Below are 144,179 nucleotides of genomic sequence, written 5' to 3' on the forward strand. Positions count from 1 at the left end.
CAAAAGAGAGAAGTCAGTTTAACTTATGAAAAATATGCGAGAGCGTAAGGAAGCAGGTAGGGAAATAAGGATGGGAGAGTCACGGTATAGTAGTCTTAGACAAGATGAAGGAAACGGGGAAAAGGCGTACATGTCATAGCAAATAAAGGGAAATAAGGGAGGGGATGTGCATGTCATAGCAATTTAAATAAATAAAGGAAAATAAGGGAATGAATATGCATGTCATAGCAATTTAAACAAATAAAAGAAAATAAGGGAAGGGATGTACATATCATCGAATAATCCACATAAGTCAATCTCGTTATGGTAAGAGCCTAAGTGTAAATCCCCAGCAGAGTCGCCATGCTATCGCGCCCCATTTTCTCGCGAAAGCGGGTTTTGACATGTGATAACCCTTTTAAATAGGTATTAAAAGAGAAGAGTCGCCATCTAACGATTTTTATGGTGTGTTAGGGCACCTAATTGCAAATAACTCTGTTTTGACTAGTCAACGTCACCAAAGATCTGGTAAGGGCTCAAATTACCTCGAAGAGAAGATGTTAGGCACTCTTCGAGGTCCACAACGGTGGGTCCCATCTGAAGTTTACACTATGTGGATTATTGAGTTATAATTAAGCTAAGTAGTCATAAAAACGATATGGAAGTTTGAAGGTCTATAACAAGTGTAAAGAAAACAGCATAAGAATTAAACTATATCAATAATCAGTACTAATCTTAGAGGATACAACTGTGTTGGTCTATATTTGAAGAACAATAAACATATAAAAGAAAGGAGGGGGGGAGTCCTAAGTTTTTTAGCCTAAAGGATCACCCCGTGCAACATAAATAATACTTCGCAACACCCTTAGGATAGGGGTTGCTCATATTATTCAGCGGGCACAAACTATCATCTCCTGCTAGCCGATTACTATGTTAAAGTTGTTTACCTAAAGGCATTCTAATTTAATTCTAGGGCATGTACTATGCGTGCACTACTCGTCCCATGCCTATGGTCCAAGAGTCTTTGGACCTACTATTTAGGTGGTTCTATACTTTACTTAGGTTGCTCAAAAATTATAAAACTAAGCACAGATTCAAAACATGTAGGACTGCACATAAAGGCAATAAGTGGCTCAAGTTAGCCTCCACACATAAGCAACAAATGCACGCGGGCATATTCTTATATTAGGCAGTAGACAATTTCAGAATTAAGACTTAGAGTCATTAAGTTCTATAGGCCTAGCTTCTACGTGATTCTGATTTTCGGTATTATACAGGCAGTACTGCAGCTTCTAGACTAACGCATAGGCAGATTAAAAGCATTGCAAGTCCTATAGGCATGATCTCTAATTGTTTGCACAATGAGGTAGTGAAATGATCCTAAAATTTTGAATTACTAGTGCTGATTTTGTAGACACGTCTCTTAGGCAGGTGACAGTGTCCTATAGGCAGGATTTCTAGTAGTTAACACTTGAAATTGATTTTATAATACCTCATCCCTATAGGCATGTCATCTAAGTGTAGCAATGTGATGAAGAGACAAAGTAATTGATTAGTCTATTAAAATCCTATAGCCATGATATTTAAAGGAACATCGTACTAAGAGCAATAGAAGCAATTGATTGATTGATTAATTGAAACCCTATAGACATGGTATCTAGATAGGCATTAGCAAAACATGTGTTATCGTATCCTATAGGCATGATGTCTAAATGTGCACAATAGTAAACCTGGAAACAAATATAGAAAATACTTAAACATGCTTTAGACAGGTTGAGTGAAGTGTGTGTGATTTCCTATAAGCATGATTTCTATGAGTGTGCACAATCGGAACACGTCAATGAATATCAGACAAAACAGTTAAATCCTAGAGGCAAGCTTTCTACCCGTTCATGCTAGAATCAGAATACCCCAGCCCCTTTTTCAGTGATTTCCCCATTATTCGCTATTACAAATTATTATAGCCCAAATGGAATAATACAAACTCAAATATGAATAGTTACATAAGGAAACAACTATAAGCCCAATATTACAGTGACAGGCCCAATACAAAATAACCTAGTGCTTTATTGGGCCTTTGACTGCTCCCTTTCACACGACCAGTAGGGACCCCAATCCCCAGCTCATAAGACTAGTATAGTAAGTCTGAATCCAACATCCAAGTCAAACAACATATATAGCCATACACCAGGACCAAACGAATGACTTACATCCCCATTAGATGTCAAACTTGACCACACAAGCAACAAACTATATGTTGAATTAATTAAACAGAGTAGGAAGTCCACACACTTAGTTCTTAGGACTGTAACCCTAATTCTCACTAAGACATATAGACAAAATCATATGACATATTGCCAGGGCACACATAAGGCAAGTTCATGCTTGCATTTTAGAAGTTAGGGGACATGATTAATCATCATGGGATAGCAAACAATAACATGGTCAAAAACAGCCTAAGGCAACTCTCAAACATGGGATCTGATCATGAAAGCTAAGGGGTCAATAGAGAACAACCTCAATATAGTAAGTTTAACATGAAAACTAACAATATAGGTTCATGGTTGAGCAATTACTTAACGTGAGAAAATTATCATGCTGAACATTAATCACAATACAAGAGTCATATCAAAAAGAGAAACAAGCATCAAATCTAATACTATTTGGCCATATGTGGTGAAAGAAGGCTAGCTATAAGGTTTATTCCTAAGGTTTTAACTCGTACTAAGGAATACAGGATTGAGCAAGTCAGCAAACACACAAATGCATGATAACATGTCCTCATGAACAGCAAGACCAGAAGAGTAACAAGTTAAGCATGGATTAAATTACTTCCTAAGCATGAGTTTGGTTGACATAACAATCCAGAACAGGGCAGAAAGGCAAACTCAGGATTGACAACAAACATCAGCCTAACATAGCAGACTAACAGGTTCAGTAGAGCCAGAATTCATAATAGGCAAAGACACATTAAGAACTAGATTGTCACATAAAGGCTAGATATTTCATCTCATCTTATAGACTATAAGTAGTATTAAACAACACGGATTGAACTAGGCATGGAACACACATTACAGCTCACAATTGGCTGACACCATAGTTAGGAATTGGTCATAGTAGAGTATCAGATACATTAGAACACATAAGTTGGTATATCAAAAAGATGCAGAACAAAGTAAGGGGATAAACTCAGGAAGAGTAGTAGGTAGTAATAAGCATTCGAACACACACATTAGGGTAAACATGCTTAAGAGCCAGAATCAAGGTTAAAAATTAGGTAAGTTCAGATACTAGAGAAGTATAGAGCTTCAACAATAATTTCAGAGCAGATAAGGATACGAATGATAACATGTTGATTCACAAAAGTTTCAGGGACATAGATATACAAAGTAGGAACTCAAACGAAAAGAGAATGAAATTGTAAGGGCCAAAGGTACTTACCAGTTACTAATTGACAAACAAGTAGATAAGAAGAACAATTTCAGCAATATCTCAAACGTCACTAGCAAGACGAGTAGTAGAATCCAGGAATCTCAGTGCGTTAGAGTTCCCAAGGGCTTCGAATGAACCCCGAGCAGTGCTCACCCTGAGAAAGGTCCGATAATCAAATTTTGGTGGTCTTGGATTTCAGCCGACCAAAAGACAGTAGTATAAGACAAGTGAGAATGAGAGAATGGTGGTAATTTCAGTGATTATGATCTTTTTTAGGGGTTTGGGGAAAGGGTTTATATAGTGTTCAAATTAAGCAGACAAACATGGAAAATTATCAATCAATCACAAAGAAGGAAAGAATATATCGCATGCAATCAAAATTGGCAAAGGAGAAGGAGATTCTCAAACCCTAGTTGGGTCCAGACGTATGAGAATCGAACCAAGAATCAAGGATCCTTCCTTGTGTGATGTATATAGACGAGACATCGTCCAAATCCCAACAAAATCAGAGTCGGCCGAGCCAGATCTCGGAAGATAGTTCTTGCCAAAAATAAGGCAAGAACTTAAGTAACACCACAAGCACGTATACACCATCGTAGTACCTCAAAATAGGTAAGTAAATCATGGATCAACTCCATGTTTAGGTTGGAATCGGAGTGAATCAGAGGTGGCTGCTAGGGTTTCTTTCAGAGACGAGAGAACATTCGAGAGGGCTTGGGGGCAGTTGTTAGTGGGGAATGAGGATTAGGGTTTGGGGCGGATTAATTAAAGATAGGAGGCAGGTTGTGAGTCGTTGATCTCTGAGATCAACAGCTAGGATGAAAGGAAGAGTTAGGCGGGTCGTATAAAACGGGTACCGACCAGGTTTAGTAAAAGGTTGTTTGGTTTGGGATGCTGAGGGATCAAAGATGTGGGATGAGTATTTGGGCCAACTTTTGGTCCGAAAATTAGTTTGGGATTGGGCTAGATTTTAAATACAAGAAATTAAGGGGAAAATAATTTAATACAATAGTTAAATAAATATAAAAAATACTATTTTTATAAATTAATATATTAAAATAATAGATGAAGATTATAAAATATAAAAAATTATTTTGACACTGAATAAAATGACAAAATACAATTAATTGTAAAGTATAGGCTATTATTGCAAATATGCGTAAATAGCTCAAAAATGCAAGTAAAATATTACAAAACATGCACGTGGGTACAAATAATAATTTTGGATGATTATATCACCCAAAAATAACTTGAAGGGATGATTAATACATATTTGAATAATTTAAATGCAAGAAAATTAATTTTAAAGCCTTAAAATCATAAACAATTATAGAAAATACTTATATGACTCTTGTAAATTGGTGATGATGCAAAAATGATATTGTGAGAGTATATATAATATCTATAAAAATATGAGGGTAAAATTGAGTATCAACAGTAATTATCAAAACTTAAAAGTTAATATAATAAATATATGCCTATAAAATTTTATAAGTATAAATGATATTATATTCGGTGGCGAAGACTCAAATTGACTATCTCCTCCTCAGGAGATGCGACAGAAGGTTGTGCGAGGATTGCAAAGTTATTCCAGGTGAGACCCTTGCAACGCAACATAGGCTCTTGGTGATGGACGTTAGTATTATGATAAGAAGGAAACAGAGGTCAGTACGAGGCTGCCCGAGGATTAGGTGGGGCGCCTTGACTAAGGTTAAAGCCCAGGAGTTGGAAGGAAGGTTGTCGGCAATGGGAGCTTGGAGAAGTAGTGGGGACGCAAACACTATGTGGTCGACGACGGCGGACTATATAAGGAAGGCGGCAAGAGAGGTGTTAGGGGTATCTTCAGGCCGCACTTGTGGTCACAAAGGAGACTGGTGGTGGAATGCAGTTGTACAAGGTAAAGTGGAAGCGAAGAAGGTGGCTTACCTGCGGTTAGTGGGGAGCACTGGAGAGGAGGAGAAGAGAGCGAACATTGCAAGATATAAGGTAGCTAGGAAGGAGGCAAAGATGGCAGTGACGGAGGCAAAGACGGCAGCTTTTGCTCGTTTGTATGAGGAACTAGGGAACAAAGGCGGGGAGAAGAAGTTACTCCGACTCGCTAAGGTGAGAGAGAGGACGGCTCGGGATTTGGACCAAGTGAGGTGCATAAAAGATGAGGACGGCAAAGTTTTGTTGGGGGATGACCAGATAAAGAGGAGATGGCAGACCTACTTTCATAAGCTTCTAAATGAGGAAGGGGATCAGGATATTGTACTAGGTGAATTGAGGAACGCCGACAGCCCCCATGAACTAAGTGATTATCGGGACATTGAGGTCGATGAGGTCATGGAGGCAATGCGTAAGATGAGAAGGGGCAGAGCTACCGGACCAGATGAAATTCCGGTTGAGCTTTGGAGGTGTGTGGGTAGAGCAGGCGTGGAATGGCTTATTAAGTTGCTTAATGTGATATCCAAGACTAATAGGATGCCCGAAGAGTGGAGGTGGAGTACTATGGTCCCGTTGTATAAGAACAAAGGCGATATCCAGATCTGTAACAACTATAGGGGTATTAAATTACTAAGTCATACCATGAAAGTCTGGGAGAGAGTGGTAGAAATGAGAGTGCGAAGGACGGTGTCTATTTCAGACAACCAGTTCGGGTTCATGCCGGGGCGATCTACCACAGAAGCTATCCACCTTATTAGGAGGACGATGGAACAATACAGGGATAAGAAGAAGGATCTCCACATGGTGTTTATCGATCTAGAGAAAGCGTACGACAAGGTTCCTAGGGAGGTCTTATGGAGATGCTTAGAGGCTAAAGGGGTCCCGATTGCCTACATTAGGGCGATTAAGGACATGTATGATGGAGCTAAGACTCGGGTTAGGACAGCAGGAGGCGATTCAGATTATTTTCCGATTATTACAGGATTGCATCAAGGGTCTGCGTTCAGCCCTTTCCTATTTGCCCTGGTGATGGATGCTATAACACATCATATTCAGGGGGAGGTGCCATGGTGCATGCTATTTGCTGATGACATAGTTCTAATCGACGAGACACGACGCGGCGTCAGCGAGAGGTTAGAGGTTTGGAGACACACCCTTGAGTCCAAAGGTTTCAGGTTGAGCAGGACGAAGACGGAATACCTTGAGTGCAAATTTGGGGCAGAGCCGACGGAAGCGGGAGTGGAAGTGAGGCTTGATTCTCAAGTCATCCCTAAGAGGGGTAGTTTCAAGTACCTGGGGTCGTTTATTCAGGGGTCCGGGGAGATCGACGAGGATGTCACACACCGTATAGGGGTGGGGTGGATGAAATGGAGGTTAGCGACGGGAGTCCTGTGTGACAAGAAAGTGCCACTGTTACTGAAAGGTAAATTTTATAGGGCAGTGGTTAGGCCTGCTATGTTGTATGGGACCGAGTGTTGGCCGGTGAAGATCTCACACATCCAGAGGATGAAAGTTGCAGAATGAGGATGTTGAGGTGGATGTGCGGGCATACAAGGAAGGATAAGATTAGAAATGAAGATATTCGAGAGAAGGTGGGTGTGGCCCCCATGGAGGACAAGATGCGGGAAGCAAGACTCAGATGGTTCGGGCACATTCAGAGGAGGAACACTGATGCACCGGTGAGAAGGTGTGAACGACTAGCAGTGGTGGGTACGAGGAGAGGTAGGGGGAGACCTAAGAAGTATTGGGGAGAGGTGATCAGGCAGGATATGACGCGACTTAGGGTTACTGAGGACACGGCCCTAAACAGGGAATTGTGGAGATCGAGCATTAAGGTGGTAGGTTAGGGAAATTGTGATGTCTTTGTTACAGCGCACTAGAGTGAGACTAGCCAGTTAGGAAGTAGTCTTAGGATGCTATTGATCAACTACTGATGATGGGCTTTATCTCCTGTGTATTAATACCTTACATCTTTCTCGTATTTCCTATATCTCTTATATTGTTGTTACTTTGTTTTTATGGTATTTATGTTATGTTATGGATTTTATGGTACTTTATGTTGTTTTATTATGAGTCTATTGATAGTACTAATATAGTGTCTCTTGTTGCCTCTTTGAGCCGAGGGTCTCCTGGAAACAGCCTCTCTGCCCCTCGGGGTAGAGGTAAGGTCTGCGTACATATTACCCTCCCCAGACCCCACTTGTGGGATTACACTGGGTTGTTGTTGTTGTTGTTGTTGTAGTTTAGATACTTGCAAAAACTAAAAATATACGTTGAACATCATGGAATTCATGTTTGATAAAATAAATTAATATTTATAAATATAATATCATAACATTATTCAAATATTTGACAAAACTAATCTATCAATTCTAACTAAAAAATGATCAACATGCAATATGAGCCAATACTACTAAAACAAATAAAATGGAACCATGAATATAACATAATTTTAAAATTCAAAAAAAAAAGTTTAACATATGTCAAATTCCAACATAATAATAGTAAGTTCCACTACAACTTAAGATTAAGAAACATAGTAAGTTTATAACCATATTCAATAACGAAATTTCACTTTAATTGCATCACTCATTATATACCAAGTTTGTTAATGACTTATTATTTCTAATATTAGAAGGTGTACTTTCAAAAAATAGAATAATAAAATAAATAAAAAATAAAATATAAGCAATTACATGGAATCACAATAATTAAAGGTAGAGAAATAAAAGATAAATAATGTACAAAGAAAAATATATTTTAAAATTTTAAAAGAAATTGAAAAGTAAAAATAAAATTAAAATAATAGAAATAAAAAGTTATTAAGAAAATAAATTAAAATAAAAACAAAAAGGGAAGAAATTAAGGCAACCTTGTAATTACACAGTGTAATTGCCATCAATTCTCACCTCTTCTTGAGAATTGGAGAGTGTAATTATACCCAATTAATTCCATGCTGACCAAGTAATTACTTGACCAAACAAACATGTCAAACTATGTAATTACACTCAAATCCATTTCCACTTTCCAAAGAGGCTCTAAATATTACCACTAAACTCCAAACTCTTTCCTAGGCCTTCTTCTTCCCATGTTCGCAGTCATCATTACTGTTCATTATCCTCTCCTCATTCTTCTTCATTTTCTTTTTCCTCTTCTTCTTTAGGAATCTAATCTCCTCTAAAATAATTTATTACTAGTAGATTTCGTGATTGCATTTGTATTTTTATTGAGAATATTTGTGGAGAATAGGTTTTTTAGATTTGTTTATAAAAAATATTATTTATTTTTCCGGACTATATTTGGTTTGTTCTTAAGCTGAAAATTACTTCTAAGGACCATTCATTATTTTTTGGTAAGTGAAAAAGATTAATGAGAATCTTACAGAAATGTCCCAAATAAGTCCTAACTTACCAACTTCTAACTATTAATAATAGACTTACCAAAACTAGTCAACCATATATAAAAATTGAAAAACCAAATAAATAAGGTTCTTTTCACACGCAAAGATCTCCTTTCACATTTTTAAGCGTGATCATCAACATTAGATGCAAGATGGAAAGGAAATTTTTTGGATAAGGTAGCAAATAAGGTGATGAAATACACAAAATTATATACAAGATTCCAAAAATCTAAGCAAAAAAGGACTTTTTTCAATGTGTATAGTTGAAATTCATTGAAACATATAGATCAGTCAATATACAAAATTTGAGGAATATTGGAGGTGATTTGGACTGATTTGGTATCAGAATTTGTAGTTGAAATCGAGTTTAAAAAAACTTTCTTCTGTGACACACGTATCAAACAAGTATCACGCATGTATCTTACACACAGGTATACATGGATATACATTTGATATATATTTGATACAAATATGATACATATGTGATACACAATGTGATATACATATATATATTTCATGTTCATCTTCTACTTAGATTTTTCAATTCAAATCACCTCAAAACTCTACCAAATCATCCCAAAACTGAGATTCAAGTTTTTTAAGATGTACCCAATCTATTCTAATAATACTCACTCGAAAGAAAGCAAAAATTTGACCTTTTGTTTTGGCTACAAATAGCTAATTGGCCAATATTGATAATATTTGGCTAATATTAGTAATATTATATGAATTGACCATTTTTTATAATAAACTACTTATAAATGGACATAGCCGGTAGTTTTTCAAGATTAATTTGTATTCGTTCTTCAGCTGCATTTAGTGAACCTAACTTGGTTGTTTCAGTCAACAACTTTCATTGTTATTGGACTTCTGTCTGGCAAATAGAACAACCGTCCCAACAATTACTATAGCTATCCGACAACTATATGTAGTTGCTGAACAACTAACTAGTGCTGGGACAATCAATGCAATTGTGAAGAACTTCTTTAGTTATTGGAAAAAATAGTTGGATAATTACAGAAGTTATCCTGACAACTACTAAAGTTGTTCGACAACTGTTGGTAATTGTGGGACGACTGAAGAGTTGCATGGACAAATAACTAAGTTTTATAGCAATTTTAAAGTTGTTTCATGAATCTATCTTTTGTAAGGACCACTGAAATATGTATCTTTGTAATAACTTTAGGTATTGTGACCACCAATGAGGGACAAAATAATCATAGAAGTTATTTTACATGGTAGATGAATGGAGAATCCTATTCGTTATATTTGACGTTGGAAAGGTCGAGATACCGATAGAGGTTTGTGAATATGCTATGTAAGACAAATTAGTTGAGATTATTATTTGTATGCTTGGGTTAAATTGTGATAAAGAGGATCTTTTTATTACTTGCATGGTCAGCTTTGCTGAAAAGCACATGAAGAGGAAGCCTGCAGTCAAGGAAGGATTCTCAAGCAAGAAAAATAAATGCTCCTTATGCAAAAAGGTTGGCCCATGAAAAATTACATGCGAGAGAAAACAGAGCAGAGATGAAAGAACATGTCATGGTATAGTTTCATGAGTTTGTATTGTATTTGTAATGTATAATTGACATTGCTTTTATTAGTGATCGTGGTCTAACGAATACTAATAATTCTGTGAATTATGTTATGTCAATAGAGCCACTCTGTTACAGTAGTGACGAGCGCAAAACATAACACGAAATTGATAAAGATAGTATAATAAAATTATCGTCTCTACATGGATTGGATTTAAACAATGCTCAAGTATTTCTAACTTAACGTTATTTAGGATAACCAAAGCTTGATTTGTAATGATTATGAACTATGTTTAACTACTAAAATAAAGCAATTGACAACAATGAGATAGAGATTCGCAGAATTGGTTTCTTATCAATGTGAGGAATAAAGGTTTGACAAGATAGGTGCAAGATAGCTATTTGAGATTTAACTCTAGTTTAATTCACTCTAATGTTCTAATGATTCTCACGAATTCACTCGATGACTAGTTCAAACGTGTAGTCAAGACTCCTCTCTCGATTAAATCTTAACTCTACAAGGTGAACTAGTATAAGCACAGTGAAGTATGCAAGCATGCATTAATGGATTGATCCTTAGGAAAACGTCTCTTGAATATTCTCCTAACTTGATTTAATCAACAATTCAACAAGCTCTTTCGATTACCTAAGAGAATCAATGAATTAAATCAAACAAAATAATACAAAGATAATCACCAAAAAATAGGTGGTTGCCAAAGAAATAGGATTACATGCTCAAAGGGGTTAAATATGATACACATTCATTAGGTGGGTAAAAGCATATATGTGGATCAACAAAGAAATGTCTATATCACTTCCTAGACTGAACAAGACTATTATTTTTCTTTGCAATTACATGGGGCAAGTTCTAAACATCAACCGACATGTACAAAATATCACAATCCTCAACATATTGGCAAATTAACCGATTCTCTAGTCATCAATCTCACACACATATTGGCACAAAACCTCACACACATGGGGCAAGTTCTAGACATCAACCGACTCTCTAGTCAAAGCAGTTAAGAAAAGTTACAATCACACAAATTAAGGCACTTATTTAAGAGTCAAGAAATGAGCCTAGGCACTCACCGCTCTCAAGGCACAACAAAGTCAAGAAAAGTCATCTTCATTTTAATACATAGCACAAGACTTCACTACTCCTACTAAAAACCAACTAACTACACTCGGTTCAACAAAAACCCTTGAAAAAGAACTGCTGCACAAAGAAAAACCAAGAAAAAATTATTACACTACCTAAGAAAATAAAATATTTTTTCTTTGATTTTGATCCCTTAAGAAGACAGTCGAGAAAATCCATCGTCGGGAAAAGTCAAAAAAAAAAAAAAACTCAAAAGAATCAAAAAAACGACGGCAAACACATATATACATATATACATTCTTCACCCCATACTTTAAATTGTGGCATGTCCCCATGACACACAAATAAAAAGCAAGAGGTAAAGAAAATTTCCCTGATTCATCTAGTCGGGATCTCCTTTGCATGCCTGACCCAGTACACACATCCACACTGAGAGCTTCTTGTCTGCATTCTTTGGGTATACCCCACACTTATCAGCTTCACTCTTTCTGATTTGCTATTTTAGGGCCCCCCTTTCTCCTTCCATTTTGAAGATCAACCTTTCATCCCCTACTCTGAGCATGAGCTGCCTTTCCTGAATATCTAGAATTGCTCTGCCCGTAGCCAAGAAGGGTCTTCCTAAAATTAGTAGGACCTCCCTATTCTCCTCCATGTTGACCACAATGAAATTCACTGGGAACACAAATTTGTCTACCCGAACCAGCACAGCTTCCACTATTCCTTCAGATATGATTGTGGTCTGATTCGCCAGCTGCAAGGACACAAGGATCGACCTGATCTCTCCAATCTCTCCCTCCAATTTCCTGAAAATAGACAAAGGCATAAGATTAATGGAAGCACCTAAATCACACAAAGAGTTTTTAAATTTAGTACTTCCTAAAGAGCAATGTATAGTAAAACTCCCTCGATCTCCACATTTTTTAGGAAGCTTATTTTTCAAGATGGCACTACAATGCTCCTTCAGCTTGACTACCGATGTCTCTTCCACTTTTTGCTTCTTGGACAATATCTCCTTCATGAATTTAGCATAAGCTGGCATCTGTGAAAGCACCTCTGTGAAAAGTATATTCACATACACCTGCTTGAGCACTTCTAAAAAGCGCCTAAATTGTTTATCCAACTTTTCTCTTCTTTGCTTCTGAGGAAAAGGTAGAGCATGCATGTATTTGCTCTCTTCAGTCTCGTTATTTATTGAATTATCATTTTTCTTCTTTTTCTGAGCTCTAACCCTCTCCTTCTTCTTGAGATCATCCTCTACCATTCCTTCACCTTTTTGAATATCATCATTTTTCTGCTCTTCCACAATCTCCACCTATCTTTCAATCGGCTCATCCTTTTGCTTTGCTATGGGATCCTCCAACTCGTACCCACTCCTCAAAGGCACTACATTTATTGTCTCTTTTGGATTTCTTTCAGTATCAGCAGGGAGCGTTCCGGCTACCCTCTAAGATAATAGAGTAGCTAGTTGCCCAACATGTCTTTCCAGGTTTCGAAAAGTCGTGCCCATATCTTTGATAGCTGCGCCATGTTCTCATATAGCTGAGCTATGGGTTTCATGCCTCTCATTTGTCTTGATGATAAAAGCCTTCATTAGATCTTCCATGCTAGACTGATTAGATTGTGGAGGCTGATATTGCTGCCTCTGCTGATTTTGAAAGCCTGGAGCTCCTGGTCCCTGGGGTCAAGAGTTATTTTGCTGTCATGAGTTCAGGCTACCACTTGGTGAATTCCAAGAAAAGCCTGGGTGCCTCTGTCCCGTAGAATTGAAATTAATACCACTTGGGTAGTTGCCTCTATCAAAGCTTCCCACAACATTTACCACTTCATCTGCAGCTACGGCCTAACACTCATGCGTTGGATGGACCATTCCACATAAATTACAAACTAGTGATGGTTGGCTTTGGACCTTGGCTAAGGTCAACTTTCTTATCTCGTTGGCCATGGCGTCTAGTAGGGCTTGCACTGTGGTGTTAGAATCTACTTGATGAACCCCAATAGATCTTCTTCTATCATTACTCTCAGAAGACCATTGGTTAGCATCTACAGATAGCTCATCAAGAATTGCCACAATCTCCTCGAGTGTCTTCTTCAATAAAGGACCTCCAACTGCATTGTTCAGAGTTCGTCGTGAGAGAGGTGTCAGTCCATCCCAAAAGTCCTGGAGTTTCATCCACAATTCAATTCCTCACTATCTCCTTGAATCTTTCCCAAGCCTCGAAAACTATTTCGGTGTCCGTCTGGTAGAAGTTGTGAATTTTCCTTATGAACTCCACTGTTTTTGCAGCTGAGAAGTATTTATCAAGAAACTTTCCAGTCATATCTTCCCATGTCCTGATCGACCCTATTGATAAGCTACGAAGCTAGTGCTTCGCGTAATTCGTCAGTGAAAAAGGGAATGCCCTTAAGTATACTGCATCTTTTGACACTCTGTTGTACCAGAAGGTGTTCGTAATTTCCTCAAAATCCATCAAGTGAGTGTTAGGATCTTCATTCACCTTTCCTATGAAGATACAATTGTTTTGGATAGTGTCATGACCTAATTTTATCCATAAGTCGTGATGGCGCCCAACATCACCGCTAGGCAAGCCAACTAGTGAATTAAACATATATTTCCTCTTTTAATAAATTTTCGAGTAATTAAACTTTTCTTTCTTGCAAGATTTAAGAAGAATAAAAAGTCTAAATAAATAAAAACTAAAGTAATAATTTCAAACTACAATTCTACAAATGTATGTGCCAAGACCTGATGTCACAAGTGTATGATCATCTAGTAGATTATACAAAAATTCTAAATATTGTCTGAACATAAAATAGACAGAATGCAAGTACAAAGAGAGACACTAGGTATTGCGGAATGGCTCAGGAAAGGCAGCTCACGACTAGACCTCAGAATATCGAGGATGCGCACCGGTAGGATCGCCTGATGCACCTGTCTCAGATCCTGCACAAAAGTGCAACAAGTGTAGCATGAGTGTGTAAACAATGTGTACCCAGTAAGTATCAGGTCTAATCTTGAAGAATTAGTGACGAGAGGCCGACTTCGACACTCACTATGGGTCAATAATATAAAGATAAAAATATTTAAGTAAACGTGATTTATGTGAATAACAATAATTTCTTTAACAAGCAGAAATAAATAATTCTTTCATAATTTAATAATTTCTAATAAATCGTTTATCTTCACAAGCTGCAATAAAAGGTCAAAGCATCGTATAATTGTTATTATTAAGCACGATTTATGCCGAGGTCGTATGACCCAATCCAGAGTGACGTGTACACTGCCGAGGGACGTGCGACACGATCCATAGATGCATCTATCTACTGCCGAGGCGTTCGGCCTGCTCCACAAGAAGAGAAGAATATTTTTATAAGCATTTGACTTAAACATTATTAAAGATTTGTATCCAAGGTAATACAAATTTCATTAACTACTTTTTGAAATTTCTCTAACAAGTTCTAAGATAATTTAGGCATTTTAATTTAACAAGTATAGTGCAAAATTCCAAATAGTTCATGAATTGGGTCCTAATACTACCCAGACAATAGCATAATAGTAACTAGCATGGACTATCGTCACCTCGTGCGTACGTAGCCCCCACAATTAGAAACAAATATTTATTTAAAATACCTATGGGGTAAATTTCCTCTTACAAGGTTAGACAAAAGACTTATCTCGTCTCAAAGTTCACTTCCCGATCACAATCTCGCCTTAAAGCCTCAATTGGTGCCGAAAAATCCGAAACTAGCCAAATGTTATATAATTTAATCAATAAATACTCAAAATTTCATAATTTATCTATTAGAGTAATTACCCAACCCAAATTGGTAAAATTCCTAAAATTCATCCCGGGCCGACGTGCCCGAATTTCGAAAATTTTCGGAGAAAATTATCACCCATAACCTTAAGAACTCAAATATACAATTTTCATCCCATTCCATAATCATTTTCGTGGTTAAAATCTCATTTTTATCAAAACCTAAGTTTTTCATCTACACCCTTGATTTTCACAATTTACATGTTAAAGGCTACCCATAATCTATGTATTTAACTCACAATAGGTAGAATTAACTTACCTCCAAGTTGCTAGGTGAATACCCCTCTCAAGAAGCTCCAAAATTGCCCAAGAATGGAGAAAATGGGTCAAACATACTCAAACCCCGACTTAAATGAAGGTTCTGCCTTCTGTGATTTTCGCATCTGCGGGCAGAGGGTCGCATCTGCGGTTCCGCTTCTGCGGGTGGAGGGACGCATTGGCGATGATACACAGGGCCAGCGCTGGCCGCTTCTGCGGACGTTTTTCCGCTTTTGTGGTCTCGCTTTTGCGGCTCTTCATCGCATAAGCATGGTTGCTTATGCGCACACCACGCCGCTTCTACGGTCACTGGCAGACCCCCTCTTGATCGCTTCTGCGGCTTGTGGCTCGCTTCTGCGAGCTTGCACCTGCGGTTGTCCATGCGCAGGTGCGGTTACACTAGAAGCTGGGAGCTTCAGCTGTTGCTCCCAAGTTCCAACTTGGTCCGAGCCTCGTCCGGTTAACACCCGAAGCCCCGCCTGAACATACTAACAAGTTTGAAATCATAAAACGGACTTGCTCGAACCCTCGGAACGCGTAAAACAACATCAAAATTAAGAATCATACTCCAAACCATATTGATTCAACTTAGAAATTTCAAATTCTTCAAACTTACTCCGAATGCGCCTAAACATACTTAAACTACTCGGAATGATACCAAATTTTGCGTGCAAGTCTTAAATCACCATACGAAACTATTATCAGACTCGGAATTCCAAACGGATTTCGATTACTCTAAAACCTACTCCAAACTAAATTTGAAGAACTTTAAACCTTCAAATAGCCAACTTTTACTATTAAGCGCCGAAACGCTCCTGGGTCGTCCAAAACCCGATTCGAGCATACGCCCAAGTCCAAAATTATCATACGAACCTATTAGAACCGTCAACTCCTGATTCCTAGGTCATTTACTCAAAACGTTGACCGAAGTCAAACTTACCCCTTTTAAAAGCCAACTAGGGAACCAAGTATTCCGATTTCAACCAGAACCCTTCCAATTCCTGAACTAACCATCCCCGCAAGTCATAAAACATTAAAAGCACATACGGGGAGTCTTATTTAGGGGAATAGGGTTCTAGAAGGCAAAACGACAAGACACAATTGTTCTCGATAGTTTGAAGCAAGCCTTGCTTCAACTCGAAATTATTCGCTGCTACTGGTGGAGGTCTGACACTGGACAGTCCCTGATTATAGTCTAGTCTGGCGTAATCACCTAACGCTCTACCAGGCCTGGCACCCGCATTCTCGAACTGATCTTCAATCAAGGGTCGATTCAGATTGAATCTTCGGCCCCCATCATCGTTGACGGTCTCATCATCAACTCTACGGGCTGCCTCAGTTGCTATCCTTGCAGCTTCTTCTCTGTGATGTGCTGCTTCTCTTATAGCTAAATTTGCCTCATCTTCACTCTTATTAGCCATGTGTTCTTGGGTTGAAGATTGCCCCAAGAACTTTCCGGTGAGTTCTTTCTCTTTCCTCAACTGTCGCAGACTCTTTTCTACCTCTGGATTGTATGGAATCAATTCCTTTGAAGAAGATCGAGTCATACACCAGAGACGTCAATCTGTTGCCTGCACATGAAAGAGGAACCCGTGAAGAATAAAAAAGAAAAATAGAATAGAATAGAATAAATTCTTGAATTAGCACCAAAAACTAATTTGAACACTATTAATTGCCAATACCATGCAACGACGCCAAAAATTGACGAGCGCAAAACACAACACGAAATTGATGCTCGCTAATTAAAGATAGTATAGTAAAATTATCGTCTCCACAGGGATTGGATTTAAACAATGCTTAGTAATTTTTAGCTTAACGCTATTCAGGATGACCAAAGCTTGATTTGTAATGATTATGAACTACGTTTAACTACTAAAATAAAGCAATTGACAATTGACAACAAGGAGTTAGAGATTCGCTGAAATGGTTTCTTATCAATGTGAGGAATAAAGGTTTGACAGGATAGGTGCAAGATAACTATTTGGGATTTAACTCTAGTTTAATTCACTCTAATGTTCTAAAGATTCTCACGAATTCACTCAATGATTAGTTCAAACGTGTAGTCAAGACTCTTCTCTCGATTAAATCTTAACTCTACGAGGTGAACTAGTATAAGCACTTTGAAGTATACAAGCATGCGTTAATGGATTGATTCTTATGAAAACGTCTCTCGAATATTCTCCTAACTTGATTTGATCAACAATTCAACAAGCTCTTTCGATTACTTAAGAGAATCAATGAATTAAATCAAATAAAATAATGCAAAGATAATCACCAAGATATTCCTCTTCCGATTAAATAAACTGATGAATAAAGTTGCAATAATTCAAAACTCCATAAACGAATTCAAGCACGAACTAGAGTTAAAATCCACAAATATTTATCAACACACCATATCCGTCAAACCCTAAGGTAAACTACTCCATAATCATGGAGGAAATCATCACAATTATAATTGAAGAATAAAAAAGCATAAATCTAATTTTACAATCCAAACTCTCGTATTGAATTGATGGAAAGATGATGGAATTTCGTGTCGTGTAGCCTCCAATGCTCTCCCAAAGCTTCCAAGGATAAAAGTCCCTTCAAAAATGTCTTTTTGGTGTATTTATACCTTGTAGGAGTGGCCCTAGGCTAAATTACGTTTTTCAGGTCGAAACAGGACAAATACTCTGAGAAAATTGCACAGGCGCGCCGCGCCATGCGCCACCCTATACGGGGCGCTAGTGGAGAAGTTCAGAGAGCATGTTCTGACGGGCAGCAACAGAAATACACTGCCGCGCCGCCCCATGCACCGCGACTGTGAAGGGTTTCCAGAGTGTTTCGTTTGTTTCGCGTTTTGACATCCAAACTTTGCTCCCGACCCCCGAACGCGATCCCGGTTTAATTTTTTGGGCTTTTACTCAGACTTCAAAGCTCCAACTTGTTCAATTTAGCTCCCGAATATCTTTTAAACTCGAAATCACTTCATGCGAGGCATAAAACACATAATAAGTGCAATATACTAACATTTACGCTCAAACACAAGTAAAATACAATAATTAGAGTACAAACTAGGACTAAAACACGCGATTCTAGCCTACCATCAACAACAACAACAACAACGACCCAGTAAAATCCCACAAAGTGGGGTTTGGGGAGGGTAGTATGTATGTAGACCTTACCCCTACCCCGATGGGGCAAAGAGGCTGTTTCCGATAGACCCTCGTCTCAGGAAGACGGATATAAAACAAGGGACAATTCATCAGTATCATCAACATAAACTATAGAGATAGTAACAACATCATAAAAATCAAAATAGATGACATGCAATAACATTAACCAGTAATTAAGGCTCGGGGCTAAGAAAAACAGAAATGATAGTGTGGACTCAATATTAACCACAAATCGTCTAAGATCAACCCTATCCAATCCCAACTCACCCCGATATGAAGTAGGAAAAGCTTGACTACCCTAGCCTACCATCAAATAGTCATAAATTGTTAAAGTTGCTGAAATTTCCCAACAACTTCCGTAATTATCTTATAACTACTAGCGTAACGGGAGGACAACTTCTGAAGTTGACGAACAACAACTGAAATTGTTGGAAAAACTCTTGTAGATGTAAGCCAACAACGATTAAAGTTGTCAATCAATTGATGCAGTTGTCAGGACGGCTAAAGAAATCATTAGGACAACTAAAGCAGTTGTTTGACAACTCATAAAATTGTTAGAACAAATTCTCTAGTTGTTGGCAACTAAAGAAATTGTCGGTAACAACTTTTATAGCCGATGGCACAATTGAGATAGTTGTTGGGTATAAATATAGTGCTTCGGTAATAATTGAGTATCGATTGAGCCATTTTACGAATTGTTATATATAAATTAAGTGATTAATGACAATTGATGATTAATTGATTCATTCTATGAACTATTACACATAAACTAAATGATTTAATGGTAATTGATGAACTATGAGTCATTCTATGAATTATTATGATAAACATAGTGATTCAATAACAATTGAACATCGATCAAGCTATTTAATAAATTATCACACATAAACTAAGTGGTTTAATGACAATTGAACTATTCTATGAATTATTAAGGATAAACATAGTGATTCAATAATAATTAAAGATCGATCAAGCTAGTTTATGAATATTCCATGTAAACTAAGTGATTTCATGATAATATTAACTCAACTCTAACTTAAATCTACTACAAATCACTTTAAATTTAAGTTTTAAACTCCTCTTGATGTTTCCAATCAATTGGAACAACACCCAATTCAAACAACTAACAAACTTTAAAGACCCATATCTAAAATTAACTCAAAGATTAAAGAAGAGAAATTAAAAAACTAAATTGTGAAGAATCCCAAAAACCACGAGGTCGCAGAACAAAAACATTCTTAGTTTTTGCAGTAAGTTTTTCTTATCGTAACATCAAACGAAATGAGGAACTTGACCGACTAAATTTAACTCCATAACTTTTAGAAGTAATGGTTGTAAGAAAACGGATTTTGAAACAACGGTTGTGAGCTGATGATTTTGATAGTGCTTTCAAAATATGTACAATATAGGATATGTCACGACCCAACTGGAGGGTCATGACTAGCACCCAGGCCATACTTGCCGAGCACCAACGTACATTTTATCTAACCTTCCTTATTATCTTTAAGGGCCGACAAGACCAATATAAATGAAAGACATGGATCATGAACATCCAACAATGAAAGATAATGTCATGAACATACGTAACATGGGACGACAAGACTGTCAAGAAACTATATATAAGGTACGAGCTACCATGGTGCCATGAAAGACTATACAACAAAAATCAGCCGACAAGGCATTCCAAACCATACATGAGTCGACACCTGTCTATGAGCCTCTAAAAGAACATAAGTGCTACAACATTGCCGGAACAGGGCCCCGACATACCCATAAGGTCTATAACAAAAATGCATACCAAGACCACGGCAAGTCCGGAGAAAGGATCTTGCCAATAACGCTGAACCGGATAGCCTACTGTGATGGGGGAGCTGCGTCTACCCGTCTATCAGGACCTGCAGCACGACATGCAGCGTCCACAAATAAAAAGGACGTCAGTACGAATAAAGTACTGAGTATGTAAGGCAGAATAGCATAAGTAAGAACAATAATGTAAACAGTGATAGGGAATATACAACCTGTGACATCTGGGTACCTCTGAGGGCTACTGACATGAAATACATGATACATACATATATATATATACATAAACGTTTAAAACATATGCCTTTGTGGGCATCATCATCATCATATCGTACCCGGCCATAATAGGCTCGGTAAAACGTACCCGGCCATCATAGGGCTCGGTAGAATCGTACCCGGCCATGTGGAGCTCGGTAAAACCCAACTGATCAGTGGTTGCACAATAGGTGCCATACCCGGCCGACTATAGCGCGGCTCGGTAGAGTAAAATAGATACATATATATGATGCATGCTGGACTCGTTGGAATCATATTTTGAACCTTTCGGAGTGACGTAAGGTCGGTAATCCTTCGTACACGTTATTAGGATTAACTCTTCATCAAGAATCTTATAAGAATCAGGAACTACCAACAACATTGATAATATAAGAATAAGAGAAGTAACATCAATATCAATCGTTTCATAAGAAGGGCAGCAATGTAAGTACTGCTAGCTTCTAAGAGTAGAGTATCTTTGGGAGCTCGTTCATTACATTATGTACAATTGGAGTCGTGCAAGAGAATGAAGGGGATAGACTCACATACCTTGTATATACTGCCCAACCTCAAGCTATGCAAATGTCACGACTCCTTAGTCTTTAAACAGAAAGAACAACTCCAATTTGACCTTAATGTTCCACGAAATATCCCTTCAATTCTGCCACAAGAACAAGGAAGCGAAACTAGCAATTAATTCGGGTTTTTCGGCACTAGAATTACTTTAGAAGACTTGAAATCACCTAGGGTTGATATTAAAAACTTGAAGGTGTATTTACAGAACATAAAGCACTTAAAACAACCTCCCACACGAGCTGGAACAACACAAAAATCAGCAACAACAAGAAAAACAAGAAACTTACTAGCACCACGGGATTCCCGACATTTGATTTGTGTTGTTTGCCCTTTGTTTGGGTCTTGGATCATGAGAGAACCTTGAGAGAATGTTTTTAGGGTTATAAGGTCTGAATATACTGAAAAATAATGACTTAAAACGGGGTTGAGTTATCTTATATATGTCCAAATGTCTTAAACCGCCTTTGTGGGCCCCATAGAGAGCAGCTTGGCGCACTCTCGCGAAAACGCGAATATCTCTCTATTCCGAGATCGTATCGACGAACGGTTTAATGCGTTGGAAACTAGACTCATAGATATTCAATTTGATAGGTAGATCACCCCATAATTCCAAGCACATTGGGAGTAAAATGCAGTAACATTTGACCTAAAGTTTAAGTAAAATTATAAACCTAAGTTGCGACAACTTTTATCGACTTTTATTTCATAACTCGCTTGACTTCAAGACTTATGATGCGGATATTATATGATTCAAATACATTAAAACAAGACCTCTTGGGATAGTTAATCACCTCTAGTGTTATCCGAAAATACGGGTTACAACATCCTTGATTAGCTTAACTTCAAATACTTGTTAACCACTCTTATACACCCTTGTATCGTTTAAGACCAATAGGATTAACTTATTATCATCTCAAAGATAATCTCTTCTTGGATTTACGTCGACTACTTTACGGCGTGATCTATGATATGCGAATTTGGGTTGTAACATCCTCTCCCCCTTAGGAACATTCGTCCTCGAATGTAAGGGTTTATGGGGTGTCTAACTCATCGTGGATTCCGACGGAGATTTCCGGCTGTGTTTCCCTTATAAAATGGACACTAGCCAAACTTGCAAGCAGTTAAACCCAACCTATGGCCATACAAGACTATACAAAGCATTATGGATATGTACATTATCTGCATATCACCATTTTGTATTAAAAAAAGAGTATTCACAAGCTATTGCTTATCTCATAGAGCCGTTTCACCTTATAATGCGTCCTTCTTTCCCCCGACATCCTCGTTATCTTCACTCTGGAATAGGTAAGGGTATTTAGACTTCATCTCCTCTTCTGCTTCCCATGTCATTTCTTCTATATTCTTGTTCCTCCATCATACTTTCACGGAAGCTACATCCTTTGTTCTCAGCTTGCGGACTTGTCGATCTAATATAGCCACTGGCAGTTCATCATATGATAGATCCTTTGTAACTTGTACATCTTTGATAGGGACGACCCGAGAAGGGTCTCCAATACATTTCCTCAACATAGATACATGGAATACCGGGTGGACAAATTCCAATTCAGATGGCAATTCTAACTCGTAAGCAACCTGTCCAATTCGTCGAAGAATTTTGTACGGCCCAATATACCGTGGACTCAACTTACCCTTCTTCCCAAAACGCATAACACCCTTCATCGGCGAGATCTTCAGGAAAACCCAATCACCAACCTCAAATTCCAGATCACGACGTCGGACGTCGGAATAAGACTTTTTCCTGCTTTGTGCCGTCCTCAGTCGCTCTTGTATCACTTTCAACTTCTCAATGGCTTGGTGAATCAAATCTGGCCCATATAATTCTGTCTCACCGACTTCGAACCATCCAACTGGTGATCTACATTTCCTCCCGTACAGTGCCTCATACGGGGCCATTTTAATACTGTAATGATAGCTATTATTGTAGGCAAATTCTATAAGTGCCAGATAGTCATCCCAATTCCCCTTGAAATCTAGAACACATGCTCGTAGCATATCTTCAAGCGTCTGGATGGTACGTTCAGCCTGTCCGTCAGTCTGCGGATGGAATGCAGTGTTGAGATTTACTTGTGTGCCTAAACCCTTCTGAAAAGACCTCCAAAAGTTAGCCGTAAATTGAGCTCCTCGGTCTGATATAATAGATACTGGCACACCATGAAGCCTAACAATCTCCTTGATATACAACTTCGCATAATCTTCAGCCGTGTAAGTTGTCTTAACTGGTAGAAAATGGGCAGATTTTGTAAGTCGATCAACTATCACCCAAATGGAGTCAAACTTATGATAAGAGCGAGGTAATCCAATAATGAAGTCCATATTAATCACCTCCCATTTGTAGGTCGGAATCTCTATATTCTGAATCAATCCACTGGGTTTCTGATGCTCGATCTTTACTTGTTGATAATTAGGACACTGGGCTACAAATTCTGCAATAGACTTCTTCATGTTATCCCACCAATACTGCTCCTTAACGTCATGATACATCTTTGTCGAGCCAGGATGGATAGAATATCGGGACTGGTGAATCTCAATCATAATCTTCTCTCGCAACCCTGCTACACTAGGTACACATAATCGGCCCTGGTATCTCAGTGTCCCATCTCCTCCGATCTTGAAAGCTGTATTCTTACACTGCTGAATTCCCTCTCTCAATCTTACTAAGGTAGGATCTTCATATTGCCGTGCTTTTACCTCGGCTACCAAAGATGATTCTGCTGTATTCTGTACAGTAACACCTCTGTCATCAGAGTCCAACAATCTGATTCTCATATTGGCCAGCTGGTGAAGCTCTTTGGTCAACCCTTGTCTACCTGCCTCAATATGTATTAAGCTTCCCATTGACTTACGGCTGAGAGCGTCTGCCATAACATTGGCTTTACCAGGATGGTACAATATCTCGACGTCATAGTCTTTCAGTAATTCAAGCCACCTACGCTGCCTCAAATTCAACTCCTTCTGCTTGAAGATGTATTGTAAACTTTTGTGATCTGTGTAGATGTCAACATGGACGCCGTATAAGTAGTGCCGCCATATCTTCAAAGCATATATTACTGCAGCCAATTCCAAATCATGAGTCGGGTAATTCTTTTCATGCTTCTTCAATTGTCTTGATGCATAAGCAATCACCTTCCCACGTTGCATCAATACGCACCCCAAACCTATACCTGAGGCATCACAATATACCACATAACCTTCTGTTCCTTCTGGGAGAGTGAGCACTGGCGCGGATGTCAATCGATTCTTTAGCTCCTGAAAACTATGTTCACAAGCATCAGACCACTTGAACTTGGTAGCTTTCTGTGTTAACTTAGTCAATGGTGCTGATATAGAGGAAAACCCTTCTACAAATCGCCTATAATATCCTGCTAGCCCCAGGAAGCTACGGACTTCTGACGGTGTTGTAGGTCTCGGCCAATTCTTCACTGCATCGATCTTCTGAGTGTTGACACTAATACCCTCATCAGATATCACATGGCCAAGGAATGCTACTGAGTTCAGCAAGAATTCACATTTAGAGAGCTTAGCATATAACTTATGATCCTGAAGGGTCTGGGCATAAGCCTGCATACGGGAAATATCCATGCCCTCTACCAAGGAGGCTGTTGTGCACTCATTTATCAGATGTGGTCACCCTATCACTCATCTCGGCCACCATATGGGGAGTATACCTTGATAAAAAATCAAACTATATACTATACTCTCATGCACTCATATTACCCTGTCGAAGGTTCAAGAACTTATCAGCTCTAGCTCATTGTATCTCAGCTGGTAAGTAGTGATGAAGAAAGGCCTCAGAAAATTCCTTCCACACGGCTGGAGGAGCGTTCGGACCCCTAGATCTCTCCCAACTATCATACCATAAAATCACTAAATCCCATAACCGATAAGAAGCCAACTCTACTGCCTCTGTATCACTAGCATGCATAACACGCAATGTACAATGAACCTGATCAATAAATGTTTGCGGGTCCTCCTTGGGGCTTGATCCGGTAAACACTGGAGGGTCTAGATTAATAAAATCACGAACTCTCGCACTAACCGGTTTATCAGCAGCACCGGTATTCTGCCTCTGAGCCTGAGCAGCTACCAAGCTAGTCAACAATTGCACCGCACTACGCATATCATGGTCTGTAGTGCCAGACGGAGGAACTGGATGTACTGGGTGCCTCCTAATATCCTCGGGAGGAGACAGAGAGGTATGAGATGGCATCTCACTCTGAGCCTCACTTTGGCCTGCTATGGCTGGAGGCACCTGAATGTTACCCTCTCCTACAGCTGTATCAAGCCGTTTACTAATCGCTTGCTTCCTAGTCGAAGGCATCGCTAAAAGAAAACAAGGTGAATATTAGATATGAACACTTACGACTCAACTCTACGCACGATCTAGATTCAGGAAGAAGGTAACAACCCTAGATGTCACGTAGCCTCCTGATTATAAATGTGGCGCGCTACACATCCATAATCAAAACTCTACTAGACACGGCTCATAGACAACCCCTAGGACAGACTTGCTCTGATACCAAGTTTGTCACGACCCAACTGGAGGGTCATGACTAGCACCCAGGCCATACTTGCCGAGCACCAACATACATTTTATCTAACCTTCCTTATTATCTTTAAGGGCCGACAAGACCAATATAAATGAAAGACATGGATCATGAACATCCAACAATGAAAGATAATGTCATGAACATACGTAACATGGGACGACAAGACTGTCAAGAAACTATATATAAGGTACGAGCTACCATGGTGCCATGAAAGACTATACAACAAAAATCAGCCGACAAGGCATTCCAAACCATACATGAGTCGACACCTGTCTATGAGCCTCTAAAAGAACATAAGTGCTACAACATTGCCGGAACAGGGCCCCGACATACCCATAAGGTCTATAACAAAAATGCATACCAAGACCACGGCAAGTCCGGAGAAAGGATCTTGCCAATAACGCTGAACCGGATAGCCTACTGTGATGGGGGAGCTGCGTCTACCCGTCTATCAGGACCTGCAGCACGACATGCAGCGTCCACAAATAAAAAGGACGTCAGTACGAATAAAGTACTGAGTATGTAAGGCAGAATAGCATAAGTAAGAACAATAATGTAAACAGTGATAGGGAATATACAACCTGTGACATCTGGGTACCTCTGAGGGCTACTGACATGAAATACATGATACATACATATATATATATATACATAAACGTTTAAAACATATGCCTTTGTGGGCATCATCATCATCATATCGTACCCGGCCATAATAGGCTCGGTAAAACGTACCCGGCCATCATAGGGCTCGGTAGAATCGTACCCGGCCATGTGGAGCTCGGTAAAACCCAACTGATCAGTGGTTGCACAATAGGTGCCATACCCGGCCGACTATAGCGCGGCTCGGTAGAGTAAAATAGATACATATATATGATGCATGCTGGACTCGTTGGAATCATATTTTGAACCTTTCGGAGTGACGTAAGGTCGGTAATCCTTCGTACACGTTATTAGGATTAACTCTTCATCAAGAATCTTATAAGAATCAGGAACTACCAACAACATTGATAATATAAGAATAAGAGAAGTAACATCAATATCAATCGTTTCATAAGAAGGGCAGCAATGTAAGTACTGCTAGCTTCTAAGAGTAGAGTATCTTTGGGAGCTCGTTCATTACATTATGTACAATTGGAGTCGTGCAAGAGAATGAAGGGGATAGACTCACATACCTTGTATATACTGCCCAACCTCAAGCTATGCAAATGTCACGACTCCTTAGTCTTTAAACAGAAAGAACAACTCCAATTTGACCTTAATGTTCCACGAAATATCCCTTCAATTCTGCCACAAGAACAAGGAAGCGAAACTAGCAATTAATTCGGGTTTTTCGGCACTAGAATTACTTTAGAAGACTTGAAATCACCTAGGGTTGATATTAAAAACTTGAAGGTGTATTTACAGAACATAAAGCACTTAAAACAACCTCCCACACGAGCTGGAACAACACAAAAATCAGCAACAACAAGAAAAATAAGAAACTTACTAGCACCACGGGATTCCCGACATTTGATTTGTGTTGTTTGCCCTTTGTTTGGGTCTTGGATCATGAGAGAACCTTGAGAGAATGTTTTTAGGGTTATAAGGTCTGAATATACTGAAAAATAATGACTTAAAACGGGGTTGAGTTATCTTATATATGTCCAAATGTCTTAAACCGCCTTTGTGGGCCCCATAGAGAGCAGCTTGGCGCACTCTCGCGAAAACGCGAATATCTCTCTATTCCGAGATCGTATCGACGAACGGTTTAATGCGTTGGAAACTAGACTCATAGATCTTCAATTTGATAGGTAGATCACCCCATAATTCCAAGCACATTGGGAGTAAAATGCAGTAACATTTGACCTAAAGTTTAAGTAAAATTATAAACCTAAGTTGCGACAACTTTTATCGACTTTTATTTCATAACTCGCTTGACTTCAAGACTTATGATGCGGATATTATATGATTCAAATACATTAAAACAAGACCTCTTGGGACAGTTAATCACCTCTAGTGTTATCCGAAAATACGGGTTACAACATCCTTGATTAGCTTAACTTCAAATACTTGTTAACTACTCTTATACACCCTTGTATCGTTTAAGACCAATAGGATTAACTTATTATCATCTCAAAGATAATCTCTTCTTGGATTTACGTCGACTACTTTACGGCGTGATCTATGATATGCGAATTTGGGTTGTAACAGGATAGGTCGGGTAAAATTTAAAATTGTGGGCCCGTCATGTTATAATATGAAGTTAGTAATTCTTTCGAATTTATATCTATACCTATAATATAAGTGGGGATAACCAGACAGCTCATGGTCAACATGTCTACCTGGCCCAAAATTATCTTACAGCTTGCCATATCACTTAATGTCTCAGGGACACGTGTGAGTTTGCTACAACAGTAGGTCCCATTGAATTTGTAATTTACAGGTCAAACAAGGTTAAAGGCTATTATGATCGATGGGCCCCACGTAAATTTGTCATTCCACACATTCCTCTCTACATATTTCTATTAGAACGATTACGTGAGCCCCACTTAAATAGCTATTATTAATGATTATCATCTCACATCCAACTCTCCCTTAAATGGCTACCCTAATTAAACATTAAACAAACTATGTAATTTTAAAGTGTGTTACATATTCTTTTCTCTTGATTTAATGTTTAGAAGCAAGTAAATATTTTTTGCCTTAATATTTTGTTTTAAAAATAAGAACAAACTGAATAATTAACTATTATAACCAAGCAGAATACAAAATTATTTATTAAATCCCTTTTCCGTAATAGTCTATTTTAAAAATAAGAACAAACTAAATAATTAAGTATTCTAACTAAGTAGAATATAAAATTATTTATAAAAGGCTAATCTGTAAATATTACTATGTCATTTCAAACCAAAACTTAATTAAGTTATTCTCATTTAGTAAAAACTTGCTTCGGCTTAATTTTAAATATTAATGATAAATTTATTATGTTCTTTTTTTAATATATATAACAAGAAAAGAGTAATTTGATTAGGAAACGATACATAGTCGATTTAGAATTCACGGTATTATTATTCAAAATCTAATAACTTGACCATTTGAATCTTCATGATTATTTTGAATGTTAAGTAAACATTTCAAAGTGAAACTACTCAAACAACTACCTTTAATTCTAGCACTTAATGAAAAGAGTCTATAAAAAGAAAGGATATAATCAATATTTCTTTAGAAATATTTGTTTCTATATTTTCAGGTCCACTTCTAATGACACATATTCTTTCTTAAGTTAAAAAAAGATATCTCATCTTATTTAATATTATTAACTAATGAATTATCAACGAAAAAAATGCTTTGTGGTTTAGATTTTTCTAAAATTCTTGGAATACTTTTGATATACTTTGAGCATAAGATAGATAGGATTGGAGCCTTCACAATTTTCATAATTTCTATTACGTTCTTATGTGAAGTTCATAAATTGATCTTACCAAATAACTTCTGAGTTGCAGATATATGTTGAGTACAATGACATTAAACACTATGCTTTTACAGAACATTTTAAATCACGTGTCTTCTGAAATACTTAATTCAGAAGAAAGATAAAATACACATACTTCATTTTATTGTAGCTGAAATTTAAAAACTTTACAAACTTTTTACAATTTGAAATATGTGTTAAGCTCACAAATACCTTTTAATAGATTTTAGCGTTGCCATGTTTTAGTTTAGGCTCCGTTAAAAGTGGAACAATCTATAGTTTCTTTAGCAAGAACACTAACAGAAATGTTAGATGTAGTTGTTGCTTATGCTATTCATTTTGATAATTTCGATGGAAATAAAAATATTCATGGATCTGCTAACGTGAAGATTCATCTTGCCGTTGGGCCCGGGCTTATCCCGGGCATAACCTCACTAGTATAAATATAAGTATAGATAGATTATTTGTTGGCGAACTTCTACGACAAATCAAAAATGTATTTGTTATAAAATAAAGACTGTAAAGTAAAGAAACCAGAGACAAGTATAGAGGGGGATTGATATATTATTCAACTTCAAATTCATGTACATAATGAATTGAAAACTCCTCTATTTATAGAAGAAAGGAAGCAGCTGTGAGGCTTTTCTTTAGCTGCTTGTAAGCTGTCTGCATGAGCTGCTTGCAACATGCCTGTTTAATAAGAAGCTGCTGCAAATTATTTCATTTAGCTGCTTGCAACCTGCCTGCATCAGCTGCTTGTAGATAAACTTCAACAGAGTACTAAATGGATAATCTTCTTCAGGAAGATTATCTATAGCGGGGTAATAAATGGACATCCACAATAATTATTTTCATAACACTCACCCTTGGATGTTCATTAAAAGGTATTGTGCCTCGTTAAAACCTTACTAGAAAAAACCCAGTGGGAAAAATTCCAGTGAAGGAAAAAGAGTACACATATTTAGTAATACGCATTTCTAGCCGCCTCATTAAAAACTTTATAAGGAAAACCCTGTGGGAAAAAACCTTAGTAAGGAAAAAAGAGTACATCGCGTATTTTACTCCCCCCGATAAAAACTTTGTTTCAAATATTTGAGTCTCCGCATTCCAATCTTATATACCATCTTCTCAAAAGTTGAAGTTGGCAAAGATTTAGTGAATAAATCGGCCGGATTGTCACTTGAAAGGATTTGTTGCACATCAATATCACCATTTTTTTGAAGATCGTGTGTGTAAAATAATTTTGGTGAAATGTGCTTCGTTCTATCTCCTTTTATAAATCCTCCCTTCAATTGGGCTATGCATGCAACATTATCTTCGTATAAAATTATGGGTCTTTTATCACATTCCAACCCACATTTTTCTCGAATAAAATGAATCACTGATCTCATCCATATACATTCCCTACTTGCTTCATGAATAACTATTATCTCACCATGATTTAAAAAAGTAGCAGCAATAGATTGCTTTGTGAAGCGTCATGATATGACAATACCTCCACATGTAAATACATACCCGATTTGAGATCGAACTTTATGGGGATCGAATAAATAACATGCATCTGCATAACCAATATGATATGCGCCACCTTTGTTAGCATTAGCAAGATACATAAGTGCGCCAATTACACTGAGATAGAATATTTCAGGACCAAAGAGTTCCCCATCCTCTTTTGGAGGTCAGAACGGATCCTTATTCACTTCAAGTGATCGAACACCCATTTGGTGTAGTTAGTGAGTGTGCTTTGTCCATGTAAAAGCGTTTTAAGATATTTTCTATATAGACAGATTGATGGATAAAGATCCCATCTGCTAAATATTCAATTTGCAGACTAAGACAAAGTTTTTCCCTTTGGAGCTCTTCTGGAGTTCCTGTGAGATTTATGTCATTAACATAAACATCACGTATAACAAACTTTGATGTTGTTTTCTTTGTAAAAATGTACGGACAAATGCTATCATTTATATAACCTTCATTCATCAATTCAGTGAGGCGATTATACCATATGCGCCCTGATTGTTTTAATTCATACAAAGATTTTTGTAATTTGATTGAGTACATTTCTCGAGACTTTGAATTATATGCTTCAAGCATTTTAAATCCTTCAGGGATCTTCATTTTGACTTAATCAAATGAGTCATATAGGTTATGACTTGCATTTAGATGGCATGACATCTTCAGGTGTCTGGACTACGGGTCCGATCCTCACAATCATTTATAATATTGTGTACTATATTGTATCAAATATATCGCCGACGATCATTTTGTATCGGTTCGCAAGCGATATAACTTGTTGAGATCTCATCACTTTTTGTATTTTCAGGTACCTGAACTTCTTCTGGAGTTTTATAAAATGTTATGTCGTGGGCTCTTCTAGAACTCATTTTCTCCTTATTATGATCATTTTGATCATTTGCTCCTATTCTTTTCAAGGATTGTTATCTTTGGAATCAATTGGTCTACCACATTTCATGCGTACAGTAAACTTTATCCTTCAATAACTTTAATTTTAATAGGAGCATTGGCAGTTGAAATATGATATTTAATTTTAGATCAGCAAATGCTTCTGGCATTTGACTTGAATTATCTTCTAAGCGAGGATCATATTAATGATAATTCGATTCATATAGCATATTTTTCAGCTGTTTTATTCCATCCCCCAAATGTTAGAAAAACTAACTCATATGCCCAATCTTCTTTGGGAAACATATCTTTGTGCATTGTGGTAGAGAAATTAATCATATACCACACATCAAAAGTTATTAGATAGTAAAAATACTTGGTTTCTGATCCTAAACCACATGTGAGGGGTTGACTTATCATATTTTGTTGGTCTGATACATACAAGTGATGATGTATGTAATTTAGAAAATCTTAGACCAACACACGAGGCTTTGCTCTCATAAGCAATAGTTTAGCCATTAAATAGAGGTATTCAATGCTAAACTAGCTTGGATATAAACCAGCATCATCAAGATGAACTATCTTGATTTCATAATCTGAAAATTATACTCTTAATTGAGAAAGACAATTTCAAATGCCAAACTACAGGTTGACAATAAGCATACATGTAACCATCTTATATATGCATCTATAAGTGGTTCACATGATAGGTGAATGAGCCCATATTCACCTTTTATATATTTCAGAATTCGGGAATTTTAGTCCCAACTTTAGTTGGTACAATCAAGTTATTACGAGAACAAGCAACACAAGAGAATTCTTGAAGAATCTTCTAGTTCTTCAGTATATGCTTATCTGAATTCTCAAATAGCTCATTTAAAAATGGCAAATGAAAACTTCAAGTTTATCATGTCATGTGCTATCTCTAAGTAAACTTCTGGTTTACTATGGCATAAACTTTTGCATCAGTAAACTTCTGATTTACTATGGCTACTTTTGTATTAGTAAACTTCTGGTATACTGTGATACATGATGTAATACAAATTTGAAGAATAAGGCGGGTAACTTCTCACATACATATTTACCCCATATGATTGTGGAAATATGAAGATTTTTAATCTTTTGATCATTTGTAGTCTCAATATGATAGCCATTTGTATTAGTAAACTTCAGGTTTACTACAACATATGTTTTGACCATAATCATATAATATGAATGACATATTTGTATATAAGCTCTTCGAGAGCCTTCCTTTATTATCCACAATCTAATATTTATCAGACACCACTGGTGTCACGTGTCTTCTAGACAAACAATTAGCTCTTCAGGAGTTGTTGATACATTTTGTACTATCAAATATTGCTCAGACACTTCTGGTATCATGAGAAAAAATCATAATCAAATGAACAATATAAAACTAATTCTAAATTTATAAATGACGAAAATTAAGAATTTTAATATTTTTACCACTAACTTTGTGACAAATATCTCATTCAAGTAGAAATATCATTAACATCTGAATATTTTGTATCAATATGACAACCACATAGTCATTGCATCTTTTAAGGAAAGATACACGAGTTGTTATTTCCTTCGGGGAAGTCAATAACTAACCATAATATGTTAATGTGGTTGTAGTAGAAAGCATTCTACAAGAATGATTTTGCCTTAGAATGATACTTAATAAAATTATCCAAGATGTTTTACGTACAACAGGTACGTGCGACAATGATCTTTATGCCACAAAAATAATATTTATATCATCTGTTATTCTAGCTCTTCCGGAGGTGAGTTGTGGTATTTCTTCATTCACTACAAGGAATAAAAATGTGCTTCAAAAATAATTTTGAATAACTCATTATTTTATTTACGCACATAAAGACACAGTTTAATAATATTTTCCTACTTCGGGAGAAAATTTCAATTGCGTTACTTCTTCAGGAGCAAATTGAAATACGAAAAATTGAGTATATATTCTCTCAATCATATTACCTCTTCTCGAGGTGAATTATAATATATTTACATCAAGAGCACGTTCATATTTACGACTTTATTAATATCATCACATTCACTTCAGAGAATGGATTAATATTTATCAAAAATTCTCATTCTTCAGGAAATTGAATATAATTATCTGAATGCGCATTAATCACATCAATTGTGATGCTTCAACCTCTTTTAAAATATTTACTACTTCAGGAGCAAATCGAGGCGTGCATGTAATATAGAGAATATTTCTCTAGCTTATCTTTAATTGTAACCATAGAAAGCCTAAATTATCGCTTCTGGTGGTCATAGGCATACACCACTTCTGGTGGTTAACAAAATTTAGTTACAATGAGATATATGAAACATAACCACTTCTGGTGGTTGTATATTTCTTGCAAACTCTGCTGGAGTTTAAGTGGATCTAACAATGTTATTCACTTTGTAATCCTTTATTAAGATAATTAGGATGAAAACAAATACCAAAATAGGTACTATATACGTAACATATAACCAAGCAAGCGATGATAATGATATTAAAATATAAGCAAAAGACTCAAATTAAATTATGCAAATTTGGCCACACCAAATGTAAGTGATATCTATATCACTACTGTCAAGAAGAAAAACTCACCACCTCAAGGATATAATCTGCCTTATGATGCTCGTTATGAACAAGATCTAACCACGGACATAAGAGTGTCGCATTACATCGGAGAGGAACACTGAAATAGAAATTAAATTCGAGGTGCTCAAAATGGCAGAGTCTCGTGCTGATAACGTGTTATAAAATAAAGACTGTAAAGTAAAGAAACCGAAGACAAGTATAGAGGGAGATTGATATATTATTCAACTTCAAATTCATGTACATAATGAATTGAAAACTCCTCTATTTATAGAAGAAATGAAGCAACTGCGAGGCTTTTCAGGAAGCAGTTGCAAGGCTTTTCTTTAGCTGTTTGTAAGCTGTCTGCATGAGTTGCTTGCGACCTGCCTGTTTAATAAGAAGTTGCTGCAAATCATTTCAGCTACTTGCAACCTGCCTGCATCAGCTGCTTATAGATAAAATTCAACAGAATACTAAATGGATAATCTTAGCGGGGTAATAAATGGATATCCACAATAATTATTTTCATTTAATTGTGTTGTGTTTTAGAAAACAGAAATTATTGCGGTTACTAAATTTTGTTATAGAAAGTTATTACAAGTATTATTTGTGGACCACGTAATAGTTAATGGGAAATATTGCAAAATTTAATACCACTCAAAGACGCCGACCTAACGCCACCGCCTTTGAAATATTCTTTGGTCCAAATACATCCGCTCGTAGCCCGAACGCAACGCGGTATCTTCATCGCTTAATCTCAGCCGTCCATCCAACCTCATAACTCTATAAATAGACTCTCCAGTTATACAATTCCTCCATCCTAGTTTGTTTTCTTTGTTCGCTGAGCTTGTGATTTCCCTGCTAGGTTTGTGGTTTTCAATCCGTAGATTGTCGCTGTTGAGAGTTTGAGTTCCGCCCCAGAGATTATCCGTTTGAGGTTTTTTGATTTGAGATTCAGTTTTGTAATTAGAATTGGTGTTTCTCTCCTTTGAGGCTGCAGAGATCGTTTGTTGATGTCGGTTTTTGGTATTTATTTACACGGTTCTCGTTTGTAGTATTTTGTGAAGATGATGTGATGCCTTCTTTTCTGAAGTCGCAGTTTGTCCGGTAGCGATCGGTTATTGTTTTGATTTCTCTTCTATCTTCTTCTGTTATATAAGTCTCACTCGCTTCCACTACCTTCTGGCTTCGTATCGTTGCTTTCTCTCATTCAATTGGTAATTTATTTGGAATATGTGATATGGAATGATGGCTGGGGCTTCTTTGGAGTTTCTTTTTCTGGTGTGAGGTTCGGTTTGCAATTAGTTCTGTTTTTTCTTCTTTGTTGATGGTTTGTAGGTCAGACGTTTCCATTGTTTGATCAGGTCTGAGTAATGATTGTAGGAGAATGATTAGGGGCTTCCGGTGGCGTTGATGATGATTATAGTGACTTCCGGTGGGTGATTTTTTCACATGGAATTGCAGTTAGTACCTTCACCCTAATCATAGCCATGGTATCTCACCCACTAACTACTTTAATAAATAGCCTGCCTTTGAGGATTGTAACCTCATGGTTTCTCAATGTTCCTATTTTCTTCCCTTCCCTGTTTCAACTTTCGCGAGTCCTTTTAATTTAAAAAAAAAAAAATTGTTTTCGATTGAAATTTCTTTTGTTTCCAATATTCAACATTTATGTTGACAACATTGACAGCAGATAAGAAATTTCGTCTTCATTTAAACCTGCTATTCCTATCATGCTATTGCTTCTGGTTTTTCGGATTTTGCAATCCCTCAATTGTGTGTTGGTGAGATCCATTCTAGATGCAATTTTGGGGGAATCAAGCATGCTTTCAGGTTTTGGGCGATTCTGAGGTTGCTGTGAGACCTCTATGCAATTAAGTACTCTTTTTTTTCCATGGATGGTATTTGGAGTTGTTTGTGTTTCTGATTTACATGAGCTCCTCCTCCTGTTTTGAAAGGTGCGCTGATGTACACTGATTTGCCACGCTATCTGAGCTATCAATCCCCTGAATTCTCGAGCAATTTTGCTCCCTTGCTGACTTGCAATTTCAGATAAATGATTCCGTGATCTATTCTAGTGCTGTGTTACAAGTAGGGGACAACCACAGCGTGGAGACTACTGCTTGGGATATGATATCTCGACTTTCATCTTATATGCTATTTCGCTGCCAATATCCTTTTATTCCTCGCATCAACTTCTTTTACCTTGACTTTTTTGGTCGGGTCATCAGTGGATTCCGTACCTAGGTGTGGTGTCAGTTGTCAAGGATACATGGATGGGTTATCTAAAATTTGATCCGTTGTCTCTACAGGCATAAGTGTCTTACTTTGGTGTTTGTGTGGGGAAGATGCAGAGCAGGTTCCCCCCTTTGACTATAGGTATTGGATATTTTGTGTCTTGGAGCTTTGTCAAGATTTCTGTTAAATGGAAGTTCTGAGCTACAATAATTCTTTTTGCTAGTGTGTATACTATATTCTGCTGCCACTAGTTTTGAGTCCAGATGCTCGGAATTGCAAAGGTCGGTTGTATGCACCTTGACACATTTTTTCTTGGTCCTATTTGTGCTTGCACTGTAATCCGGTTATTGTCAGGCCTTGAAAAGAGGGAGGGGGGGGGGGTTCCAATCTCATCTCTGGAATATCTAGTGATTTCGTAGTTGGTATGGATTTCGCCAACTTTGCACTTAACTGTTGCCTTTTTCCTGTGCTTGCAGCTGTGGGTAGTCTCTGAGCAGTGAATACTTCTTTTCATGGAGCGATTGTTTGGTTTTAAATTGTCGGCTATCTGTTACTATACAACTCACTCACTACCAGCACCTTCTATCATCGTGTCGTTGCTTTCCTATGATTGGTAGTTTATATATTTCAGTTTATTTTGTCTTTGATTTTCTGTAGGTTTCTGATTTGCTTTTCTTTGTTCATCTCTGTTGAGAAGTTGAGCATGGACCATGTAATTCAAGCGGGTGATCGGGGTTTGGGAGTTCTTTTTGAGTTTTTTTTTTTTTTTGGTGTCAGATTCAGTTTGCAGGTACAATAGTTTTCTTTTTCTTCTTTGTTGATTAGAGACGGTTGTTTGTATGTCAATGTTGCCAATGTTTGATCTGGGTAATGATCATAGGAGAATGATAGGGACGTTTCTGTGGCTTGGATGAGTATTTTCTATTTCGGGAAGGTGGGTGATTTCTTCTCAAGGAATTGCAGCTAGTACCTTCATCCTTCTCATAGTCATGGTATCTCATGGATTCCCCTTTACAGATAGCCTTTGAGGCCTTCCTCTTTTTTTTTTGTGCCATTGGTTTCTGATTTGCGTCCTTCAACTGTCAATGCTAAGAATGAGTCTGGCTTGCTGGTGTGACCCATTCTAGATTGCACTTTTGGGGGAACCAAGCATATTTTCAGGTTTTGGGCCACTTCTGAGGGTTTTGTTGTGACATTCCACTATGCAATTAGTTCCATATGGATGCTGGGCATGTTAGCCATTGTGTTCCAGTTCTTTTCCCAGTAGTGATGATGGATAGAAGGATTATTCTGTGTTTTCTGATTTGCATGAGCTCCTCCTATTTTGAAAAGGGATGCTGGTGCGCACTGCTTTGCCCACACATTTGAGCTTCACTCTCCTGAAACCTCATTATCTTTGCTCCCCATGCGGACTGGATCTTCAGATGAACAAGTCAGTGATCTAAGCCTATGTGTCAGAAGCAGGGAACAAGTGTCCAGCATGGATCTATTGGTTTGGATATGATATCTTCCATCTTATATGCTAATAATTATTGTCTTGTTCTCGCACCAACTTCTTTTACCTTGACTGTCTCAATGCTTATTTGGTCCAATCGTCGGTGGATTTCATTCCTAGGTTGTGTCAGTTTTCAAGGATGCATGGATGGGTATCTAAGTTTTGATCCAAGGGCGCAAGTGGTTCTACAGGTGTAAGTGTCTTGCTTTGGTGTTTGTGTTCAGAAAGATGCAGAGCAAGCTCTTAGGTCTTCGACCATAGGTATCGGATATATTGGTCTCTTAGTTTTGTCGAAACTGCTCATATGCGGAAGCTCTCAATTGATGATAATTCTTTTCACAAGTGTGTATAGTGTATTGTGCTGTCATTTTAGTTTTCAGAGATGCTTATGGATGAAATCTCTTATGGTATGGACACCTGAAGAGTACGCAAACTCAATTCTGGATCTTTTGATAGCCCTGTGAAGTGCTCCTCTACTTTATGCGTCCTCTTTGCTTATCTTCTCCGTTTCCGTTTTCTTATGTTTTATCACGTCGGCATGATTTTGTTTGTTGGATGGATGTGTAGACCACAGGGTGACAGTAGATCACATGGTCACAGTAATAAGGATTAGATTTGGAAATTTCAAAGGTTGGTGTCCAGTATTTGGTGCTTGCTCTGTGATCTGGGTGTTGTCACGCTCCGAGAAAAGGAGGTTTTTCAATCTCGTCTCTGGCATCTCTAGTGATTTCCTTGGTGGTTTGGGTTTAGCCAACTATGCACTTAACTGTTACTCTTCTTTCTGTGCTTGCAGTTGCCGTGTCTTAGAGCAGTGATATCTTCTTTTCACGGCGTGCCCTTGTTTGTGGTTTAGGGAAATTTTCTGTTCAGTTTTCTTCCCTAATCTGAGTGCTTTCCTTCTCTCACCATATGCTCTTAGAGATGGTGCTCGTCTATTAGTTATGCTCTTAGAGCTCTTCTATTAGTTCTTTTGCAGAAAATCTAACATGTCCGCGGTGATTCCATTGCATGGCGGTGGGTATTGATTATTTTCATTCAACTTTTGGTTCTTTTATTTGGTGATTTATCTGCAGCCGTAATTGATTATTTCTATTTTAAGGTGTAATCAAGCTCTGCCAGCAGTGTCTAGATTCAACTTGCAGTATTTGTAGGGCTACCGTGCTGTTATCCTTATCTGAAGTTAATGATCAGCAGAAGAGAGATTTTAGATATCATAGGTTTTGATCAGTCAATATCTTTACTAGTATTAACAAGTCCGTCATCTATCCTACCCATATGTATCATAAGCAGGCCACGACATCAGTGTGGATGGAGCTATCAGTTTGGTTTGAGATCTTGACTTTCATCGCAATGTTAATATTGATGCAAGTAGTATCTTTTTCTCGCACAGACTTCTTTTACCTTCCCTTGTAGTGCTTATTCGTTTCGATCATTAGTGGATTTCATTTGGTGTTACTTGTCAAAGGATACATGGAATAGGTATCTAAGATTTGATCCAATGGTGCAAGTGGTTCTGAAGAAATAAGTGCCTCCTTGCTGTGGTGTTTTTTTTTTGGGAAGATGCAGAGCAAGTTTTCAGGTCTTGGACTATAGGTATTGGATATTTCGCGTCTCACAGCTTTCTCAAAACTGCTATAATATGGAAGCTCCCAGTTAAGTTAATTCTTTTCACAAGTGTGTGTATTCTGCTGTCATTTTTAATTTTTATTCCAGATGCTTGGCTCGGTTTCTTTTCACTCTACTCTATCATTATTTTCCATCTTGAGCAGCGATGCAACACTATGCTTTGCTTTCTGTAGATGTGGTGTGAGCTAGCAAGATGGCTGAGTTAGCTTTTGGTTTCATTACAAACTCCAGCTCTGGGCTAGCTATTCGTGTTCTCGCATACTATTCTAGTTTGGATTATTTTCTTCCTACAGGTGTAAAGGGATGGGTACTCAAATTTGCATCTCTTGATAGCCGCATAAAGTGCTCCTTTTGGTGTTCTTGCTACTTGCCTTCTCTGCTTCTGTTTTCTTTTGTTTATCACGCCAACTTTATTTTGTCTGTTGGACGGATGTGTAGACCAGATGGTGACAGTCATTGAGGATTTGATTTTGAAAATCCAAAGTGGTGTCCAATATGGTGTTTGCTCTGCACCCTGTATTTTGTCAGACTTCGAGGAAAGGGGGTTTTTCAATCTTATCTCTGAAATCTCGTTAATTTTCCTAGGTGGTATCAATTTGCACTCAACTGTTCCCTTCCTTCTGTGCTTGCAGCTTCTAGGTCTTAGAGCAGTGAATTCTTCTCATGGAGTGCTCTTGTTTGTTGATTTGCTTTTAAGGTTTCTTTAGTTCAGGCAGATCTAGGTATCAAGAGTTTCAATTCAATTTTCTTCCCTAATCAGAGTGCTTCCCTTCTCTCAGCTTAGGCTCTTGATAGTGGTGCATTCTAGTAGGTCCTTTTGCAGGAACTTTAACGCGTCCGTGGTGGTTTCCAGGCATGGTGGCGGGTAGATTGTTTTTTTGGTTCTTATATTGAGTGATTTATCTGCAGCCATAATCAATTACTGATATTCTATGGTGTGTACTTATGTCCGATCAAGCTCGTGCCAGCATTGTCTAGGCGTTCATGCAGTTGGCAACACTTGTAGGGCAACCTTGTTGTTTTCGTAGTCTGAAGTTCACAATCAGAATATATTAACTAGAAGAGAGACATTTTAGCATACGGATTGTAAACGGGGTTTCCCCTTTGTAATAATTTTTTTTACCTTACAAAAAAAGAGAGTAACATTTCAAATCTAACAGATTCCGATCAATTGATGTCTTCACCAGGTAGCAGAGGGCTTTTGCTGCTCATAGTTTTGATCAGTTCATTTGTGGATCTGCGTTCAAACTGTTTGCTATCGGGTAAATGAAGCCTCTTTGTTTGGAGATCTCTTTTGAAGCATGCATATTATGTTTTAAATATTCTCTCATTTGATTACTTGCTTCTTTTGCTATTATGTAAAAGTTTTTGTGTAAGAGATCTCCTTCACATTTTTTCTCCACAGAACATTTCCACTTGAACAAGAGCTCGATTCATTGATTCTAAAATTCTCTTATTTTAATTTTGTAAATGAATGCAAGGTAATTATTTTGTTCTTTGTAATAGATCTTCACAAGAGTATATATCTTTTGGAACCCTTGTGAATCTACCACATATGTGATCATCGTGCAAGGTGGCAAGTTTTTCAAAATCTTAGTTTAAAGTTGGTTAGCTTTCCTTTTAATACTTCCAAATTGCCTTGTAATAATTTGCTTAACATGGTTGAATCAGCATTGACTAATAGGCAATCGTTGTGCCACTATCTTTGTTTTCTTGCTACGCTGTGGTGGTATGTTTAGTCAAATGTCACTTCACAAATTGTTTGATCAGCCAAATTTCACTTCACAGATGTGTCAATTTAGATCACCGTCAAAAGGCTCGGGGTATCCCTCAAAAGCATGTGGCTGGTTTTTATGTAGACCCACCAGGCTCAGTTTTTTTTCACTTTACTATCGTTATTTTCCAACTCGAGCAACGTGCAACTATTTGCTCTACGTTCTATAGATGTGGTCACAAATCTGTCAATTTGGATCACCGTCAAAGGATGGGGTATCCCTCAAAAGAACGTGGCTGGTTTATATGTAGAGCCACCAGGCTCGGTTTCTTTTCACTCTACTCTATTGTTATTTTTCATGTCGAGCAACGATGCAACAATATGCTTTTACTTTCTGTAGATGTGGTGTGAGCTAGCAAGATGGCTGAGTTAGCTTTTGGTTTCATTACAAACTCCAGCTCTGGGTCAGCTATTCGTGTTCTCGCATACTATTCTAGTTTGGATTATTTTCTTCCTACAGGCGTAATCTAATATGTGTCGCTAGGGTGATGCTGCCTCCTCCATCGATCGAGTTATGAGGGTGCACAGTACAAGGTATCAAGGCGTTGTGATATTGGAGCTGTTGGTTACAACTTCATTGCTTGGTCACTTCGTTGTCAGTCATGTTTTAGAACCAGCTATAGTTCATTTCTTATTTCTGATATTGTTGTCCTTTGGTTTCTTGGACTTCTTGTATTGTTGATTGATTAGGCACCTTGAATAAAATAAAGGAGATCTTCTAGGAATCATCCAACGTCCCTGACCGAGCTCGACCATTTTGAAAATACTGCCGGCTTTGCCTTTATTCATAGAGTATATCACTTCATTCCCCCTGTTGCACTTCCATGTATGGCATGTGCACTTTTCATATGGCATGATTATAGTGGTGTTATTCCCATTTTATCATCTTCTCTTATATATATTTATGATCTCTATTCCGCTGGGCTTTGATTTTCTCTGTTGCTGCATCATCAAACCTGTTTTGGGTATTTTTTGGTGTGATGCAGTTCCAATTATCTCCCCCTCCCTTGATGGGTAGAGGTCGTTGGTGGTGAGTCAACTTGTGTAAGATCTTTGTAGTTTCATTTAGTTCTGCCTTCTTTCTCCCCCTCCCTTGATGAAGTGTTTAGCGGTGAGAAAACATGTGCAAGGTCTTAAGCAGGTCCTACATAATACGCGAATGAGAATGTTCTGGTGTTTCTGATTACATAACCTCTTGTATTTTGGGAAGGTGAAGCTGGGGTGACATAATTTTTTCAAAGCTGCAGCTAGTCTTCAGTGGTTTGGATTTGACATCTCTATTCTCTTTTATTCACATTCACCAGTTAATTTTTTGTCCGACATCTGGAGTATTACAGGGATATTGAGAATGAGCATTTGGTTTATGAAGTGATGCATATGATGGTATGACTCTTGTTGTGGATCTCTTTTTTATCAGGCTCATGGCCAAACATCACTAGTTGTGAACTTTCATATGAATTCGTATGTACAAGTAGCATAGCCATCCTGTATGTTTCAATATGCAATTAGGCGAGGTGGCTTTGGTAGTAACTTTCATATGGTCCCAAATGGATTGGTTATGAATAGTCGTATGTACCTGGTAGATGCTGTATGTCAAGAGCTTAGGTGGGAATTCCTTCGTAGCTTTCTACTTTTTTGGGTAACAGTATTTAAAAATATTGTGCGGGAGTTATTTTCCGGTGGAGATTGCTTCAGTGACGATCTATATGGGTTTCTGGTGGGAAGTTTTAGCTGGTCGCAAAACATTGATTTCAGGATATATTCTGTGCTTGCTTTTTACAGGTATTTCGATATTTCTGAATTAGAGAATCTGATTTCTGGATATTATATATATAGTTGTCGCAAGATGCTATGAAATTGTGAACAATGTGTTTTCTAGTGCAACTTTTTCATGGAATGAACATACTGGTCAATCCCTCCTCTCGATGCAGTTACCCCTTGGGCAATCTTTCAAAAAGACTAGGACAAAACATCTATAGGTTCTGTTCTGGGCTGGTGCCATGACATTTTTACTTTTAGCTGCTAGGCATCTTCAAATTAGCATCTGTCAGCTGAAGTCATGTTCTGCTCTAACTAGCCAGGTCCCAGAAGTTGTCTAGTTCTCTTGAAGTCCTATGGGGAAACAATATTTTTTTCCCTGTGAATGTTCCATTGCAGTCATGGGGGCTCTGCTTTACAGTATCTGCTGGAATTTCTTCGGAGGAACTTTCATATCATATCTGCTATTGTTGCATGATGATTCGGGTCCTAGACGGGCAGGGAGTTAGCACGGTGAACTCCATATCTTGTTTAGGGAATTTGAAGTGCTTTACGTGGTTAGGCTAGGGGCCAGTTAGTGCTACCACTGTTTGTTCATTTTGCGCACATAGTTCTGCTTGTACAACACTCATTTACTTTTAAGGTAAAATGATGGAAACCGAGAAGGACATAGTACCATGTGCTCTTTCTCCTAAGGTATGCAATGAGGTTGAAGTGTATATGCTGTCAATTGAGATTTTTTGGTCCGAGGGAGCGTATCATATTTTCTCTCTTTGGAAGGAAGGATATCAGCCTTGTACGAGATATAACTTATTTCACCAAATAGATAAAAAGAAAACGGACACCCAGCTTATAGGTTTTGCTAGCTAGATAAACCAATGATGTGGTTGAATGTAAATGTGATTTCATTTGATCTTCTTTTGAGAACCTTGGACGTGGTATTATGCAATGTTCTCGTTGGTAGGGATCTCACAGTGGGGGAATTTTTGTACCTGCAATTTGCCTTTTGCTTCCTGTTTGTTTTTTAAAGAAAAATATCGTAAATAATTTTTTTTTGTTTCCTGCATATGCTAAAGCAAGGAGCTGTGGATTGATTTTGTTGCTTTAAACACGGTTTTTTTTGTGGGATAATCTGTTTGTTTTTTAAAGAAAAAAATAGTAAATCATTCTTTTTTGTTTCCTGCGTATGCTAAAAGCAAGGTGCTGTGGATTGATTTTGTTGCTTTAAACAAGGTTTTTTTATGTTGGATAATCTGATTGATTTTTTTGCTCTAAATGAGGTTTTTTGATGTGGAAATAATCTTTTTTGGAAGTTTTCATTTGTGAGGGAGATCCACTAGAGGGAGTTTGCTTAGGTATATGGGATATCTTTAGGGTGATGGGTGTTTTATCTTTGTTTTCGTAGGCATTTTGTGAAGATTTGCTTCAGTATGCTGGAAGAGTTTGAGTTGTGAGAATTTCCAAGATAGTATTTATAACCTTTTCCACCACCAGACTTTGAATCTCGATTTGACTGGTGATTTTGTCCTTTATTTCTTTCAATTATGAATGTTACCTAGAAGGTCATTGCCAAGTCTGAATTTTATTGGTTCCGATTCTTTGTCTTGTGATTGAATCGTGAATTTATCCTAGATTCTAACCTAGACAGTCAATCCTATGTCAGTTTGTATCCCCAAGTACAGTCATTGACTTGTATCCACTCTTCAACAATTCCGCCAATTTGTCCCTTTTAACCTAGGAGGTCACTGCTCAGTCTGTTCCTCCCAGTATTTATTTCCTTTTATATAATCCAAACTTATTTCCAGGCTGTTCCTCGGCTTTGTGTGTTGTTCGCGTTTGAGTTGATGCATTTTATTGAGCTGTTCTGTTTGTTCGATGATCATGTCTTGTCTTGACACCAACAGTAGTTTGGCCTTGTGTTTTCTCTTGTAGCTTAGGTCTACTTACTGCTACATTTTGTTTAGGTGACCCTTGTAACTCCGCCTGTCTAAACAGCCGGTCCCAAGCCCGGATTAAGGAGGAGGGAAGGTGTCAATGGTTCAATTAGTCAATCTGTTCTTTTTTAATCAATAGAAATGATTTCTGGAGCTGCCTTTGACTGTTTCTCCTTATTTGTCTTGAGCAATTCGGATGAAACTTTTGCTCCCTAGATCTGTCATTGTTTCTTATTTATCTTTATGCCACATCTGATTACAGTTAATAATACATATCAGGTATACATGGCAGCTAGATGAAATGTCTAGAGATGGGTTAGGGGCTTGTATTGGCAAGTCGACTGAGAAGTTTCAGTTGGGGAATCTTGCTTATCACGCAATTGGTAAATAGAAATGCGATAACAAACTTATTATCCTGCTTTTTCAGAGAGAAAGGATTCACCAATGTTTTTGATGATTTAAGGCGCAGTCTCTTACATATGCTGCAATTTATTGACGATCCACCTTCACACTGAAAATATTGTTTCGTTATTTGATGGTTTCCAACTTGATATTAATAAAGGTTCGGTGTTAGCCTGGCAGCGTATGGATATGTTTTGTCAGGGTTTGTTTTCTACATAGTTGATGACCCAGTATATATCCTCAAAAGATAGCTGATACTCCTTCCCTAGCTGCAGTTTCAATTGTTTGTTATTTGTTGCTGGTTTTTCTTTTGTTTTCGCTGAAGCGCTGCTGTGTTTTATGTACATCTAGGTATCAGTTTGCAAGGTTAACTGTTTCAATGCGTGCAGACTTCCTCTGAAACCTGCTTTCCTTCCATGTCTTCTCCAATTTATTTATGATACACCTTTGCATTTGATAATTGTTTCACGATTGATGTCTATGAACCAACATAATACTCTTCATTATTTGCTATTTGCTTGTGAGGTTTTCATGAATGCTGAAGACTACGTGCAAATATCAGTTTGCTGTGGTGATCGAACTTCTTATCATTAGCAAGATTTGGAAATGATAGACGTGTGGTCTCTATGGTCGCTTGCGGAAACGTCCGAATTTTCAGAATGGAGGGATTGTAGTATTTGCAATGAAGAGGGATAGTATTTTTCTTTTTTCCAAGTCTACTCAAATGTAATGATGATCCAACTTTGCATTGGAAAAATCTTCCATTAGTATCAGATGTCCCACTAAATTTTCAACTAAATAAGGGGTTTGTGTTTGCATTTGCATTTGTCGCGACCCTTATATATTCTCATCATCTTTAAAATTTTCTTGCCTGCTTGCAACATAATATTCTTTGCTATTGCTTGTGTGGTTTAATATTGATGTTGCAGATAATATCCAATTTCAGTTTGCAATGGTGTAATTAAACTGATATAGAATGCTGTGCCAGATGGTAGTGTTTGACTGATAAGTCCTTTCATGTGAGTTCCTGTTCAAACAGTATTTTAACAGAGAGATAGAAGAATGGATTCAAAAGCCCCCTAATATCGTGCGACTTACCGTGGGGCAGCAGGTACTCTAAACTCCTGTTTCAAACAATAGTTTAAGGTGAGGTACTTGTTGTCACTTGAGCTTTTTTTTGGTCTCTTGAATGTCTATTCAAAAGCATTGAATGCCATGAGACATTTTCTCAGGTTCCTCAGGAAGGTCAACACATACCTAAGGAAATATTATGTTATAGGCTGTACCTTGATCGCGATATAGAATGACGTGCTCAAATTGTGACATTTGGCTTATTATTTCTTTCATGTACATGCTTTGTTTCAAACAATCTCTCAATTGTGAGATAAACGATGAAAACGAAGGTCAGCTGATGCCTTATGGCTTAATATATCTGGGGCGTTCTAAGCTTAGGAAGTGATCGATCCGTGCTGTTAGGTGAGCTTTTTTCTTTTGAACGTCCATAAATTGTTTGTTCTGGAAGTATACCTAATTAGTAGGTCTGTGATCGTAAAGCTACTATAGAAGTCGAAGGTGCTAAAAAATATGGCCTTCTACACATCGTTTGCTAAATTGGGTGTTTTCATAGCCGACAACATAAGGAGTGGAGAGGACAGATTATAGTTCGCTTGTGTTATCTTTGTGAAAGGGCCCTTGAATGATGATCATATCCTGGTCCACAGCAGTTTATGCTGTTGACTTATGCGTTCGCCTGATGTTCCAATTTAACATTCCATGGATACTTCTCAAGTAGTAATGGGAACATCCGCAAAAGCTGAGGATGAGCCCGGATTAGATACTAGGAACCTGGCTTTTTTTGCATTTATTTTTGGGTCGTGGTGGAAAAAAATAGTAGTCCCCCGTGTCAGATAACTTTTTTGCAGATGGAGGAGTATCAAGGGTCTTCAATATTAATTCGGATATTGATTTATTTTTAGAACAGTTCATCTTTACATATCACATACAAACATTACAATTTTTAAAGTAAAAATATTTTAAAAGTAAATGAAAAATCATAGCAAAAATTTTGTTGATCCCCTGGAGGTAGTAATGGCGTATAAAGTGGAACAGGAGTACAACTAATGAGAGAATTTAGAGTTCGGTCTAAAGAGTAAGAAATTGTTGGTGCGAAGATGAAATTTCATATTCTCTGTTTGCATAAATAGATGGCTGGATTTATTGGTAAATTTTTGGTAATAGTTTCACCAATTTGGTGTTATTTAGTGACAGATCTTGATTTATCAGTAAACTAATACTTGGTCGATATACTTTCAACTGATGCATTATTGTTGTACAGGTCTTTGCTTCTTTCTTTTTTGGATAACCGAGAAGTCCCGAAGGGGCAGTTGGCTCACCGTTTTAAACTCTGGGGATAATTGACATGTTATTCTACTATTTTTTACTGAACTACCAAGCTTTTGTTAACTTGTGTATCTGCTTCTTATAAGCCTCTTACTTTTTTTCTAGGACTACTTTAGAAGCATGCCAGGTCGCTTTGTTTCTTCTGGCTGCTTCTTTCTTGGTAGGGAAGAGCTTGATATGTGCTTTTCTTATTGAGCCTTACTGAAGAGTTTTACAGTCAAACATTAGCAAAATGTTTATTTCTAGTGTTTTGGCGATCTCCCAACGACTGCACTCCTTTAGACCACTTGGTAGAGAGGCAGAATGTTGGTCATCTTCTATATCGGAAGGTAATTTGTCTGTTCACAAAGTTGATTCCTCTAGAACATAAAAAAGAATCGCAAACTTATGTTCTTAAATGTGTTTTGGTTCATCTGAAGTATTTTTGGTGTGGAAGTATGAGCTCTAGCAGACGCTGTATAAAAACACGAGAAGAGATTTGCAAACCTTTTGTGTAAGGCAACTCAAGGAATATCAGGTTATTCCCATAAATTTGAAAGAATTTGTCTTTGAGAGGCCTCATATTTGTTCTGACATAATTTTGTAGATATTTCTAATGAGATTAGGACTTCCTTTTTGACTGTGTTAATTAAGTTTGCATTACCATTAGAAATATTCTGGATTTGATTGTTTATGTTGTTGGAGAGTGTAATTTGAATCATTACCATATAGTACTTTTTAGGTAGGTGCTGCAGTCGAATCTCTTTCTAGTTAGATGATGAGAATGATAAGGCGCCTTCGATAGTTAGATGAAGAAGTAGATGCCTTCTCCTTTTTTCTTTTAATTTTTTTGTACACCTTTTTGTTATCTACCATCTCCATATATCATTTCAAATAATGCAGAAACATTCTTGGTGTATGTTATCTATTGTTGAATTTTTTCCCCCCAAGTATATCAACTGTTACTGATATATCACTAATATAGTGACTCAGTCAAGATTTCCTCCCATGTTAGTCGAATGGGTTCAATTAACATGTCTGATGCTAATTTTTTAATGTGCTGGTTGGTCTTTGTCAGCATAAAAATGTAATGTTATGGACTTCCAAGTGCATTTTCGGAGATTGACAGTGTAACTCTAATGAGCACCTATTTTTTTCTCTATAAAAAAAATTCTTTTGTCAGTTTGTGCACTACGTCTTCCAGAATCTCTATTAGCCTCATCTTGGATGCTTAAACTTCAATTTTATTCAACTCAATTTTTCAGCCTTCAACTTCTTGTTCTTTTATTTTCTTCTAAACTGAGAAATACCTTCCGAACATGTTATGTATGCTCACTGCTCATCCTTCGCTGTGCTGCTTTTATCATTGAACCAAAGCCCTGGGGGTCTGTCATCTCTTCCGGTGGTATGTTAGCTACTGGTCTATAGTCTAACTGGCACGTTTTGTAGCCAACTTAATATCTTTGGCAACGCTGTTTGTTCTTGGTGAGAACATGGGAAACTCGTCTTGTAAAAGGAGTCTGAGTTTCACTGTTTATGGAAGTTGAAAGGGGTCTAGTATAATTCCTCAACTATGACATTCTCCTGTGCTTGCACCACTGTAGCTAGATGGTGCGTTTCGACTTCCTTTATCCTGTGCTTGCAATTCCACTTCAATTTATTGCTAGCTTGTATTTCTAGGCTAAGCTTGCAGGTGAAGATTTCAAATTAAGAGTTGTTAGTTTATAGATATGTATAGTGTAGTCTTGTCCCACATTGGAAGAGGAGTAATATCTCCTTGTAGTGTATAGCTATAAATAGGGACCTCTTGTATTGTATTTATCATCCAATATCAATAACATATTTTCTCCCGTGCCTTCTCACATGGTATCAGAGCATTAGTGAGAAAAGATCGCTGTGCGTCATTCCAGCGTTAACCGGGAAGAAAGAACTTAGTCATCGTGTAATTTTTCCGGTGACCTAAGGCTTGTCTAAGTGAAAGTCACTTTCTGTCGGTGTTGTGCTAAAACCAACACCACCACGAGGTAGATCACCCTCCGACTACCAACCCCTGAAATTTTATCCGGCAGAAAAGCCGCTACGTTCCTCCACGCGCCGATAACTTTTCCGGCAAGGGTTCCGGCCACTTTCCGGCCATTTTTTCGCGAAGCTTCTTCAGGACAGTGTGCTCTCCTCAAAATTCCGAGCCTATCCATCTAATTCAAATCAAATTCCGGCCACTTTTATATTTTTCCGGCGTGAACAGTGACCTTCTGGCCATTTTTTGAAAATATTTCTTCAGGACAGCTTGCTCGCAAAGGAATTCCGAGTCTATCCATCCTGGTTACAACAAATTTCGACAACTTTGGAATTTTCCGACGAGCTACCGTGTTTCGGCGTGAACAGTGTTTCCGGCACAGAACAATGTTCTATTTTCCTGCTGTAAACAGTGTTTTTCAAGCTATTTCTTCAGTTTTCTCACAGGAGTTACTTATTTCCACTATTTCAAGTTAACCATACTACTACAAATTGTAGCGACATGGGAACCGATGCTTTGAATAGTCGGATGGTTTCTTTAGCAGAGTATATTGAGTTCCTTCAGTATAAAGCATGTAAGCAGACATCTTCTGAGATAGCTTCTGTTGTTCAAACAGGTAATAGCGTGACTTGTTTCTCCCAATCATCCTGTGAGTCTTGGGTCATTGATTCAGGTGCATCAGATCATATTTCTGGTAACAAATTTCTTTTCACTACTATTTCGTATTCTCAATCTCTTCCAAAAGTCACAATGGCCAATGGGTCTCAAATCATGGCCACTGCAATAGGTCAAGCAAGCCCACTTCCTTCCTTACCTTTAGATTCAATCATTTATGTTCCCAATAGTCCTTTTAATTTCATAACTTTTAGTCGCTTAGCCAAATCACTTAATTGCGCTGTTTTATTTCTTGATGACCATGTTTTTATACAGGAACGCAGTACGGGGCGGATCATTGGTACCGGGCGTGAATCAAACGGACTTTATTACTTTATCCTTACTAAATCACATGGACTCACATCTTGTCTTCCTTCTACAACTTGTCTTGTTACTGATTCATCAGATTTATTACATAAACGGTTGGGACATCCCAGTTTGTCAAAACTTCAGAAAATGGTATCTGGTTTATCTCACTTGTCAGCTCTAGAGTGTGAGTCATGTCAGCTCGGTAAGCATACCCGCTCCCATTTCCCAACGGCGTCTTGATAATCGAGCAGAGTCACCTTTTACTTTAGTCCATTCAGATGTTTGGGGTCCTAGTCGGATCAGTTCCACCTTAGGATTCCGCTACTTTGTCAGTTTCATTGATGATTATTCCAGATGCACTTGGATATTTTTGATAAAAAATCGATCTGAGTTGTTTTCTATTTTTCAGACCTTTCACGCTGAAATTCAAAATCCATTTGGGGTTTCTATTCGCATATTTCGTAGTGATAATGCCCGAGAGTATTTGTCTTCCCCATTTCAGCGGTTTATGAAATCTCATGGGATTATTCATCAAACATCTTGTCCGTACACATCTCAACAAAATGGGGTAGCTGAAAGAAAGAATAGACATGTTATTGAAACTGCTCGTACCCTACTCATACAATCTCATGCTCCGTTGCGTTTTTGGGGGATGCCGTTCTTACATCTTGCTATCTTATTAATCGTATGCCATCTTCAGCTATCCAGAACCAAGTTCCATTCTCTGTCATGTTTCCCCATTTACCTTTGTTCTCTCTTTCACCCCGTATCTTTGGAAGCACTTGTTTTGTCCATAATCTTACTCCACGAACAGATAAGTTAGCTCCTCGTGCTCTTAAGTGCGTATTTTTGGGATTCTCGAAAACACAAAAGGGGTATCGATGCTACTCTCCTGACCTCCAGTGGTACCTTATGTCCGCTGATGTTACCTTCTTTGAAACCCAATCATACTTCACAGGTTCGGGTCATCACTTAGATATTTCTGAGGTACTACCAGTTTCATCTTTTGGAGATTCAGTCACTCCAGCTCCACCACCTACAGCTCCAGTTGTAGCTCCACTACCTATAGCTCCAGTTGTAGCTCTACCACCTATAGCTCCAGTTCCACCACCTACATCTCCGGTTGTAGCTCCACCACCTATAGCTCCAGTTCCTCCACATAATTTAGTTCAACCTTCTGCAGCTCCACCACTCTTGACTTATCATCGTCGTCCACATCCAGCATCAGGCCCAGGTGATTCACGCCCCGCATCAGATTCTGTACCTACTGCGGATTTGTCTCCTCTTAGTCAACCAATTACACTCCGCAAAAGTGTACGATCCACACTTAATCCTAATCCCTACTATGTCGGTTTAAGTTATCATCGTCTGTCGTCACCATATTATGCTTTTATATCTTCTTTGTCCTCTGTTTTTATCCCTAAGTCTACAGGTGAGGCACTATCTCATCCAGGATGGCGACATGCTATGATTGACGAGATGTCTGCTTTACATGCGAGTGACACTTGGGAGCTTGTTCCTCTTCCTGCGGGTAAGTCTACTGTTGGTTGTCGTTAGGTTTATGCAGTCAAAGTCGGCCCGGATGACCAGGTTGATCGGCTTAAGGCTCGTCTTGTTGCAAAAAGATATACTCAGATTTGTGGGCTTGATTATAGTGATACTTTCTCTCCCGTGGCTAAAGTAGCATCTGTTCGTCTCTTTTTGTCCATGGCTGTTGTACGTCATTGGCCTCTTTATCAGTTAGACATTAAGAATGCTTTTCTCCACGGTGATCTTGAGGAAGAAGTTTATATGGAGCAACCACCTGGTTTTGTTGCTCAGGAGGAGTTTAATGGTTGTGTGTGCAGATTGCGCAAGTCACTATATGGTTTGAAACAGTCCCCTCGAGCTTGGTTTGGTAAGTTCAGCACAATTATTCAGGAGTTCGGCATGACTCGTAGCGAGGCTGATCACTCTGTATTTTATCGACATTCTGCTCCGAATCTGTGTATTTATCTAGTGGTTTATGTTGATGATATTGTTATTACTGGTAATGATCAGGATGGTATTACTAATCTGAAGCAACATCTCTTTCAGCACTTCCAGACTAAGGATCTGGGCAGATTGAAGTATTTTCTAGGTATTGAGGTCGCTCAGTCTAGCTCAGGTATTGTTATTTCACAGCGGAAGTATGCCTTAGATATTCTTGAGGAGACTGGAATGATGGGTTGCAGACCTATTGACTCTCCTATGGATCCGAATGCTAAGCTTCTGCCTGGACATGGGGAGCCTCTTAGAGACCCTACGAGATATAGGAGGTTGGTTGGCAAATTGAATTACCTCACAGTGACTAGACCTGATATTTCTTTTCTGGTGAGTGTTGTAAGTCAGTTTATGGATTCTCCCTGTGATAGTCACTGGGATGCAGTTGTTCGCATTCTTCGGTATATAAAGTCAGCTCCAGGCAAAGGATTACTATTCGAGGATCGAGGCCACGAGCAGATTGTTGGTATATAAAGTCAGCTCCAGGCAAAGGATTACTATTCGAGGATCGAGGCCACGAGCAGATTGTTGGGTACACAGATGCTGATTGGGCAGGATCACCTTTTGATAGACGTTCTACGTCTGGATATTGTGTTCTAGTAGGAGGTAATTTGGTCTCGTGGAAGAGCAAGAAACAGAATGTAGTTGCTCGATCTAGCGCCGAAGCCGAATATCGGGCCATGGCTATGGCGATGTGTGAGTTAGTTTGGGTCAAGCAGTTGCTCAAGGAGTTAAAGTTCGGAGAAATCAGCAAGATGGAACTAGTGTGTGATAACCAAGTTGCTCTTCATATTACGTCAAATTCGGTGTTCCATGAGAGGACTAAACACATTGAGATCGACTGTCACTTTGTCAGAGAAAAAATACTTTCAGGAGATATTGTTACAAAGTTTGTAAAGTCGAATGATCAACTAGCAGATATTTTCACTAAGTCTCTTACTGGTTCTCGTATTAGTTACATGTGTAACAAGCTCGGTACATATGATGTGTATGCACCGGCTTGAGGGGGAGTGTTAGTTTATAAATATGTATAATGTAGTCTTGTCTCACATTGGAAGAGGAGTAATATCTCCTTGTAGTGTATAGCTATAAATAAGGATCTCTTGTATTGTATTTATCATCCAATATCAATAACATATTTTCTCCCGTGCCTTCTCACAACAGTTAAGCCCAACAGCCATCCAACTCTGACTTCTGTGTCCACATATTCCTGGTCTGCTTGAAAGACTATTTGATGGCAGAATTATTATAGTTCCTCAAAGACGTGAATTGTTTGTATGGTTTTCCCCGATATCCTTTTTGTTTCTTTGGATGGTGGGGGGTAAATATTTAAATGTTGATACCTTGTTCTTAATAGTGTATGACGATATACGATAGCGTATTTAACAGTCCTGTTTTTCTGATTTGGCTAAGTTGGAAAAATAAGCTTATAAGTATTTACTTAATTGAACAAACTTTTGCATTCAGAAGTAGTTACAGTTTCGAACTCTGGAAACGCTAGTCGCTGTTGATTGGCTGATGATTGTACAAGCTTCGCTTCATTAGTTATTATAGGGTTTTCACGGTGGTAATTTGCATATCTGTATCCTACAGGCATGTGCACTGGACAGTATTTTGATTATTGGCAGTGTATTGACAAATGTGTAAGCTCCTTGTTTCTCAACTTCATAGTAGTTCGTTCTTTTTTCCCTTTTTTCTCCCTTCTGTGGTTTGGGGAAAGGGATAAGCAAGTTGGGGGTTGGAATGCAAAGGTTCAGACTCTTCCACTGGTGCCTTCCTTCCTCTCCCTTTACATTATTACACCAGTCGGTCAATAAGCCTACTGGAGCGATGCCAGTAACAGTAGCGTATTGGATGAAGAATGGCCTGAATCCCTCGTTTCCTCACTATCCACCTCCATATCCTGCTCTTCTCATACAGAATTGACATGGATTTTATGGCTTCTCTGTTTCTCGCAACCCCTTCACTCTCTTTGCTTTTCTTCTATTTTCTAGAGTGTGTGGTTTTTGTTGATTTGGTTAGAAGACATGGGGTGTATCTGGGACTAGACCTTCTCATAGAAATGCCTGTTCACTATAACCAGGTAATTGTAGGCACAGTGACTACTCTGATTATGGCTATTTGGCACTTCCCTATGTAAATAAAATTTTATGCCTCGTAGTTATTTACCAGTAGCTGCATTTTCTTACCACCCGTTCTCTTTGGATAGACTTCAGATATTTTGTATTATTATGTCCTCGATATTCCGTTACCAGAGCTACAGTGCTTAAAAACACTCAAAGTTGCCTTTTATAATGCTGCCAAAGATGAAGTGCAACAAATAATTTATAATTTTATAGTCTCTCCTTTGATAAGGTTTTATAAAGTCTCCTAGGCTCTAATATATAATCTTGGGCTGTTCATTTTCAGGTGACAATCCATACTATTAGATTTCCAAAACAAAGATACCATAGATGATGTCCTTAATCATCTCAAGACAAATGTACTTTTGAATTTTATATTGCTATAGAATGTAATGCCTTCTAAAAAAGCTTTTGAATGTTATATTGCTGTATAATGTGATGCCTTCTACAAATATCTTTTACCACCCTAAACTGTTAAACCTGAAAGTAGAAACTAGGAAAAAAAGTGGGAAAAACCATTTATGTCTTGGACTAGACAGACAAATGCAGCAGATAATTCAGAGAGAACCACCATATGTGCACATTGAAAGTTAATGTCATCTAATTAACTTATTTTATTGAAAGGTTCCTCTGATCAGTACACTGCTAAAAATTCATTTCCTTAAAGATCTATTGCTTTTAGTGGTTTGCTGAACTTGTCTCATGTTATGGAGTAGGTTGAGTTGTCACATCCAGATGCTGAACTGAGATTGCTGGAAGTTTTCTATCACAAAATATATAAGATACCAATATGTTGCATAACTTCCTTCCGCTGTAGTTTTCTATCTGCTGAAAATGCTTCTATGTTCAGATAAAGACATAAAGTTGCTCTTGGAGTATTTCGCTATTACCTTTCGTTTTATATTTGAACTTTTAAATCTTATAAAGTGATGAGCACTAGAGTTGTGCATGTCTGTGTGTCCATCCATAGAGACATACATTACATATATACAGACAGAGACATATATAATCACACAGAATTTGATGCATTTGAAGTAGATAAGAATTCATGAAAGAACATGCAGTATCGTGTTTCTCAGTTCCGCTTCTTGGTAGCATCTATAACTTATCCTCCATATTTTTTTGTGCAGATTTTTCCACTTAATGAAAGGATTGAGAACATAAATGATCATTACTGAGCCCCGCGTGCAGAGGAGGTACGCTGAATATTCTGTTGTTGGTTTCCTTTATTTTATGCAGAAGAGCAGGTCCAATTGTTCCTGGGGGTATGCAGTTAGGGGTGATTGTGCATCTATTTGAATGTTTTATGATTTGTCTCAGTTCTTGCCAACTAGACCATCCAGCATACTTTGATCAAATAATTATATGCGCTTTCCCTCTCGATCTCATTGCTTATATCTATTCCATAAACCATTATTATATGTCCTTGATATGCCGGAGGTGTGTTTTGCTTGCTATACTCAACACAGAAGCTGTCAAACATGAGATATGTTGTTATTATAATTTCGAAACATCTTTTTTCTTTGGGAATTTGAAATAGATTATTGAATTTTGGATTTGGGATTGGAAATGGGTGAAAATCATTTACATCCCCCAAGTTTTCTTTAAAAATCAAACTCATCCTCCAACTTTGAACAATTATCATTCTACTCCTCATATTAAAGATGACTTCTTAAAATGCCTATTCTACCCTCTACAATTTTTATCTCTTATTTTTATTCTTTAACATAATTATTTTTTTTTTTTTAATTTATATTATCGACTTACCTATAGACAAATTTTAAAAACTTTTTCGTAACCAAAAAAGAGTGAGAAGTAGTAGTCAAGCATATAAGTTAATGATGTTCAATAGTGAAATAAATGAGAAAAATAAAAAAATTACAATAAATAATTTACTCGTATCAGTAATTTTATAAATAGTAATCAAAAATTTATTTACAAAATTGAGAATAAAAGAGAGTGAAAATTTTATAAATTATAAAATGCAGGTAATAAAAAATAATGGGCGTAAAATACTGGTAAATTTTATAATAAAATTTGCAAAAATTATCTATTTAAACTTTACATGAACTTTAATTATAATTTTAAAAAAATCTAGTAATAACAATCAAAACTCAAAAATTTATATACAATAATAAGAATAAATAGTGAAACTTAAAATCACACGCACACACCAACATACATTATATGCATTTTAATATACATAATATTAAAATAATAATAATAATAATAAATTAGCAATAAATTTTGTAATAAATTCATAATATAATTATTTTATTTATAATGTTAGTGAACTTAGATTAAATTATATAAATAAGATATAGTATTTTTAACTTATGAATAAATACCTGCATTAAAAAATATCTAAATAATATAAAAAAAAGGTATTACATATATGGAGAGTTGAAAATGTAAAGGGTAAAAAAGACATTGTGTAGCACGAAAGAATGAAAATAACAATTGTTCAAAATTGGAGGAGAGTAAACTTGGGGGATGTAAATGATTTTCACCCGATTGGAAATATATGGTTTTATTGTTTGTGGATACGTTGGACATCCCACAAACCCAAAGTTACTTGTCAAATCCAAAGTCCTGGGTGGAGATTTGGAGTTCAGTGGCCTCGAACAATTGCACAGATCTCGGAATGGTTTTGCTGTTAATGATATCAACAGAATCATGTGCCCCGTATGTTTTTGTTATATTGATTACCGGAAAAATATGTGAATATCATGAAAAGAAATATGCAAATAACACCGGTAGTGTGACAATTTGCTCATGAACTAGGACGTATTCAGCTGCACAGAAGTCTCTCTGGATATTAGTCAACTAAATACTAGAGCTAGTCCCTTGATAATCATAAATGTGCAGCTGTAGTCTTGGGACATATTATATTGATTAAAGGAAGCCAGCCTGACTTTGAAATTTGATTTGAGTGAAATTAGTATGGTTGAACTTGTAATTGGATGGATTATCGTATTTTGTGAGTTTTGTCGGATTTCGAGACGTGGGCCCCATTGATGATTTTTGGGGCGTAATTTTCGGATTTTGTGAAAATATTAGTATTTTGATATGGAACTAATTTCTATAAATTTTGTGGGATGAATCAAATTAATTGTGACTAGATTCGAGTCGTTTGGAAGTTGATACGCACATAATGGGATTTCTGGAGCATTGTTTAGCTTGCTCGATATTGGATTCAGCTTGTTCGAGGTAAGTAATTCTTCTAATCTTGGAGTTGAGGGTATAAACCCTGACGATGAGATTTTTCCAGTTACTTATTGCTGTCATATTTTGCAAATATATTGTGTGCTGGAGGATGACTGCAATTCTTTGCCTTAATGTTGGTGGTGCTGGTGTAGAGGGCAGGGTTGAGTATCTGAGGCCCAGCTGGTCTAGTGGGCTTTGCTTAGGTTACTGTTGTTGTCTGGTTTATCTCTCGACATATGTGGCAGTCGTTTGTGGACCGGACTAATTGGGGAAGACAAAGGCATAAAATCTTCACCAACAAAAAGAGAAAACATTTTGTCTGGATATAAATCAACTTAAGTTTATACTTCGGTTAGAGTTGTAATTTTGTAATAGTTGTAGCACAGGTCTTAGATGGTTATCTAATTGGTGACAAACTTTGTCCATTACAGATCCCTGAAGAGGGTAAAACCTTGGTCCTCATGATCGCTTGATTCATGTTCACCATTTTATGAAGGACGTAACTCAAAGTGGAGCAGTAAGTACATGTGTAGAAATTGAAAAGTGCTTATGGCTATACTTACAATCAGTGTATATATAGTGGAGGTTCTCTCCTCAATTAGTTGTTTTTTATTCCATTCTCTTCTGCTGTTCTGCATGCAGCATGTACAGAACTTTGGGAAGCCCTTTTCCTGGTTATTCATGAGGATGAGACATTGACGGAAGTTAAAGCGCGTATTCAGAAAAGATTGCAGGTCCCCAGATGAGGAGTTTTCAAAGGTATTTAATCTTCCTTGCTTTGCATCCCTGCTTCTATACAGAAAAATCTTGGGAAAGATATCTGTTTACTTTTAGTAAAGAAGGTTTTAGGTGTTAAGTTTATTTTAGTTAGTTGACGCGTTCTACTTTCAGTATGCAGCAGAAGTTTGTGTTTCGTCCATGGGCCGTCCTGACTATATTGTTCATTCTCTTTCAGGTATTTGCCCCTTTTTCTTCCATCTCCACCCTCCACCCGGCTCTCTCGTCCTTGTGTAATATTCAGTTATTGGGTTTTAGTAGACAGCCATCATTGAAAACGTAACAGCTAGAAATTTTTGAGGTCCTTTTTTCTGATACGTCTGTTTGGGGTGGTTGAACAACAATTAACCCCATTGGTCAATTTGAGGAATTATCTAGCTTTCGACATGCCATTCGACAGGAGAATACTTTTGTATGCATGAATAAATGGTACTATTATTAGTATTTCATGATTCTTGGTTGCTTGAAATTGAAATTGAAATTGGAACTGGTTTCTCTTGATCTTTACCTGCGGGCTCAGTGGTAGTCTTGTAATGAGCTATATTATGTAAGATTAGACTGTTTAATATTCGTTTGACTTTCCTTTTCAAACCAAAAAGAAAAAAGAGAAAATATGAACATTATTATAAAATAAAGACTGTAAAGTAAAGACAAGTATAGAGAGAAACTGATATATTATTCAAACTTCAAACTTTTGTACATAATGAACTGAAATCTCCTCTATTTATAGAAGAAAAGGAAGTTGCTGTGTAAGTTGCTTCTGCAAGTTGTTGTGTAAGCTGCTATTGTACCAGATATAAATAATCTTCTATCGGGGGTGATGTTTATCCATAACGGAGTACCGAAAGGATAAGCTCATTGTACCAAATATAGATAATCTTCTACCAGGGGTAATGTTTATCCATAACGGAATACCGAAAGGATAAAGTTCTTCAGGAGGCTTATTTCCAATAGAGTACTAAATAGATAAACATATTTACGGCGGAGTCTCATATAGATAAGCTTCTTCAGGAAGCTTATTTACAACAGAGTACTAAATGAACATCCGTAATATAATATATTTATAACACTCCCCATTGGATGTTCATTTAAAAGATAATGTGCATCATTAAAACCTTACTAGGAAAAATCCTAGTGAAGGAAAAAGAGTACACAGACAGTCAAACCTCTCTATTACATCGTAGTTTGTTTTGAATATTTTTGGATGTTATAGCGAAGTGTTGTTATAGAGAACATATATTATAACATAACATAAATATTGGTTCCGGAAAAGCTTGGCTTTTATAGTGAAGTGTTGTTATATAGGGATGATATTATAGAGAGGTCTGACTGTATTTAGTAATACGCATAACTAGTTGTCTCATTAAAAACCTTATAAGGAAAATCCTGTGAGAAAAACCTTAGTAAGGGAAAAAGAGTATAGTGCGTATTTTACCCCCCTTATAAAAAATTTTGTTTCAAATATTTGAGTCTCCGCATTCCAATCTTGTATACCATCTTTTCAAAAGTTGAAGTTGGCAAAGATTTAGTGAATAAATCTGTCGGATTGTCACTTGAACGGATTTGTTGCACATCAATGTCACCATTTTTCTGAATATCATGTGTGTAGAATAATTTTAGTGAAATGTGCTTTGTTCTATTTCCTTTTATAAATCCTCCCTTTAATTGGGCTATGCATGCAGCATTGTCTTCGTATAAAATTGTGGATCTTTTATCACATTCCAAATCACATTTTCCTTGAATAAAATGAATTATTGATCTCAACCATACACATTCCCTACTTGCTTCATGAATAGCTATTATCTCAGCATGATTTGAAGAAGTAGCAACAATAGATTGCTTTGTGGAGCGCCATGATATGACAGTACCTCCACATGTAAACACGTACCCAGTCTGGTTTGAGATCGAGCTTTATGTGGATCAGATAAATAACTTGTATCTGCATAACCAACAAGATCTGCACTACCTTTGTTAGAATAAAATAAATCCATATCAAGTGTTCCCTTTAAATATCGCAATATATGCTTAATCGCGTTCCAATGTCTCCGTGTAGAAGAAGAGTTATATCTTGCTAGTAAATTAATAGAAAATGCTATGTCAGGCCTTGTAGCATTAGCAAGATACATAAGTATACTAATTGCACTAAGATAAGGTATTTCGGGACCAAGGAGTTCCTCATCCTGTTCTGGATGTCGAAACAAATCCTTATTCACTTCAAGTGATCGAATAATCATTCGTGTACTCAATGGGTGCGCTTTGTTCATGTAAAAGCGTTTTTAGACCCTCTATGTATAGGTAGATTGATTGATAAAGATCCCGTCTGCTAAATGTTCAATTTGCAGACCAAGATAAAGTTTTGTCTTTCCAAGATCTTTTATCTCAAATTCTTTCTTAAGATATTCAATTGCCTTTTGTAGCTCTTCTGGAGTTCCAACAAGGTAAATCATCAACATAAACAAAAAGTATAACAAATTCTGATGCCATTTTCTTTATAAAAATACATGGACAAATAACATCATTTATGTAACCCTCTTTCAGAAAATATTCACTCAGGCGATTATACCACATACGCCCAGATATTTTTAAACCGTACAAAGATCTTTGTAATCTAATTGAATACATTTCCCGAGATTTTGGATTTGCTTAAGGCTTTTCATATAAATTTCATTATCAAGTAAACCGTACATATAAGCTGTAACTACATCCATTAGATGTATTTCAAGTTTTTCATGTAGTGCTAAATTGATGGGATATCGAAATGTTATGGCATCCATAACAAGTGAATATGTTTCATCAAAATCGATTCCAGGTCGTCGTGAGAATCCTTGTGCTACAAGGCGAGCTTTGTATCTTTCAATTTCATTTTTGTCATTCCTTTTACGCACAAAAAATCATTTATGACCAACTAGCTTTATATCAGCAAGTGTTTGGACTACTGGTCCAAAGACCTCTCTTTTAGCAAGTGCGTTCAATTCTGGTTGAATTGTCGCTTGCCATTTTGGCCAATCAGATCTTTGTCGACATTCTTCGACAGATCGGGGTTCAAGATCCTCACTATCTTGCATAATGTTAAGTGCAATATTATATGCAAAAATATTATCTACCACTATTTCAGATCGATTTAAATTAATCCCTTCACCGGTAGAACTTATTAAAAACTTCTCACTCACTTGAGTCTCGGGTTCATTGATTTCTTCAGGAATTTCAGAACTAATCAGATCTTGTGTCTCTTCAGGGGATCCCTTCATATTATCGTTTTGAGCATTTGTCGATTTTCTTTTTCGAGGATTTCGATCCTTAGAACCCAAAGGCCTACCACGCTTTAGGCGTGCTTTAGGTTCACTAGCTCTCATGCTAGTAGATGGTCCTGTTGGGACATCAATTCGGATAGACACATTCTCTACAGGGATATGTGACTTAGTTATCCTTTTCAAATCAGTAAACGCGTCTGGCATTTGATTTGCTATATTTTGTAAATGGATGATCTTTTGGACCTCCTAATTACATATAGGGGTACGTGGGTCAAAATGAGATAATGATAAAAAAAATTTATACAATTTCTCTTTTGATTTCCTTTTTCTCTCCCCCTATTTGTGGGAAATTTGTTTCATCAAACCGACAATCTGCAAATCCAGCAGTAAATAAATCTCCCGTCAATGGTTCAAGATAGCGAATAATAGAGGGTGATTCAAACCCAACATATATTCCTAACCTTCTCTGTGGGCCCATCTTACTGCGCTGTGGTAGTGCTACTGGCACATATGCAACACATCCAAAAATTCGTAGATGAGCAATATCTGGTTCAGGACCAAAAACTAATTGTGACGGAGAATATTTATTATAATGTGTCGGTTTGAGACGGATAGGTGATGTTGCATGCTAGATAGCATGGCCCCAAACAGTAGTGGGCAATTTTGTTTTTATAAGTAGTAGTCTTGCTATGCAGGCGTTTAATAAATGACTCTGCAAGGCCATTTCGAGTATGAACATAAGCTACATGATGTTCAACTTTTATCCCAACTGATAGACAATAATCATCAAAAGCTTGAGATGAGAATTCTCCAGCATTATCAAGGCGAATAGCCTTTATAGGATAATCTGGGAATTGTGCCCTTAATCGAATTATTTGGGCTAATAGCTTTGCAAACGCCAGGTTGCGAGATGATAATAGGCACACATGAGACCATCTTGAAGATGCATCTATTAGGACCATAAAATATCTAAACAACCCACTTGGTGGGTGAATAGGTCCACATATATTCCCATGTACACGTTCTAAAAAGGCAGGAGATTCAATGCCAACCTTCATTGGTGATGGTGTAGTGATCATTTTGCCTTGATAACAAGCATTACAAGAAAATTTATTATTTGTAAGAATCTTCAGGTTCTTTAATGGATACCCACTCGAATTTTCAGTAATTCGTTTCATCATTATTGATCAAGGATGGCCCAAACGGCCATGCCAAAGCACAAAAATATTTGAATCAGTAAACTTCTGGTTTAAGATGGAGTGTGCTTCAACTGTACTAATCTTTGAATAGTATAAGCCAGAAGATAAAGTTGGTAACTTTTCTACAATGCACTTCTGTCCAGAAACATTCTTTGTAATACAAAGATATTACATATTCATTTCATCTATCGTCTCAACATGATACCCATTTCGGCGGATATCTATAAAACTCAACAAGTTTCTTCGGGACTTAGAGGAGAATAATGCATTGTCTATTATAAGTTTTGTTCCCTTAAACAGAAATATAGTGGTTCTTCCGGAGCCTTCAATCAAACTTATATTACCAGAAATTGTTGAAATATTTACTTTTTCCTTATGCAAATAAGAAAAGTATTTCTGATCTTTGAATATGGCATGAGTTGTTCCACTATCAATTACACAAATATTTTCATGATTGGTCTTTGATCCAAATATAAATTTGAGGATTATCTTTAGCATTTTTCTCTGTCTTCTTCAGGGAGGCTTAATACAACTCAATCAGGTGCTTTGACGTACGACATGTACGTAACCAGTGTCCTTTTCCTCCACATCTATAGCATGCATTTTCTGTCTTTGCTGCTTACACCGCTTCATGCTGTTGTTCCTTCCTTTTCCACTACTGGTGGTGAGGAGGGTTCTTTGGTTCATTTTTATTACCATGATTAGAGTTTCTTCCCCGACCACGGCCATGACCACGACTGGGGTCACGTCCTCCTTCACGCTTAGCTTGGTGGAAGTTCGTCTCATTCACTTCAGGGAATGGACAAGAACCAGTAGGTCGACTTTCATGATTTTTCATTAATAGCTCATTATTCTGCTCGGCTATAAGAAGATGTGAGATAAGTTCAGAATACTTTTTGAATCCCATCTCTCGATATTGCTGTTGCAGGAGCATATTCGAGGCATGAAAAATGATGAAAGTTTTCTCCAACATATCATGATCAGTAATATTATCACCACATAATTTCAATTGGGAAATAACTCTGAACATAACAGAATTATATTCACTGATAGATTTAAAATCTTGTAGCCTTAGATGAGTCCAATCATAACGTGCCTGTGGAAGAACGACCATCTTCAGGTGGTCATATCTATCTTTCAAATTATTCCACAGTATGATTGGATCTTTAATAGTGAGATATTTCATTTTCAAGCCTTCATCAAGGTGATGGCGTAGGAATATCATTGCTTTGGCACGGTCTTAGTTTGATGCTTGATTTTTGTCCTTGATGGTGTCTGCCAGACTCATCGAATCAAGATGAATTTCAGTATCAAGTACCCAAGACATGTAGCTTTTGCCCGATATATCCAGGGTTACAAATTCAAGTTTAGAAAGATTTGACATTATTTAGAAAAAGAAAGTTCGTACCTCTGATACTTTCAAAGTATTGGCTCGAGATGACAGAGTCTCGTGCTGATAACGTGTTATAAAATAAAGACTGTAAAGTAAAGAAAAGTAAAAAGAGAAACTGATATATTATTCAAACTTCAAATTTTTGTACATAATGAACTGAAATCTCATCCTTTATAGAAGAAAGGAAGCTGATGTGTAAGTTGCTTCTGCAAGCTGCTGTGTAAGCTGCTACTGGATAAGCTTTTTCAGGAGGCTTATTTTCAATAGAGTACTAAATAGACAAATATATTTACGGCGAGTCTCATATAAATAAGCTTCACGGAGTACTAAATAAACATCCATAATATAATATATTTATAACAAACATATCGTTATTTAGTAAGCCGACAGAAAAGCTAATTTCATCACTTTCATGAGTGATATTACAATGTAGTTGGTGGTGTATAACTCGCTAGTATTGGTACTGCATAACCGACACACTTTTGAGAAGCCTGTTCGGAAGCAGCAACACTATATTCAGCAGAAGTGCCTGACAGTCGATGTCCTTGGTTGCTGCTAGTATAATTTTTTCCCTAGGATCGCTGCTGAGCATATGAGATTACATTTTTATTTGGATGGAAAATAATTTGTAGTGGAACAATTGAAAGAAATGTATCGCAGTTTGATAGTGTCTTTATTTGTGAAATGTCTCACTTATAGGGAGTTAGAGAGGGGAGATTTATTTGTAAGACTTTCAATTTAGTCGCCTTAATGCAACAAGTCGATTGTGGTTGTCATTTAAATTGTACTTCTGTTTTTCTTTCCTAATTTTAAATGAAATAGAAGTAGCAGAATGCTTACATTCTGTCCCTATTCATTATGCTTCATCTCTACTTGCATCTGCTACAATGCTATTTAGTTGAATTTCTATTCCTTGCAAGCAATGGTTGTTTAAAATGATATACTAGTATTTACTTATTTTGATATAATTTGCAAATTTCCCCCACCAACCTCAATTGCCATATGTAAAAGGAAAAGAAACACCATAATATGTAGCATTTACAAATGAAGAAGAAAAACAACTAGAGGGAATAAAAGAGAACGGACACAACCCAGCCCACACTGAAACGGCTGATTAATCAAAGACTGCGACTTATTATTAGACTCATTGTTAGCCCAGGTATACGTTGTCTTTCCATTACTACTTTCAATACCAAGTTTGACACTTAATTAATCTAAACAAGGACGTTTCTTGCGTTTATGTTATGGAAAAGTTTGCATTTTTGTTTTCTGATATCTTTATCAAATTCTTTGTCTCTTCCTTTTTTTACTTTAGAGTTAACTTCATCATTACTTGCTCCCCAATATAGTTGTAAAAGGGTATAAAAGGCAAACGACATTTCGTTAGGTACCTTCGTGCTTTTAATATAGTATAGATTTGTGGCGGCAGATCTATTCGTAAAAGGAGTTGCTATCGCTCATCCGACTGGATGTCACTGATGGATGGATAGGCATAGCAAAAAAAAGAGTCAATTACAAGAGTAAGGCGGAGGAAAAAAGGATGATGCACTCCTTTCTTATTTTCTTTTTCATTCTCTGGAGTGAGTGAAGACAAGCTAGCCTCGACAAAATGGAACACATCTATTAGGACGAGAATGTGAGTTCTTCTTATTGTCGGTGAGCCTCTACCCCTCGTACTCTTCTTTCCATCTTTTTCTCCGCCTTAACGACAAAATATTTGATTGATCAAATTCTCTTGATTCTGACTCATACTGATCATATATCAAAGAATGGCTTTGGTTATCAAATGATTAAACAACGGGAGCAATTCACTTATACTTTACTTAGTTGACATTCATAAAAAGCATCTAATGAATTCTGAGTTCAATCCATCTTGTTTAGAAATTAACCAAACCGATCTAGGATACCGTGGCAAATGGTAATTTTTGGCCGTTAAATCCTCTAATATAAGTGTTCATGTTTCAAACATTATTTTAGCTGTGAGATAGAAGAGTGGATCCAAATATTGTACCATGTGACTTGCTGTGGGACTTCAACAGGTACCTTAAGTTCCTCTGAGCTTTAAGATGAGGTGCATACTGTCACTTGAACTTTTTGGTCTTTTGAAGGTTAATTGGTTCAAAAGCATTGAATGCCATGAGACTTGTCTTCTCAGGTTCCTCAGGAATGTCAACACATACCAAGGAAATATTACTATCGTCAAGAGAGTCGCATTCAAACTGTAGTATTACGAGTTGAATTCTAATGCTTCATAGCATTGCTGCCCAGTTGTATGGGAACACGCGCTCGCACAGAGAGAGAGAGAGAGAGAGAGAGAGAGAGAGAGAGAGAGAGAGAGAGAGAGAGACTAATGTGTAGCAACTCCAGACGTGATTGTGGTCCAAATTTCAGTATATTTATAGCCTTGTCCCCCTTACAATATGAGAACAAGAAGGTCCACTATTTAGTTTGATACTTTGTGAATGTATATTTTCATTTATCTTTTAGAAAATTTAGATTAGTTTTATTTACATGTATCCAGAGATGAAATTAATATTTAGAGTTAGTGGATTTAAATACATTTCAAATTTTATTTATGAATAAGTATATACATAGTATGAGCCGAAACCGCAAGTTCAATTGAACTCAAAGACCCCCCTTAAATCCTTCCATACAGCTGTTACAATTACTATCATCAATTGCAGGATAAAAAACTGCAAGCTATCTTGATCAAATCCTAATACCTTATTTATGTTGATGCTAGGTCCTCTACTTGTTGTGAATAATTGCCTATTTAATTAAGATATTCCTGGTTAAGTTATTATTGTTTATTTGATCATTTTTCATGAGATCATTACTAGTTTAATTATTGTCGAATATTTTGGAAGATGAGGTCGGTATTCTGGTATTGAATTGATTGATAAGTATATATCCCCGCATTTAAATACTCTTTCGAATTTATATTATTATTTTCATGGTAAGGAAGAGTGTAAAAGCACGAAGGGTGATGCCGTGCCATTTATATTATTTATATTATCCTTGTCATGGTGAGAAAGAGTGTAAAAGCATGAAGGGTGATGTCGTGCCAGAAGAGAGTTAAAGCACGAAGGGTGATGTCGTGCCAGAAGAGAGTTAAAGCACGAAGAGTGATGTCGTGCCAATCTTATTATTTATTTATAAATTTTTGGGAAGGATAAGAGTGAAAGCCCGAAGGGTGGTGCCATTCCATTTCATATTTTTAGCTACTCATTTTTTTGTTGATGAATTAATTGGATGCTACATGACATTTCTCCTGCTGAAATTTCTATATCATTCCTCTTCGCATGTTCACTCCTAAATTTATAAATTGTTATTTATTGTGCTATTGTTGCTTCGTATTTGTATATACGTGTACAAGTTTTTTACGTACGTGTCTTGTCATAGCCTCATCACTACTTCGTTGAGGTTAGGCTCGACACTTACGGAGTACATGGGGTCGGTTGTACTCATACTACACTTTGCACTTCTTGTGAAGATTTTGGAGTTGGTCCCAGCGGCGTACCATAGACTTGCTCGGATTCAGCTACCCATAGGAGACTTGAGGTATAACTGCACAGCATCCGCAGTTCTGAAATCCCCTTCTATCTTATCTTAGTTGTGTATTATCTTTCAAACAGCTTGAATTTTATTCAAACCTTTTTTTGTATTATTCTAGTAGTTCGTGCACTTGTGACACCAGATTCAAGGATATATTTTGATGATTCGGTAGTTATGGTCTTCCGCACTTTATTTCAGTAATTGACTTCCGTTTAATTTAATTTGTTTAAAAACGGTTAAGATTATTCTAACGTTGACTTGCCTAGCAAGGGAAATGTTAAGCGCAATCACGGTCCCGAAGGTGGAAATTTCGGGTTGTGACAAATTGGTATCAGAGCACTAGGTTACTTTGGTCTCATGAGTCACGAGCAAGCTTAGTAGAGTCTGAAGGATCGGTACGGAGACATATGTACTTATCTTTCAGAGGCTATGAAGTTTAGGAACAATATCACTTCTTTCTTATTCTGTTGTGCGAGTCTATTTCTATCACCAATGATTGACCATTATATTCTTATTCTCTCGCAGATGGTGAGAATACGTAATACATCTACCGACATACAAGGACCAGAACCCCCGGTGGCAACTATGACCAGGGGTAGAGGCCAAGGCCGAGGTCATGCCAGAGGCCGATGCAGAGCTCAATCTAGAGCTCGAGCAGCAGTACCCGCAGTGGAGCCTCACATGGATCTTTAGGAGGAGGTTCCAGTTCAGACGGTACCCGTTGGACCAGTTCAGGTCCTAGAAGGATTCCTAGCTACTCCAATGCCTCAGGGCGCTCTAGTCCGTTTGGTGAGCCTTGTGGAGGGTGTGGCCCAGAATGTTACATTTCCAGTGGCACCAGCCGTCTCACAAGCTGGAGGAGGAGCACAAACTCCCACTACTCTCGCTCCAGAGCAGATGGCTCCCCAGTATCAAGCTCTAGCTAGCAGCCCTACCAGTTGGGGTAGTTCAGCTAGTTGTTGCGGCACAAGCCAGTGATAGACCTGTCATGTCTTCTGAGGATTTATTGAGGCTGGACACGTTTACTAAGCTCTTTCCAATTTACTTCAGTGGTCTACCTTCTGAGGACCCACAAGATTATCTTGATCGCTGCCATGAGGTGTTGCGGAATATGGGTATAGTCGAGACCAATAGGGTCGATTTTGTTGTATTTCATATGACGGGTTCCGCCAAGAGGCGGTGGAGAAATTGTATGTTGACCAGACTAGTTGGGTCACCTACACTGACTTGGGAGCATTTCTCACGGCTACTTCTAGAGAAGTTCTTCTCTATCACATTGAGAAAGGATTATCACAGACAATTTGAGCGTCTCCAACAGGGCAATATGACTGTTACTCAGTACGAGACCCGTTTTGTTGATCTAGCCCGTCATGATCTCCTTTTACTTCCTACTGAGGGAGAGAGAGTGAGGAGGTTTATTGATGGACTCACTCACCCTATCAGGCTTCAGATGGCCAGGAAAACCGGAAGTGAGATTCCCTTTCAGGCAGCTGCTAATGTTGCTAGGAGGATCGAGATAGTTCTTGCACAGGAAAGAGGGCAGAGGGATGATAAGAGGCTATCACGATCCAAAATCCAACTAGCCGTGATGGCACCTAACCTCACCTGCTAAGTAAGTCAAATAATAATAATCCGATCCAAGGTATCCCATAGTGCTTCAGGTGGTCCCGGCCCTCATATGCCTCATTCTGACCAGCTAGCTTACAGTGCACCACCAGCTCCTATTAGTGCACCTCCGATCCGGAGTCATCGAGGTGGTTATCCAGGTCGACATGGCCAGTTCCAGGGTCAGCAGTCACAACATCCGAGAACCTATTATACTTATGGTGATCCAAGGCACATTGCTAGATTTTGCCCCAGGTCTCAGGGCAGCATGCAGCATCAGGGTTCTCGTGTTATGATTCTAGCTCCAACTATTCCGCCACCTGTCCAGCCAGCTAGGGGCAGGAGTCAGACAGCTAGAGGTGGAGGTCAGGTCGTTAGAGGTGGAGGCTAGCCGGTTAGAGGTCGTCCTAGGGACGCAACTTAGAGTGGTGAGGCCCAGCCCCGATTTTATGCTTTTCCAGCTATGCCTGAGGCCGAGTCATCTGATGTCGTGATCGCAGGTATTGTTCCAGTTTACCATAGAAATGCTTCGGTTCTATTTGATTTAGGATCTATTTTTCCCTATGTGTCCTCCTACTTTGCTTCATATCTGGTTGTGCCTCGTGATTCTCTGAGTGCTTCTATGTGTGTGTCCACACCGGTGGGAGATTCTGTTATGGTAGATCATGTCTATCGTTCATGTGTGGTTACTATTGGGAGTCTATTCCACCATACTGTATGGCCTCGCTGTAGTTGAAGGAATTAAAAGAACAATTACAAGAATTGCTTGATAAAGGCTTCGTTAGACCTGGTGTCTCGCCCTGGGGTGTGCCCGTATTATTCGTGAAGAAGAAAGATGGGTCGATGAGAATGTGTATAGATTATCGGCAGTTGAACAAGGTTACTATTAAGAACAAGTATTTGTTGCCGAGAATTGAGGACTTATTCGATTAGCTTCAGGGTGCCAAGGTGTTTTCAAAGATAGATTTGAAGTCTGGTTACCATTAGTTGAAGATTAGGGCATCCAATGTCCCTAAGACAGCTTTTCGAACTCGATATGGGCATTACAAATTCCTAGTGTATGTCATTTCGGCTAACAAATGCCCCAGCAACATTCATGGGTTTAATGAATCGAGTATTCAAGCCTTATTTGGATTCTTTTGTGGTTGTATTCATTGATGATATCTTGATTTACTCCAGCAGTCGAGAGGAGCATGAGCAACATCTTTGGATTGTGCTTCAGAATTTGAAGAATAATCAGTTATATGCCAAATTTTCAAAATGCATATTTTGGTTAGTCTTAGTTGCCTTTTTGGGGCATGTTGTATCGGCAGAAGGCATAAAAGTGGATCCTAAGAAGACCGAGGTAGTTCAGAATTGGCCTAGACCTACTTCAGCTACAGAGATCCGAAGTTTCCTTGGTTTGGCAGGTTATTATCGCCGGTTTGTGAAGGGATTTTCATCCATAGCATCCCCACTGACCATATTGACCCAGAAGGGTGCCCCATTCAGATAGTCAGACGAGTGTGAATTGAGCTTTCAGAAGCTCAAGACTATTTTGACTACGACACCAGTGTTGGTATTACCCACAGGTTCAGTATCTTATACGGTGTATTGTGATGCATTTCGCGTCGGGCTTGGTGTAGTATTGATGCAAGATGGCAGGGTGATTGCATATGCGTCGGGGAAATTGAAGGTTCACGAGAAGAATTATCCTGTTCATGACTTAGAATTGGAAATCATTGTTCATGCGCTGAAGATTTGGAGGCATTACCTTTATGGTGTCTCGTGTGAGGTATTTACTGATCATCGTAGCCTACAGTATCTGTTCAAACAAAATGATCTCAATTTGAGGCAGAAAAAATAGTTGGAGCTGTTGAAAGACTATGATATAAGCATTCTGTATCACCCCATAAAAGCCTATGTGGTGGTCGATGCTTTGAGTAGAAAGGTTATGAGTATGGGCAGCCTTGCGTATATTTCGATTGGTGAGAGGTCGTTAGTTGCAGATATTCAGACTTTGGCCAATCAGTTCGTGAGGGTAGATATTTCAGAGCCCAGTCGGGTTCTAGCTTGCACAGTCGCTCGATCTTCCTTATATGAGCGTATCAGAGAACGACAGTATGATGATCCTCATTTACTTATCCTTAAGGACACGGTGCTGCACGGTGGTGCCAAGCAGGTTGTTGTGGGTGAAGATGGAGTTCAGCGGATGCAGGGTCATGTTTGTGTGCCTAATGTGGATGGGCTTCGTGAATTAATTCTTGAAGAGGCCCACAGTTCCCGGTATTCCATTCATCAAGGTGCCGCCAAAATGTATCAAGATTTTGCACAGCTCAGTCTAGGAAAAAGAGTTATGTTAACCGTAAAGTTCGTGATGTTGCATCCGGGTTTCACCTATGAAGGGTGTAATGAGGTTCGGAAAAAAGGAAAAGTTGGGCCCTAGGTATATTGGACCCTTTGAAATTTTTGAAAGGGTGGGTGAAGTAGCCTACAGGCTTGCACTACCACCTAGTTTATCAGCAGTACATCCAGTGTTCCATGTGTCTATGCTACGGAAATATCATGGTAATTCGTCCCATGTATTAGATTTCAGTACAGTCCAATTGGACAAAGATTTGACTTATGAAGAGGTGCCGGTAGCTATTCTAGCCTGGCAGGTCCGACAGTTGAGGTCTAAGAGTTATCCTTCAGTTCTGGTGCAATAGAGAGGTCAGCCGATAGAAGCATCCTTCAGTTCTGGTGCAATGGAGAGGTCCTATATTGTGACTTTATGTGGTTATGAGACCAGAGCGGATCTTCTGTTGCTCGGCATGACCGACTTTGAGGTCATTCTAGGCATGGACTGGTTGTCTCCGTACCATGCCATTCTAGATTGCCATGCCAAGACTGTTACCTTGGCGATGCTAGAGTTGCTTAGATTGCAGTAGAGGGGTTCATCTATTACTACATCTAGCCGAGTTGTTTCTTTCTTGAAGGCTCGGCATATGATTGAGAAGGTTTGTTTGGCTTATCTAGCTTACGTTCGGGATACTGCTGCAGAGACTCCCACGATTGATTCAGTGTCTATGGTACGGGAGTTCTCCTATGTTTTTCCTTCTGATCTACCAAGCATGCCACCATATCGTGATATCGATTTCTGCATTGATTTGGTGCCAGGTACCCAAACTATCTCTATTCCACCATACCGCATGGATCCAAAAGAGTTGAAGGAGTTGAAAAAATAGCTTGAGGAGTTGCTAGAGAAGGGGTTCGTGAGGTCGAGTGTGTCACCTTGGGGTGCACCAGTGTTGTTTGTGAAAAACGAAGAATGGGACTATAGCAATATAGGCCGGGTGGCCTACTTCAGCAGATGGTTATACCAGAGTGGAAATGGGAGCGCATCACTATGGATTTCGTAGTTAGGTTGTCGCGAGCATTGAGGAAGTTTGATGATGTTTGGGTCATTGTAGACAGGCTGACCAAGTCGGCACACTTTATTCCAGTTATGACTACATACCCTTCAGAGAGATTGGCCCAGATTTACATTCAGGAGATTGTCTGATCGCATGGTGTGTCTGTTTCCATCATTTCAGATAGAGGCCCTTAGTTCACTTCATATTTTTGGAGAGCAGTATGGAGCGAGTTGGGTACCCGAGTATAGCTCAGCACAACCTTTTATCCCTAGAGAATATGCTCAGAGCACGTATGATTGACTTCGGAGGGTAGTGGAATCGATTCTTGCCTTTGGCCAAGCTTTTTTATAACAACAGTTATCAGTCCAGCATTGAGATGACTCTGTTTGAGGATTTATATGGTCAGCGATGTCGTTCGCCCATCGGATGGTTTGAGTTAGGCGAAGCTAGGTTATATGGCACTGATTTAGTGAAGTATTCCTTGGATAAGGTAAAGTTGATTCAGGAGCGACTTCGCATAACACAGTCTAGATAGAAGAGTTACGCGGATCAGAAGGCGCGTGATTTATCATTTATGGTAGGCAAGAAAGTTCTCTTGAAAGTCTCGCCGATGTAGGGAATCATGAGGTTCGGGAAGAAGGGCAAGTTGAGCCCAAGGTTTATTGGCCCATTTAAGGTGTTGAGGTGAGTTGCAGAGGTTGCTTATGAACTGGCTTTGCCTCCCATTTGGGAGTTCATCCGGTTCTCCATGTGTCTACTCTCCAGAGGTACCATCCCGACATATCGCATGTGTTAGACTATAGCACAGTTCAGCTAGATGAGAGCTTGGGTAATGAGGAGGAGCCAGATGTCATTGTTGACATGCATGTTCGCTAGTTGAGGTCTAAGAAGATTTCTGTGGTAAAGGTCCAGTAGAGGGGTCAGCTAGTTAAGGAGACGACTTGGGAGACCGAGGAGGACATGCGGAGCAGATATCCACACCTATTCAGTACTCCAAGTATGATTCTAGATCCGTTCGAGGACGAACATTTGTTTAAGAGGTGGAGAATGAAACAAACCGAGATCCGACTGGTCATTTTGCTTTCTAGATCCCAGTTCCCCTAATTAAGACTCCATGTATGTGTCTTTAATGTTTTATGACTTGCGGGGATGGTTGACTTGGGTTTGGAAGGGTTCGGGTTGAAATCAGAACACATAGTTCCTTAATAGTGACCTAGGACGGTCAAGTTTGACTTGAGTCAACATTTTGAGTAAACAACATCGGAACGGAGATTTGATGGTTCCAATAGGTTCATATGATGATTTTGGACTTGGGTGTGTGTTCGGATAATCCAGGAGCGTTTCGGGTGTTAATGATGAAAGTTGGCACGGTGAAGGTTTTCAAGTTCTTTAAATTTGGTTTGGAATAGGCTTTGGTGTTATTGAGGTCCATTTGGGATTTCGAGCCTAGTAATAGTTCAATATGGTAATTTATAACTTGTACGCAAAATTTGATGTCATTCCGAGTAGTATAAGTATGATCCGGCGCGTTCGGAGCTATTTGAGAAGTTTGAAGTTCATAAGTTGATCCAATTTGGTTTTGGGATGCGATTCTTAATTCCGTTGTTGTTTTACGTGTTCTGATAGTGTGAGCATGTCTGTATTATGTTAATAGACTTGTTGGTGTAATTGGACGGGGTCCCGGGTGGCTCAGGTGAGTTTCGGACCACCCGGAGTTAAGTCCAAAAATTTGTTATCTGCGATCGCGAAGAATTCACATGGCAGGTGAATGAGCCTATATTCACCTTTTATACATTCGATAATTCAAGGTATTCAATCCCCAACTTTAGTTGGTCTAGTAATTAATTTATCATGATAACAAACAGTACAAGATAATTCTTGAACACCCTTTTCCAAAGGTTGAGTACCTTGGCTCGGGTAGGTGGTGCTGGGTTCCGTGTCCTTGACAGGCTCGACCATTGGAGATCCGTTCATTACGAACGTTTTTTCTCGATGTGAACCAAGCTCCGACTTCCTTTTTAGCTTTGCCTCGGAAGAGGTCGGCCTTTGACCCCGTATTGGAAGAGGATCTTGGTTTTTTTTTATTATAAAAGAAACCCCGGGATGAAGAATCTCTTGTTTATTCAATATATCTGATATGAATTCTCAATTATTTTGCTCATCATTTTTTTGAATGAGATGGTCAAACTGGTTATGCCAACTTATCTGTATCCGTAGACATCGGGTTTACTATAGCACGTGATTCCACCATTGTAACGATGCGGCCGGTTGTTTTGAGTATTATAGTCATGTTCCCCCATTTACTGCTCAATTTATGCTTTACAGTTGTTGTATAACTTGCCGAGATAATTGGTTCGGTTCCGGAAGGATTTTGGAGTGAAATGGGACACTTAGTCTCATAATTGAAAACTTAAATTGGAAAAAGTTGACCAGATATTGACTTATATGTAAACAACCTCGAATTTGAAATGTGATATTTCCAGTAGCTCCGTATGATAATTTTGGACTTAGGAGCGTGTCCGAAAAATTATTTGGAGGTCCGTAGTGGAATTTGGTTTGAAATGGCGAAAGTTGATTTTTTTGGAAGTTTGACCGGGAGGTTGACTTTTTGATATCGGGGTCCTAATCCGATTATGGAAATTGTAATAGCTTCGTTATGTCATTTATAACTTGTATCCAAAATTTGAAGTCATTTCGGATTGATTTCGGCACAAGATATAGAATTTGAAAGTTCAAAGTTCATAGATTTTGATTTGAGGTGCGATTTTCTCGTTTTGATGTTGTTAGGTATGACCTGAGGCCTCGAGTAGGTCTGTATTAGGTTATGGGACTTGTCGGTATGTTCGGACGGGGTCCCGAGGAGCTCCGACGTGTTTCTAATTAATTTCAGATCATTTTTCTTCATGTTATTATTGCTGGTTGCTGCTGGTTCTGGTGTGATCGCACCTGCGACTGGTTTGCGCAGGTACGATGGTCACAGAAGAGACAATGCAGTCGTAGAAGCGGGATGAGAGCTGGAGGAGGAGGCCCGCAGGAACGGAGAAAAGGGCGCAGGTGCGGCTGCGCATGTGCGTCGAGTGGAAGCGCAGGTGTGAGGGTCTTCGCAAATGTGGAGTTTAATACCGCAGGTGCGGGGGTTGCTGGGCAAGGCTATTTTTTGCAGAAGCGAAGTTTTTCCGCAAAAGCGAAGGTCGTAGATGCGACATTTTAACCACATATGCGAAAGTGCTAGGTAGAATGATAAATACAAGGGTTCGCGATTTTGGCTTCATTTTAACATTTCCAAGCTCGGATTAAGGCGACTTTTGGAGCAATTTTCATTACAAGGATTGAGGTAAGTGTTCTACACTTGGTTTTGATCTTATTCCATGAATCTATCTTCATTTTTGCTATTGGTTGATGAATATTAAAGAGAAATTGAGGGGTTTAGCCTAAAGTTTTTGAATTTTTGAGTTGTGAACATCGAATTGGAGTCGGATTTGAGTGAAACTAGTATGGTTGAACTCGTAATTGGATAAGGTGTCGGATTTTGTGAGTGTTTTCGGGTTCCAAGGCATGGCCCCGAGTGTGACTTTTGACCGGTTTTGAGTTTTTATTAAGGATTCGATCTTTATCCTTTGAAATTATTTTCTTGGGTTTTATTTGATGTATTTGAGTTACTTTTGGCTAGTTTTGAGTCGTTCGGAGGTCGGTACGCGCAAGATGGCATTTTCGTAGCATCGCTTGGCTTGCTCGATATTAGAATTGGCTTGTTCAAGGTAAGTAACTCTTCTAATCTTGGAACTGAGGGTATAAACCCTGAATATACGTGTTATGTGTTTTATGTTGAGTAGACGCACATGCTAGGTGACGGGCGTGTGGGCGTACGCCGTGTGAACTGTGATTCCGTTATTTTTGTGGTACTGTGTAGTTACCTGAACTTGTCTGTAATCATGAAATCTCTACGTACTAGAGTTATCGAGCTTTGATTCATGTTAGAAGCCATGTTTAGGCTGCATGCTTATTCTGTTGGTACCCACTGAGTCATTACTGATGTTGAGTTATTTGTTTACATTGTTTGTGAAAACACCTACATTCTAGTTGCGGTGGATTATGTATCTAAATGGGTTGAGGCCATTTCTTTTCCCAACAATGAAGTAAGGAGTATGGTGGCATTCTTGAAAAAGAACATCTTCACGAGGTTTGGTACCCCAAGAGCCATTATTAGTGATGGAGGTTCGCATTTTTGCAACAAGGCTTTTCATACCTTACTCACAAAGTATGGTGTCACTCACAAAGTATCAACCCCCTACCATCCTCAAGCAAGCGGACAAGTTGAAGTCTCCAACCAGGAGATAAAGAGTATTTTGTCAAAAACAGTCAATGCCAACCGGACGGATTGGTCAAGAAAACTTAATGATGGGCTGAAAGAGCTCCTCCGGAGTCTGCACACACCCTCAGTGAGCGCAGTTTTTTTATATTGAGGGATGGATCTTCCCTCGACATGGATCTTGTCCGAAACATTTATACCTGGGGATGGATCTTCCCCACAGGCTGGATTGCCCCTATTTGGTATTGAGTGACTGATGATCAGTTGATGTGTATATTCCGGGATGGATCTTCCCTGGGCCAGATTGGCCATATACAGTACCGAGTGATTGAGCATGATGAGTGGAATGCGTGAGACAGTGAGATTGAGTACTGTGAGAGTGTGAGTACACGAGTTCATCTCTAAAATACATTGCATTGGCATGCACACATGACATACATGCATAAAGATGTATTTTTCTCATGTTGTACGGTATCACGTCATTCATGACTTCTCACACATATTGGCATATGGGCATAGTGATGCATTTTCACACTGGCTATCTGGAAAGAAAATGAAACATCTTATTTATTGTTGAAATAATTTTTGAGAGAATTACTGTTTTCAAACTTACTTATGTTTTTGGCAACTTCGGTAGATGACTTGGGATTTTCACTGACACACTTGAAAGGCAGAACTATTTTCAGAAATCATAATTTAGCTGAGCATTTACTCTTTGAGTTACTTCTTTTATTACTTCCTTTATGTTGTTATGAACTGTTGTTGGTTATTGGAGGTGGACTCTTACCTTGGTACAAGCTTGTCACTACTTTCAACCTAAGGTTATGTGTGTTACTTATTGAGTACATGAGGTCGGTTGTACTTATACTACACTTCTGCACCTTGCGTGCAGATGTTTTCTATTGATGTTGTTGTGTTCGTTGGGAGCTGGATCTGAAGATGTACCTGCGTTCCGGTTGTAGCTGCCTCTTGTTCATGGTAGCCGTAGATTCATAAAACTCTGTTCATAGCGGGCATCCTTTTACATACGTATTTTTTATCCGCTATGATTGTAGTAATATGAAGATATAATAAATATTTTTATTATTTATTGTCTCAATACAATAGATTTCTTATGATATGCCTTTGAAAGTTAATGAGTTTCTTTAAAGACTTACTACAATACTAATACTTCATTGATGATTAATTTAAATGTGGTATCATGGCTATTTACAATGTTGAAATTAAGAAGTGTCATTTTTAGATCTCTTATGTGTAAAAGATAGATCTTTTACGTGTAAAAGTAAATCTCCCATGTATAAAAAAAGAGATAGGATCATAAACTAAAAATAAGCTTGTAATGACCAACACCATTTGACCCAAGAGCCAATTCCAGAGTTCTCACTATCAATTAATTTATGACAACATCCATATGGTGAGTATTCCTTTATGAGCAAGTCATTATCATTATGTTCCTGGTCAAAATCATTATAGGCAAGAATTTTTTCTTGCTTTACTTTGCCCTTTAATAAATGAAAGCATATATGTGTCAAATAAAATATGTATAAGTAAAGGCACATAATAAGGAATAATACATAATAAGAAAAACATAGTATAATTCAAGGCATAAAGTAAGCTAAAATATCCCGCATGCTTATACGAATGACAATGCATATGCACTCGTCACTTTTCATATATGTCGTCCCAACACATAGATCACAACGAAAATAGACTAAACATATTCTAATTCCCTCAAATCAAGGTTAACCATGATACTTACCTCTTTTCGGAACAAGATCAATAATCCAACACAGTTTTTCCTTTAGAACAAGCCTCCAAACCACCCAAATCTAGTCAAATATTATTCAAATAAGTCAAAACAAGCTTTAAAAACTACTCTCGTACTAAAAATATTCGATCTTTAACATATTTGAAAAAGTTAACTCGGGCCCATGTGGTCTAAATTCGAAACTAAAATCAAAATTTGAAATTACCTATTCACTCCCGAGTTTAAATATTTGATTTGTTTCGAGATTCGACCTTAATTTGAAGTCTAAATCTTAACTTTATAAAATTCGAAATTTTTACCCAAAACCCCTATTTCTACTCTATGAAATCTTAGGTCTGATAGTGAAAATTTAGGAAAAAGTAATGAGAATTGAGCAAAAACAAGTTAATATAACTAACCTATGAAGTTAGGAAGAAATTGCTCTCTAAAATTGACTCTATGTGGAGTCTAGGCCTAAAAATGGAGTAAATTGAGCTAAGTCCTAAAATCTCAACCTTTTACCTAGATACAGATATCACAATTGCAAACTCTTCTTCGCAAAAGCGAATCACTGATCGCAAATGCGACTAGTGCCTGAGTCCCTCTATTGTCGCAAATGCAACTAAACCTTCGCATTTGCGAAGGTCAAGCCCCTCGCAAAAGCGAACTAAGCTTCGCAAATGCGAAATTGTTCCTCTACTCTCTAGTGTGGCAATTGAGACACAAATCTCGCAATTGTGAAGTTCGACTACCTCGCAAAAGAGAACAAAACTTCGCAAAATGCAAAGTTGCCCAATCTCTACCTAGCATCACAAATGCGAGCTAGCACTCGCAAATGTGAGGCTCACATTTGCGAACAAAACTCTTACAAATGCGAGGTCTGCAACACCAACAATCCTAATTTCTAGCAATTCAGTCCGGAACTCATCCGTAACTCATCGGACCCCTCAGACTCCCATCCGAACATCCACACACGTGTAATAATATCATACGAACTCGCTCGTAAGTCCAAATCATCAAAATAACATCTAAATTCAAGAATCAAATACCAAAACTCAATGAACTTCAAAGTTCACACTTCAAATTCCTAATTTTCACATCAAGCGCCGAAACGGTCTCGGGTCACCCCGAAACCCCAACCAAACATGCATACAAGTCCAAAATCATCACATAAACCTACCAGAATTATTAAAACACCGATCCGAGACCGTTTACTAAAAATATTGATCGTGGTCAACTATAGCCATTTTCAACTTTCAAATTTAAGTTTTCTTTAAAAATTCACGTTTAGACTTTCCAGAGATTAACACAGACCAAGCACGCAAGTCATAAATCATCAAATAGCGCTAGTAAAGGTCTCAAATCATAAAAGGGTGAGCTAGTACTCAAAACGACCTACTGTGTCAGTTATACAAATACGATGTGTAATATGGTGTCAATAATTTGTCCCTTTTAAATCATGAGTTGAATATTAAAATTGAAGTTCTAAAAACTTTTTACAGTCCCAACTTTTTGATAATATATAGATGTATTTTTACTTCATATATAGTATTTTTATATATGTGATTGATTCTATTATCATGGAATCATACTTGAACTAACTTATATTTCTTACTGTATATTTGCTACATGATACACGTTGCATTCTCATCCTTTCAGAAAGTTTTATTTTTATAGTTCTAATAATTGTATCTTTTAACTTATGGACTAACTAGTGCTCCTTATCGTATTGTTCTCTATATTTAATAAAATTTTACTTTAAAGTAGTAAATAATTTTATTCCCTTTTTTAATTGCTAGTAACATTTAGGATCATGTAATAAGATTCCTACAAAGTTTAAGAGCGTAATTGATAAATTTTGAGGGTGTCCATATATATCATCCCAACATTGAAGTTCTCAACCATGATTGAGAATTTTTGTTATTGTATTGCAATGAAATGAGCCCAAAAGTAAAAATAAAGCTATTTTTTTAAACTGAACATTTCTTTAAAATAAAGTGCGACACAAAGTAATTTCCTAAAAAAAAATGCAGTATGAAATATTATTTTGATAATAGGATATTGAAAAGTATAAAAATGTATAAAGATTAACCTTTGCTTTGAGAAAAGTGGGCACAATTTTGTGACAACCCAAAATTTAGATTTTTTTTTTCCGAACTGAAAATCTAGATTAGGATAATTAATTTGGAGTCGGAGAATATATGATACATAATAATAGATTAAGATGGGTTAAGAAACAATCATGTTCGTATTTTCATTGTGATTTATAAAGGCTAAATGATTCTCATAGTCTAAGATTTTTAATGAGACAACTAGACACTAGTACATACTATAAGATATTTCTACTCTTTTTTTTTACTAGGATATTTTTTTGCATAAGCTTTTTTTAAGTAAAATTTTAACAAGACACATTATTTTTAAGCGGGAGTGCTATGAAGCAACTTGCTTATGAGGAATGTCTTACGACGTGGAGGTCTTGTTGCAACTTGTTAAAAACAAAAAAAAAATTATAAGTTGGACTTGTGACAAGAGTTTCTGTAAATAGCAACCTTTGTTATCCTTTTAAACACAACAGCAAATAGAAAAGAAAGAAGTCTCATCCCTTCTTCTCGCTCTTCTTGTTACTTTATAGTATTATTTTGCAATCTCACTCTTTTCGTTTTTATTTCATAATGTTACAATATTATTTTAGTTGATAACTTTCAATTTACGATAATTTGCATCCAAGCCAGAAATTGAAGGGAAGTAATCTTCAAAGAAAAATAAGATAAGTTTTCCGACAAATAAAAAACGCAATTGAGTTAATTGTATTGTCTTGTAGAAAACAAAAAATTTATTGTGGTTGCTAATTTTTTTTTATTTGGGGTGGTTTGTAAATAGCCTTGTTTACAAACAAATATTAATTGTGGACCACGTAATAGTTAATGCAAAAAATATTGTTGCTAAATTTAATACTCAAAAGATGCCGACCTAATCCACTTATCCACCGCCTTTGAAATATTCCTGGTCCAAATACATCCGCTGGTATCCCGCTACGCGTTGTCTTCATCGCTTAATCTCAGCCGTCCATCCCAGCCTCACAACCTTATAAATAAACTCGCCCCGAAGCCAATTCCTCCGTCCCAGTTTGTTTTGGTTTCAATTGCGCTTCTAATTTCTCCCTGTACAGCGGGATGTAGGTTAGTGGTTTTCATTCTTGTTTTCTTGTATTATACGCTACAGTATGTGGGTTTCTGAATTGCAGTCCTTAAATTGAGAAATTGAAAGCCTGACTCTAGATCTAGATGCAATTTTGGGGGAATCAGAGCATGCTTTCAGGTTTGGGCGATTCTGAGGTTTTTGTTGTGAGATTTTCCCTATGCAATTTGTTCTATGTTTATTTTTTCCATTGATGATCGGAGAGGATGTGCTATGTTAGCGATCAGGTTCCAGTTCTAGTTGGTAACGATGGACAGAGAGATTATTCTGTCTCTGATTTAACATGAGCTCCAGGTGCGGTATATTTCACAAGCAGGCCACAACTTCGATATGGAGCTATCGGTTTGGATTTGATATCTTGCATCTTATATGCTAATGTTGTCTTATTCTCGCATCAACTTCGTTTACCTTGACTTCTTCAATGCTTATTTGGTCCGGTCATCTGTGGATTTCATTCCTAGGTTTTGATGTCACTTTTCAAGGGTACATGGTGCAAGTGGTTCTAAAGGAATAAGTGTCTTACGGATGACCGATAAGTATTCAATTCTGAATCTTTAGATTGCCGCGTAAAGTGCTTCTCTATATTTGGTGTTCTCGCTACTAGTTTTCTCTGCTCCAATTTTCTTTTGCTTATCACGCCTGTTTTGTTGGATGGATTAGATTTAGAAATTTCTAAGGTTGGTGTCCAGAATGCGCTCCTCTGCATGTTGTTTACAGATCAATGTCAGAGGCTTCGAGAAAGGGGGTTTTTTCAATCTTGTCTCTGGCATCTCTGATGATTACCTAGGTGTATGGGTTTCGCACTTAACTATTCCCTTCTTTCTGTGCTTGCAGCCGTTGGGTCTTAGAGCGCAATGAATTCTTTTTTACATGGAGCGATGAGATTGGTTTAGATTTCTTAGCTCTCAGTCGCTGCCAGTATTCTCTATCTTCAGATTGTTGCTCTCCTTTGGTACTTTATCTGTTTCTTATTATTTGTTTCGATTTGCTGTATTTTACGTGCGAGATCTGCAATTCTATGATCTGACTGTTTTGAGAATTAAGCTCGGGCCAAGCAATTCAAGTGGCAGGGTTTGGGAGTCCTTTTTGAGTTTACCTTTTTTTTTGTGTGTGTGCGCGCATTCAATTTGCAATTATTTCTGTTTTGTTTTCTTTTTTGTTGATTAGAGAGGGTTGTTTGTTTGTCAATGTTGCCAATGTTCGATCAGGTCTGGGTAACGATTATAGGAGATCTTCCGGTGGTTTTGATGAGTCTTTTCTATGGTGACTTTCTGCTGGGTGATTTCTTTTCATGGAATTGTAGTTAGTACCTTCATCCTACTCATAGTCATGGTATCTTCTGATTACCCTTTATAAACAGCCTTTTGTGAATTTTCTTTTTCGTGCTTCTTGTTGTGACCTCTGCCAGTTATCTTGGTTATGTTCATATTGTTGCTTTCGTCCCTTGTATAGTTATCTTTTATGTTGTCATCCTTGATTATTTTCTTGTTATTACGATATGTGAGTTTCTTGTTTGCAATCCTTTGATTTTCGATGTTAAGAAATTGAAAGGTGGTGAGATCCACTCTAGATGCAATTTCGAGGGAATCAAGCATGCTTTCAGGTTTTGTGCAATTCTGATATTTTTGTTGTGAGTCTTCGCTGCACAATTAGTACTGCGTTTATTTTTTCCCTTGACAATAGGAGAGTATCTTGCTATGTTAGTTTTTTTGATCAGGTTCCTGTTCGATTTGGAGTTGTAACTATGGATAGAGGGATTATTCTGTCTCTGATTCAACATAAGCTCCTCCTCCTATTTTGAGAAGTTACGGTAGTGTACACTGTTTTCCATACTATCTGAGCTATCGCTACTCCGAAACCTCAAGCAATTTTGCTCCTCGCTGACTTGGATCTTCAGATGAGTGAATCCGTCATCTGTTCTAGCCCTATGCGTCACAAGCAGGGTACAACTTCAGTATGGAGCTATCGGTTTGGATTTGATGTCTTGCATCTTATATGCTAATATTGTCTTATTCTCGCATCAACTTCTTTTACCTTGACTTCTTCAATGCATATTTGGTTTGGTCATCAGGTGGATTTCATCCTAGGTGGTGTAGTTTTCAATGGATGAGTATTAAGATTGATCTAAGGGGGCAAGTGATTCTGAAGGACCAACTGTATTGCTTTGGTGTTTGTGTTCGGGAAGATGCAGAGCAAGTTCTCAGGTCTTAGGCTTAATAGGTATTGGAGATTTTCGTGTCTCTAAGCTTTGTCAAAAACTACTGTTATATGGAAGCTCTCAATTAAGATTATTCTTTCCACGAGCATGTATAGTGTATTCTGCTGCCGTTTTTAGTTTTCATTCCAGATGCTTATGTTCTCCGACGATCCGGCTGAAGAGATCTCTTATGTTATGGACACCTGTTAAGTACACAATTCTGCTATCTTTAGATAGCATCATAAAGTGCTCTTCCACTTTTGGTGGTCTCCCTACTCATCTTCTCAGCTTCTGTTTTCTTTTGGTTATCATGCCAACTTGTTTTTGTTTGTTGGATGGATGTGTAGACCACATAGTGACAGGAATTAAGGGCTGGATTTTGAAATTTCAAAGGTTGGTGGTCCAGTACGCATTACACACGGTTTCTTGGTCTTTTTGGTGCTTGCATTGCAATCTTGATATTGTCAGGCTTCGAGAAAGGGGGCTTTTCTATCTCTTGTCTGGCATCTCTTGTGATTTCCTAGTGGTATGGGTTTTACCAGCTTTTCACTTACTGTTGCCCCCTGTTTGTGCGTGCAGCCATTGGGCCCTAGAGAAGTGAATTCCTCCTTGCATGGAGCCCCGCCTTGTTTTCCTTGCTGATCATTGAGGTCTCTGTAGTTTAGGCTTCTATGAGTATTGAGATTTTCAATCCAATTTTCTTTCCTTATCAGAGTGATTACTTATCTTTGTGAAAACTGCTGGTATACGGAAATTGTCAACTGAGATTAAGAGTCCGTTTGGACATAATAAAAATTTCACTTTTTCCAAAATAGTGTTTGGCCATAAATTTTCAAATTTTCACTTGTAAATGAATTTTGGAATTTTTCAAAAATTTGAAAAACTCCAAAAAGTTGTTTTTCAAAATTTTCACTCAGATTACTCACAGAACTTCAAAAATAACCCAAAATTATATTCTTGTCCAAACACAACTCTAGTTTTCAAATATGATTCACTTGAAAAAAATATTTCACTTTTTTTCTGGAATTTTACAATTCTTATGTCCAAACGCTCACTAAATCTTTTCACAAGTGTGTATAGCATATTCTGCTGCCATTTTCAGTTGTCAGTCCAGATGCTTGTGTGTTCGATGATCCAACTGATGAGGTCTCTCATGGTTATGGACACCTGGTTGGTCACCTGATAAGTACTCAATCTCAAATCTGGATCTTTTGATAGCCCCATAAAGTGCTCCTCTACTTTTGGTTTTTCTCGCTACATATCTTCTCTGCTACTGTTTTCTTTTGTTTATCATGCCAACTTGTATTTGTTTTGTTGGGTGGATGTGTAGACCACATGGTGACAGTAATTAAGGATTTGGACTTTGAAGTTTAAAGGTTGGTGATCCAGCATGCGTGTTATACATGGTTTCTTGGTCTTTTTGGTGCTTTCAATGCAATCTTGGTATTGTCACGCTTCGAGAAAGGGGTTTTTTCAATCTTGTCTGTGGCATCTCTTGTGACTTCCTATTTGTGCTTGCAGCCATTGGGCCTTAGAGCAGTGAATGCGTCTTTCTGTGAAGCTGCTTGTTTCCTTGCCAATTTGCTTTGAGGTTTCTGTAGTTCAGACTTCTATAATTATTGAGATTTTAATTCCAGTTTCCTTCCCTAATGATAGTGATTCCCTTCTCTCGTTGTCCAAACTGCTGGTAATACGGAAATTGTTAACTGAGATAGATCTTTTCACAAGTGTTTGTAGTGTATTCTGCTGCCACATTTTCGTCTTTAGTCCAGATGCTTATGTTCTTCGATTATCCAACTTATGAGATCTCTCTCATGGTTACGGACGCCTGGTTGGACACCTGATAAGTATTCAATCTCAAATCTGGATCTTTTGATAGCCCCTTAAAGTGCTCCTCTACTTTTGGTTTTATCGCTACATATCTTCTCTGCTACTGTTTTCTTTTTGTTTATCACGCCAACTTGTTTTTGTTTGTTGGGTGGATGTGTAGACCTCATGGTGACAGTAACTAAGGATTGGATTTTGAAATTTCAAAGCTTGGTCCAGTATGTTACACACGGTTTCTTGGTCTTTTTGGTGCTTGCATTGCAATCCTGATATTGTCAGGCTTCGAGAAAGGGGGTTTTTCAATCTCGTCTCTGGCATCTCTTGTGATTTCCTTGTGGTATGGGTTTCACCAGCTTTTCACTTACTGTTACCTCCTGCTTGTGCTTGCAGCCATTGGGCCCATAGAGAAATGAATTCCTCCTTGCATGGAGCCGCCTTGTTTTCCTTGCCGGTCATTATTGAGGTCTCTGTAGTTTAGGCTTCTATGAGTATTGAGATTTTCAATCCAGTTTTCTTCCCTAATTAGAGTGATTCCCTTATCTTTGTCAAAACTGCTGGTATAGGGAAATTGTCGACTGAGATAAATCTTTTCACAAGTGTGTATAGCGTATTCTGCTGCCATTTTCAGTTTTCATTCCAGATGCTTATGTTCTTCGATGATCCAACCGATGAGATCTCTCTTATAGTTATGGACACCTGGTTGGACACCTGATAAGTACTCCATCTCAAATGTGGATCTTTTGATAGCCCTATAAAGTGCTCCTCTACTTTTGGTTTTCTCGCTACATATCTCCTCTGCTACTGTTTTCTTTTGTTTATCACGCCAACTTGTTTTTGTTTGTTGGGTGGATGTGTAGACCACATGGTGACAGTAATTAAGGATTGGATTTTGAAATTTCAAAGGTTGGTGATCCAGTATGCGTTACACATGGTTTCTTGGTCTTTTTGGTGCTTGCATTGCAATCTTGATATTGTCAGGCTTCAAGAAAGGGGGTTTTTCAATCTTGTCTCTGGCATCTCTTCTGATTTCCTAGTCGTACGGGTTTCACCAGCTTTCCACTTAAATGTTACCTCCTATTTGTGCTTGCAGCCATTGGGCCTTAGAGCAGTGAATTCGGCTTTCCTTGGAGCCGCTTGTTTCCTTGCCGATTTGCGTTGAGGTTTCTGTAGTTCAGACTTCTAATTATTGAGATTTTCGTTCCAGTTTCCTTCCCTAATTATAGTGATTCCTTCTCTCTTTGTCAACACTGCTGGTAATGCGGAAATTGTTAACTGAGTTAAATCTTTTCACAAGTGTTTATAGTGTATTCTGCTGCCATTTTTTTCCAGTCCAGATGCTTATGTTCTTCGATTGCTTATGTTCTTCGATTATCCAACTTATGTGAGAGATCTCTTATGGTTATGGACACCTGATAAGTACTCAAACTCAAATCTGGATCTTTTGATATAGCCCCTACTCTGCTTTTGGTGTTCTTGCTGCATGTCTTTTTTCTCTGCTTCTGTTTTCTTTTGTTTATCATGTCAGCTTGCTTTTGTTTGTTGGATAGATTGTAGACCACATGGTGACAGTGATAGAACATTAGATTTTGAAATTTCAGAGGTTGGTGTCAAGTGCTTGCACTGCAATCCAGACATTGTCAAGCTTTGAAAAAAGGGGGTTTTCCGATCTCGTGTCTGGAATATCTAGTGATTTCCTAGTGGCATGGGTTTCGCCAACTTTGCACTTAACTGTTCCTTCTCTCTGTGATTGCAGCTGTTGGGATATAGGTTTCTGATTTGCAATTCTCTCATAGTTTCCGTTGAGAAGTTAAGCTCGGACCCAAGCAATTCAAGCGGGCAGTCAGGCTTTGGGAGTTCTTTGATTTTTCTCTTTTTGGGTTTGAGATCCAGTTTGTTATTAGATCTGTTTTCTCTATCTTCTTTGTTGATTAGAGTTGGTTTTTTGTATTTCAACATTGACATTGGTTGATCAGGTCTTGGTAATGTTTATAGAAGAAAGGCCTTCTGGTGGATTGCGGCTAGTTAAACTCTACCTATTCATAGTCATGGTATCTCACCAATTACCCTTCACCAATAGTCGTTGCAGTCGCAGACTTCCCTTTTCGGTGCTGCTTTTTGTGACCTTCTGCTAGTTACCTTGGTTTCTCAATGTTCATATCTTTGCTTTCTTTCCATGTGTAGTTTATTTTTGTTGTTCTCACCCTTGACCGTTTTCTTGTGTATTACGGCATGTGGGACTCTGATGAAATTGAAAGCTGGTGAGATCCATTCTTGGTGCAATTTTTGGGGAATGAAGCATGCTTTTAGATTTTGGGTTGGTTATGAGGTTTTTGTTGTGAGACTCCGCTATGCAATTAGTAGTGTGTTTATTTTTACCTTGATGATCGGAGATGATGTTGCTATGTTAGCATCAAGTTCCAGTTCTATTTGGAGTTGCAACAATGGACAGAGGTTACATGGGCATCTTCTTCTATTTGTGCACTGGTGTACACTGTTTTGCCCCACTACCTGAGCTATCACTCCCCTGGAACCTCACAATTCTTTTTATTGAATCAGATTACGAGTAGAACTAGCAATAACGCTACCCATGCTGACTTGGATCTTCATGGTGAGTGAGTCCGTCCTTGATTCTAGCCGAATGTGTCACATGCATGGCACAACCCCAACGTGGAGCTATCGGTTTACTTGGATTTCATATCTTTGACTTCTAATTTGCTAATATTGGTTTTTTCCTTGCATCAACTTCTTTTACCCTGACTTCTAGTTATCTTGTTCGGTCCCATACCTAGGTATGATGTCAGTTATGAAGGATATATGGGCAAGTTCCCAGGTCTTTGACTATAGGTATTGAATATTTTCGTCTCTCGAAGCTTTATCAAAACTGCTGTTATATGGAAGTTCTCAACCAAGTTAAATTCTTTTCACAAGTGTGCATAGTGTATTCCGCTGCCTTTTTTAGTTCAAGTCGGATGCTTATGTTCATCGATGATACAACTGATGAGATCGCTTATTGTTATTGGCATCTGATAAGTGCTCAAACTCTTTTAAGTGCTCCGCTACTTTTGGTGTACTTGCTACTCAATTCCGTCTTCTTCTGCTTGTCATGCCAGCTTGGTTTTGTTTGTTGGATAGCACATGGTGACCGTAATAGAGAATTAGATTTGGGATTTCAAAGGTTGCTGTCCCGTATTCCTGTGCATGCTGTCTCCTGGTCTTCTTTTGGTGCTTGCAGTGCAATCTGGATATTTTCAGGCTTCAAGAAAAGGGTGTTTTCAATTTTGTATCTGGCATCTTAGTAATTTCCGAGGTGGTATGGGTTTCACGAGATTTGCAGTAAACTCTTCTTTCTTTCTGTGCTTGCAGCTGTTGGGTCTTAGAGCTGTGAATTCTTTTCCTGATGGAATGGCCTTGTTCGTCGATTTGCGTTTCTTTAGGCTTTTATGGTATTGCGATTTTAAGTTCAGTTTCATTCCGTAATCATAGTGATGGCCTCCTAGTCTGAAGTTAAATGTTTAGTGTATATATTAACTAGAAGAGAGGAACATCTTAGATCTCATAGACTCTGATCAATCAATGTCTTTACGAGGAAGCAGAGGGGTTTTAGTGCTTATATTTTTGTATGAGTTCATTTGTTTCAAACTATTCTATTAGGTAGATCTCTCTCCCTTTTTTTTTTTGAAGCATGCATATTATATTTTGTATATTCATCATTTAAAGACTTGCTTCAAACTGTTAGCTATTGTGTAAAAGCTATTATGTAAAAGAGCTCGATTCACTAATCTAAAACAGATCAATAGTACCTGTAATAAAACCCCTGGCTCAGAACAGATCATGTATTCTCTTATTTTATTTTTGTATGTGAATGCGGAGGTTATTAAGGAAAAGGGTTTTTCGTCTTGTGTCTTTGACATTTCTGGTGATTCTTTGTTGGTATGGTTTGGCCAACTATGTATTTAACTGGGCCTTTCTTCTGTGCAGTCACCGGGTCATACAGCAGTGTGGATTTTTTGTTCTTGTTTTAATGGAGCAAAATTGTTGTTGGTTCGTGAGTTCATCTTGCCTTTTGCTTGCTTTTAAGATTGCTTAAATTCAATAATGTCGAGATTTCAATTTTTGGTGATGTGATGTCATCCTATCTTTAACTTGACCCCAAAGGGTGGATTTTTTGTTCTTGTACATATTTTGCAAAATTTAGCATTCTCATGGTCTCTTTTGTTGCATGATGAATATTGATTTACTTTTTTCATCATTCGTTTTTTTTCATTCTCTTTCAGATTGCACATTTTGGTCTCTTTTATTTTCTGACTGAAGCTTTTACATTTTGGTCTTAGCTTTAGCTTTCACAAATGTTTTTCTATACATCAGCTTTCTGTAGAAGACATCCTGTTAAGGGCTTGTGGATGTTGACTGGCTTTTACAATATATGCTATAATGGGCTGATGGGGATTTTGTTGCAGGGTTTCCAGTGAGCAATATCTATTCTGCTCAGTCTTTTTTCTTCCCCTTTTGGAGGGATAAGGTAGTAAAGGAAAAATCAAACAAAGCAACCACCCGTATGCAAGACTGAGCAGAATAATCAAACAAAGCAACCACCTGTATGCAAGAAGTGTACCTGATGTCCAATACATTAAAGAAGCTTCTGCTGACCATCTTCCTGGTTCATGCATCACATATATCTTCTAACAAATGAAATTCTGTTTTGGGCTGGAGATATTACTTTTACATTTTAGCTGCTGTGCATTTTCAGATTAGCATTTTGTCAGCTGAAGTCAAATTGTGCACTAACTAGCCAGCTCCCAGAAGTTGTCTACTTCACGTGAAGTCGCATCGGAAAACAATACATTTTTTCCTGTGAATGTTTCATTATAGTCCGGGGACTCTGCTTTTCAATATCTGCTGGCTTTTCTTTGGAGTAACTGTCATATCATATCTGCTATTTTTGCCTGAACGATTCGGGTCCTAGATGGGCAGGGTAAAGTCTATGGCTTGTTTAGAAAATTTGAAGTGCATTCCGTGTTAGGTTGGGTTTGTTAGTGCAACTGGTGTTTGGATAATCATTTCTCTCATATAGCTGCTTTTACAACCGTCTTTACTGTGAGATTAGAGGATGGAACTTGAGAGGGACAATCATGTGATCTTTCTCAGGGAGTGTATGCAATGATGTCTAAGCATATGTGCTGTCAATTGAGCCTTTTGATCTGAGAGAGTCTTATCATATCTGCTGTGTCGAAGGATCCCCCCAGCCTTATAGGAGAGAGACCTTACTTCATCAAAAGAAAAAAAAGGAACAAGGACGCCCAGCTTATAGGTTCTTATATCTTTCGATATACAATGATGTGGTTGAACACAGATGTGATTTTATCTTCTTTGGAGAATGTTGACATTGTAATGGGCTATGTCCAACTTTGGTAGGTCATCTGGCACTATGGGATTTGTACCCGCAACTTGCTTTTTGATTCCTGCATACACTAAACTGAGGTGTTGTGAATTGATTTTGTTGCTTTAAACAAGGTTTTTTTTATGTGGAAGTAATCTTGTTGGTTTTGTTACTTTAAACACAGTTTTTTGTTGTGGAAGTAGTCCTTTTGAGTTTCAGCTTCGAGAGAGACTCGGTGGAGAGTTTGCTTTTGTCACTTGGCTATATGAGAATTTTTTAATGAATTTTACTTGGAAGGTCATTGCCAAGTCTCAATCTTATTGGTTCAATTTTTTTTTTTGTTTAGCAATTGAATCGTCAATCTATCCTATATTCTCTCCTAGGTAGACCTATGTCTCTCACTTTGTCTCTCCTATATTCTCTCCTAGGTAGACCTATGTCTCTCACTTTGTATCCCTAAGTACAGTCCTAGACCTGTATCCATTCTTCAACAATTCCGTCATTGATCCTTTTTAACTAGGAGGTCGCTACCCGGTCTGTTCCTCCCAGTCTTCATTTCCATTTGTGTAAATCCAAACTTATTTCCGGGTTGTTCGTCGGCACTGTGTCTTGATTGTGTTTGAGTGATGCATTTGTTGAAGTCTGTTTTATTTGTTCAACATATGGTCTTGTCTTGATACTAACAGTGGTTTCTCCTGTGGTTTTGGTCTACCTGTTGCTAGTTTTCGTGTTTAGGTAATTAGGTGACCCTTGTAACTCCGCCTGTCGAATCAGCCGGTCCCAAGCCCGGAATAAGGAGGAGGGAAGGTGTCAAGTGTGCAATTATAGGTGTCCCTTCTTTTTAGTTCATAGAAATGATTTCTGGAGCTGTCTTAGAGTGTTTCTTGTTATTTATCTTGAGCAATTAGGATGGGAACATATTCTTCTTTAAATCTGTTTTTTTTTTTAATCTTTGTGTCAGCGTCTGATTACAGTTAATATTACTTATCAGGAAAGCGTGGCTGCTAGATAAAATGCCTCAAGATGTGTTAGCAGCTTGTGTTGGCAAGTCGACTAAGAAGTTTCAGTCAGTTGTGCTCGCTTATCATGCAATTGGTAATTAGAAATTTTGATAACAACTTTCTTTCTCAGTTCGAAGAATTTCACCAATGTTTTTGATATTTAAGGGATTTCAGTCTGTCTCACATCTGCTGCGATTTATTGATGATCCACCTTCACACAGGAGATATTGTTTCGTTATTGATGGCTCCCAACTCAATATCCAACTTTAGTGCTTAGTCCGGCAGTATGTGGGCATGTAGTGTCAGTATGTGTTTTCTACTTACCCGGTATATATCCTCAAAAAACAGCCGATATTCCTTCCCTCTCCTTCCCTGGTTGCAGTATAATACTCGTTTACTGTTTGCTATTGCTACTGGGTTTTCATGGATGATGTAGACGGCATCTTAATATCAGTGGACCATTGAAGTTTCTGATTTGACATGTGAGGTTTCAATGCGGTGCACACTACCTTCCGAGCTTGTTTTCCTTCCATGTCCGCTCCATTTTAGTGATGATCCACCTTTGCATTGGAAATTTGTTTCATTATTAATGTCTAGAAATGCTTCCATTCACTGCTGCACAACATAAACTCTTCTCTATTTGCTTGTGAGCTTTTCATGGATGCTGCAAGACTACGTGCAAATATCAGTTTGCAATGGTGGTCAAACTTGTTATCATTGGCAACATTGCGGAAACTATATTGATATCTGTGGTTTCTATCGACGCTTGCAGACTACATCCAAATTTCCAGTATGGAGGGATTGTAGTCTTTTTTTCTTTTCATGTCGACTCCAATGTAATGATGATACACCTTTGCAGTGGAAAACATTTCCTTAATGATGTCTCTGAGTGACTTCCAACTCAATATTCAACTAAATAAGAGATTCGCGTTTAGCCAGGCCGCAAATTGTGTATTCAAGCATCTTAAGAATTTATTATCTGGAAAGTTGGCGATCCTTGTATATCCTCGTCATCTTTAAGAAGTTCTTGCCTGCCTGAAATATAATATTCGTTACTATTGCTTGGTGGCTTTCGTCAGCTTGTGTGATTTTCGTGAATGCTGCAGAGCACATCCAAATATCAATCTGCAATGGGAATTAACTCAATGGCAATCCTGAAAATGAGGTGTCGTGTGTGGGGGGTTTCCGTTGACGTTGCAGATAATGTCTAAATTTCAGTCTGCAATTGTGTAAACAAACTGATGTAGCATGCCGTGGATGGTAATGGTTTGGCTGTGAGGTCCTTTCATGTAAGTTCCTGTTTCAGACAATACTTTAGCTGTGAGATAGAAGAATGGATTCAAAATCCCCCTAATACCATTTGACTTACTGTCACTTGCGCCTTTTGGTCTTTGAAGGTCGATCCAAAAGCAGGCATTGAATACCACGAGACTTATTTCCTCAGGAAGGTCAACGTATACCCAAGGAAATATTGTGTCATAGGTTGTACCTTGATTCTGATATAAAATACCTTTCATGTAACATTTGGCTGGTTATAGCTCAGTTGTGAGATATAGCTCTGCATTTGAAGGTCACCTGGTACCATGTGGCTTAATATCTGTGAGGCTCCTCTAAGTTTAAGATCGGATCCATGCTGTCATGTGAGCTTTTGGTTTTTGGAGGTCCTTGTGTTGTTTGTTCTGGAGATGTACCTAATATTAGTATGTTACTATAGAAGTCAACAGTGCCAAAAAAGACGGCCTTCTCCACTTTGTGTGCTAAATTGGTGTTTTTTTCATAGCCGAATGAGGGAGAGGACAGATTATAGTTCATTGGTGTTATTTTGTGGAAAGGCCTTAGAGGGATTATGATCATATCTTGTTAGATAGTTATGATGTTGACTTCTGGGTTGCCTGGTATTCCAATTTAACATTCAACTTCCTAAGTGGGATACGAACATTTGCAAATAGGAGGATGAGCGAATTAGATACTAGGATAATGGCTCTTTTTTGTACTCTTTTACCAGTTTGGTATTAAAAAAATAGTAGTTCCCCCGTGTCGAAATATATAGATTTAGGAGTGTGAGGGTCAAACCATTCAATTTTCAGTCTCAATTCGGACATTGATTCCTTCATTTTTAGAACAATTAGAAAATCTATAACAAAAATATTTTAAAAAATAAGTCAAAAATCGTAGTGGAAAGTTGATTCCTCGGATAATAGTAATCCCGTATGAAGTGGAACAGGAGGGATAGAACTTTTGTGAGAGTAGAATCCTGTGCCAAGAGTGAAAAATTATTAGTGCAACTGGAATTCCACGTTGTCTACTTCACGTGAAGTATATGGGAAGTAGTAACTTTTTATCCTGTGGATGTTTCATTGCAGTCTGGGGTGCCTCTGCTTTTCAATATCTGCTGGCTTTTCTTTGGAGGAACTGTCATATGATATCTGCTATTGTTGCCTGAATGATTCATGTCCCATGGGCAGGGTGAAGTCTGTGGCTTTTTAGGGAAATTTGAAGTGCATTACAAGGTTAGTCTGGGGGCTTGTTAGTGCTACCAGTGTACCAGTTCGCTCATATTGCTGCTTGTAAACTGTCTTTAACTGTGAGGTAAGAGGATGGAACTTTTAAGGGATTTTCTCAGAAAGTGTATGCAATGAGGTCTAAGCGTTTGTGCTGTCAATTTGAGCTTTTTGGTTTGAGGAGTTTATCATATTTTCTGTGTTGTGGAAGGATACCCAGCTTTATACGAGATATCTTACTAAATCAAAGGGATAAATTAAAAGAAAGGAAGCTTATAGATTTTGCTAGTTTGACGTACAATGACGAGGTCAAATGGGAGATGTGATTTTATTTTATCTTCTTTCGAAAACCTTGACGTGGTCATGTGCACTGCCAAATATTGGTAGTCATCGGGCACTAGGTAAGTCAGTACCTGTAGTTTGCTTTTCATTTCCTGCATATGCTAAAGCACACTGTTGTGGATTGATTTTGTTGCTGTAAATGATGTTTTTTGATGTGGAAGTAAATTGTTTATTGATGTGGAAGTAATCTTTTTAATTTTCAGGTGGGAGATCCACTCGAGGATCTTTGTTTTGTGCGTTTGTTTTTTTTGGGGGGTGGGGTGGTGAGGAGTATATTTAAGTGCTCACTGGAAGGTTTGCAGCAATGTCCCAGCACTGAGAGAGTTTTTTGATCTCCAATTTACGTTCTGAGAATTTTCCAGGATAATGTAACTTTTGCAACAGTATTCTAGCGCAATGACTTTGAATCTTGATTTTGACTGTGTGTGAATTTGTCGTTCATTTGTTTCAGTTATGAATGTGATCTAGAAGTTCATTGCCTAGTCTAAATTTTATCGTTTCAATTTCTTTATTTGTCTTGCGATTGAGTCGTGTATTTAACCTAGATCCTCTCCTAGGTAGTTCTCTGCCTCTCTGCTTTGTATCCCTAAGTAGAGTCATTGACCCGTGTGCACTCGCAACAGTTCCTTTCAACCTAGGAGGTCACTGCCCAGTCTGTTCCTCATAGTATTCATTTCCTTCTGTATAATCCATCTTATTGACATCTTATTTCCAGGTTGTTTCCTCGGCTGTGTCTTTTTGACAAGGTTATTTTATTGTTAGTTATGTGTAGTCCCACATTGGAATGGGAGTAATATGTACTTTGTAGACTATAGCTATAAATAGGACCTCTTGTATTATATTGAGTATCTAATATCAATAATATATTTTCTCCCATGCTTTCTCACATGGTATCAGAGCATTAGTGAGAAAAGATCGTTGTGCGCCATTCCAACGTTAACCGGGAAGAAAAAACTTAGTAATCGTGCAATTTTTCTGGTGACCTAAGGCTTGTCTATGTTAAAGTCACTTTATGTCGGTGTTGTGCTAAAACCAACACCACCACGAGGTAGATCACCTTCCAGCGACCAACCCCTGAAAATTTATCCAGCAGAAAAGCTGCCACGCGCCGGCAACACCGTAAATAACTTTTTCGGCGAGGGTTCCGGCCACTTTCCGGCCATTTTTTCGCGAAGCTTCTTCAAGACAGTTTGCTCTTCTCAAAATTCTGAGTCCACCCATCTAATTCAAATCAAATTCCGACCACTTTTATATTTTCTCAGTGTGAACAGTGACCTTCCGGCCATCTTTTGAAAACATTTCTTCAGGACAGCTTGCTCGCAAGGGAATTCCAAGTCTATCCATCTTGGTTACAACAAATTCCGACAACTTTACAATTTTCCAGCGAGCTACGGTGTTTTCCGATGTGAACAATTTATGAAATCTCATGGGATTATTCATCAAACATCTTGTCCGTACACATCTCAACAAAATGGAGTAGCTGAAAGAAATAATAGACATCTTATTGAAACTGTTCGTACCCTACTCATACAATCTCATGCTCTGTTGCGTTTTTGGGGGATACAGTTCTTACATCTTGCTATCTTATTAATCGTATGTCATCTTCAGCTATCCAGAACCAAGTTCCGTTCTCTGTTATGTTTCCCTACTTACCTTTGTTCTCTCTTCCACCCCGTATCTTTGAAAGCACTTGTTTTGTCCATAACCTTACTCCAGGAACAGATAAGTTAGCTCCTCGTGCTCTTAAGTGCGTATTTCTAGGTTACTCGAGAACACAAAAGGGGTATCGATGCTACTCTCCTGACCTCCAGCGGTACCTTATGTCCGCTGATATTACCTTCTTTGAAACCCAATCATACTTCACAGGTTCGGGTCATCACTTAGATATTTCTGAGGTACTACCAGTTTCATCTTTTGGAGATTCCGTCACTATCTCCCATCCATCTTCCTCTACATCTCCAGCTCCACCACCTACAACTCCAGTTGTAGCTCCACCATCTATAGCTCCAGTTCCTCCACATAATCCAGTTCAATCTTCTGCAGCTCCACCACTCTTGACTTATCATCGTCGTCCACATCCAGCATCAGGCCTAGGTGATTCACGCCCTGCATCAGATTCTGCAGCTACTGCGAACTTGTCTCCTCTTAGTCAACCAATTGCACTCCGCAAAGGTGTACGATCCACACTTAATCCTAATCCCACTATGTCGGTTTAAGTTATCATTGTCTGTCGTCACCTCATTATGCTTTTATATCTTCTTTGTCCACTGTTTCTATCTTTAAGTCTTCATGTGAGGCACTATCTCATCCAGGATGGCGACAGACTATGATTGACGAGATGTCTGCTTTACATGCTAGTGACACTTGGGAGCTTGTTCCTCTTCCTGCAGGTAAGTCTATTGTTGGTTGTCGTTGGGTTTATGCAGTCAAAGTCGACCCGGATGGCCAGGTTGATCGGCTTTAGGCTCGTCTTGTTGCAAAAGGATATACTCAAATTTTTGGGCTTGATTATAGTGATACTTTCTCTCCCGTGGCTAAAGTAGCATCTGTTCGTCTTTTTTTGTCCATGGCTGTTGTACGTCATTGGCCTCTTTATCAGTTAGACATTAAGAATGCTTTTGTCCACGGTGATCTTGAGGAAGAAGTTTATATAGAGCAACCACCTGGTTTTGTTGCTCAAGGGGAGTTTAATGGTTGTGTGTGCAGATTGCGCAGGTTACTCTATGGTTTGAAACAGTCCCCTCGAGCTTGGTTTGGTAAGTTCAGCACAATTATTCAGGAGTTCGGCATGACTCGTAGTGAGGCTGATCACTCTGTGTTTTATCGTCATTCTGCTCCTAATCTGTGTATTTATCTAGTGGTTTATGCTGATGATATTGTTATTACTGGCAATGATCAGAATGATATTACTAATCTGAAGCAGCATCTCTTTCATCACTTCCAGACTAAGGATCTGGGTAGATTGAAGTATTTTCTAGGTATTGAGGTTGCTCAGTCTAGCTCAGGTATTGTTATTTCACAGCGGAAGTATGTCTTAGACATTCTTGAGGAGACTGGAATGATGGGTTACAGACTATTGACTCTCCTATGGATCCGAATGCTAAACTTCTGCCTGGACAGGGGAAGCCTCTTAGAGACCCTACGAGATATAGGAGGTTGGTTGGCAAATTGAATTACCTCACAGTGACTAGACCTGACATTTCTTTTCCGGTAAGTGTTGTAAGTCAGTTTATGAATTCTCCATGTGATAGTCACTGGGATGCAATTGTTCGCATTTTTCGGTATATAAAGTCAGCTCCAGGCAAAGGATTGAGGATCGAGGTCACGAGCAGATTGTTGGGTATACAGATGCTGAGTGGGCAGGATCACCTTTTGATAGACGTTCTACGTCTGGATATTGTGTTCTAGTAGGAGTTAATTTGGTCTCGTGGAAGAGCAAGAAACAGAATGTATTTGCTCCATCTTGCGCCGAAGCCGAATATCGGGCCATGGCTATGGCAACGTGTTAGTTAGTTTGGGTCAAGCAGTTGCTCAAGGAGTTAAAGTTCGGAGAAATCAGCAAGATGGAACTGGTGTGTGATAACCAAGCTGCTCTTCGTATTACGTCAAATCCGGTGTTCCATGAGAGGACTAAATACATTGAGATCGACTGTCACTTTGTCAGAGAAAAAATACTTTCAGGAGATATTGTTACAAATTTAACAAAGTCGAATGATCGACTAGCAGATATTTTCACTAAGTCTCTTACTGATTCTCGTATTAGTTACATGTGTAACAAGTTCGGTACATATGATGTGTATGCACCGGCTTGAGGGGGAGTGTTAGTTATGTGTAGTCCCACATTGGAATGGGAGTAATATGTACTTTGTAGACTATAGCTATAAATAGGACCTCTTGTATTATATTGAGTATCTAATATCAATAATATATTTTCTCCCGTGCTTTCTCACAATCTTCTTTGAGTCTGTTTTGTTTGTTCAATATGATCTTGTCTTGCCTTGACACCAGCAATGGTTCTTCTTGTGTTTCCTTTTGTGGTTTTGATTTACATGTTGCGACAATTTGTGTTTGGGTGACCGTTGTAACTCCGCCTGTCAAATCAGCCGGTCCCAAGCCCGGACTGAGGAGGAGGGAAAGTGTCAAGTGTGCTACCAGTCTGTCTGTGGTTTTTAATCAGTAGCACTGTTCTCTGGAGTTGCCTTTGAATGTCTGTCTTATTTGTCTTGAGCAATTTTAGTAGAGAATCTCCTCCCTAAATCTGTCAGTGTTTTTTGGTCATCTCTTTGTCATGTTTGATTAAAGTTAATATCACTTATCAGGAATTACGTGGCTGCTAGATAAAATGTCTCAAGATGGATTAGTGCTCGTGTTGGCAGATTGATTATACTAGAGAAGTTTCAGTCAGGTGTTATCGCATATCATAACAACAACCCAGTATAATCCCACTAGTGGAATTTGGGGAGGGTAGTGTGTACGCAGACCTTACCCCTACCCTGGGGTAGAGAGGCTGTTTCCGATAGACTCTCGACTCCCTCCCTCCAAGAACTCCCCACCTTGATCTTGGGGTGACTCGAACTCACTACCTCTTGGTCGGAAGTGGAGGGTGCTCATTTATCGCATATCATGCAATGGGAAATTAGAAATGACTTATTTTCCCACTTCTTCAGCGAAAAGTATCCACCAGTGTTTTTGATGATTTAAGGAATACAGTCTGTTGTACATCTGCTACGATATTTTGATGATCCACCTTCACACTGGAATATTGGTCCATTCTAGATGTCTATAAATGGCTTCCAACTCAATATTCAACTATAGGTTTGTATTAATGTGTGTGTTTGAGAATCTTGTGAACTTGTTTTCTAGATAGTTGATGACCCATTATATATCATCAAAAAACAGCTGATACCCCATGACTGTTTGCAGTATAATAATCTGGCTGTTAGCCAATGCACTGGGTTTGCATGGATGCTGCAGACTACAACTCAAGAAATCACTTTGCAATGGTAATCCGCTTGGAAACCATTGGTAAGGTTCTGATTGACATGTGAGATATCAATGTATGCTGACTATGTCCAGAGTCTGTTTTTCTTCAATGTCTACTCCAATTTATTGATGATCCAATTTTTGCATTTGATAATTCTTTCATCATTGATGTCTATAAATGATTTCTTTTACTGCTGTAACATAATACTCTTCACTATTTGCTATTCTCTTTTGTGGTCTTTATGGATGCAGCAGACTACGTGCAAATGGTATCAGTTTGCAATGGTGGCCAACTTCTTCCTAATTTTTTTATGATAATTGAGTTCTCGAGGGCCAGTGGTGCAAGGTCTAAAACTTGGTGGATAATAGGCCTGCCCCTCTATCTCCAGTTGAATGCTAAGCTTCTGTTTACGGAAAGGTTTGAACCCATGATTTGCGCCTAACTCGCACAAAAGGTTGCACTCCTACCATTAATCAAATTCTTATCGTTGACGAGATTGTGGAACTGATGTTCACATGTGTGGTCGCTATGGATAGCAGACTATGTCCCAATTTCTGGTGTGGAGGGATTGTAGTATTTTCTTTTTCCCCGTCTACACCAATGTTATGATGAAGCACCTTTCCATTTGAAAATTGTTTCGTTAATGATGTCCATCAATGACTTCATTATTCAAACAAATAAGAGGTTTGTGTGTGAAGGGGTGTATGCAAGGATCTTCTGAATTTATTATCTGGACAGTTGGTGACCCTTATATATCCTCGTCATCTTCATACGTTCTCAGCATGCAACATAATATTCTTTACTACCGCTTGTGTGGTTTCCGTGAATGCTGACGCCAAATATCAGTTAGCAATGGTAACTAACTCCATGGCAACATACTGGAAATGAGGTATGAATATGATGTGTGGTTTTCATTGGATGTTACAAAATATGTGTAAATTTCAATTTGCAATGGTGTAATCGAACTGATATAATATGGCTGTGGCAAATGGTAGTGTTTGGCTGATAAGTCCTTTCCCTGTTTCAAAACAATATTTTAGCTGTGAGATACGATTCAAAAGTGCCCTAATACCATGTGACTTATTGTCACTTGAGCCTTGTGGTCTTTAATTTCACTTGAGCATTGGAGATCACAGGTTGTTTTTTTCTGGATATACCTAATCAAGAAGTTTGTATATTAGAAGGGTATATCATAAGATAAGGTGAAATCTCACTATCTCATAATATGTTTCGTCTTTGTTAGAGTAGTTTGGATATGATATTTTTATTAGATTTCTGCTCTCATAACACTATGTATATTCGTCATGCATTTGCTGGCTGCTATTATAATGGTCTTTCCTGAATGTGACCATGTTGTGGATGTGCAAGAGTTACTTGAGTACAAAATAGTGTATCGCTAACCGATCGTGGCATTTTGGAGTTTGATGTTACTTGATGAAATATCTGAGGATTTGATTTGTCTTGGGGATACTCTTTGCAGTGTGAAATCTGAATTTCAGAGTTGGTGTGACTTCTTCTTGTATAGCTGGTGGTTGTTAACTTGTCCTAGATTCACTCTCACTCTCATTGGTGTGGTCCCTGTGCTAGTGACGGGTCTTATTGTGGCTCTTTAGAGTTGATGTTATATTTACTCTACCTATCTGTTGAAGTTTATCCAATTGGTATACTTTTTTTGGGTTGTTTTAACAAAGTGCTATTCGAATTTGTAATTTCAATTTCGATCAAACCACCTTAAATCTGCTGCAAATAATATCAAATTTGAAATGAAGCTTTCAAATACCAACATAAACAATCTCCAACCATCAATTTAGTCAAATAATATCAAATTAAAAAGACAACATTTTGTCATTTTTAAGGTCCAACAATGGAGTTTTGAAATTTTTACAGTAAATTACCAAAATCGGTGTTTGAACAATAAATTTAAGCATAAATTATCAAACATTTAAATAATTTCAACAATAATTGATCATTAACTTCTATTTTTTATCACTAAGCAAGAATTTCAAGTTTTAAATATTGAAGAACAATAGTGTCAAGTGTAAAGCGGGGACGTTTTGCTAATACCACTCAAAATGGGAATATTTCGCTAAGACTAATCCCTTCGGGGGGACGCCATATAAATTTTTGTAATTCACTCCATTTTAGTAATCGAATTCTTTCTGTTTAAGAAGTTTGGACCATAGCTAAAAAATTGTGAGATGCAAGAGACATATTGTACTCTCTGGTGTTCAAAACATTCGAGCCAACTTGAACGTAAGATCAAGTAGTTCCGTGAATAGTCAATTTCAGTTAATTGTAATAATTTCTCGCGTTGCATTACATTTTATTGTGTATCCACCTCTCTTCCAAGTTATAGTGGAAAAAGATACAATTGGTTAGTCAAACATATTCTCAAAATAAACAACCCGCAACCCCCACATACTCTCTTTCCGAAAAATTCAATACACCATAGTATCATAGATACCCACGGAAAAGCACATTACAGTACTTGTATGCTTCTAGCCGGAATCTTATTAAAAATGGGAGCGTATGTATTAATTCGAATCAATATGGAATTATTACCTCATGCCCATTTTATATTTTCTCCTTGGTTGATGATAATAGGTACAATACAAATAATCCATGCAGCTTCATTCAACATCTCGAATCACCATAAATCTAAGAAGGTACGTCAATGGATTGGTTCGTCGGACCTCATTTTTTGTTGTTGAAAATTTTCTACCATTGTTACTAAAGAGAAGTCATTACTAAGTTCACTTGTACATTTGGAGGAATTTTTGGTACTCTGATTTTTCACCTCAAAGCTTTAAGAGTAAATTTTCGCACTTCATCACAACTCCTAAAGGCAAGCAGTAATACCTTCAACCTTCCTGCAGTAATGAATATGGGCGGCACATAATTGAATAATGGGAAGTTATACATTTGTGTATTGACAAGACCGTTTATTATTTCTTGAAGCTCGATCTCTCCCGCGGATGAACCACATAGCCAAGAGAAACCATGAAACTAAAATAGAAAAGCTTGCCCCACCCATAAGTAACTACTTCACAGTCTGCCTCATTAGACCGTACATCTTTCTTGGTACATCCAAATAATAGCTAGGAGCATAAACTAGAAATTCTAGAGCGGTCCAAATTCAAATGGGTGAAATTAAAACTAAATCTATCTAAAAAGAAGGTATAACTGATGCTAAACATAAAAAAGATAGTAGTAGCTTCATTCCCACACGTCTATTAGGGTAGCCTAATAACTGTCCAAAATGAAGATTCATTCAAAGATTTCGAGAAATTGCAGAAATTTCACAAAGATATTTTCATTATTGTCATGTTGAGCATGAATCTATTCTAATCCTGTCAAGGAAACATCAATAAAGACACTCTAAAATTACCCAACAGAGTAGAGTAAGCAGCACTAAAAAACAAGCTACACAAGTAGCAGCAAACTAAATCAACAATGTCCGTGGAATCTCAAATTACTAGAACGGCAGACTTAATACTGCACACGACGTAGCTCCGTCCCCTTGACCCCCATCACCTTGACCCAAACTTAAACCTCCCATTAATCACCCACTTTTCCTCGACTTCTAAAATGTAGCCCCATCCCCTTGACCCCAACTTAAACCTGCCATCGATCACCCATTTTTTCTCTTTTCTTGACTTCTAAAAATGGTCGAAAGTTGTGACACCAACAGCCGGCTATAGAACTTAGTATCTCTCCATAAGTGGTACTAAAGCGGAGAACTGAACAGTGTGCTGCAGGATAAGACCACTGTTCAAGACCATTAGTATTACCATCATATCACCCCAAAAAATGAAAAGGAATCTGAGAATGAAGATTGCTAGCACGAGCAAAATTGCATTCCCTAATTGGCAACCTCCCAGTCATTTTAACTCAATTACAAAGAGCTTATACTATAGAACTGAGTGAATTCCCCAACATGGGGATGCGAAAGAGAACAGCCATATCTATCCATTGAAGTACCATGTCAGCTAAAGGACATCAGCGAAACAACAAAAACAAAACCATTTTGTGATCCAGAACAGAGACAGATATCACAACTGAAAGAAGCCATAGTGAAACAGTATTAACATACAACTCTGAAGAACAAGTCGAAAATTGACAATTTCATGACACAAAAATGGCGTACTATATCAGAAGATCAAGGCATTTATTTTGATAGGCGTGACACAGATTAAAATCACAATGGATGCAACGACTAACCTTGCTTCATCTCCTCCATAGAAGTGAGAGAAACATAATGCCATGTTTCTCAATTCTTCCTTTGTTACGAATAGCAGAAATAAAACAAAGATATGCACAAGAAATGACATGGACCAAAATATAAAAATGGAAAGTAAAGATTGCCATAGTGTCTAATATTTATTACATATGGCTTTAATCACATAAGAGTGTAAGTATTCAGGAAAGGGATCAGAAGCCACAGTGAGATGATCAGTGGCAGATGCCAGTCAGTATCCAATGGGTTCAACAGGTCAGAATTTCGACACAGAACATAGATATGTGAAAGACTACTACAATTTCAAAAAAAATTAAGTTTTGAACCCATAATTTTGGAAAAAACAAAGGTCAGCATTAAGAACCTTAAAGGTTGCACCTATCTTTGATCTGCCTGCGGATGACGGGTTACCAGTAATAAAGCGAAACAAGAAATAGAATTCTGTGATGTTTCTAAGAAGAGGAGTAAATGCACGAATATGCAACCCCCCCCCCCCCCCGGCCAAGATGAGAAAAACACAGATGAAGTACTGAATATCCAGATAACCACATCCCCCTTCAGAACCCTTGTGTAACAAATAGGCCATGCTCTCCAGCCGAAATTAAAAAGCAGAACCATTACCGGAGAGATACCAAGAATCACAAGCTGACATGGAAATGAAGCCCGACTTTGAAGCAAAGCGACAATCGTCTTGGTCTCAAATGTGGAAACCACGACGACGAACAAGATCCTTCTCCATGGAGGAGGAACATCAAAATCAGAACAAAATAAATGGACCTCAGTTGCTGAACTCAAGAGTAACTAATAACTTGTCATCTAAGAGGAAACTAACTCGTCCTCAGGAAATCCTTGCAGAACATAAGAGCAATTAGTGGTGTAATTACTGGCAGAAGGATTGTCGCTGTCCAAAATGCTTTCTCAAATTAATTATGTTTAACTGGACCAACTAGCAAAGAGACCCAATCATGTACCCAAAAAAGGTCATTTGAACACAGGCAGCCTGTCAAAAGGTTAACATCATTAATACTGTAAAGCTGCAAAGTAGGAACTGACTAAATGGAGGAATAATGCAATAGATTACCCGTTTTAACTCCAATTAACTGTTAAGAGATTCTAAGAGAACAGAACAGGAAAACCACTGCTAATTCACCCTCGCTTCCCAATTTGACATAAACAAGCTGGTGAGCCTCAGAATTTTATCACCAGTACAAAATTCTGGCAATTCATCAGACCCATCTATATCACCACAATTAGAGGTGCAATTGTGAACACAAGAAACCATTGATTCCAGCAGCAAACATCAGTATTCTACTTTCCAAGCGAACAAAGCAAATAACCAGCAGCCATAGTAGCATTCAAAAGTGTGAGACCATATTCAAATTCGTAAATTAAGCACGCATAAGATCCCAATCAAACCACACTATTGAGCATTTTACGGACATAGAACAGTAGATTAAAGTGCCATGTTTCATGAGTTCAAAAGATTGATCCACTTCTGCTAACAGGCCAAGGAAACAAGATGCCATCGGACATACTTCAAAGTTCAAACCCTTAGTATCCAGCTTGGTTGGCGCCTAACTCTTTAGCTGCAACAGACAGGTTAAAATTTCAGTTACTACAATGAAATGATTCCACAAATATCAGACAGCAAAAATTAGAAGTCCAAAATAACTATTGCACCTTAAAGCATTAACGACGATCGTACGGACCAGAACGATCACGATTATATCGTTCTCCCCCATGTCCACCACCATCCCTGCTGCTGCGGCTTCCAAAACGATCTCCATTTCTATCAGGTCCATAATGGCCACTTGATCTACCACCACCACCTCCGCCGCCATACCTATCATCTCTGCCGCCATACCGACCACCTCGACCTCCTTCACTTGGGCATTCTCTGGCAAAGTGTCCTGGCTTGCCACACTTAAAGCACTCTCCACCACCAGATCCACGTCCACCTCCATATTCACGATTACTGCGACCGTGATCACGACCTCGATCTCGGTCACGGGGCCGATCACTATCATATTCTCTACCTGAACCTTGTTGGGGCTGGGCTTTGTCCACAGTAATAGCACGGCCATCCAAATCCATCCCATTCATTTCTTCAATGGCTTCTTCCATTGCTTTCTTTTCATCAAATGTAACAAAACCAAATCCTTTAGATCGGCCTGAGAACTTGTCAACTACAATCTAAACCAAACGGAAAGAGTTTAAATGATAGAGGCGTAGACATGTTTAAAATCTATATCCAGATAAAGTATGAGAAAGAAGGAAACAAAATAAGGAAAAAGGAAAGAGACAGAGAAGTAGTCACGCAAGTGTTGCCACAGACTTAATGATACAAAGAAGCCAAAATGTATTCTGCAACATTGGTAAGTAAAGTGCTCACAACATGACTGTATCACATTGCTGTTTATTCTCGCACTGATGGATGTTTGTGGCGGTGGAGGTTTCATGCATTGGCTGAAATTGCATAATCCAAAATAAATTGAATAATTTCTTCACTGAAAAGGCTCTGGAGTTTTGGTTATGGCTATGATGAATAAATCCTACAGGCATTGGAGTTTTGGTTCTGGCTAAGATGACTGATCCTACAGGTTTGTAATATTTTGGTCCATTATTAGTCTACAAAGGAAACTGATGCTTTTCCTGAACCCCCAGACTGTATGCGGGATACACAGGTTTTATCACAAAGAATACAGGTACTCACGTACCAATAGACTATCAAGCTCTTGTAGCTGCTCACATTTACCCCTTTTTCTGTTGAGATAAGTAGTTACATTTATTTTTGCAGTTGAACATTTATTTTCCTGCTCAATTGCCTCTTAGTGATCTTAAAAATCTTCTGCTACTCCACAGGAGAAAACACATTTTCTTTGATTTTCCCTTAAGCATGAGAAGGGAGTACAGCACTACACTGAGATAAGCTCTGTAAAAGATATAATTTGCACCTCAAAAGTACAAGTTGGGTATGCATAGGAGGTGGGGGAGGGTGAAAGAAGCCAAACAAATAGAAGAATAGTAAGACAGTATTTTAAAGAATGACTCATCCTTACCTTTGCATCAAGAAGATTTCCAAACTTCCTAAATGCGTCTTTTAGTCCTCGATCAGATGTTGACCATGATAAGTTTCCAATGAAACAGCGGTACTCAGCATCCTCCCCCATTTATCACACAACTTTTTGCAACTGAAAAGGAAAGACAAAGAGAGAGAGGTGGACAGGGAAGGGGGTGAGAAAATTCAAGAATGATCCAGAGGTGGAACACAGCAAAACAAAATTTCAAAATGTTGTTACAGCAGGTCTTGTTTATATGAGTTTTACTATGAGACCCATTGTCTCATAGTATGACATTTAAGCTTAAACGGACCAATCAAAAAGTGCTCTCAATATCATCAGCGGTATGGTTTCCTAATTATTGATCTATTGGACAAATTTTGAAAATGTAGAGACAAAAAGACATTCTTATGCTTTGGTCTAGTTAAAAAGAAGAAGAATTAACCTAAATAGCCGCCCACCCAACCGCTTATGTATAATATATGTATAATCCATGTATGATATGTGTATAACCATATATAATCAGTGAATAATCTATATATATCAGCTAGAAAAAAAAAAGCAACCAGTGAATTTGGCCGGCTAATTGTGTAAATATCCCTAAAAAGAATATCATGTCTCCGCTTATCAAATATATGTGTGCCTGGACATAGATATCATGTTATTGTATTCCTTTAAGTAGCTCGTCAATGGTTTCGTTAAGAAGTTCTGAGTTTTGCACAAAGTAGCTTCTAGAAATCTAAATTTGAGCAATTGAGTTCAGAATGATATGCTTGAGAGTTGAAAATTACCATGAGCAAATAAAAAAAGGGATGAAAGTAGGTGCCAAGCCCAAACATGGGCAAATGTCCCAAATAGAAAGTTCAAAATAACTTTCTTTATAGAATGGTACATTAAGTTCAAAATAACCATATTCTGACATAAAATGAACTCAAAAGCATGCAGACAGCCGACATGTCGGCCCTAATCTCCCTAAAGAGAAGAATCATAAAACACCAGCCTAGCATGTTAAGATATTTCCCCTTGAAATTCTTGACATATAGTTCATCAAATAAAATAGTATCCTGCCGCAGAACCTGCTACAAATTTAAGCATCTAGGAGAACAAGAGATTTGCATTATTCTTTTAACATAAAAAAAGGGTTGACCCAGTAATGCCTGCACCTAACTATCACCACAATAAATTATCAATATTAACGTAAATTATTCAAAATCAGAATGAGAGGAGAGAAATGCTTGTTTCTTCAATGAAATGGTTAAAAGGGTTGAGGACTGGCCAGCCCAAAAATACTTATCCATTTGCTTCTTCTTCTTTTTTGGGGTGAGGAAAAAAGTCTAAGATTCAAATCCCAGCAGAGGCAAGAAAATACTACTATGTGATTTCTTCTCATCTGCCTAAGTACTAGAGTACTTGTGCTGATGGAAGATAGCAGGGTCCCGGTGGAGTAGTTGAGGTGCACAAACTTTGCCCGGATACCACCATAATTAACAAAGAAAATGCAAGTAATGTAGCCTGAGTTGAAACCAATCTTTTGGGTGGATTGAATCTGGGTGAAACCAACATTAGTCTTCTAATTAACACCACGCACCCAAACTATCCAAGATTGGGACAGCTTTACACATTAATGGGTCAAAATTGACACCAACAATCGATATGGAACTGCGGAATATGGATGCCTTTTTTTTCACTTTGTCACATTTATTAGTAATTAACAAAAAATGCATCTATCTTTTAGTCCCACAAATTTAACAGACAACACATGCCAAAACATTTTTCACAAAAAAACAAAACGTTCTGAAATTAAAGAATCAAACGTCGTACATCAATTCTACACTTTCCTAATACGAAAATCGTGAATTGCCCTAATTAGCGACAAAAACCAAAGTAGATCCGTAGAAAAGTGCCGGCAAAACAAGAATTAAGATACAACTGTTGCTGAAAATTAAAGATTTAGCAATTGATCGATACCTTCAAGAGTGAAGAGCCGCAAAAGAGAGAGAGAGAAGCTTAAGGTAGCGTTTTTGTAGAGTCTGAAATCTGAATGGGAATATTAGGGTATTATAGAAGAAGATATATTTTCTTGGCGGGTGTCCTGCACTATAGTTGATGACTTGATGCAATCATCCTTCTTGACCCGTAATGACCGGTTCCAAGCGGTGAAGATATAAGGGCTCATTTGGATGATGGTGGTTTGAAATAATTAGTAGTAATACAGTTTTGAGTAATTTTCATAAATCACTATTGTTTAGTGATTATTAATTTTCTTTAACTATCATATACATAATAACTTCATATAACTACCATATACATAATAACTTCGTATAACTACCATATACATAATTACTTCCTATAGCTACTATTTAGTTGTTACGCGACTGTCATGAATACAATAGCGGAATTCGCCTAAAAAAATAGAAAAATCCAGTTGTGCGACTGTATTTGTGCTATTGTATTCGTAAAGGCGAAATTCGCCTAAAGAATAGGGAAGTCCAACTGCTTAATAACGGGAAGAGGATAAATTAGCGTGTATCACTCCTAATTTAACTCAACAAAATCAATTCTACATAAATTTTGCTGTTACTGTGCTGTATTTTATGTTTTCGCGCGACTGTATTTATAAAACAGTGAGGTAATCCGCCTAAAAAAAATAGGGAACAACTGTTTAATTATGTATTTCATGTATTCGCGCGACTGTATTTATAAATACTATGAGATAATCTGTCTATATATATTGTATTCAATTCACCGTATTCAATTCGATTGTATTCAAATAACAAAAAATCACAAAACACAGTGATATTCGGTTGTATTCAAAAAATACAGACCTTTGGAATACATAAATACAAGTGAAAAAATAATGTATTTATGCAAAAATACAATGTATTTGAGTGAATTGTACAGAATATAATATATTTGTATCATTGTATGTGACTAAATGGCAAAGAAGAGAAGAAAGTTCGCCGAAGATGGCGGTTTCTGGCCAAGCAAAATATTGTATACATTGTATTAAAACTAAAAATGGAGACGAACAATAACCCGACCCTCAAATCTTCTTCGGCGTAGCCATGGCCAGATCTGTTCGCCTAAGAGGATGAGCCAATAGTGGATGATGACGCTGACGGTTCTGACGCCGACGAAAATTCTGACGACGACCACGATGATGATGCCGATGATTCTACTGATCTGAGGGAGAAGAGAGAGGATTGAGAATCTTGCTAATATATATATATATATAGAGAGAGAGAGAGAAGGAAGATAGAGAGAGAAAGAACATAATTGGTGTATTTCATGCCGCAATAATAGGTATAAATAAATACATATTTTGCTATAAAATAGAAAAGGTAGCTATAAGTAATAATATTTTAAAATTATTTTGGTTTATAATAAATAGGGTGTAATAATTTACTATACGTGGTAAAATTTCCATAAAAACTAGTCTTAAAGTATGTATCCACCTCCGTGAAAATACATCCTTAAAAAATTATATAAATATTACTAAATAATATGTTTGAATATAAAATAAAAGTCAAAAAAAATACAAGTTTCTGAAATGACGAATATTGAGCTCATATAAGCTAGCTCAATGAAGGAAAAAATATTGTCCAACATAAGTCATCAGTTAATTTATTGCAACACCAGAGAACTACGTGAGAATATCTTATGAAAATTATTATTATTTTAGTTATTTAATTTTAAAAATAAATAAGTAATACAAAAATACTTTCACCACAATTTAAATATTTATCAAATAACGTAACTTCAAAGGGAACGAAGAGGTTGCCCTATAGCTCCTAAAAATGTCGGCATGTGACATGAAGTCTAAAATAACTAATGTTAATTTAATATTTTATAACAAATAATTTAGTTTATAAAAATTGTAGAGACCTATCATTTAATAGAAATGAATGCAAAAAAATAAATAATGACAACTCATGTAGAATATATTTTATTTTCTATTATTTCATCATTATTGCTTCAAGTTTGTATTTTTACTTTTGACTTTTAATGTTATACTATAATCAATTTTGCTATTTTTTTTTATTTCTTCCACCAATATTTTTTTTAAAAAAAACAAATTTATGTACCGTAGCTTTGTATACTTGAAATTAATTTTACTTGATGATCAGTTTAGAAAAAACAATATTAAACTAGATTCTTTTGCTAATATGTTAATTCAAAGAATTAATCATTTGATCTTAATATTATAGAAAATATTTTTTTTGTTGATTCAAATTCTTAATATTAGGCTATTAGATCATTCCAAGTTCTAAAATATTTAACTATAAAATAATTTTCAAACAAAATATTATTTTTAACGAGTAAAAATATCAATGTAACAAAAATATTATTACTATCTCAGTTGGGCACATACCCAGAAACACATATGACCATCTGGGTCAAATGGGATCCACCACTTAGGGGCCAATACAAGCTCAACATCGATGGACTGCACTGTGATGACCCAAAAGGTCATCTTTAAATTTAATAATTAATTATATGTTCTAAGACCTCAAAAAGCACTATTTATCATTCCTCAACTTGCGTGCGCAGTCCGTATAATTTTCTGGAAAGTTTTTATTTGAAAAATAGATTAAAATGTGAATTAGAGCCTTAAAATTCAACTGAGTTGACTTTGATCAATATTTTTAGCAAAAGAACCCGGATCCGTATTTTGACCATTCCGATAGGTCCGTATCAGAATTTGAAATGCCCGAAATTTAATTTGGAGGTCTCTAGCTCAGGTTATGGCCATTTAACGGAAACTAGAAATTTAAAGGCTAAAGATTTCCAAAGTTTGACTACAGATTTAACTTTTTGATATCGGGGTCGGAATCCGATTTCAGAAATTAGAATAGATCCGTTATGTCATTTATGACTTGTGTACAAAATTTGAGGTCATTCGGACTTGATTTGATAGGTTTCGGCATCGAATGTAGAAGTTGAAATTTCTTAAGTTCCTTAAGCTTGAATTGGAGTATGATTCATGGTTTTAGCGTTGTTTGATGTGATTTGAGGTCTCGACTAAGTTCGTATGATATTTTAGAACTTGTTGGTGCATTTGGTTGAGGTTCTGAGGGCCTTGGGTGGATTCCAGATGGTTAACGCATCAAAATTTGGACTTAAGAAAAAATCTGAAATTTTGGCCTTCTGGTGTAATCGCACCTACGGATTTTAGACCGCAGATGCGGGCTCGTAGAAGCGGTCAAGTTTTCGCAGAAGCGAAAACCGCAGATGCGGTCAATTTTTCGCAGAAGCGGAAATGCTGGACATAACAAATAAAAATCGGGAGTTAGCCATTTTTACTCATTTTTGAGTTTTGAGTCTCGGATTTAAGCGATTCCAAAGCCACTTTTCACGACATTGAATTGGTAAGTGTTCTATAACCAAAAGTGATTATATTTCATAAATTCATGTTTATATTCATCATTTATTTCGGATTTAGATGGAAGAAATTGGAATTTTTGTAAAACTTTCCAAAAACGAAAATTTAAGATTTGAAGGTCCATTTGACATCGGAATTTAATAAATTTTATATGGTTGAACTCGTATCAGAATGGGTGTTCAAATTTCGTAAGTTTTCTTGAGATTCGAGACGTGGGCCCCACTGTTGATTTTTTAGATGAATTTCGGATTTTAATCCAGAAAATTAATAAATTCATATGGAATTAATTCCTACGATTGGTATTGAGTATATTGAATTATTTATGACTAGATCTGAGGATTTCGGACACGAATTCGCGAGGCAAAGGTTTATTGGAATCTTGAATTTGGTTGCAAAGCGAGGTAAGTGTCGTGGTTAACCTTGACTTGAGGGAATAGAACCCTTGAATTATTTGTTATATGAAATTCATGTGAACGACGTATAGACGAGGTGCCGAGTGTCTATACATCATCAAGTTAATTATTTGCATAATTATTTAAAAATCATAAATTATTTTTAAGACATGAATTAATTGCCATAATTTTTCCCTCATATTCCTTGTAAATATTAATTCTTGAATTCATGCAATAATTGTTACATGCTTATTTGATTTATGTATCTTAATTGCTACTTGACATTTAGCATATTAAACATGAAATTGCCTATTTTCTCCTTATTTTTTACAATTAATTGCTACTTGTCATTACTTATTTCCGAAATAATTTATAAATGTTGTGTGCCTTGCTGCCTAATAATTTTTTACTGAATGTGGTATTTATGGTAGTATTTTTTTATATATTTAAAAGTTATTAAATTATATTATTGGAGCGGTTTGCACGCCGCAACGAAAATGAAAAGAAATATATTGGGGGATCGGGTTGCACGCCGCAACAGATTATATTTTAAGTTTATACTATTATTATTATTATTATTATTATTATTATTATTATTATTATTATTATTATTATTATTATTATTATTATTATTATTATTATTATTATTATTATTATTATTATTATTATTATTATTATTATTATTATTATTATTATTATTATTATTATTATTATTATTATTATTATTATTATTATTATTATTATTATTATTATTATTATTATTATTATTATTATTATTATTATTATTATTATTATTATTATTATTATTATTATTATTATTATTATTATTATTATTATTATTATTATTATTATTATTATTATTATTATTATTATTATTATTATTATTATTATTATTATTATTATTATTATTATTATTATTATTATTATTATTATTATTATTATTATTATTATTATTATTATTATTATTATTATTATTATTATTATTATTATTATTATTATTATTATTATTATTATTATTATTATTATTATTATTATTATTATTATTATTATTATTATTATTATTATTATTATTATTATTATTATTATTATTATTATTATTATTATTATTATTATTATTATTATTATTATTATTATTATTATTATTATTATTATTATTATTATTATTATTATTATTATTATTATTATTATTATTATTATTATTATTATTATTATTATTATTATTATTATTATTATTATTATTATTATTATTATTATTATTATTATTATTATTATTATTATTATTATTATTATTAGGTTGTAGTCATACTACACTCTGCACTTCTTGTATAGATACCAGAGTTGGTCCCAGCAGCGTATAGTAGATTTTCTCGGATTCAACTATTCGCAGGAGACTTGAGGTATAACTGCATGGCGTTCGCAGTTCTGAAGTCCCCTTCTACGTTATTTTAGATGTGTGCTTTCTTTCAGACAACTTAATTTTATTCAGACCCTTGTTTGTATTATTTTAAAAGCTCGTGCACTTGTGATACCAGTTCTGGGATGGTATTTAAATATCGTTTTTATTATGGATTATTCACTTGATTTCAGACTTTATTTCCGCATGTGTTTATTTGTTATTAATTAATTTAAAATAGTTTTAAAATGGCTAATATTATTCTAACTTGGTTTGCCTAGCAAGTGAAATGTTAGGCGCCATCACGGTCCCGAAGGTGAGAATTTCGGGTCGTGACAGGTTGGTATCAAAGCACTAGGTTACATAGGTCTCACGAGTCACAAGCAAGCTTAGTAGCGTCTGAAGGATCGATACTGAGACGTCTGTACTTATCCTCCAGAGGCTACAGAGTTTAGGAATAATTCTACTTATTTCATTCCTTATCGTGTGATATTGATTTAGCTTGAAACATATATCTCATATTCCTTTGTATCCACTTGTGTATGACATTGCGCACTTGGTATCAGTTGTGCGTCGACGTTTCGTGATGCCGTAGATGGACTACGAGGGAGCCAGAGATGCTCAAATATTGCCTCAACTTGTGGTTCTGATGGAAGATGCAGACGTATTGAGAGATCACCCAGTGAATCATGTGGGGGGGTGCAACGATCCTGGGCATCTGGTTGATTTATATGAGCTGTGAAGGTTAATATCGTGGATCATAAGACGTTGTGACCTATGACTTCACGTCGAGTGGGGGAGTCCACTATCAATGGATGGATTGTGGGGTCATGTGTTATATCAGTTTTGGCCTGAAATGTATATATGTGGTACTGAAAGGTTCCCCAAAAATTTACACATGTTTAAGGCCTGAGATTTTGTAAAGGATAAGGTTGGGACTTGCGGTATGTCCGCCTCCTTAATAATCCTATACTTTAGTACCAAAGGAGTTAGAGAAACAACTTTAAATTTACAGAAGGTCTACTCAGCGTGGACGTCACAGTTGCAGATTTTTCAGGTGCTTCGGAGGAAATACAGTGGTTGACGAGATTCTAGACTATGTGGTCCATGCCAAGATTTGTTTGTATGGAGCTCTACTTTTGTGATCGTTGTGTATAAATAGGGATAAGGGTTGCCCCAAAGAAGAATCAAAAAGTATGTTAAGAAATGGGTCAACTCAGTAGTGTTGAGTCAACAGAACAAAAGAAGAAATTGGCCTTGGGAGAGATAATTCTCCACCGGTATTCGTGGCAAGCCTATGAAGGGGGCATACCAGCCAATGCAACACCGCCCACTTGGCTAAGTTCTCATAAACGCTTGTAAAAGAGTGTTTCCTGGACACTCCATAATACGTGGCGCATAGGGTTTGAACAGTTGCGTCAGGCCACCATGACGGTGTCAGAATATGCCATCAGGCTCAATAAGTTAGCTCGTCATACTCCTACTTTGGTTCCTACAGCCAGAGAGCGAGTCCACAGACTCATTAAAGGACTCAATTATGATCGTAAAATTTTGTACGACTCAGGAGCTACAGGCTAATAATTCATTTCCGCTAGTGGTAGAAATTTCGAGGATATTAGAACGTGTTCGGGGTGAGGAAAAAGGAAACTAAGGAAACCAAAGAGGTCTCGAGGTTCTGGAGGATTCAATATATTCTACTCTACAAGTATAAATCATTATGGCGGGGGATCGGGCAGTCGGCTAGCCCAGTCCGCACATTGGATTACTAGGGTGCTCCAGTAAGTTCTTTTAATGTACCACTGGTATGAGTTTCCTACAATGGTTATTCCAGTTATCTGGCACAGACTTAGTATGAGCAGCCAACCCAGCAAAGGGGTTGTTATGAATGCGGTGATACTAGGCACATCATGAGAAAATTGTCCCAAACTTGGGAGAGACATATTTCATCAAAGCACTCAGGCTACGTGCCCCATTGCAATTACTACACCACCCACACGACCAGTTAGGGGTGGAGGAACAGGCGGGTAGAAGGCGTCCTAGAGGTGGAGGCCCAGCCATTGATATATTTGTTTTATGATATGGCGGAGGTCGCTACATCAGATGGTGTTGTTACAGGTACGACCTCGATTTAATATAAAGGAATAATTTCCTTAACTTGATTCGGTTCTGAGTATCGAGACGAGTCCTCCTATTGTGCTCCACTTATGAGTGAGCTTCGTAATTCTATAATCTACTTATGTGTTTACTCTTGTTAGGAGATTCTATGGAGATAACTACGCCTATCATTCCATGTTGGTCACTGTTGATACCCAGTTTTGCCCTCATATTTTTGCAAATAAGCGTATATGCTTTCAAAACATTAACTTGCATCATTATTTAATTTACAAGATTTATGCAAGCATCTTCTATAATTTTTCATAATTTTTAGCTTTTAAATTAATGTTTCGTATTTAAATTGCTTGAATAATTAATAATTATTCCTTCAAATTATTTTGTGATGAATCAATTACCTAAATCCTTATTTTGCATCTATAATATTTGCTTCAGGTATTTTACTATATTTTTATAATTACATTAGTATTTTCATGCTATTTGCACAATCTCACAATAATAACCTATATTTTACAATTGTATTGCATTTGTCATTTTATTCAGGGTCAAAATAATATCTTATATTTTTATAATATTATACTATTGTTTTAAGGAATTAATTTGCATAAACATCATTTTTATAATTTATTTAATTATTTTATTAAAATAGTTTCCCCTTAATTTCTTATTTAAAGGCTGGCCCAAATTTTGAGCCAATTTTCGGACCAAACAAGCCCCAAATCTCTGGCCCAACCCCCCAAAACCCAATCCAAACGACCACTAAAATTAACCCGGTCACGACCCGCTTAATAACCCGCCTCGCTGCCTCGTTCAATCTTGATAGTTGATCTTAAATGATAAACGGCCAATAATTAACCTATCATTTCCTTATATCCCCAATACCCCAAACCCTAGAGACAAATCCCCACCCCACCGCCTTTGTATCCTCACATGCTCTCATCTCTCAAACCTAAACCCTAACCGTCCTCACTCAAATCTCAGCCCCAATCCGATATTACATGGAAACCAACCATGATTCCTTTCCTTTCTTGCATACGCGAAGTTACTTACCATCTTTTGAACGCTACAAGTACTAGTTACTTGATTATTTATGAAAGCTGAGTCATTGTGTTTGTTTGATTCCGATTCTATAACATCTTCATGTTTATGACCTGATACATTAACTATAAGACTCCTTGGCTCGATTAAGCGAGATTTTGGCCATTTTTTGTTCCTCGTCTAAACTAGGGTTTACCCGTTTTCTCTCCTAAATTGATCTGAATCGATTTTGCATGCTTTCCCCCCTTATTTTAGGTTTTATTTACTTTATTTTCTTGTTTATTCGTCTAATTTTGCTACTATTATAACCCCCCCATTCCCCTTTGAAAAAAAGAAGGAAAAAATCGATATAATATTACTAAAAATTTGAAGCTTTGCTTTGTTAATTCCTTCATTATCTTGTTCTGTGTTTTGTGTTGGTCGGCTGAAAGACAAGGCCACTGAGAGTCTGATGTTAGAACTTTCTCTTGGTGCGAGAATTGCCCGGGGTTCTTTCGATACTCTTGGGCACTTTGACGAATCGAGGTTTCTGGGTTTTTTGGATCTTTTGTTATTTATTGTTGTCCGTTTAACTGGTAAGCCGCTTGACTTTTGCAATTTCATCCCTATGTGTCTTTGATTTACATGTGTTCTCACCTCTGAAATCCATGGCTTAATATGTTTTCTGGATTCCTTTTGTGCACGATTCTGTTAATTATACTTTGTTCTAAGTCTCTTTAGCATTTGACTTCCTCCTAATGCTGCTAGTCCTGAGATTGCCTAAGTCTAACTTGGATAATTTGACCCTTTTAAGTTTCATTTAGCTAGTATATTAGTGCCTGAATGTTCCCTAAAATGATTTGTCTTTAATCTCTATAATGAATGCTTCACACTTGTGCTAGAACTTTCTGTGTTAATTATGACATGTTCCCCTGCTATTGTGTCACTCAGCATGATCCCCATACCCCATTAGTGATTGACTGAGATCTTAATAGCTACCTCAACTTGTTTTATCTGCCCTGTTTGAACCATTTTATTTTATGGCATAACTTAGATCTTCTTTAGTTAATTAATATATTGTGTCAATCCCAGAATCCCTACATGTGCTATTTGGTATGAACTTACTACCTCACACTGCTCTGAATTTCTGAAATGTTTGTCTTGCATGTACAATGTGTTTCAATTTGTATTAAGACCATTCTCTATGATCTTGCTTCTGTGCCAATATGTTCCTAAACATGTCTATGGTTCATCTGATATCTTATTCTTTCAGTGATTATTTGGCTTGTCATAATGTGCATCCCCCATCATGTCTAAATACTGATTAGCATGACACTAGGATGCATGTTTAGCATAATCTCTTAGGTTTTAACTTATTTGTATTGTGCATCTGTGACTGCAAACTTGTTCCTCCCCTGACCCTTCCCACATGTGGTTTTGCCATAATGTATACTCCCTATCATGTCTCAATGAAGTCCTGTTTCCTGATGAGAATTAATATGTCTATCTTATTGATGCTAAGATGTATACTTAACCTAAATTGGACTTCTTAGGTCTCAACCTGTTTGTGTTAACTTTTGTCAAACTTTACAAACATGTTCCTCCCTTTAATTTCCCCAATATGGGTTTGTTATGTGCTACTTTGCTAAAAGTTGAAGTTCTACTGAACAAAGCCTTGTGATCTGCTTGATTAGTTGTTTTTGTATGCTCAACTTGGCTATGTCTATTTTAAGTATAAGTGTATCACCTAACTTTTGTCCCTCCATCACTATCCACCTTCCTTACTTGCTACTTATGCTATTTTGAATCCTTCATTCTTAGCCGGCTGAAAGCCAAGGCTATCTAGGTTCTATTGTTGGCCTCCCTAGTGTGAGCACTACTCACTGTCCAATTGAGACTCTTGTGAGCTCTGACACACTAGGGCTTGGTCCTTAGACACTCCCTTAATCTCAAAACTGTTCCTATTCACTCCATTTCCCCTGTTATGTGTTGTGTACCTGAATTGATTGCTTCAAGTGATACAACACTTGGTGTTGTGGTTAAGTAAACTAGTTTTGGACTCCTTTATGGATCCCTGGGTTGTATATTGAATGTGGCTCTTTGTTAAAGGCCTGGATACGCCGTGTAAAAGTTATTAAAGGTCCACGAAATGCTGGATATTTGTTTGTTTTGGCCTTATATAGGTCTATTATCACTGCTATGTAACATTTATTACTTTTACTCATTATTGGGCCTGTAATAACCTTTGTACAAACAATTGGGTGTTAGTAAAAAGGGAATGGGTAGAGTTTAATATCTACATGCAACAGGTAGATAACATGCCTATAGGACTTAATAATGTGTTTGCTATATGCGTTGTTCGATTACATGAACACTATAGAAATCATGATATTAGGAGAAGCACACACACACTACTTGTTTACCATTAATCATGAGATCAAATACTATGTCTACTGCTACGTATTTATATACAGCATGCCTATAGGAAGTAAACACTCCTTCAATCTGCAAGACTACTTTCAAATACATTAGAAACCTGCCTATAGAAACAAATGTCAATGGATTTTCCTTCAATTCGCTTTATTTATTCACTAGAAGTTATGCCTATAGGATTAAGGTATGACGATAAAATCACCTCTAAGTGTTGAACGTTAGAGATCCTGCCTATAGGATATAATTACTCGTCATAATTTGTTAATGTTAAATCGCTCAAATATTGTTTCACGCATGCTATTGTTAGAAAGCATGAATAATTCTGGGCTTTCCTCCAATAGGTTTCATTGTCACTTACTGATTCACACCTAGACACAGTATCTATAGGTTAAATAACTGGAAGCCTGCAAATCTCAAATCAACATGCATGATAAGTAGGGTTTTTAACTTGTTATTTGCTCTCTTTTACTTGTGTTGAGGGCCAAAAATGCGTGAAGGTATTCCCGGAAATTAATGTAATATGCTTGCTTGCAGGGATTATTCAAAATGAGCCAAAAGAGTCATAATCAACTCATAAAGGAGTCAAAACTTGAACAGAAACCAAGACTGGGCCAAAAAATATGAAACGCCAACCGCACAAATATTGTGCGGCCGCGAAAGCTACAACGCGGTCGCGAGCACTAATTAGAGGTCTGTGAAAGGAAGATTCGAAGAGACGGATTTTTGGGCTAAAACATGAACACGGACCGCATCAGAAAGGTGAGGCCGCGAAAGTACCGGCGCAGCCGCGATTGGAATTACGCGGACCGCGGTTGCTGAAGTTCAGAGAGCTTACATTTTAAGCAAAAATAAGAAGTGCGGCCCGCGTCAAGATTATGCGGCCGCGAAAGTCTCCTAAGCGATCGCGATGGAAATTACGTGGTCCTCGAAATCCAGATCCAGAAGTGAAGAATGCGGACTGCGATCAGAATTATACGGCCGCTAAAGCAGGAGTGCGGCCGCGGTTAGAATTACACGGCCGCGTAACCTCCGCAAGGGTATTTTTGTCCGAAAATTTTAGCTTAGTATAAATAGAACTTTTTGTCATTTTTAGGTTATGTTGTGTATTGCTGAGCACGTGAGACGGCTGGAACTTCCCTTTTGGGCAATTTTATATTAGATTCACCTTTTAACATTAGATTTCCATCTTTTAATCTAGTATTATGAATTTTATCTTCTTTTCATCTTTGATTTATGCTATTTTTATGAGTAGCTAGACCCATAGCTAGGGTTGTGACCCAACCATAGGGTGAGTATTTAATGGGTACTGAATTTTAGGGCTTGAATGTTTATGGGTTAGTGATATTTAGCCTAGTTCTTGCTAGAATTGTAAAATTAGTGGTTGCAAACACTGATTCATGCCTTTATGACTTAGTCTCTTCTTGAGAAAGAGGGACTAAGTCTAGAAAAACTAGGCTAACAAGAAATTGGGGTGAACTCAAGAAATTTATAGCCCCAATTAAAGGGTTAAACCTAAAGATAGTAATACCCTACTTGAGCTAATATCACGTGACTTGCATGAATACCCATTTGAACTTGAGAAAGCCAAATTGGGCAAAATCACTCAAACTGTCGAGAGGTATAGAGTGAGTACTTGGGTGAGATAGATATATCACGACTCCAAATTAGTCAAGCTTGCCCTAGATTCTTACTACACATTAGATGTCCACCCAGGCGGAAGTCACTACCCTAGTCCTTTTAAACACTTGAAAATCAACATAAAAAATATTGTACTTAGCTTTAATCATTGCATACAATGGAGTAGAATTAGAAGTAGAATCAAAACCAAAATGTGTGGAAGTGTAATTAGGAACAAAACACACATCTAGACTTAGATATAAACCTAATTCCAAATCAATCAACTCCTTATGGATTCGATCCCGACCTTGTTGGATAAAACTGCATCGACCATCCTTGCTACTCAACAGTAGTGCAGACTTTTGATTTTTTTCTTAGATTAGACATTGTTTTCGACTAACTTGTTGTGAAGTGTATGTAGGAATTGGTTGTGCAGTGCAAGAAATTGAACTTTGGTGGTGGTAAACTTTCGCGGACCGCGCTCAAAATTTCGCGGACCGCATGAGCATTTCGCGGCCGCACAATTCTGCACGCGGTCGTGTAGCTGAAATGGGCAAAATGTCAATGCTCTGAAATTGGCCAGTCAAAATTCCTTTAGAGTTCGCGGCCGCATTCAAATTTTTGCGGTTCGCGGACCGGTGCATCTGAGGCAGACCTACAGAAAGGTAAATAGTATGGACCGCGACAAAATTTTGCGGCCGCACTCAGGTAAGGCGGTGGGGTCACTGGGTTCCGATTATAAATATGAGTTCTTTAAACTTTTCACACTTTACAAACCCTAACCTCTCAGACGCACCTAAAGCACTGTGCATCCTTACTTGGTTTCAAACTCATCTTATTCTCATCAATTGTCGATTTCCTACCACATTTTCCAACTAGTATGTTCATTTCAATAATTTTGATTTTATCTTTTTATTTTCTTTTCTCTTTGTTTTAATTTTTCTTTTTTTGATAGGATTAGAATCATGCCAAAATGTCAAATTAGTGCTTAAGTTTTTATTAACAACATATGGGTAGTGTTTGTATGCATAATGGGGGTTGGGGTTAGTAACTTTGCATGTTTAATTGCTACAATTCTTGGGTAATTGGTGAAAACCTTTGTTTTAAGTGTTAATCAGTGCCGATTTATTTTGAATTCCGCCCCCGCGATCATTTTTCCACGGTCCGCGATAGGATATGTAGTCGCATCCAAATATTACGCGGTTCGCGATACCCTAGCTTCAAGGCACTGATGGTTGTTTAGAATTCGCGACCGCAATCACTTTTGCGCGGTCCATGATTGGTCTTTCGCGGCCGCACCCAACTTTTTGTGGTCCGCGCGTTTGAACTTCAGAGACTCTATTATTTGCCTTCGCGGCCGCGTTCATTTTTATATGGTCCGCGATTGGTCTTTCGCGGCCGCACTCATTTTTTTGCGGTTTGCGGTTGATCAAGTTCAAAGAGACAGTAGTCTGAGCCTGGCCTCTTCGCGGATCACTTTTACGCGGTCCGCGATGGGCAGTTCGCGGCCGCACTCTTTTTTATGCGATCCGCAATGCCCTGTTTTGAGAAACATTATTTTTCATTTCATCTGTACTGCTTTAACACATAATTGAACCCCAATTCTAACTGTCTTTCACTACTTAAGTGTTGTAGAAAATGGTGCGTTCTCGTGGGAGAGGAAACACTTCAAAGGGGAGGGCTGAATTCTCCCGAGGCCGGGGTAAAGGAAAGAAAACCTTACCCTTAGCATCTCAATGGGTAGTAGGCAAAAAGGCTACCCTCGTTAGACTTCCTGCCGACTCCTCGGACACAAGTGAATACCTCCCATCCCGGGAGACGTCTGAGGGGGATTCTGTACAACCACAATCGAGGGCACAATCACAACAATTCCCCGGCAAATTCCATTTAGTCGACGAGCCTACCTCCTCCTCTAGTTCTTTTGATGGCTCAGAGGGAGGTAGTCAGGCATCCGAACCATATTCCCCACCTGCTATAACACCTGCCTCAATAACTGCCCCAATAAATGTTGATGATGATGACGAGTTCCCGGATAACGGGAGAGGGGGTAACATAATTATGGGAGGCTTGGATAGATCAAAAAAGCCGGAGGTGTGGGCTGATAGGTTTGTAAATGAGAAGGCGTATGGCAAATTTCGGGAATGGTGGCCCCAAAGGTCGCTCACTCTTGAGCGACAATTCATAACAAAAGACCAAGCCAGCACAATCTGAATGTCCTACGGCAATTTACGGAGAGAAAATAATGGAAATGGTTCATCTTCCGGTTGAAAGATGCCAATGAATACCTCGTCAAGGAATTTTATGCCAATGTTGCCCACATAAAAAAGGGTACAAAGGTGACGAAGGTACGAACTTGAACATTCGGTTTAATGGAAACACACTGAACAGTTATGTAGGGTTTGAGGAGGTCGAAGCAGTGCAATACCTAGAGAAGCTAGCCTTGGGTGATGCAGTTCGCCCATGGCTAGCTGAGATACTTGCTATTCCGGGGACGACACCTGCATGGCTCACAACAGGAGTTCAAATTGTTAGAGCCACCCTTAAATTTGAAGCAAAAGGGTGGGCGACATTCGTGTGCAGCCATATTGACCCGTGCCAGCATGAAAATGTCCTTCCACTCTCCCGAGTAGTATTGGTAGCTTCTATCATGGCAGGCTATCCTGTTAATGTAGGAAACTTGATGTCCTACAACATCTCTAATGCAGTTCAAAAAGAAGAAAAATCATATCCCTACCCCAACTTCCTCACAAAGTATTTCCACGACCAAGGGGTAGAGCCGAGGCATTTTGATGTGGAGGTGAAGGCTAAAAAGCCTTTCTCATGGTACCACCTCCAGGGAGCAGACAACCCTAAGTTCAAGGGTAAAGCCACTACCCCCACTGGCCAGTCTAAAGAGCCAGGGGTAGTGGCCACCGGGTCAGTTGCCGAGCCCTCAACAGCAGTCGGTACTTCTGCCAGAGCAGCTGCCATGCCCCCTCCTTCCTCCGCGCCATCCATTACAGTGCCATTATCTGTGCCTTCATCTACCACCTACCCTCAGACTGCACTACGGGTTTCACAGACACTATCCAGCCTCAACAACTGGATGCAGACAGCTACCATAAAGCTGACTGTCCTATCCAGTGCAGTAGCAGCACAATCTTCAGCCCCATCAGAGCTTCAGGTACCTCCATAATTGGAGGAGTCTTTGAAGAAGATTCTAGACAACCAAAATAAGATTGTGGACGACTAGAAGAAGATCCAGGAGACTCTTGATACACATTGGAGGATTATCAAGGATTTGGGGAAGCAGATGAAAAAGATGCAGAAAACTCAGGCATCTAAGGATTCGGTGGAGAAGTTGAGAAAAGAGGTTCAAAAGATTGCTTCTTCCAGTGATATTCCACTGGACATGCTCATGGAGAAGACAACCCTAGCAACACCTAGACCAGTGCATGTGGCATCAGATACAGCAGCTGGCCAGTCTGAGAAGCCGACTACCACTACATATATTGCTGAGGAGATGATCCAGATGCTCAGGCACCCCGTGGTCCCCCAGTCAGAGGATGTGGAGATCCAGTTAGAGGACACGGAGGGAGCTGATGATCCTATGCAGTCTGAGGACCTCACTCATGTTCCTGACCCGATGAAAGCAGAGACCACATAGGGAGTTCTCTTGACTCTCTAACCTTTCCCTGATCTTATTTTGATATTAGCATTGAGGACAATGCTATTTTTTTTATTTAGGGGGTGGTCCGTTTTGATTTTATTTTATTTGATTTGGGTCCATTTTGATTTGATTTGATTTGATTTGTGATGACATTTGGTATGTAATAACTATGATACTATTTTTCTTTATCTTTATTTACCGTTATTTTCACTTTTGGTATGTATATAATTTTACCATTCGATATATATATTCATTTCCATTATGTATATATTCGTTTACTCTATTTTGTACATATTCAGTTTACTTTCCGTAGTTTACTTCATAACTTTTTTTGTTATTTTACCTTAATAGCTTAGCTTCTTAATTCCTCTAGTAGCTTCTTTTTAAGTTTTTAGCTTCTTTTTACATTTTATGTGAACAATAAGCTTTTGGTTTTCTTAATGCCACGGTTCTTTCCAAAGGTGGATGTTGTGTGAACCGGGTGGCTCTTCCCAACGATGGATGGCATGATAACCTTCTTAAGGGATCGAGTACGTTTCCTTTTTGTTTTGGTGTATATAGTAGTAGTAATGAATAAAAATGTCTTAAGCGAGCTTCAATTGGTACTAACACATTGACTTTTGACCTCATGGTTAGAGACAAGTTGATTGGCAAAGATTAGCTCTAGTTGTGACCTTTAGAAGCTTGTGTTGACTAAAACAATCATCGAGTGGTTTCTTTGAACCATTTGTGATTTTCATTCTTAGCTAGGGTCGTCGTGCCCCCCCGACTCTGTTCTCTTTAACAATCCAGCAGCTTGAGAGGTGAGGTATTGAATTTCAAGTCCAAGTCCCGTGCCAATAAGTCCAGAACTTGCCCTGAATGTTTGTCTAGGCGAAATTCTAAGTGTAGCTCGACTTGAGAAATGATTGTAGGCTCTCTTTGGTCCAATTTGAACTTTGAAAGCTTTCGTAGCCTACTAATATGATATCCCTAGTCAACCCCTTTGAGCCTAAGCCTTTTTCATTCAATAGCCACATTACAAGCCTTTATCCGTCCTATAATGACCATCTCTTGGCACCCAATCTTTCCTTAGCATTCATGATGAACAATTGGCAAAAGCATAAGTTTGGGGGAGAGACGAGGAATTTGAAAGTGATAAAAGGTTCAAAGAAGAAAAAGAATTGTTGAAAAGGAAAGGCAAAGAAAATGAAGAAAAGCCAAAAAGAAATACGTCAAAAAGAAAGTGAAGGTTGAAGGGATTCAAAGAACGCAATGATGAAAGGCATGGAATGATGAAAATGGGAGAAAAATGATTTTCATGAGTAAGAAAGAATGACAGTGTGTCTCTATAGTTCCCCTAAGGAAGAAGAAAATGACTCAAAGAGTCAAGAAAGTATGAGCCGAAATGAGAAAATGGAGTGCTTAATGAAAGATGAAACCATCATAGTTCGATAAAGTCCTACCTTGATCCAAAAGCCTTCATTACATACTGTTAAAGCCCTATATGATTTCAAGTTGAGTGAGCTTACATTAGTGGTGATTTACATAAGGGTCAAGCTTATAGTACCTAGAGCCGGACTTGTGGCATTCTTTTGAGAGTGATGAGCGCACTTCTTCACAATCCTTGTTTTGAGTGGTACATTCTAATAAAAAAGTGAGATTTGCTCATGGAGAGTAGAGGAGGAGGAGTTTGGGATCCACAATGACCTATGTGATAGAGCGAGCTTCCTTGATGAATTGAGTCAACTCTTGATGCTCTAGTGTCACATTAGAAATATAGTACTCAAAAGGTCGTAACGTGATGTTGTTGATAATTCATTTGTGTTGAGGGTAATTGTTAGTCCCAATTGATGCTTGATGGAATCACCTTAGGCCAGCTGAAATATCCTTTTCTTTTTCTTGTGGAGGTGGGAATTACCCTATTTGCTCGAGGACAAGCAAAAACTTAAGTTTAGGGGAGTTGATAAGTAGGGATTTTAACCTGTTATTTGCTCTCTTTTACTTGTGTTTAGGGCCAAATATGCATGAAGTTATTCCCGGAAACTAATGTAATATGCTTGCTTGCAGGGATTATTCAAAATGAGCCAAATGAGTCATAATCAACTCATAAAGGAGTCAAAACTTGAACAAAAACCAAGACTAGGCCAAAGGATGTGAAACGCGGACCGCACAAATATTGTACAGCCGCGAAAGCTACAACGCGGTCGCGAGCACTATTTCGAGGTCCGCGAAAGGAATATTCAGAGAGATGGATTTTTAGGCTAAAATATGAACGCGGACCGCGACAGAAAGATGCGCCCGCAAAAGTACCTGCGCGGCCGCGATTGGAATTACACGGACCGCGGTCGCTGAAGTTCAGAGAGCTTACATTTTAAGTAAAAACAAGAAGTGCGGTCTGCGTCAAGATTATGCAGCCGCGGAAGTCTTCTTCGTGACCGCGATGGAAATTACGCGGTCCGCGAAACCCAGATCCAAAAGTGAAGAACATGGACCGCGATCAGAATTACGTGGCTGCTAAAGCAGGAGTGCGGCCGCGGTCAGAATTACACGGCCGCGTAACCTCCGCATGGATATTTTTGTCCGGAAATTTTAGCTTAGTATAAATAGAACTTTTTGTCATTTTAGGTTATTTTGTGTATTGCTGAGCTGTGAGACGACTGGAACTTCCCTTTTGGACAATTTTATATTAGATTCACCTTATAACATTAGATTTAAATCTTTTAATTTAGTATTATGGATTATATCTTCTCTTTATCTTTGATTTCTGCTATTATTATGAGTAGCTAGACCCATAGCTAGGGTTGTGACTCAACCCTAGTGTGGGTATTTAATGGGTCTTGAATTTTAGGGCTTGAATGTTTATGGGTTAGTGATATTTAGCCTAGTTCTTGCTAGAATTATAGAATTAGTGGTTGCAAACACTGATTCATGCCTTTATGATTTGGTCTCTTCTTGAGAAAGAAGGATTAAGTTTGGGAAAACTAGGCTAACAAGAAATTGGGGTGAACTCAAGAAATTGATAGCCCCAATTAAAGGGTTAAACTTAGAGATAGTAATACCCGACTTGAGCTAATATCACGTGACTTGCATGAATATCCATTTTGACTTGAGAAAGCCAAATTGGGCAAAATCACTCAAACTATCGAGAGGTATAGAGTGAGTACTTGGGTGAGATAGCTATATCACGACCCCAAATTAGTCAAGCTTGCCCTAGATTCTTACTACCCGTTAGATGTCCACCCAGGCGGAAGTCACTACCCTAGTCCTTTTAAACACTTGAAAACCAACATCAAAAATATTGTACTTAACTTTAATCATTGCATACAATAGAGTAAAATTAGAAGTAGAATCAAAACCAAAATGTGTGGAAGCGTAATTAGGAACAAAACACGCATCTAGACTTAGATATAAACATAATTCCAAATCAATTAACACTATGTGGATTCGATCCCGACCTTGTTGGGTAAAACTGCATCGACCATCCTCGCTACTCAATAGTAGTGCAGGCTTGGACCCGATCAATGCAACAATCGTATAATTAGAGATAAGCAACGCTTGGCTTTTGAAAACTTCTTGCATGCCTTGATGCCTTGTCACGTAGAAATCATGTCTATAGGGATTTAAGTTTCTTAATTCTGAATTGCTTAACCTGAAATTTGTCTTGCGTGCATTTGTTGCTTAAGTGCGGAGGCAAACTTGAGCCCTTAACTGCCATATTTGAAGTCCAATATGTGTTATGTATGTCGCCTAGTTTTATCATTTTGAGCAACCTAAGTAAAGTCTAGAACCACCCTAAATAGATGTCCAATGCCTCCTGGACCATAGGTATGGGACGGGTAATGCACGCATAGGGTACGACTTAGAATTGAATTAGAACGCTTTTAGGTAATAACTTTAACATAGTAATCGGGTAGCAGAAGATGATAGCCTCTTCCCGTTGAATAATATGAGTAACTCCCTATTCTAAGGGAGTTGTGAAGTATTATTCATGTTGCACGGAGTGATCCTTTAGGCTCAAAAAAATTTAGGACCCCCCTATTAGAATGGAAAAATAGTTGCACCTCCTTATTCAAGATCTCTTTGTAATAAAATTCTTAGATTTTGTAATCTCTTTGCTTACTTGATCATATAGACTAATCCATGTAATTTAAGTTCAGCCGGGACCCAATAGTGTGGGGTTCATTATGTGTTGTGATTTTATTTAACAGAGTTTAATTAAAAGGAGAAAATGGAAATTTTTGATTGGCACGATGTGCATATTACTTGTAATTCAGAACTGAGGACGAAATCCTTGCATTTTAATATAATTTGATATGTTTAAATCGGGCTACGAGCTGCAGTGGAAGTTATATAAGGACGAGATCCTTGTGAGAAAAACTTTTGTGTTTAAGTTCTCCCTTGTGAAATTAAATTTGTACTGTAGTACTAATAGGGAGTCATGCCTGTTAGGCTTATATGAATTTTTTTTTGTATGAAATTCTCTGTGCATACTTGCCAAATTTGTTCTGTAATTATTGAGTTTTAACCTACGAGGTAGGTGCCCGCCCATGTACGTTAAATGTGACTCGTTAATTCAGGTAAATAATTCTGAGGTCTTCATGCCTCGCATCATGTTATCAGGATTGTGAAGGTTTGAAACGAGATTTTTGTTAACATAAAGTTAATTGACGATTCTATAATTGATTATGAACAACTATCAAGACTAGAGTTACCCAGAAGGGTGCTCCGTTCAGGTGGACCGAAGAGTATGAGGAGAGCTTTAAAAAGCTCAAGACAACTTTGACTACAACCCCAGTATTGGTATTACTTACAGGTTCGGGGTCTTACACGGTATATTGTGATGCATCTCGTATTAGACTTGGTGCGGTATTAATGAAATATGGTAAAGTGATTGCTTATGCGTCGCGGCAGTTGAAAGTTCATGAGAAGAATTATCCTGTTCATGACTTAGAATTGGCAGCCATTGTTTATGCGCTGAAGATTTGGAGGCATTGCCTTTACGATGTCTTGTGTGAGGTATTTATTGATCATCGTAGCCTACAATATCTGTTCAAACAAAAAGATCTCAATTTGAGACAGAGAAGATGGTTGGAGCTGTTGAAAGACTATGATATCACCATTTTGTATCACCTCAGAAAGGCTAATGTGGTGGCCGATGCTTTGAGTAGAAAAGTTGTGAGTATGGGAAGCCTTGCTTATATTCCGGTTGGTGAAAGACCGTTAGCTGCAGATGTCCAGACTTTGGCTAATCAGTTTGTGAGGTTAGATGTTTCAGAACCCAGTCGGGTTCTAGCTTGCACAGTCTCTCGGTCTTCTTTATATGAGCGTATCAGAGAGCGACAATATGATGATCCTCATCTGCTTGTCCTTAAGGATACGGTGCGGTACGATGATGCCAAACAGGTTGCTGTGGGGGAAGATGGAGTTCTACGAATGCAGGGTCGTAATTGTATGCCTAATGTGGATGGGCTTCGTGAATTAATTCTTGATGAGGCACACAGTTCCAGGTATTCTATTCATCCAGGTGCCGCCAAAATGTATCAATATTTACGGCAACATTATTGGTGGAGGAGAATGAAGAAGGATATAGTTGCATATGTATCACGGTGTCTAAACTGTTAACAAGTTAAGTACGAGCATCAAAGACCTGGTGGTTTGCTTCAGACGTTAGAAATTCCTGAGTGGAAGTGGGAGCGTATCACTATAGATTTTGTTGTTGGGCTACCACGGACCCAGAGAAAGTTTGACGCAGTATGGGTCATTGTGAACAGGTTGACAAAGTCAGCACATTTCATCCCAGTGGCTGTTACCTATTCTTCAGAGTGGTTAGCGGAGATTTACATCCGTGAGATTATACGCCTTCACGGTATTCCCATGTCTATCATATCCAACCGAGGTACGCACTTCACCTCACACTTTTGGAGGGCTGTACAACATGAGTTAGGCACACGGGTTGAGTTGAGTATAGCATTTCATCCACAGACAGACGAACAATCAGAGCGCACTATTCAGATATTGGAAGATATGTTTCGCGCTTGTGTTATAGACTTTGGAGGTTCATGGGATCAGTTCTTTCCACTTGCAGAGTTTGCCTATAATAACAGCTACCAGTCGAGCATTCAGATGGCTCCATATGAAGCATTATACGGGAGATAGTGTTGTTCGCCAGTTGGATGGTTTGAACCGGGAGAGGCTCGGTTGTTGGGTACCGATTTGGTACAGGATGCCTTGGATAAGGTCAAAGTTATTTAGGATCGACTTCGCACAACTAAGTATAGGCAAAAGAGTTACGTCGACCGTAAAGTTTGTGATATTGCATTCATGGTTGGAGAAAGAGTATTGCTCTGGGTTCCACCTATGAAAGGTGTAATGAGGTTTGCAAAGAAGGCAAAGTTGAGCCCTGGGTATATAGGACCTTTCAAAATTCTTGAAAGGGTGGGCGAAGTAGCCTACAAGCTTGCATTACTACCTAGCTTATCAGCAGTTCATCTAGTGTTCCATGTGTCTATGCTCCGGAAATATCATGGTGATCTGTCCCATGTGTTAGATTTCAGCTCAGTCCAATTGGACAAGGATTTGACTTATGAGGAAGAGCCGGTAGCTATTCTAGCCCGGCAGGTCCGACATTTGAGGTCTAAGAGTTATCCATCAGTTCGAGTGCAATGGACAGGTCAGCCGGTAGAAGCATCTACCTGGGAGTCCGAGTCGGATATGCGGAGTAAATATCCACACCTTTTCACCATCTTAGGTACTTTTCTAATTTCGTTCGAGGACGAACGTTTGTTTTAGAGGTGGAGAATGTGATGACCCAAAATGTCATCTTTAAATTTAATAATTAATTTTGTGTTCTAAGACCTCGAAAAGCGCTATTTATTATTCCTCGACTTGCGTGCACAGTCCGTATAACTTTATGGAAAGTGTTATGTGAAAAATGGATTAAAATGTGAAATAGAGACTTAAAACTCAACTGAGTTGACTTTGGTCAACATTTTTAGCAAAATAAACTAGATCAGTATTTTAACCATTCCGATAGGTCCGTATCGTAATTTGAGACTTGGGCGTATGCCCGAAATATAATTTGGAGGTCCCTAGCTCAAGTTATAGCCATTTAACGGAAACTAAAAATTTAAAGGCTAAAGATTTCTAAAGTTTGACCACGTATTTGACTTTTTGATATCGGGGTTGGAATATGATTCCGAAAATTGGAATAGCTCTGATATGCCATTTATGACTTGTGTGCAAAATTTGAGGTCAATCAGACTTGATTTGATAGGTTTCGGCATCGAATGTAGAAGTTGAAATTTCTTAAGTTCCTTAAGCTTGAATTGGAGTATGATTCATGATTTTAGCATTGTTTGAGGTGATTTGAGGTCTCGACTAAGTTCGTATGATGTTTTAGAACTTGTTGGTGTATTTGGTTGAGGTCTCGGGGGCCTCGGGTGGATTACGGATGGTTAACAGATTAAAATTTGGACTTAAGAAAAAATTTGAAATTTTGGCCTTCTGGTATAATCGCACCTGCGGATTTTAGACCGCAGATCCGGGCTCGCAGAAGCGGTCAAGTTTTCGTAGAAGAAGAAACCGCAGATGCGGTCAAGTTTCCGCAGAAGCGTAAATGCTGGACATAACACATAAAAATCGGAAACTAGCCATTTTTACTCATTTTTGAGTTTTGAATCTCGGATTTAGGCGATTCCAAAGCGACTTTTCACGACTTTGAATTGGGTAAGTGTTCTATAACCAAAAGTGATTATATTTCATAAATTCATGTCTATATTCATTATTTATTTCGGATTTAGATGGAAGAAATTGGAATTTTTGTAAAACTTTCCAAAAACGAAAATTTAAGATTTGAAGATCCATTTGACATCGGAATTTGATAATTTTTGTATGGTTGAACTCATATCGGAATGAGTGTTCAGATTAAGGTTTTTTGATATTTGAGACATGGGTCCCACTGTTGATTTTTTAGATGAATTTCGGATTTTAATTCAGAAAATTAATAAATTCATATGGAATTAATTCCTACGATTGGTATTGAGTATATTGAATTGTTTATGATTAGATTTGAGGATTTCGGACACGAATTCGCGTGGTAAAGGTTTATTGGAATCTTGAATTTGGTTGCAAAGCGAGGTAAGTGTCGTGGTTAACCTTGACTTGAGGGAATAAAACCCTTGAATTATTTGTTATATGAAATTCATGTGAACGATGTATAGACGAGGTGACGAGTGTCTATACGTCGTCAAGTTAATTGTTTGCATAATTATTTAAAAATCATAAATTATTTTTAAGATATGAATTAATTGCCATAATAATTGTTTCTCTCATATTCCTTGTTAAATATTAATTCTTGAATTCATGCAATAATTATTACATGCTTATTTGATTTATGTATCTTAATTGCTACTAGACATTTAGCATATTAAACTTGAAATTGCCTATTTTCTCCTTGATTTCCATAATTAATTGCTACTTTTCATTACTTGTTTCTGAAATAATTTATAAATGCTGTGTGCCTTGTTGCCTGATAATTTCTTACTGAATGTGGTATTTATGGATTATTTTTTTATATTTAAAAGTTATTAAATTATATTGTTGGAGCGGGTTGTACGCCGCAACGGAAATGAAAAGGAATATATTGGGGGATCGGGTTTCACGCCGCAACAGATTATATTTTTAGTTTATATTGTTGGAGCGGGTTGCACGCCGCAACAGATTTATTTTAAGTTTATATTGTTGGAGCGGATTGCACGCCGCAACGGATTTATTGAAAGTTTATATTGTTGGAGCGGGTTGCACGTCGCAACGGAATTTAATTGAAAGATTATATTGTTGGATCTGGTTGCATGCCGCAACGAAATTTATGTTAAGTTTATTTTGTTGGAGCGGGTTGCACGCCGCAACGGAAATTAATTAAGGGATTATGACTGCTGAATTGACTTCAATTATTGATATGATTTAACAGTCTTACTTCTATTCCTGTTATTATTATTATTATTATTATTATTATTATTATTATTATTATTATTATTATTATTATTATTATTATTATTATTATTATTATTATTATTATTATTATTATTATTATTATTATTATTATTATTATTTATTATTATTTACAGATTAATGTAAGTGACCTGCCTTAGCCTCGTCAGTACTTCGTCGAGGTTAGGCTCGGCACGTACTGGGTACATGGGGTCGGTTGTACTCATACTACACTCTGCACTTCTTGTGCAGATACCAGAGTTGGTCTCAGCGGCATATAGTAGATTTGCTCGAATTCAACTATTCGCAGGAGACTTGAGGTATAACTGCATCGTGTTCGCAGTTCTGAAGTCCCCTTCTATGTTATTTTAGTTGTGTGCTTTCTTTTAGACAGCTTAATTTTATTCAGACCCTTGTTTATTTTATTCTAGAAGCTCGTGCACTTGTGACACCAGTTTTGGGATGGTATTTAAACATAGCTATTATTATGGATTATTCACTTGATTTCAGACTTTATTTCCGTATTTGTTTCTTTGTTATTAATTAATTTAAAATAGTTTTAAAATAGCTAATATTATTCTAACGTTGGCTTGCCTAGCAAGTGAAATATTAGGCGTCATCACGGTCCCAAAGGTGGGAATTTCGGATCGTGACATGTACTTGGGAACCCTGGGAAGGGTGGTGTGTGGGGCGTTTTCAAAAACTCCAGCAGCGACTGGGTTCTGGCCTATATGAGAAGCCTACCATACACCATAAACACCCAAGCTGAGCTCCTTGCATTTGCACTGCTTCAGGGACTGCAAATTGCAGAGCAAAGAGGACTTACACCTCTAGAAATCAACACAGACTCGACAGAGGTAATAAGAATACTTAATTTAGGTAACCATATTTTTGACTCAATTATCTCTGAATGCATGTCCATCATCCTAAGATTGAGAGGTACAGTGGTGAAACACGGCTATAGGGAGAAGAACATAGTAGCTGATCTTATAGAAAAGGAAGGAGCAAAGAAAGACCTTTTTGGAAGAACAACAATCTCGGTAGTTCCTTCGGTATTTGCAAATGAAACTTTTATGGGCAGACATCCTAGGAAATGTTTTTTCTAGAAATATTATGTACTGTAATATTAATATTGTGGAACCAAACTTAGGAGGCACTTCATACCCCCTGAAAACGATGTACCTATTTCCCGTTAGTTGCTAATATATATAATTGTCACGACCCGAAATTTTCCATCGATGGGACCTTTGATGGCGCCTAACATTTCACTTGCTAGGCAAGCCAACGTTAGAGAATCATTTACTAATTTCTTATTTCCATTAAGTAATTAATATTAATTAACTACAATAAAATATTAAAAAAAAGTGGAATATCATAAATCTGTATTAACTACTACCACTCGGATCTAGAGTCGCAATTCACGAGCATTCTAGAATTTACAACAAGTAATAGTCTGAAAGAAATACAACTGTCTTAATGAAAGAAAACAGTAAGACATAAAGGATAGACGAGGACTTCAAGGTCTGTGAACGCCGACAGATCTACCTTGAGTATTCGGATAGCGGACCAGTAGCAAATCTCGATCAACCTGAGCCGGTATCAAAATCTGCACAGAAAGTGCATAGTGCTGCATCAGTACAACCGACCCCATATACCGGTAAGTGTCGAACCTAACCTCGACGAAGTAGTGACGAGACTAAGACAAGACACTCACATATAACCTGAACAGTATAATCATGCTAGAGGCAACAACAATAAGTAAAACAATAATGCAAAAATAATGGGAGGGGAGCATACAGTGGGGGAATACAACATAAAGAGTGAGAATAATGAAAGGACATAATTAAATCGGAAATCTTTAAACGAATTGAGCAATCAAGACAACAAGGAGAACTGCACGGCATCACCCTTCGTGCTTTTACTCTCAGCCTCACCAAATAACAAATAAGACTGCATGGCATCACCCTTCGTGCTTTTACTCTCTTCCTCACAATATAAATAAATTATGCACGACATCACCCTTCGTGCTTTGTACTCTTCCTCACAATATAATTAAATTATGCACAGCATCATCATTCGTACTTTACACTCTTCCTCACAATATAACAGCATCACCCTTCGTGCTTTACACTCTTCCTCACAGTATAATTAAATTATGCACGACATCACCCTTCGTGCTTTACACTCTTCCTCACAAAATGATTAAATTATGCACGGCATCACCCTTCGTGCTTTACACTCTTCCTCACAAAATGATTAAATTATGCACGGCATCACCCTTCGTGATTTACACTCTTTCTCACAATATAATTAAATTAATAACAACGAATAGCAAGATTTAAGACTACAAAATTACAAGAAATGGAATTTCACTCGCATGCTATGACTCGACCGCACCGTATAGATGCTCGTCACCTCAACTATACGTCGTATTCAACAATAATCACGTAGCAAATACTCACGCAATACCTATTCCCTCAAGCCAAAATTAGACACAATACTTACCTCGCTCCGAAGGCCACTTAGTTCTCAATCACAACTTTTCTTTTGGAATTTACCTCCAACCCACTCATATCTATTCAAAAATGACTCAATAGTATCAAATATTGCTAAAGGAATCAATTATATTGCATAAATTAAATTTCTCAAATTTTCCTCCAAAAAGTCGAAAAATCGACCCTGGGCCCGCTTGATCAAAACTCGAGGTTTGGACCAAAATCCACTCACCCATTCACCCCCGAGCCCGAATATATAATTGGTTATGGAATCCGACCTCAAATTGTAGTCTAAATCCCCAAATTTCCGAAATTCCTAATTTCTACCCTAACCCCTAATTATACCATGAAAACTCTAGATTTTAGGTTGAAAATTCAAGAAATATAATGGGTAATTGAAAAAAAATGGTTTAGAATCACTTACCAATAATTTGGGGAAGCAAATGACTCTTGGAAATCGCCTATACCCGTTTGGTTCTTGAAAAATGTTGAAGAAATGGCTCCAACCCGTGTTTGGAGTCTATTTTAAGTCACTGGACAGGCCTTCATCGCGTTCGCGAGAGGCCTGTCGCGATCACGATGCACATCGGCCTAAGGCCTACGCGTTCGCGAGTATTCCTCCGCATTCGCGTAAGGCAACTCCCCTCTAGCCTTCGCGTTCGTGACCCAGTGGACGCGTTCGCGTAGAAGAACATGACCAACCCTCCCCCAGGTCCCCAAGTGCTTCGCGTTCGCGGTGGTCATGTCGCGTTCGCGAAGGGTAAACCCCCCATCACTTCGCGTTCGCGAAAAAGAATCAGTCTCACCAGATTACTCTTCGCGTTCTCAAGAGGACCTTCGCGAACGCGAAGAAGGATATGCGAGACACTAGAATCTGCAGAAAACCAGATTTTTTCCAAGTCCAAAACATCTCGTGGCCTATCCGAAACTCACCCGAGCCCTCGGGGTACAAACTAAACATGCACACAAGTCTAAAAATATCATACGAACTTGCTCGCGCGATCAAATCGCCCAAACAACACCTAGAACTACAAATTTAGCACCAAATCAAATGAAATTCTCAAGAACACTTTAAAAGTCATATCTTCTCAACTGGACGTCTGAATCACGTCAAATCAACTCCGTTTCTCACCAAATTTCACAGACAAGTCTTAAATATCATAATGAAACTGTACCGGCCTCCGGAACCAAAATACGGACCCGATACCAACAATGCCATGCATCAATAAATTCTTAGAAACAAATAAATTTTCAGACTTTTAATTTTCCTCAAAAATTCGTAACTTGAGCTAGGGACCTCCGAATTCGATTCCGGGTATACGCCCAGGTCCCATAATTCGATACAGACCTACCGGAACCGTCAAAGTATGGATCTAGGCCCGTTTACCAAAAATATTGACCGAAGTCAACTAAAATCAACTTTTAAGGCAAAAATTCTTATTTTCATTAGTTTTCAACATAAAAGCTTTCCGGAAACCTGCCCGGACTGCGCACGCAAATCGAGAAGGGTAAAAATGAGATTTTAAAGGCTTAAGAGTGCAAATTTGAGTTCTAAAACATAAGATGACTTTTTGGGTCATCACAATAATCATCCCTTTAACCAAAAAAAAATCTAAAAATTTAATTATTAGGAATATATCATTAGAAAGCATACTATTGGAATACAAAGAGTACAAGATTTGATTATTCGTTTCCTCGTCCGTATTTGAATGTAAAAGAAAAGGTGAAAAGTAAAATACAAGCTTTTTGTTTTTCAATTTATCTAAAGTAGACAAAAGGGAAGTATATTCGATCATTGTATTTTCCATCTTACCAACTATTGGAAGTAAATCGTTAGTACTTCAATTACGGATTAAAGTCCTAAAAATTATGATTTTCTACATAATTAAAATAAAGAAAGATTTAGGAACTAAAATTTAAGTTGATTTCACAATTCTAAATATTTGAAAAATAGTTTAATTATCAATATAAAATTTATTTTTGAAGGATAAAAAAGACGAACATATTTTCCTAATGAGTTTCTTGTTTTTAATATAGTATAGATTCATATAAAACAAATATATTTTAATTAGTCGCACAAGAAGAAAATAATTATTGAATAACTAATATAATTTTTGTTGGTAATATTAAATAATATACACATCAAAATTATATGAGAATCTATGTATTATTTTATGCGGGATAATATAAAATACATACAAACATACATACATATACACACTCTCTCACTCTCTCTCTCTCTCTCTCTCACACACAGCTTGACCAAACAGGCTATTAATAAAGTTCCGCCAAAATTTCTCCTCATTCTCCCTTCTCCCTTTTCAGTAAACTAGTTCGCGTTGTGCGTGTATCTCATATCAATAAATATAAATTTATAAAAATTATATAGATATTATTCACAAAAGTGTATGAATTATTAAATAAAAATTATAAAAAAAAATTCAAACTGCTAAAGGAAAAAAGAAGAAGATGAATGTTAATCTTTAGACTTTCGTTAGGGATGGATTTAGGTTCTCACGCCATCTTTTCTATGTAGATTCGATCATTATCATAATAAAGGGATTATACATGCTAATAAATATTGTTACTTCTTTTAGCCCAACGATGATGGGTAATATCAAATAGCCACATATTGACACTATGAGAAACTACGAAACATTATGACAACACTCTTGAAAAATATTTTATTAATATTTTCTTAAAAAAGAATAGCTTAAAATAGCTAACATTTCTAACATTATCAACCTTAAATTTATAAAATTTTAGTAATCTAAAAATAATCGTGAGCTCCTGAATATGATTTTTGTACAATTTGCTTTAAGTTTTCGTCTTTTGGTATCTTAAAGTGGAACACTTCTAATGTCACCTGGAATATTATTGTTCCGGATGAAATAACAATTCCTAAAATTATGAATTCTTGTGAAAATGGACTTACTCAACTTATATAAATAATCTTACTGGGATGACATTCCGAAATATTAGGAGCTCCTATATAGTTCAAATAAGTAAAAAATTTAATAGTCAAAACTTTAGTTAATTTAAATGTCCTAACTATTAAAAATTATTAATTAAACAATAATTTTGTCCAATGTGAAATTTAATATTTAAATGATAAGAAAGTCGATCAATTTCGCGTTAAAGTTTCGAGCTTTTATAATAGTCTAGATTGATTGTAGAAGACAATTTTTTTTAAAAAAAGGTAAAACATTATTTTCCTATATATTTAGTAGTTTTCAATTTTAGTCTCACACTATTTATCACATAATTAGAATAAATTAATGTAATTTATTGCAAATACGAAATGAAGCAAATTCTTCTTCGATAAATTACATGTTGATGTTAAAACAATTATTTTGTGGACCAGGAATACAATTTGAGTACCATTAGGATGTCACTTTTCAATTACCATGTATAACCTACTTCAGACGAGCATCTATAAATTTGTACTAATGTTTCAAATTGACTTTTTAAAAATATTTATTTAAGGCAAAATTTTAATTGATTTTAAAGTACTAAATTTTAGGTACCTAGTTTAAATAAAGAAAGATATAATAACCAAATTTCAATGAATTTCTAGGTCCTAAATATTAGGAAAAGAATTAAATGACTATTTTATCTAGTGTGAACTCTATTTTAAAGGATAAAAAAGGCGAACGATATTTCATTAATGGGTTTCGTGCTTTTAGTATAGTACTAGTCTCTATATTCGTGCGTTGCACGAAAATTTAAGTCAAACCTGTAATCGCATATATTTTTAAATAATAACATTTGTGAGAGTAATAAAATGGATTCTTTTAAAAATGTATATAATAAATTACCATAATTAGTGAACTACTCCGTCCATTCACTTTTACTTGTGTACTATACTAAAAATATATTTTTACTTTTACTTGTCAATTTTAGCAAATCAAGATAAAAACAACAAAAAAATTTCGTTTTATCCTTATCATTAACTACTCCTTCCCAAATCATTTTCCAAGACTTTTTAAAATGCTATTATTATTAATTTTATTATGGTAAAATATGTACTTCATTTATTATTTCTTATGGGGTGTGCCAGGTCCATTGTGAACAACTAAAATTGAACGGAGGGAGTAATATTTGAAGTCAGAATTCGCCCAAAGGATCGCCAATAAAATAGTTACATGTAGTTTTTAGCTACACTACCTTTATTTATTAAAAGATACAAACATGTTATTGATCCTTTTTTGTGTGTGTATATTTTTGTTGCACTTTTATTGATATCACTAAGGCGGTGTCGCTCGCAGTGGTGAAGCTACATCGTCCTAAGGATAGTCAATTGACTACTTTTCGTTAAAAAATTATACTGTATATATAAGTGAAATATTAGATTCTAGAGGTATATAACATATATTGAACATCATTTATCGGAAATTATTTTCTTACTTCTTTCAAGTTTGAACACTACTAGAGAAATCATCCATCTTTAATTGGTTAAACTATTATCACAAGCAAAGAAGAAATTGGAAGGTTTGAAAGCTACGATATTTCAAAAAAAAAAAAACAAAGATAATAACTCAAAGTTGGATAAAATTGTATGTGATATTTAACATTTTGTTCAATATTTAGGACGCCGACTTCAGGACGGCCACTTGAGTCATGACAATAAATCATCTTGAAAAGGGATAATACTTGATATATCTTTTACTGAAATTAGAATCCTAAAACCAATACTTATCATTCTACTAAGCCAATGTCCTCTCAATTTCCAAGATTCCCTGATTGGTTAATGCCTATATCTCTTCGTATTATTAGTTGAATCCCCTTTTTCTTTTTCCTAATAAGTAAAAGAGCTTGCACATACAAATTTACTCTACAAGCCTTTGAAATTTATAAGATGAATGTACCTAATAAAGCTGATGTATTTTAGTAGTGGTTCTGAACTTTAGTTTTCATACGAATTTAGAGTTAGACCCTCGTGTTATTTGCTTAGAAGATGATAAAATTTGAAGTTGATTTTTGTCACCGTAGGCCTGAACAAGGTAAATCAAAAAATTAGACCCATATCATTAGGATTCAAGGGTTACAAAAATTAGTAATAAAAAATCAAGCAAAAAATCTAAGAAATAAGAAGATCATGAGATAAGGGTTAACGGAAAGTTTGAACACCTATTGATATTCATAAAGCAAATAATTTGAACGGGGTGAAAAGGTTATTTTTCTAAATTTTCAGAGAAACTTATAGTCTGAAGTAAAGTTGTAAGCGCCGGGGAAGGTGGGAAATAAAAATTATACTTAAGACAACTAAAAGATTCAAAGAAGTAAGAACATGTAATAGAAGAGTATTCACTTGCAAGAGAATTTCAAGTTTGCATTTTTAGCATAACTTTGTCTAGTCTATCCTCTTCATGTTCCTCCAACATATAAGGAATTATCACTGTCACGACCCAAAATCCATCTAGTCGTGATGGCACCTAACCCAACCGCTAGGTAAGTCAATTAACAACTATCCAATTCTAACGATAATTAATAAAGAAATTAAGTATAGAAATATCTGAAACTTATACATTCCCCAAGGACTGGTAGTACAAATCATGAGCTTTTAAGAATAGAGTATACAAAGCTGGTATGAAGTAATACATCATTTGTTTGAAAAGTACATAAACAAATTTTTTATGAATCTAAGGATACCATGAACAAGAGGCAGCTACAACCGAAACGCAAGTATATCTTCATATCCAGCTCCCAACGAACGCAGCAACATCATCGGCCAATATCTGCACGCAAGGTGTTGAAGTGTAGTATGAGTACAACCGACCCTATGTACTCAATAAGTAACAAACCTAACCTTAGGTTGAAAGTAGTGACGAGCTTGTACCAAGGTCAGAGTCCAACTCCAATAACCAACAACAGTTCATAACAACATAAATCAATTAATAAAAGAAGTAACTCAAAGAATAAATGCTCAGCCAAATCATGATTTCTAAAAATAGTTCTGCCTTTCAAATGTATCAGTGAAAATCCCAATTCGTTTACCGAAGTTGCCAAAAATATAAGTAAATTTGAAAACAGTAATTTACCCAAAATTCCCTTCAATAATAATAAAGATGTTTCATTTTCTTTCCAGATAATCAGTGTAAAACCAATGCATCACTATGCCCATATGTCAACATATGTGAGAAGTCATAAATAACGTGATACCGTACATCATGAGGAAAATGCATCTCCATGCATGTATGTCAAATGTGCATGTCAATGCAATGAACTCAGCGATGAAACCATATGCATACTCTCAGAATATAATTTCACTCAGTCCTCACAGTCACTCAGTCCTCACAGTCACTTGGCACTCGCACTCGCACTCGGCACTTGCTCTCGGCACTCGCACTCGATACTCGCACTCAGTAGGTACTTGTTCTCACTGGGGATGTGTACAGACTCCAGAGGGGGTTCTTCAGCCCAAGCGCTATAATCTGCACGGACAACTCACGTGCTGCACGAAAAACTCACGTACTATAATATCAATATCTATATCCGCACAGATAACTCACGAACTCAATAAAGCCTATAAGGCCTGCTGCAGGCGGGCAGCCCCAATCCACATAATAATAAAGTATATAAAGCCAATATGG

General features: G+C 37.6%; 3 protein-coding genes and 1 long non-coding RNA gene across 84 annotated transcripts; 2 read left to right on the forward strand and 2 right to left on the reverse strand.

Moving 5' to 3' along the window:
- Window positions 1–11,873: 11,873 nt before the first annotated feature.
- Window positions 11,874–12,638, reverse strand: LOC107822585 (uncharacterized). The gene has a single exon (XM_016649136.1). The coding sequence runs from the start codon at window positions 12,636–12,638 to the stop codon at window positions 11,874–11,876; it is 765 nt and encodes a 254-aa protein (XP_016504622.1).
- Window positions 12,639–34,980: 22,342 nt separating this feature from the next.
- On the forward strand, window positions 34,981–68,502 carry LOC107822590 (uncharacterized). Of its 31 annotated transcripts, none has more exons than XR_012701068.1 (11): window positions 34,985–43,169; window positions 45,359–48,210; window positions 48,301–48,398; window positions 54,456–54,505; window positions 56,116–56,181; window positions 58,108–58,709; window positions 58,835–58,951; window positions 59,084–59,147; window positions 66,242–66,468; window positions 66,790–66,883; window positions 66,968–67,372. It is a non-coding gene; the product is annotated as an uncharacterized LOC107822590 (long non-coding RNA). The 31 variants fall into 31 exon arrangements; XR_012701081.1 differs by having other exon boundaries at window positions 66,790–66,851; XR_012701074.1 differs by having other exon boundaries at window positions 66,242–66,448.
- Window positions 68,503–82,498: 13,996 nt separating this feature from the next.
- On the forward strand, window positions 82,499–102,544 carry LOC107822587 (uncharacterized). 50 transcript variants are annotated; one of them, XR_012701175.1, is made up of 8 exons: window positions 82,501–84,554; window positions 84,672–84,820; window positions 90,603–90,669; window positions 91,082–92,829; window positions 92,993–93,096; window positions 100,165–100,660; window positions 100,769–100,870; window positions 101,081–101,915. XR_012701175.1 is itself a non-coding variant. In XM_075234179.1 (8 exons), exons 3-5 carry the CDS (start codon window positions 91,956–91,958, stop codon window positions 93,277–93,279), a joined length of 237 nt encoding a protein of 78 aa, XP_075090280.1. In that variant the 5' UTR covers window positions 82,503–90,275; window positions 90,603–90,669; window positions 91,082–91,955; the 3' UTR covers window positions 93,280–94,291; window positions 94,400–94,484; window positions 100,769–100,870; window positions 101,081–101,915. The 50 variants fall into 50 exon arrangements, 19 of the variants coding, with proteins under 19 accessions (XP_075090280.1, XP_075090258.1, XP_075090270.1 ...); XR_012701174.1 differs by having other exon boundaries at window positions 82,501–84,543; XR_012701170.1 differs by having other exon boundaries at window positions 82,501–84,543; window positions 90,603–90,665.
- Window positions 102,545–106,282: 3,738 nt separating this feature from the next.
- Window positions 106,283–110,261, reverse strand: LOC107822586 (glycine-rich RNA-binding protein RZ1A). Of its 2 annotated transcripts, none has more exons than XM_016649137.2 (4): window positions 110,094–110,261; window positions 108,126–108,257; window positions 106,747–107,259; window positions 106,283–106,652 (listed from the first exon to the last, which is right to left on the reverse strand). In XM_016649137.2, the coding sequence occupies exons 2-3, from the start codon at window positions 108,234–108,236 to the stop codon at window positions 106,756–106,758; spliced, it is 615 nt and encodes a 204-aa protein (XP_016504623.1). In that variant the 5' UTR covers window positions 108,237–108,257; window positions 110,094–110,261; the 3' UTR covers window positions 106,283–106,652; window positions 106,747–106,755. The 2 variants fall into 2 exon arrangements, with proteins under 2 accessions (XP_016504623.1, XP_016504624.1); XM_016649138.2 differs by having other exon boundaries at window positions 106,747–107,196; window positions 110,094–110,233.
- Between the last annotated feature and the right edge of the window lie 33,918 nt (window positions 110,262–144,179).

Source organism: Nicotiana tabacum, chromosome 2 (genome assembly GCF_000715075.1).
Source record: "Nicotiana tabacum cultivar K326 chromosome 2, ASM71507v2, whole genome shotgun sequence".
NCBI lineage: Eukaryota > Viridiplantae > Streptophyta > Magnoliopsida > Solanales > Solanaceae > Nicotiana > Nicotiana tabacum.

What these genes read in the sequence shown, in the direction of transcription:
- LOC107822585 (XM_016649136.1), bottom strand. Translation starts at nt 12,638, where the DNA reads ATGGTAGAGGATGATCTCAAGAAGAAGGAGAGGGTTAGAGCTCAGAAA.
- LOC107822587 (XM_075234109.1), top strand. Translation starts at nt 91,956, where the DNA reads ATGATGTGGTTGAACACAGATGTGATTTTATCTTCTTTGGAGAATGTT. An exon ending in ATGGGCTATGTCCAACTTTG is followed by an intron (nt 92,033 to 92,992) that starts GTAGGTCATCTG and finishes ATTACTTATCAG; the next exon opens with GAAAGCGTGGCTGCTAGATA. An exon ending in GCTCGCTTATCATGCAATTG is followed by an intron (nt 93,097 to 100,164) that starts GTAATTAGAAAT and finishes ATCACTTATCAG; the next exon opens with GAATTACGTGGCTGCTAGAT.
- LOC107822586 (XM_016649137.2), bottom strand. Translation starts at nt 108,236, where the DNA reads ATGGGGGAGGATGCTGAGTACCGCTGTTTCATTGGAAACTTATCATGG. An exon ending in GAAATCTTCTTGATGCAAAG is followed by an intron (nt 107,260 to 108,125) that starts GTAAGGATGAGT and finishes CGTTTGGTTTAG; the next exon opens with ATTGTAGTTGACAAGTTCTC.